Source organism: Cyprinodon tularosa, unplaced genomic scaffold (assembly GCF_016077235.1).
Source record: "Cyprinodon tularosa strain WSP-4 unplaced genomic scaffold, ASM1607723v1 ctg515, whole genome shotgun sequence".
In the NCBI taxonomy this organism is placed as follows: domain Eukaryota; kingdom Metazoa; phylum Chordata; class Actinopteri; order Cyprinodontiformes; family Cyprinodontidae; genus Cyprinodon; species Cyprinodon tularosa.
The window spans coordinates 25,839-170,017 of record NW_024039247.1 but is presented as its reverse complement, the minus strand read 5'-3'; the positions used below and the strand labels follow the sequence as shown (position 1 = coordinate 170,017).

Below are 144,179 nucleotides of genomic sequence, written 5' to 3'. Positions count from 1 at the left end.
ATACCTGCTTAAAAATGACTATTTTTAAAACATACTTAAAATTCAACAATTGAGCCTCATCTGAAGACAATCATTGAATAATAATGTATATCAAAAGTTTACAAAGAATTTTGAATGGGTACAGAAAGGCACAGTCTTCATTTTAATGCAGGAGGTCAAACTGTCATGATCTTGGAGCTGATAAGTGGCTTAATTACTTACTCCATTCACTTGCCTTACTCTGCCAGGTTTTTTATCACTGCTCATCTAATCTGCCTGCTCATGCCTGTTTTTAAGATGCTTGCATCCAGTCATCAGGGCAGATGATTCTTGTTCTCTCTTGCCAGTGGTGTGAGGTGTTTTTGGAGTCCTTGGTGTTTCTGATTTCCTGATCCTGACCTGTTCTTCCTCTCAACCAATGAGCCTGCCTGTTCCCTTCTGATTTCAGTGGTGAGAGTTTTTTTTAGCGCCCCTGAGTGTTTCTGATTACCTGATCCTGACCTGTTCTGCCTCTCAACCACTTAGCCTGTCTGTTCCCATCTGAACGGTTTGCCTGAACTGTCTGGACTCCTTGATCTCTGAGCCTGTCTGTTCCTGTTATGATCTGTTTGCCTGACCTGTCTTCAGACTCCTGGACCTTTGAGCTTGACTGTTTCTGTTCTGAACTGTTTGCCTCAAATGGCTTGACTCCCATCCCACTGACTGGATCCTACCTCATTCCCTGGCAATGGATTGAACGCCGTTACTTTCAACGCCGTTACTCCCATCACTGGTCACCAGACATGTAGCGTTGGAGGGACAGAGGCCACGAAGTTTCCAGCTGGAAACTAATTTCAGTGGGAAACAGGCTAAAGAAAGACACAGGCCAAATCCTGTTTTTATTGTTGAAGATAGATAAAAATATAAATCCAGGCCAAGATAACTGTTTTGCAAATGTTTTTGTAAGACAAAAGTGCAAATATCCTAAATTGCTCTCCAATAATATAGCTATTTTTTATTGAGAATTTTACATGCTTCTATATTGTTTGATTAGACTTAGAGACCTTGACTTATTTATTTTGTCATTTTGTACACACAAGTATAAACTAAATTTTGTTAAGTACGTTAAGATTGATTTGTTCATTGCTTCTACATGTGGAACAGAACGAATACAACATCATAATATATTCTGGTCATTTTAGATTTTTTGTTTAATTCTTATTTGAGAGAAAATATAGACATCACCACATTCTCAATTTTTTTTTTACTGAGGCTGCTGCCTATTGATGCATTGTGTCCTCAGAAATTCTGCAATGTTTTGTGATTCAGTACTCTTGGTTCCAGCATTTGTTGTAGTGTTTTTTTTTTTTTTTTTTTTTTTTTTTACATCTATAAGATAATTAGGCATCCTGTATGACAGGATATGTTCAGGCCAGAGCAGGCAGAACAGCGATGTGTCTGTTGCAGCAGTTGGATGGCTTTCACAGCTGGTGTCTTTGATAGCCTTTAGGAAGCAGCAGCAGCAAAGCAGGGGGTTGTAGGAGACATCCATCAGGAGCAAAGCTAATATCTTGTGATTCATGGGAATGCTTTGGCTGCTTGCTTTGTCCGTCCGCAACCTCATCAAAGTCACTTTTACAAAGTTGAGGTGTTGTGTAGCACCCTGAGCCCAACAGTGTGGGTTACAAGTCTGGTGAAAGGAATAAAGTACCAGCATTTGACATGTGTATTACCGAGAGGAATGCCTAGAGTACGGTATATAGTTAAATCAAACCTGTTCTTATACTTTCTACCTCTCCAACCTCCTCTTCAACATCTCACTCTAATACTTCCATCCACACACATCAAGCACCTTTGCCTCACAGCTAAAATTTTCTTCTTTCTCCTGTTCTGTCTTAGGACAGTTATGTCCCAGTGTTTTTGGCACCCTGATGGCTAACATGAAGAGATAGGCCGCTGACAGGCCCTGTGCCAGAGCAGAGCATGCCAACAGGGGAGATTTGTGAAAATATGCCCCATGTCATTTCCTCTCCACTGCCCTGACAACTTCACTATGTCAAAGTGTCTACGTGTGAGTGCTTTGCTGGGTGGGTGGGTGTATTTGTTTGCAAGAGGGATAAGATGTCTCAGTGTTAACATGTGTGAGTGACAGAGTGGGAATCGGATATCTTCATGTGTGCAATGGAGAAACTGAGACAGAGCTGTAAATGATGTGCATGTCACTACAACAAAGCCTGCAGAAGTTGAAGCTATATGATGATATCTGTCTTGTAACTTGACCTTAGAGATCAGCTGTTTTTGAACCTCTACTTTTTTTTCCCTTTCAATGCCCTCCCTCGAACAGCTCCACAAAATCTGCCCTGAGTTTAATCTTTGATCCCTCCTCTTGGAATGCTGGCAGAGAGATAACATTTCATGCAAAGCAAAGCGGAAGAAAACAGCCTGTAGAAAGTCGGCACACTGAACATGCTCGCTGTCAGCCGCTTTCGCTTAATTTGATGCCTCTGTCTCTACCGCCGCCAGTTGAGTCTAATCTCATTGAGCGCTGGAAATGAGCGTTGGTGACAGGGATGTCAACAGTGGTTTGTTTCTAACTCAGCAGGAGAACAGTACCTGCCTGTGTGTCTCTGTTACACAAGTGCCGCCAGTCTTCCAACCCCACCCCCCCCCACCCCCCCCCCCCACCCAAGTCAGCCAGTGTTACTGTCAATCCCACAAGCCAGTAGCGACATGCTAAATCACCCCTAAACCATTAGTGCACACATTTGCATGTCCCACTGGGTGACAGCTTTAAAGGAATCCCAACCCACACAATTCATTCAGAGTCCTACAGCCTAAAGTGTGGTCTTTTTCGATGGATTTTTCAGAGAATAGTTTTCAGCAAGGGAGTCGACAAGTGGGTTCCTCCTGGGAAATGCTGTGTTGGCTTGAAACTAGAGGGTTATATCAGCTCTGGTAACCTGCTTGCTACTGGTTAATCCAAGATGTTTACCTCCAAGTTCTCATCCTTGGATTCAATGATGTCCCCACAACTGTCAGGCAACCAGTGGTGCCTGTGAAAAATGGTAGGTGTATGAGCAGAAATCCTTGCAGCAGAAAAGATGAGGACAGATCCGGCATAGTAACTAGACAGAGAATCCGATTCTCTGTGATCAAAGGCTGCTGTCAGTGACAAAGGACCGTTTGTTTAGGCTAAGCATGACATGTATCTGAGAGTCATAAATTACAGAAGGAATTAGCGGAAGTTTGCTAGATTTCATGCTCATGTGTCTATTTCTCTGAGTGCGGCACACAAACTCATTGATACATTCAGAACCCCACAGTCAACACATAGACACAAATACACTCACATGCACAGAACAGGGGCCTAGGGTCATACAATTATATCTGTATATAATGATGGCAGATGGAACAGATTTAACTCTATTCATCTTCCAATCACCTCTGAGCATCTTGCTGCTGAAAGAATCAAATTCCACAGCGTGATGCTGCTACCTTGTTTATTGAAATGATCAGTGATTATTTGGGCATGAAGAACACACATTTCCATAGAATAATGACCTATTTCCTCAATTCAATTTCAATTCAGTTTATTTATATAGCGCCAAATTCACAACACATGTCATCTCAAGGCACTTTACAGTTCAACCAGATCATACAGTCAAATTGATACAAAGTTTTCTATCTAAGGAAAACCAGTTGATTGCATTGACTCATTGACTCAAATACAATCCCTCACATTAAGCATGCTTGTAGCGACAGTGGAGAGGAAAAACTCCCTTTTAATAGGAAGAAACCTCCAGAACCAGGCTCAGTGTGAGCGGCCATCTGCCGAGGCCGACTGGGGTTCAAGGAGACAGAAGCAGAGACACAAAAAACAGCTGTAAAAGGCGGCCCTGTCCAGGAAACACACAGCCAGGCAGACGAGCTCCGAGCCCGCTCCCATTCCAGAGGACGAAGAGAGCACATCCAGCCAGTCACGGTCAGAGAAACAGGACCACACTGGAAAACAGGCCGATCTCCAGCATCTATAAACAAGGGTGTTGATGATAGAAAATAGGTTGAGATAGAAAATAGGACCTCATTCTATATTATATTGTAATATTAAGTTCAAATTAGAAAACAGGCATTAATTGTAACAGCAATTATAAGCCAATGGCTGTTGGGATTGTTTTTTAAAATCTTTATCTTTTCAGGATATTAATTTAATTAATATCAATCTGGCAGATTGCATCATGCCATCACCATGATGTTTCAAAGGAACTATGCACTTAGACTTTGCAATGTTGTTATGCTAGATACCACTCCAGGCTCCTGATACAACTAGGATGTAAATCTGAGTCCCCATATTAAAGATACACATTTATCAGCTACACAACTTTAGTGTAAAAAAAACTCTTTACAATGCTTTGCTGCTAAGACTTTATAATCATTAAAAACACAAAACAAAAAATCACATTAAGATGTCAATGTGTCTATGTAAAAGAAATAAAAGAAAAAAAGTTAATATTGTTACAAAAGAGTAACCATGGGTACATTTAGGGTATTCTCCTGGGCAGCCATAATGAAGTGGTGTTTCCTCCACATTCAGGCCTTTTGTTTTTTCCATGCTCCAAGCTAATTTCATCACCATGTTTATTTTATGCTGAAATGTTTGGAAAAAGCATTTAAAAAGTAAAAATTTAACTTAACCAAAATCTGACTGCTGAAATAACAAAATTACTAATTATTGGTGAGCTATGGGTCTCGATCTGACTCCTGATGGGGTTTTTTTTTAAGCAAAGTCCCTTGACATGAAACCACAGGGATGAATTAGGTGGAATTAATTCAGGCCTATTTCTGTACTGGGGATCTGATGGATTTTGGTTTCAGTGCTGATGATTTACAGCTGAAGGGTTTAGGTTCCAGGAGTTATCTTTCCTAAATTCTTCAAGGTACAGGGAACTCCATTTCTGGAAGACTTGTGGAAAGACATAAAAAAAACCTGTTGCAATGAATTTAAAGGATGGAAAACAAAACACACATGGTTTGACAAATTAGTTTGAACACTTTTACTGTCAAGCCATTAATTTATGGCTAAGCAAACTTCCATGTGTTTAGTTTGGACGCCTAACAGAGAGGCCCACAACTCTTGGAGGTGACTGTTACATGAAACATGGAGGCAGCAGGACTATTTATTTATTTCTGTCCTTGCCTGGTGCTTTCGGAGCCCTTTTTTAATCCCCGGGAGTGTTGTAGAAGAAACCAATTCCTGTTCACATCTATAAAAAAAATAATATTTTTCAGAGTGAGGGCTAATGGTCAAACTACCAAACCGTGACTTTTTTTCCAACCTGGAACCATAACTTAACAAGCAACTTTTTTATTTGCATCTTTTTAAGCGACCAAGGATAAACTGTCCAATAGTTTCCTTTTTTTTCTGGCCTAGCATACTGTTATGGTGGCCCTGATTTTTTTCTAAAAGGCATAGATAACAATACTTATATTTACACGTTAGAGGAAAGCTTCTGAAATATTTCTACATTTCCAATCAGGGAATATAACTCAGCACATATAACTTTTTCTCAAATATGTTTACAGCTCCCCAAACTCCTGGTGAAAGCGTAATTCAGGGTATTTCAGATTATAAATTCTTAAAATAGAAAGCACAACTCTATATAATATTCTAATGTGTGAACCAACACAGTGATTTCCATATTAAAGGGGAACACCATTTTTTTTTACATTGGCCCCTTGATTTCACGTTATTACATCATGTTCTACTCACTCATATTAGTTTTGTATCATTTGGAGCCTTGCTGAAGATATTCGGTTTTGTTATATCCAAGTAACGTCTTCCTATGGGCAACAAGTTGAAGAACCTAAACAGTTCATAATTTATTCTTTATGGTACGCCAGCATTCATAACATGTAGGCAAATCACTGTCCCCCAGACATCCGCGGTCTTATTTTTTATATTTATATATTTTTTAAACAAAGCGGACTGGAGTTATGACAGGCAGCATGATCACATGAAAGCATCAGGCTGAACATGACCATCTTATATCAGAGATCTGATTGTTCCTTATGTTCCTAACAGAGCACTTCGCTCTCAATCTGCAGGTTTACTAGTGGTTCCTAGAATTTCTAAAAGTAGAATGGGAGGCAGATCTTTTAATTATCAGGCTCCTCTCCTGTGGAACCAACTACCAGTTTTAATCCGTGAGGCAGACACCCTGTCTACTTTTAAGGCTAGGCTTAAAACTTTCCTTTTTGATAACGCTTATAGTTAGAGTGGCTCAGGTTATCCTGAGCTATCTCTATAGTTATGCTGCTATAGGCTTAGACTTTTGGAGGACATAGGGACCCCCATTTCATCATTCTGCTTCATTCTCTCTCTGTTCTCCTATTCTGCAGAATCTGTTAGTTCAATCTCTAACCTTCTGCTCTCTCTGCTTTTCCTCAGAGTAGCTTTGCCTCGTCTGTTCCTGTTTGGCTGTGACGTCATCCTGGAAAGAAACATCAGCTGTGCTGCTTCCATCAACACCCTTGTTTATAGATGTTGGAGATCGGCCTGTTTTCCAGTGTGGTCCTGTTTCTCTGACCGTGACTGAGTGGATGTGCTCTCTTCGTCCTCTGGCATGGGAGCTGCCTTGGAGCTCGTCTGCCTGGCTGTGTGTTTCCTGGACGGGGCCGCCTTTTACAGCTGCTTTTTGTATCTCTGCTTCTGTCTCCTTGAACCCCAGTCGGCCTCGGCAGATGGCCGCTCATACTGAGCCTGGTTCTGCTGGAGGTTTCTTCCTGTTAAAAGGGAGTTTTTCCTCTCCACTGTCGCTACAAGCATCCTTAGTGTGAGGGATTGTATTTGAGTCAATGCAATCAACTGGTTTTCCTTAGATAGAAAACTTTGTATCAATTTGACTGTATGATCTGGTTGAACTGTAAAGTGCCTTGAGATGACATGTGTTGTGAATTTTGCCGCTATATAAATAAACTGAATTGAATTGAAATTGAACATAAATTGTGAGCTGCTGCTCACACTGTACGACTAAACCATAGGATTTAGTCGTACAGTGGGAACTGTAGCTGCATGCAACGATTGAAAAAAAAATCCAGTGTGGTCTAAGGGGGGCCATGGAGAAACTCCAGGACTATTTCAAATGTGCTGACTGGAACATGTTCAAAGATGCAGCAACTTATGGCAACAAGATAAATATAGAAGAGTATTCCATGACTGTCAGCCTACATCAACAAATGAATTGAGGATGTTAGCATCACAAAGAACATCACCACCCAGGCCAACTCCCGATCCTGGATGAATGGGGAGGTTCGTAAATCGCTAAAAGCATGGAACTCAGCTTTCAAGTCTGTTGAAATAGTGGCACTGAGGACAATGCGTGCCAACTTGAACTGTGCCATCAGATCAGTGAAGCAGAACCACAGCCGAAAGATCCAGGACCTCTAACATGATGCCAGCAACACCAATCACAGACTACAACACACCCTCCCCTGTGTCTGGAGCTTATGCTGACTTCCTGAATGGGCTAAGCAAATTCTTTGAAAGGTGTAAGGCACTAAACAGCACACCAGCAGTGAAAACTATTCCACATCAGGGAGAGGAGGCCCTCTACCTTGACACAGCTGATGTGTGGAAGATTCTGAGGAGAGTCAATCCAAGGAAGACCCCAGGCGCCGAAAACATACCTGGGCGGGTGTACAAGGAGTTTGCACGTCAGCTGGCTGGTGTTTCCCCAGACATTTTTAACACCTTGCTGGACCAATCCATAGTGCCAGCATGCTATAAGTTTTCTAGCATCATTCCGGTCCCAAAGAAGCCTCAGGTCACCTTATTAAACGACTACTGGTACGCTGAGTCCTATCTTGATGAAGTGCTTCGAAAAGCTGGGTAAAGAACACATCTTTTCCAGTCTCCCCCAACATTCGACCCATCACAGTTTGCCTAACGACACAACCGCTCCACTAAAGATGCCATCCCCTCTGCTCTTCCCCTCAGTCTAGCACAACTGGAGGACAAGAACACCCACGTGCAAATGTTGTTCCTGGACTTCAGCTCTAGCTTTCAACACCATTATCCCTCAGCGTCTGATAGGCAAACTGGAACAGCTGGGCTTTAACACACCCCTCTGCAATTGGTTGTTAGACTTCCACACAAACAGACCGCAGTCAGTACGAGTTGGACCAAACACCTCTGAAGTCATCACCCTAACAGCAGGCTCCCCTCAGGGCTGCGTCCTGAGCCCCCTGCTGTTCACTCTGATGACACACGACTGCATCCCCAATCACATCATGAAGTTTGCAGACGACACCACAGTGGTCTCCTCAGAGACCACAATGACCAGGACTACAGCGAGGAGGTGGAGCAGCTGGTGGGCTGTTGTAAAGACATAGTCTGATCCTGAACATGGAGAAGACGAAGGAGATCATCATCAACTTGAGGAAGAACCGGCCTAACCATGCCCGACTGCATATCAACAGCTCAACTGTAGAGGTGGTCAGCAGCACAAAATTCCTTGGGGGTGCACATCATGACAACCTCAGCTGACTGAAAACACCACTTCACTAGTGAAAAGGGCACAAAAGTGCTTGTACTTCCTGCAGAGGATGAAGAGAGCCACCCTGCTCCCACCCATTCTCAAGATCTTCTACAGAAACACCATAGAGAGCATTCTGACCAGCTTTCTTAGGCCCCGTCCACACGAAGTCAAACCCTGACCTAAACGCACAAATTTTTCACCAAACCAGCCTCTCATCCATACGAAGCCAGCGTTTCGGGGGTCTGTAAACAAACGTTTTTTTTTATTAAGCCTTCAGAGTGGGAAGATTTTGAAACGCCGTTTTCGCGGTTCCATCTTTAAGCTCTAACCGCATTTTTTTACTTACACACATGCGTCATAGCGTCGCCTCTAAACACGCATGCGCGACACAGTATCACAACAACAATGGCGCCGTACTGTGTTGAATGGTTGCTGCTCATGCTACTCACCCTGCTGTCAGGCTTACAACAGAATCTTCTTCTTCTGGAATATCTCCAGGAAGAAAAGAGCAATATAGACGACATAGTTCAGCACCTGAATTTGACTGAACCACAAAAATGGACCCGTAGGGGTGTTCCGGTTTGGTTGTTGTATAAATATTACTGCGCATGCCCAACATTTCGTTGCCTGTTTTCGCCTATTTTTGCTTTGGCACCACAGCGCCACTTACAGGCCTGGCATACATTTTGCAGCGTTTTCATGCATTCGTGTGGTCGATCACATTTATTTTACGTCTCCGTCTTTACGTCAAACGTAAAAGACATTTCATCCCAGCGCTGTGTCCCAAGCCCGTAACATCATCAATGACCCCTCACATCCCAAGCATGGACTGTTCTCCCTGCTTCCCTCTGTGAAGAGGCTTCACAGCATTCGATGCAGGTCCAGCCTGCTGAATTTTTAAAAAGCAAATCTCTAAACCATTTCACAGACTCTGAATCACACTGATAACACCAAACCAAACATACTGGATATTTGCACCATATATACACTCACCGGCCACTTTATTAGGTACCCCATGCTAGTAACGGGTTGGACCCCTTTTTGCCTTCAGAACTGCCTCAATTCTTCGTGGCATAGATTCAACAAGGTGCTGGAAGCATTCCTCAGGGAGTTTGGTCCATATTGACATTATGGCATCACACAGTTGCCGCAGATTTGTCGGCGGCACATCCATGATGCGAATCTCCCGTTCCACCACATCCCAAAGATGCTCTATTGGATTGAGATCTGGTGACTGTGGAGGCCATTTGAGTACAGTGAACTCATTGTCATGTTCAAGAAACCAGTCTGAGATGATTCCAGTTTTATGACATGGCGCATTATCCTGCTGAAAGTAGCCATCAGAAGTTGGGTACATTGTGGTCATAAAGGGATGGACATGGTTAGCAACAATACTCAGGTAGGCTGTGGTGTTGCAACGATGCTCAATTGGTACCAAGGGGCCCAAAGAGTGCCAAGAAAATATTCCCCACACCATGACACCACCACCACCAGCCTGAACCATTGATACAAGGCAGGATGGATCCATGCTTTCATGTTGTAGATGCCAAATTCTGACCCTACCATCCGAATGTCGCAGCAGAAATCGAGACTCAACAGACCAGGCAACGTTTTTCCAATCTTCTATTGTCCAATTTCGATGAGCTTGTGCAAATTGTAGCCTCAGTTTGCTGTTCTTAGCTGAAAGGAGTGGCACCCGGTGTGGTCTTCTGCTGCTGTAGCCCATCTGCCTCAAAGTTCGACGTACTGTGCCTTCAGAGATGCTCTTCTACCCAACTTGGTTGTAACGGGTGGTTATTTGAGTCACTGTTGCCCTTCTATTAGCTCAAACCAGTCTGGCCATTCTCCTCGGACCTCTGGCATCAACAAGGCATTTCGGCCCACAGAACAGCCGCTCACTGGATGTTTTTTCTTTTTCGGACCATTCTCTGTAAACCCTAGAGATGGTTGTGCGTGAAAATCCCAGTAGATCAGCAGTTTCTGAAATACTCAGACCAGCCCTTCTGGCACCAACAATCATGCCACGTTCAAAGTCACTCAAATCACCTTTCTTCCCCATACTCAGTGTTGGGAAAGTTCTCTTTCTACATGAACTAGTTCAAAGTTCAGTTCACACATTTTAAAATGAACTAGTTCAGTTCATAGTTCATAATTCAAAACCAAAAAATGAACTAGTTCATAGTTCTTTTTTTTTTTTTTTTTTTCATATATTGCTCAATTACACCATAGCCTACTGTAGAACCACAGACAGCAATTATTTTATCAGTTGTAACTCTGAAACTGTGCATCAGATTTCATCTTCATATCCAGTTTTGAATCCTTATCCAACCAGGGTTTACATTAGCATTGAGGGGACAGATTTCCCCATTGTTGCTTTAACGCTTTGTTGCTGTCCATTCACTTCACACGAGTAGCAGCTGCAGCTTTCACCCCTACAGTATATTCTCAAAAACATCAAGAAAAATGTGCTGCTTGAATGGTCTTTTTTATGAGTAATTATTAAAAGAAAAAATAGGAAAGTAGTCTTTAAGGTGCAAATGTTTTTTTTTTTATTTTAATAATTTTTTCCATTTGAAATTCCATTTCAATACATACTAAAAAGGAATACTGGAATCCTGGAAAATTATACCAGGCAGGTTTAACAAACAAGTTACATGGATAGTAAAACCCTCAAGAACAGGGGTCTTCTATGTTTTCCAGACCAAGGACCCCTAAACTGATGGCGAGATGGAGCGGGGACCCCCTAACTATATATAGTATGAAATTGTGTCCTATAGTCACTCTATTACAGATGGAGTAATGTAAAGAAATTAATTTCTCCCTGGGATTATTAAAGTTTTTCTGATTCTGATTCCTGGTTGTTGTGAAGGAAACGGTGCCCAGCTTGAAAGAGCTCCTGTGTGTCGCTGAATGTGTGCATTGATGACTGAAAGACATCTTTTGTCTCCATTTATCTGTGTACTACAGTGTGTTGATTTCATGTTAATGAGTATTTAAAGACATTTCAATTAGTGCGGGAAAAAATTGCAGGGGGGGAATATAAAAATATCAACTAACCATGCAGACCCTCATGCAGTACCTCCGTAGACCCCCTAGGGGTCGCGGATCCCCTGTTGAAGACCTCCACTCAAGAAGATTTTACTAACACAAACTGAGGGACCAGGCTGAGGTAGGAATTTAAGGTTACTGAAGTGCGGATTTTTTTACTGAAAGCCGGCGGGCAAACTTGTTGCCATCATCCTCACCGACCACCTGGTCATAAAACTGTTTTAAGTGATCATACTGCTGCTTTGTCGCCTCCACGGTAGCCTCCATGCTGCTGTGGCTTCCACGCTGCATTTTGTTTTTGATGACGCACGCGGCTGTAGGCTACGACACTGGTAGCTGGTGTTGCCAGATTGGGTGTTTTTCCCGCTGCATATTAAGGCCTGTTTACGGTGTGATTTAGCCGGGGTTTCGCCTGGAGGACTCTATAGAAATCTGGCAACCTATTGAACGGAGCTGAACTGAGAGAGCGTGCCGTTCACAGACACCAGAATGAACGAGTTCACAATAACGTTCATCAGGCAATAATGCAGTACGTTCAGTTCACGTTCGCCCAAAATATGAACGAGTTCATGAACGTTCGTTCAATGAACGCGTTCAGGCACAACACTGCCCATACTGATGCTCGGTTTGAACTGCAGGAGATTGTCTTGACCATGTCTACATGCCTAAATGCACTGAGTTGCCGCCATGTGATTGGCTGCTAAGAAATTAAGTGTTAACGAGCAGTTGGACAGGTGAACCTAATAAAGTGGCCGGTGAGTGTAGATTAATGCTCTGAACTTTCTATCAATGTATTTTTTTGCACCATTTGTTTCCCTCACTGTTTACATTTGATCACTTTGCACTTTATGGAATATAAATGTTCATTTACTGTCTGAAAAGCTGTACTAAAAGAAATCTCAATAAAAGTTGTCTAAGTCTAAAAGATTGGAACTATATAAATAAACTGAATTTATTTAGAGTACTTAAGCTGTGGCAATAATAGGCAGAGTGATTTTTTTTTCTTTTGTTAAATTACACAACTATTTTTAAAAAGACTGTTAAGATGACAATACTTGGAAAAGTGGGTATTTATTTAGATTATATTTCTGATGAAAATTAGAAGATCCTTATTAGCACAATGGATGTAATTTTTGATGTCTTTCAGCCTCCCAGGCTTTCATTCAACAGATGAGAGATATGCAAAAAGCTCTTTATCCTTCTTCCCTTTCTTGGATTGCTCCCCTCTGAGTTGTCTGACTGAAAACATGCGCTCTTTAATCATATAGGTGACAGCTCCTGCCCCATATTTGCACCTCTGCCCTTCTGCAACAATAAAGGAAGGGTCATTCTCAGTGTCAGCAGCAGGCGTGACGTTTTTGAGAGCAAGTGATGGGGGAAGGAAGCAGGAAGGAACGGAAGGAAAGTAAGAGCAAGAATCTGAAACAGCAAGCAAAAACCTTTTGGAAGTGTCTAAAGCAGGAGTAACCAATTAAAAATCAGTTCAGTCCAACTAAAGAAAATCAACAACCAGTAAAGGTCCAGAGACATTTTTAATTATAATCCACATTTGACAATAACATTTTAAATAGCATTTAACACTGAAATAAATTGCAGGTGTATATATATCTATGTTCTAAACTGAATTTTTAAACAAAAAATATTTAAAATAGAAAGTTTTTTTCATTTTAAAATTAACTAAATAGTTTTTGAAGTAGAGAACAACACTCTTTCAGTGTGGTATATAAAAAAGTTCATGACTGTTTTATAAAACACTTGAACTGACCATTTTTTCCCCCTTTCTTTTTTAAGGTCTAATGAGAGAATTGGGTCAGGCTGACCTGCAAGGCTTTTAAACCCTGGTTTGATTGGCAACAAAGTCATTCCAAGCACATATCAAGGTGCTAGAGAATGCTTGAGAATCATTTTGAGCCTGGATCCATATTTATATATGATTATGTCCATAGTGGGGACACCTGCTTTCACAGCTGTAGGTTTAGCCAAACATACTCAAAATGTGCAGGGTCATCTTTGATAACACCATTTCACTTTTCTTTCACTAATTCACCGCACTTCTACCAGCAGTCCAAACGTTCTCTGCTGTCTTTTTCTCATTGTCTTCTCCTTCTTTACCACGGCCCGGCTGTGTCTAATAGTAGGTAGCAGCAGCAACCCAGACTGACACAGCTCATTGGCTAATTTGCATCAAGTATAGCCTGGTCCCGGATGCTCCTGAGGGCTTTACCATTTAAATAGGAGAAGCGGCAAGTGAAATTTGACATTGTCGTTGTACAACATGCAGTAATTTATAAGTGTTTTAAATCAGGTTGGGTCCAAATTAGCAAGCAGGTGGGTCCAGATCCGGGCCCTGGTCCTTTAATCCGTGACCTCTAGTCTAAAGCATGTCTGGAGCATAAAGATTCAGCTGCAGGTCAATTCGTCATCCAAGCATGCAGTAATTTACCACCAATATATTTTTCACAGACAGGGGGCTTGGTGTGTATCATTTTCCCATTCTTGAAGTGTTTACATTATTTTTATTGAAAACAAACTTAATATTTTAAGTTGTTTTTTTTTTATATTTCAAAATGTCATGTGATATAAAGGTACATCCTGAAACTTTGTGCTACAGCTTTTCCTTCTTTCATCTTAGCTAAGTGGAATGCTGGACACAGTGCTAAGAGAAATTTCATATTAAGAACTCTAATCAAAGCAATATCACTATTATTTATACTGTCAATTATAAAACTATTTCCTTACTTATGGTCACTAGAGTTCCCTTTTTAAAAATATCTATAACTACAGAGGTAGGACTAATGCAAAGGAGTGAAATGTTCAGTACCGGAGGAACCGACACAACAGCAAAAAAAACTAAAAACTGTTAAAGGAATAGTACACCCAAAACATGATTAGCCTTCATTTTCTACTCACCCCCATGCTGAACAACACTCTGGAGTACTTTTTTGATATCTCAAATGCATCTGAAGATCTGGGAGGCTTCTTGCTGTCTGCTGACAATCAAATAATGGAGGTCTATGGTGACCGAGACAGAAAGGTCCATAAAAGTCCACAAAAAACGTGTCAATATTCCTCCATACTGCTCGTCCAATGTATTCCAAGTGTCCTGAGTGGGTAGCATCCAGAATTTACTCGAAACGAAGTCATTTAGAATGTTTTTAGAGCATAAACAGTAGTGTATACTGTAGGATTTCCTGAAAGCGCGCACATGCGCGCTCACGACGCTACGGAAGCCGGCAGACCAAACCAGCGCATTCAGCTCGGCAAAGAACTCATGCTCTTCCTCAACACTGAAGTCCTCAGACATTTTTCTTTCGTTGTTTCTTTCTTTGCACAGGTAAACAGCACATTTCTTCTTCTACGCTTGCATTATCGGCAGAGCAGACGCTGACTGCGCACTTTCATCTGGTTTGGTCTGCCGGCTTCCGTAGCGTCGTGAGCGCGCATGTGCTCGCTTTCAGGAAATCCTATACACTACTGTTTATGCTCTAAAAACATTCTAAATGACTTCGTTTCGAGTAAATTCTGGATGCTACCCACTCAGGACACTTGGAATACATTGGACGAGCAGTATGGAGGAATATTGACACGTTTTTTGTGGACTTTTATGGACCTTTCTGTCTCGGTCACCATAGACCTCCATTATTTGAATGTCAGCAGACAGCAAGAAGCCTCCCAGATCTCCAGATGCATTTGAGATATCAAAAAAGTACTCCAGAGTGTTGTTCAGCATGGGGGTGAGTAGAAAATGAAGGCTAATCATGTTTTGGGTGTACTATTCCTTTAAGACTATTTAGGTTGTAAGGCTGGATTCACATTGTGTTATAATCTGGACGGGGCCGCCTTTTACAGCTGCTTTTTGTATCTCTGCTTCTGTCTCCTTGAACCCCAGTCGGCCTCGGCAGATGGCCGCTCACACTGAGCCTGGTTCTGCTGGAGGTTTCTTCCTGTTAAAAGGGAGTTTTTCCTCTCCACTGTCGCTACAAGCATGCTTAGTGTGGGGGATTGTATTTGAGTCAATGAGTCAATGCAATCAACTGGTTTTCCTTAGATAGAAAACTTTGTATCAATTTGACTGTATGATCTGGTTGAACTGTAAAGTGCCTTGAGATGACATGTGTTGTGAATTTGGCGCTATATAAATAAACTGAATTGAATTGAATTAATCTGCCTCTTGAAAAAATGTATGGTCCCTACTTTTGCTCTTTCCTCAAAAAATATTAAAACAATGTTATTTAAAATTTTCTGAGAAAATGTGGTGGGGGCAATGTGATGTGATTCTTTTGCCCAGTCATGAGATCCTTCTTTTTAGCACTTGACTCATATAATACCTGTGACTTGTTCACTATTTGCTGTTGGATTAAAATCAATAATTGTACAGTCTTCTATTTTCAGTCATACAGTGTGGCAGGGGCCAATAGAGATATGGAGATAGCACAGGATCCCATGACCCTATGGAAACCTTGTGCTTCTGTTTGCCTTGCTGATTGACAAATGAAGGGCCAGTAGGCAGGGGGGCTAAGCCTTTGTATCTGTGTTTTAGTGTGTTTGGGGTTTTGTCTGTGTGTGTGGGTGCGTGTGTCGGTGTGTGTGTGTGTGTGTGTGTGTGTGTGTGTGTGTGTGAGAGAGAGAGAGAGAGAGAGAGAGAGAGAGAGAGAGAGAGGAAGTTAAAGATCGCCCACACAGGTATGTCTGAAAAAATTCTTCCAATATCTTTTGCAGCACAGATGAGCCTCCTATGCACAGGTGTTGGCCAGCATCTAACATCCAACAAAGCAGTTCCTGAACCTGAATGTGTGGTTTCTGTTGTATATGTGTGTGTTTGCCTCTGAATTCCTGTGGAGTTCACAGCGAGGCCAGGCCCCATGGCGTAGCGCCGGGAGAGCCTATTAATTACAGAGCAGTGACACGGGGATGGCGGGGGCCTGTAATTGATGCCTCCTGTGCAGCAGGAGAGGTGCTCAGTCACACAGCGAAAAGGAAAGGGTCACCCTGGACACAGGCCAGGGTGGGTGGTGACAGGACATCGGTAAAGGGATGATGGTGGAGGTAAATGGGCCGTCAGCTTTTTTATTTGCCCTTACTTATTATAAATTGGCTTGCCCATTTTTTCTTACAGTTGTTTGCTTGATGGATGATTATTTATTAAAATACTGTGAAATAATAATTTTTATTAAACCCAACTATAATAATTGCATTAATTATTTATTTAATCCACAAAGAATTTAAAATTTTTGATGAAATTGGAACAAATGATAACAAATGTGTCAAAACATCCAGCTAATGAAAGTGCTCTCTGGGTTAACAAGATAAGAAAAGGTACTGCCACTAGACTTGCAGAAACGAACAAATCCAGTTTCTTATAAGACCGACCAGAAGACAACGGAAATACCCATAAGACGCTATAATTTACTTGTTTATTCAGTACTTATAGTAAGTAATTCAAATGCAGCAATACAAACTATTGTTATGGTCCAAAAAGTAACCCCGGGATTACTAACCTTCAAAAACATACAATAGCTCCGATCAGCCAACAATAAAGGGTTCCACTCAAGTACTACAGCTATTTGAATTTCGATGCCAGTAGCTTACTCTGGTTGCAAACAAGGATGTTCATTTTAAATGATTCCCCCTGTTGGGTTATTATGTTTGATTTATGTGTTTTACACTTTCTTTGGTTTAGTCTATATTAGTAGAGAAAGAGCTGTATATATATTTAGGTAACAAAAGTATTGACCGGACTTATTATACCAAGCATGAGCGCCCTAGTAAACAATGAGAAATTATGTAATCTTATTTCTGAAAGAATGGAAGTGAGTTAGTCACAAACACCAGTTATAAAAAGATCAGGTGTTAAAAAAACACAAAAGATCATTGGATACAAAGAGGAATAAATTACAAGACTCATATAGTAATCTGAATGTTTCACTGTATGTAAAACCTGAACAGTATTTGCCATGATTCAAGTTTCCAGCAGATGGTATACAACAATGTTTATGTCTGCTGATTAATCCCAATGCAAAAATAATTTTGCGGTTCAGAAAGAACACTAACAGGATGAATATGAGGTGTATATTGTTTTATTTGAAGATAAATGTGATATGCCAGAAGTAAAAACAGGTCAACATAGCACTAAAGGAGAAAAGGGGATAAAAAATCCATCAGATTCTGAGAAAAGAGAGATTTTTGTTTTATTGCAAAAATGCAGGATGAATATATAAAGTAAACATTCATTGCTCAAAATGGCAGTTTCACAGTTTCGAAAATAAAACTTAGTTTTAAACTGTATTTGCTTTGCACATAAAACACATCTGTGTATATAAGGGATTTGGTTTGGCTGCGTCACTTTCTTTTGTTATGCATGTTAGACAATAAGCTGCATACTTAGAGTAAGCACAAGGCTACCTATGCAGATAGGCTACTTATGTTAAAAAAAATTGATGAGATCTCCATGTTAAACTTGTGAGATCCAGAACTTTAAGGAAGCATATTTTCTCCGGGTCAACAGTGCGCTGAGGCGCCTCTGTAAAACAGGGAAGACATATCTTTGTGCAAAGCAGAAGCTCAAATGACAAACCTCCTGCTGTGAACAATGAAGATGTAGGGTACAAACTATAAAAGTATAGACGAGCAAGAGAAAAGAAAGAAATAGATAAAAATCAGTAGCTGGATCATGTGTCATAACACATAATCCAGCTTCTCAGCTACACAGCATAATGACCCCCGGGTGCCTAAAGAGCCGCTAAAATGGAAATAACATATCCTCTCTCTGTTTTGCCTGCATCTTGTCTAAATAACAATCATTTCCACCATGAGTGCACTGCTGTTGCTAATTACAGCTGCCTTTAGGATGCTGTAATCCTGTGCTCCTTCCAGGGCCCCCGTCCGCGCACCCTGGGTGGGTTGTTTTGTGTTGTTTTCTTTTGGCCTGTGTTTTTTGTGTTTGGACATTAAAGCCTGGTTTATGCTAAGAAACCAGGTCGTCTGCGCGTGTGTCGCAGTTAATGCAGATATGCTCTGCATTAACTCTGGTGCACCTCCCCAAAATTGCGCACCCAGACAGTGCTACAAATAGCGTCACAGGCAGGAGAGAAAGAGGCCCTCTGATTGGTCAATTCTACATCCGCTCCACACTATGCGTATTTGCTGTTTGGTACCTAATGAGAGAAACTCTGGCTGTAGTGCTGTCCTCAACACCTGGCACACCTCAGACACTAGTGCATGCACCGTGCAGGATGCTAGTTTGTAGCTCTATGCGACGGCCTTATTGTTTGCACCCGATACCAAAACACGCAGCGCAACGGCTAGTCTTTCTGGAACACTCATGGGTGAACTGTGTCTCGCACGACGTTGGATGGGGGTTGTAGATGGCGAATAAGCTTGTCAAACCAACACCTTTAGTTTATTCTCCATTTTGTGTTATATTTATGCACTCTTGAGTTACTATCTGTTTCCCCCTTGTGTCTCCTTTCCCCTAGCTCCATTCTAGTCACTTCTATCACACCGGTTCCATATTTTAGCTGATTACCCCAGTCTTTGTTCTGTCTCCCATATACAGTATTCTTTCCCTGCAAAGTTCTTCAGTGTTGGTTCCTTGTTGTTACTTGGCTCCCCATGTGTGTTTTCCCATGATGTCTCCTGGTTTTTGGTTTCCTGCATTTTTTTCTTGAATTTTTTTTCTGTTTAATTTTTATTTCTTTTAAAACCCTGCAAGAACTCATCTCTGCCTCCCTCGTTTCTGAATTTGGGTCCTCAACTAACCTCTACCCCACCTTGAAAAAAACCCTTTTTAACATCTTCTGTATCTTTGAACAAGGAATAACATTTTGGGAGATGTTAAAGAGCCAATTGATTGGTTTTGAACAAGGAAAAATAAATAAATAAAAATAATACAAAAACAGTTCAATAAATGTTCATAACAAAATCCTGATCTAAGAAGGTTTGGGTTGTTTAAAATTAAATGGGAATATTTTGCCAAACATAGAGGCAACTCTATTGTTGGGTGAAGAATAATCATGTTTTAATTATTCAACCATTTATTTTAGTTTCACTTCCAGACCTATTTCACTGCTAGCTAAGTGGCTGTGGGGAGATCTTTAAGCCACATAGTAAAAAATGCATTAGAAGAGATCTCCTACTGCACCTTTAATCAAGCGCAGAGAATTATGTGCTTTTGTTTGTCATTTGTTATATTGTATCTATGTATAAGCTGGTAACTGCTGGTAAAAATCTCTCCTTCTATTTTACTTTATTTAAAAAGCCAAAAAAATAGAAGCTAAGCAAAAGCTGCATTTGCATGTTTGAAGGGTTTCTTGTAAAATGAGGATAAGTGATGGCCTGCCAGCCAGATGGAGTCCTCCTTGTCAGGGTCCTTTCACTTCCTGTCGTTGTCCTTTGATATGTCTGATGACTAATGACTGCCCTGTGAAGAGCCGGGCAGGCAGACACAGCATCCTGGCGTGTGGGTGTATGTGCATGTGTATGCATGTGTGGACAGAGGGGCTTTTACATGCTGTGAGGGGGGATCTTTTCAGCAGAGGCAGCCCACCCATTCCCAACCAACACACACACACACACACTCACTTTGCTCTCATGTTGTAACAGAGGAAGTGGAAAAGGGAGGAGGAAAGGTGTCTGAGGAGACAAGGGGGATTGAGAAAGGACAGAGAGGGAGGTCAGGCCCAGGTCACCAGGAGACATGCTCAGTAACCTACACACTATAACAAAACCTCTAAAAGAGGAAAGATGCCCCATATGACCTTTCTGAGTAGATTATCTAATCTGCTTGCTTCCAAACCTTCAAGTATTCCTAAACGGACTTTGTTGGGTCATTTTGTCCAATTTTAGCCACAGTGAACTTAATGTACCCCCAGCTATTATGTTCCCAGGTAAACATTCCCCACTGTCCACTTCAGACAGATAGGATCTCTTGATAGAAAGGAACATGTGATGAATAAGAAGCAGGTGTGTGTAGGATAGAGGAATGATGGAGCAGATAGACAAGAGGTGGTGTTTATGTTCTCAGCCCACATAAGTTAAGGGCCAGCAGGTCAGTGAGGGGTCAGCACAGGGGTAGAAGGTGTATCCAGAGAGCTGTGATGTGTTAGTTTAAACTAACACATCACAGGGCAGCTGGCCCTGTGATTAGTTACCGGTTAGAGGACAAAAATACTTTCTCTTTGGTTAACTGGTGTGGCATGTTTTATATTTATTCTTTGCTCTGGAACAGCATGAGTGACAGTGCTGCTTTGGCGGGAACCCTTTGTCTTGCCAATTGTTGAAGCTAGGCCTTTTGTTGCCTTACTGCTAGGCCTCCAGAGAGATCACACAGGCCGTCAGTCAGGGTCGGCTTCCCACAGAGAACAGGAGTGATTGACAAGCACATGGATTGACAGATCGCTGCCTGGCTGTGTGTAGTGTAAATGACTGCTGTTTCAGCATGGGGCTAATGAACAAAGATATTTCTGTTGTCACCCTTTTATGTGACGTGACTGATGAGAGGCAGCTCAGGTGAGATCAAAGTGAATTGAGATCACACAGAGAAATCTGATTTGTGATTCAAAGATTTAAAATGACACTCTGGTAGTGGTGTCTTCTCATGAGATGCATAAAGCAGCTGACAGAGGAGCTAGGGTTAACTTTTTGCTATCAGCTCTCCAAATCATTTATAACATTCCCTTTGTTTTTATGCCCTTCCCCGCTAATGCTTGAGGTATAAGTAAGAAGCCACATAGGCCTACCTGGAAAAAGGTTGAAAGCCTGAAATATGGAAATTAGAAAGCATCTGATTTTCATCTTTTAGAACCACCTTTGGCATCAGTAACTTTATTTTTTTTCTGTTTAATGTTATCTATTTAACTCTGTATGGCCAGTGCAAGTCTCAATAAGCTGCGTTCTTTGCTATCATGTTAGAAGGAGCTGACTGACAGGTTTGGTATTTCACAGTAATAATGCCATGCTAGCCACGTCCGTATGTTTCTCAAACATTAAATTTTTTCCTTAGGCAGGCATCATATATCCTACTTCCCACTGAATTTGTGTCACTCTTCCCAGGTCTCACCTGCTCTCTATTGGCACCTAAGATATTTAGCAGTGTTGTTTTTGTCAATGATGAGAGCCCAACTGCTGTGCTTCAGTGCTCATCCTGCATGACCACAGATGGATCATGGCAGCAGCAGCAAGGGAGAGAATAACCCGGAATGGTCCGGTGCTGCGCGCTCAACTCTAACAAATTCTGCTCTTCCAGCTGTCCTTGTGCTGAAATGTGTCTTTGTGCGGCTTAGCTCCTAGTCTGCGCTTCATGCTCCACAGTGATGGTTATTTCATTGCATACTGTTTATTTTTGGATAAAGAGCCAGATGAAAAGGTACATATATCTTTGAATATTTCTTTTTTAAAGCTGTTGTTTCTATGTATGTCATATGATGTAAACGTTTCCTTGTATTGTTATTAAAACATTCTCTCTCTTTCCTTTAAATATTTCAACATTTTATTTGCAGATTAATTCAATTTAGGTCTGGATTAGGATTTTTATGTATCAAAATCCTTAATATTTTAATCTATTTGACCCCAGAGCAGTGGTAACCAAGCGGCAAATTGAAAAAATAAAGCCAGAATTGCCAAAGTAGAAAGAAGAATGTTTGTCGTTATTTGCTTTTTTCAGCTTAGGGTCACGACCGTAAGAACGAGATACACGGATACAAGCGGCTATGTCTGGACTCTCCCTAAAGGGCTGGTTATAAAGGGCAGATCTGCTATCTCAGATATCTATCATATCTGCTACAAGCTCACTGGACACACTGATATAACGCAGATATTTTTGATTAATGCCCAATTTTGAAGCGTGGTCTGCGCTGTGTTATTCCACGCCATGGTGCAAGAGGGACAATCACCAATTAGCTGTGGGTCTAGATACGGCCTAGGCGGTGAGGAGGTGGAAAAATGCAAGGGGCAAGTTTGTGCGACAACAGAGGGATATGAGGGCGAAAAAGAGTGGAGATCCAGGTGGAAAAAGGGTCCCAGCATTCTTGCGCACCTCGCTCTTCTAGTCGTTTTTCACAATGGCGGTCATACAAACAAAACAAACCAGTTAGGTACCATAAAAGTAAATATACATTGTGTAGAGCAGATGTAGATTTAACCAATCAGAGGCCTCCTGTCTGGGTTCACCTACAATTTTGGAGAGGTGCACCAGGGGTGCTTTTTTAAAGCAATGAAGTTTTTATTGATCTGTGTGTAATCCACAATTCATAATAGAATAGGAAGTATTTGCTTTGAGATGGAATAGCTGTATGTGTAAAACCAGTCCTTTTTTATCTATACAGGAATCTATCCGACAGTGCTTGTCTGTCTGCTATAATAATCAATAACACACAAAAGTGTGTCACAAAAGTCACAACTTTTGTGACACACTTTTGTATAAAGTAGGACATTCATTCATAAAAAAGTTTATCTGAATTCTACAGATCAAAGTTTTCTGCCCAACACCAATGATGAACTGAGTGGCAAATTTCTGTACCCAGCAATTGTAGTATCTGGGCAAGAGATGTAAGTCTGGTAAAGAATCTGGTTGTTATTCGAAATATTAAAGGTTAACTTTTTAGCAACATAAAACTGACTAAAACTAGACTAGACTATTACATGTCATAATGACTAAAAAGCAACTAAAACTAATAATAGCTTTCATCCTGAAGACTGAGACTAAATCTAAGATGGCTGTCAAAAACAACACTGGTATTTAGTAATATTGAAATGTAATCTGTTGGATGGATGACTTCATTCATAGTCGTTTAAGTGCACTGTCTGTAATTCAATATGCTTTTGTAAATAGAAAGCATGGTAACCTATCAGTAATAGCTCTACATTTCTCAACCTTGATTCTACCTTTCTCATACCTCATCCAAAATAGTAATGTAATCCTGATCTATTTTCTAAATTCATGCTGCTATATGTTTAGGGTACTGGAGAACATAGGAGCCATTTTTCCTCACTCTGCTTCATTCTACCTGTATACTCACATTCTGCAATTTTGTTTAAGTTCCACTCACAACTTTATGTTCTCTCTGCCTCTCTCTCGTGTCGTAGTATGACAGAAACCAGATGAAGTCTGGTTTGTTCCTGGTCAGTTGTGACACCATCCTGGTTTGAAACATCAGCTGTGCTGCTGCCATCAACATCTCTGTTTGTAGATGTTGGAGCTTCGCCTGATGTTCAGTGTAGTCCTGTTTCTTTTACTGTGACAAACTGTATGAGATATCTTTCATCCTTTGACATGGGAGCTGACTCAGAGCTTGTCTGCCGGGCTGTGTGTTTCCAGGACGGGGCCACCTTTGGAGATGGTTGACATTTACCTTTTGCATATCTGCATCTATATCATTTAAACCTAGTCAGCCTTGGTAGCAGCAGAACACTGAGCCTGGTTCTACTTGTTTCTTCCTGTTAAAAGTGAGTTTTCCTTTCTTTTTTATTTTTTTCCTTTCTAACGTTGCTGCATGCATGCTTGATATAAGGAGTTGTTATAGAGTCAATGAGAAAATACAAGCGAAAATTGTCTCTGCAAGCTTATTCAGGAGGAGCATGTCTTGCAAGTTAATGACTCGATGCAATCAACTGGTTTTCTTTGACAGAAACTTTTATCCAATCTGAAAGCATTATTTTGTAACGTGCCTTGAGATGATATGTGTTGTGAATTTGTGCTATATATATTTGTGCTATATATATATAGAATATCTAATTGGATTGAAATGATGCACAAATGTGTCTCACAAACTTTGTGGCAAGCTTGCACAGTGGGGTGTGGACAAAGTCTCACTATGACTGTGGCCTGATAGGACTGTTGTCATGTTTGTTTGGAAACATGGTGGGTGCTTTGCAGGTCTAGATGCTTTGTTTTTGTTTTTTAAAGCAGAGAACTAGAGGTCCTTAAGTTGCTTAATGTCCTCCCCAATCACTATATAGGGCAGTGTAATAATAATACATTTTATTTCAAAGGCGCCTTTCTGGACACTCAAGGTCACCGTACAAAAAAGAAAAACACAATGGGAGAAACAAAGTCAAAACACAAAATAAAACCATTTAAAAAATACAAAAAATACAAAGGCTGAGACAGAGAGATTAATATTAAAGAGAATAGACAATTTTAAACAGATGAGTTTTGATTTGTAATGGAGAAGTGAGTCTGTGTTTCTAAGTAAGGGTGGTAGAGAGTTCCAGAGGCGGGAGGCACAGTGGCTGAATGCTCTTCTTCCCATGGTGGTGAGACGGGCAGAAGGGACAGACAAGTATGAAGCCGATGAGTATCTGAGAGCTCAGGAGGGGGTGGGAACATGCTAGAGGCCTGACAGATATGGGGAGAAGGGCCTTGAATGTCAGCATAAGAATTTTATATTGAATCCGGAACTGCACAGGGAGCCAGTGGGACTGTCAGAGGACCGGGGTGATGTGGTGGATAGAGGAAGTTCTTGTTATAATGTGGGCAGCTGAGTACTGGACCAGTTGTAGTTTATGGAGTGATTTTTGAGGAGGGCCAAAGAGGAGAGAGTTACAGTAGTCCAGTGAGGACATGACGAGGCTGTGGACCAGGATGGCAGCAGTGTAAGAAGTAAGGGAGGGATGAAGGCAGTTGATGCTTCTTAAGTAGAAGTAGGCAGGCTGGGTAATGTTATTGATATGGGATTGAAAGGATAGGGTGCTAATGAGGATGACACCCAGACTCTTAACCTGAGGGGACGTTGAGATGGAGTAGCTGCCAATAATAAGTGGGAAGCTTTCGGTTTTGGAAAGAGTTGATTTAGTCCAATAAGGAGAACTTCTGTTTTACTGCTGTTTAATTAAAGGAGGTTGTTGGTGAAATAGGCCTTTATTTCAGAGATGCATTCTGTGAAGGAGGTCGGTGGATCAAAAGACAATGGTTTTGTGGTGAGGTAGAGCTGGGTGTCATTGGCATAGTAGTGGAAGAGGATGTTAAATTTGTGGAAGATATTGCCAAGGGGAAAGAGGTAGTGATGAAGTGGAGGGGCCCCAGGACAGGGCCGTGGGACACACCTGAGGTAACGGGGTGGATTTAAGGGTCTTCAATTAAATGAACTGAGTGTGGCTCTGGCCAAGTAAGAAGTAAACCAGTCAAACTGAGTGTTAGTGATGCCAATCAAAAAAGGGGGATGTGACAGATGGTATCAAAAGCTGCACTCAGGCCGAGGAGGATGAGGATGTGGGTAATCCAGAGTCCGATGCCAATAGGAGGTCATTGGTGATTTTAATGAGTGGTGTTGCAGTGCTATAGAGTTGCCGGAAACCAGACTGGAACTCTTCATGCAGGCTGTTGAAAGATAGGTGAGAATGAAGCTGGGAGGCAACAGTTTTTTTAAGAATCTTGGAAATGAAGGGTAAGGTGGAGATAGGATGGAGGTTGTTGAAGTTAATGGGTTCGGCACCAGGTTTTTTCACAATCGGAGTGATGGCAGCAGTTGTAAATGCTGTAGGGAAAATTCCAGGGGTGATGGAGGTGCAGATGATAGCGGAGATGAGGGGAACCAGAGAGGGGAGGCAGTGTTTGACAAGTTGCGTTGGGAGGGGGTCCAGTTGACAGGTGGATGGTTTGGATTTCCGGATGAGCTCTGTGATTTCCAAGAGAGTAGGAAGATGGAAGGAGAAGAATCAGTATTTAGGTGGAGGGAGATCGGCTGAGGTGATGAGATGAGGCTTTCATCCAAGGGTCTGCTGAATCGTCTTTATTTTTCCTGTGAAATATGACATGATGCCATTGCAGAACGAGGTTGTATAAAGGTACGGGGGGAAAGAGTCCTGGAGTTTAGATTTATTGTTGAGTAGAGAGAAAAGTGTGACTAGGAGCTATGTTGATTGGCAGTGATTAAGCTGGAGTAGTACTGTGTTTTAGTGCTGGCAGTGGAGTCCTTGTAGTGAAAGATTTGATTATTGTACATTTCTTTGTGTATAGGTAGACCAGTTTTTCTATTAAGTCTTTCAAGTTGCTGCCCTTTGGTTTTCTTGCATTGGCAGATTGGGGGTAAACCAGGGGGCAGAGATGGAAAAGGAAACAAATCTGTTTTTCAGTGGAGCAATTGAGTCAAGAATATTCTAGATACAAGTGTTGTAGTGAGGGACCAGCTCATTAAGGGTGAACAGCTTGTTTAAGTCCAGGAGGCAGGAAGAGTAGATATTTGAAGTGGAGGTGGAGTGATCAATGTTTTTTATGTTCCAGAAAGATATGGGGCATGATGTTTTAGAGAGAGAAAGAGTAAGATTTACTGCAATTGTGAAGAAAAAATGGTCAGTTATGGCGAATTCATCAGATGTTATGTTGAAAGGGATGATGTCAGAGCAGCAGACTAAATCCAGAATATGTCCTTTAGAATGTGTGAGAGTAGTGGTTTATTGCTGACATCCAAAACTCTCTAGGCAGAAAGTAAAGTCTTTTGTGAGAGGCAAATTGGTATTGTCCATATGGATGTTGAAATCAACCAGCAGAATTAAGTTTGGTGAGATAGTAGATAGATGGGTGAGAAAATCAGCAAACTCAGTTAAAAAGAAACTATTCAGATGTGGGGCACAGTAGACTGCATCAATGATGGTTGGACTTGGACCAGATAGCTTGCAAAAAGTAGGTTCAAATGTGCTAGGGATTGGAGCAGATATAGGCGAGACTTTCCAACTCTCACAATGAATTATCGTGAGACCTCCTCCATGACCGGAAGCACGGGTTAAGAGATATAAACGAACCCACTAGGAGTGGATTTGTTGAGGTGAGAGTAGTCTTGGGGCTGTTGCCAAGTCTCAGTTAAGCACAGAAAGTCCAGCTTACATTCATTGAGGAGGTCCTGAATGAGATGTCCCTTGCTTGTCAGTGAGCGGAGCAAAGTTGAGTCCCATAACTGTCGCAGTTGTTAGTGGTGCTAGCCGAAAGAGCTAGCTAACACGCTATGGTTGTTAGCTAGCCATGGTCACTAGATGAGCTGATATATCCTGGAATGCTATGCGATAGCTGTCCTACCTGCACTGGCTTGTGCAGGGAGGCGAACTTAAATGGGGTTATAGTGGATGTTTGGACACACCTATGCAATTTGAGTATGAATGCTCTGCCCCTACTTTTACATAGGCCCTAATCTGTGGAAAACAAACTCAGATCATGACCCCTCCAGCTATATACTATAGTTGGCATTTACCAGGCATGGTGCTGCACAATTCCTAGAATTACATCAGTACGTTGGTTTAAAGAACCTTTTTTAGAAGATTTGGAATGCAATTTTGCAAACCTAAATCCCAAATTGATTTTTTATGGCCAGCTCTTGGGGTTAGTCTCTTTCCCTGTAAATATTTTACCTTCTTTTATTTTTTACACTTGGAAGTAGACTTTTTCGACTAAAGAATGATAGTTTAATCAGTTAGAAGTAGCCTTTCTTCTTTAAGGATATTCCCTACATTCTACTTTAACACAGTTTTAATAAACCACTGGACATTTCAGGTCTGCAAACTGCCTAATATCCTGCTGAGAATAAATAATCATCTGCTTTTCCACAGAAATCCCTCATAAGGAAGAAAATATGTAGTTTTTCCCGCTGACTGTGTGGACAGAAGTAAAAACCGCTGTTAACAAAAACTCTATTATTCAGCTAAGAGAAGCATTTTAACAATAAAGCAGATTAACTTCATATACCCTTTGGCTATGCAGTCAGGGAATGATCAAGCTCAACCAAATCCATTCAAAAAGGCCACCTTCTGACAGAAGCCATTTATCCCATGGACTCCAATGAACTTTACACGTGTATTAAAGAATGCAAATAATATCCACCCCTCTTAAAAAGTTTACAGGAAAATGTGCAGCAGCAGCTGATTATCTAAACACTAGCAGATGATTTATCAGCCACAGGATGCATCGGCTCGGCTTGAAAGGAGATGAAGAACAAACCAGTCCCGGATCAAAGATAAACAGGAATAAATCCAGAGGGATGGGGAGCTGGAAAGAGGAGGAGATGATAAAATGGGGGAACGGTGGATACTTGATTTATTCCCCTTGTAGCCCTGTATAACCCACAAACACACATTGTAAGAAGATGCTCTATTTATCCATCTTTACGCCCATTTGACTTTTTCACATTACAGTCAGAGATGATATATTTAGCTGGGTTTTTTATGACTACCAACACAAGTGTGAAGTAATAAACATTATTGTGACATAGCCCCAATGGTACCTCCAGAGGAGCTCAGACATCCAAGTGAGATGGAAGAACCTGTGAGCAGGTATTACTTATGCACCCCATAAATTCTGCTTTTATAAAATGCAGCAAGAAAATGCCAGTTACTGAAAGAAATACACAGCCCTCTCTTTTGAAATGACCACAAACCCTACAGAGGACAAAGCAAACCAATGAAAGAAAGAACCAAGGTTTCTGGCCAACACGGAAAATCCTACTAGTTGCACAGTGTCATGCTGAATATCTCCCAGAATACATAATGCCTACTGTGCATACACAGAGGTGAGAGCAGAGTATTGAGGATAATACGTTTTCAGGGGTGAGAGAGATTGCTGGTCAATGCTGGTCGATGAAGCTATACTGGGACAGAGAAGTGGGTCAGAGGATCACCATCTAGACAAACAGCAACCTTAACAACCAAAGCTAAAATAGAACTGTTTAGATGTGCAATTATCCAGGTATTAAAATTGTACAGTCATAGTAACCTACATGCAGACAAGAACAGGAGGGTGAGATAAAAGAAAAGCATTAATGAAAAATCCAAAAAAGTATGAAACTAGAATAATAATATTTTTTGGGGGCTGTCATTTAAAATAATTGGCAAATACGTTTATGGCTGTAATGTGAAAATAATGTGTTAATAATTTTGTAAGGTACAATTTTATTAAAATGTCCTCCACCACAGCAAACAATCCAAAGAGTCTCCTCTGTCACTCTTTGTAACTTACTCTGAGGAGTCAAACTTTTTCTATTAACACAGCAATGGGTAGAAAAAATCAATGATAAAGTGTGTGTTGTGCTGCTGGGTGTCAAAATGATGTAATGATGGTCACCACAGAATGAAAGAAAGCCTGTTCAATTTTTCAAGCACTGTAGAAAAAGAGGAGGAAGGAACAGAGATGTGGTGGAGGGGAGCGGCAGTTGGGGAGGAGGTGAATGAGCAATATGTGAGTGTTGAGAGAGCTGAAGGGAAAAAAAGAAGGAACGCCAAGGCTTCAGGTTTGATGTGGGCGTTTTTCTGACAGCTATAATTCTCCAGCCTACAGAATTTCATCAACACAAGTTGTGTTAAAGCTGTGCCGCAGGGCTGCGGCCCTTTCAAGTCCCAAGCTCTGACAGGTAGATTTATTAGTCCTGAAATTTGTACAGATCAGACGTCACTCATGGCAAACTGTCAAAGTGTCAGAGCGGCAATGTTCCTGCAGGGGCCCTTTGCTGTTTTTCCAGGCGGCTCTGCGGGGACAGGAGATTTTTCACCACCGTTTCAACTCCAAACATTATGAATGTGCAAGCCAGAACACAGAGAAGCAGAATTTATATCCCACTTAATTCTCTTGATCCAAACATTTCTGACATTAGGCGGAAATAAAGATTGACATACATCATAAAAAAGTACATTTGTCTGAAAATAGCTGCAAAAGAGAGATGAATAAGTTAAAGAGTCAGAGTTGGATTTTTTTTTCCTATTTAAGAGTCTTTGAGCAATTATTCACTGAGCTGCTGTCTGGTTACTCTTTCTGGGCTCAGGCTCAATACCTCACTAAAGCCTGAATATTTGGAGGTGGAGTGAGAAAAGAGAGCCAGTTGGTTGGGACAGGAGGAATGGAGGAAGGGAGGGAAATAAATTATGTGGAGGTGCTGAGTGTCACAAAGGGGTAATAGAGGAGGAGGTAAACACAGGGCATATACAGGTTAACTTCACACTGTCAGATTTATGACCTGATTCGACATGTTGGTCTTCAACAAGATGGGCTCCACCATTGAAGAGGATGTGTAGATTAAAGAGGAAAATATTTGAGGGCAGAAGAGGGTTAGGTGTGGAGCAAAGGAGAAAGAGAAAGCAGGCTGTGAGTGAAGGAGGAAGGTAGGAGGTGAGTCAGTTTTCTTGGCTCCCTGTGAAGAACTTCCTTCAACTCAACATCTGGGTCTGATATTTCAAAGTTAATTAGTCATATTGGGGCTGTCTGAAGATAAATTTATCACCCACCAAAATACACAAACATGTTGAAAAATGAAAGGAAGTGGGGTGACACATTGGCTGACATTTAAATAAATAATTTCAGTGTGATTAAAAACTTACGGCCTGTTGATGGGCGCGAGCGGCTCAGTAGGGAGGGTGGGAGTAGAGGCAGAAAGCCTGTCACACGGGGAAAGCCTTGTCTCAGCTTTCTAATTACTGCGCCTGCTTGTTATGTGTGTGAGACTTCTCTACGTGTGACAATGAACAGATAGCCAGATATGGAAAAGAACATCTGTGACACCTCTTATAGCAGCTGCTTGTAATTTCTTGATTAAGTTCATTCTGACTGTAAAGAAAACCATTGCCTAATGGGCCTTCATGCTACTTCTTGTTGCTGTGCTATTTTTGGAAGCAGGTTTGATTAAAGGAAAACATCAGAGAAATGCTGTGCATTTAAGTTCCCCCCTTTGACTCTGCTACCTTTAAATACAAGCTACTGAAACCAACTGATGACAAATGTCACCTAATTAGTAGATCCAACTTTTAAATAGTTTAATCTCAGTATATACTGTATCCAACTGTCATCTGAAGCCCACAGATGATTCATAACAGACACTGGTAGACAAAGACATTGATGATGACCATAGAAGACTGCAAACCAAACAGAGAGAAAGTTGTTGAGACACTTAAGCCGGGTTAGGACGTGAAACAATAACAGAATATTTTAGCTTCTGTTTAAGCCTTTATTTAAAGCTGCAGGGGTATGCCACATGTACCTGGCAAAATAAGACTTTCTAATTAAAAGTAATTAGATGGCCAAGGACTCTTTATGAAAGTGAAAAATCTAGTTGTGCTTTTTACAAATCTGGTTCTTCCTGGAGTGTGGTAAGAAAAAAGCCATAACCCACCTTTGATTGAAAATTATTAACATGTTGGGAAACTTACACGCAAACAACTAAGACCCATTACCTTGAAACACAATTTAATTTTCTCAGCAGGGTCAGGAATGCTGATCCTGTTGAGCAAAGTCAGAGATTAATGAGAGGATGGATCAAAAAAAAAAAAAAAAAACTGTTTAGGGTTACAAAAAAAATTAAGACAGAGAAAGAGGTTCACAGGACCAGCCTAAACATACAGCAAGTACTTCATAAGAATGGTTTAAGCCCAGCCAAAGTCCAGACCTAATTCGAAATCCCAGTCTATAGAAACTGACAAAAATCTTAATCTCTCATTGTGGTAATCTAGTTAGGATTTAAGCTTGCAGTGAAAGATGGACCTTTTTTATATGCATTTTTAGTGTTGGTCAGTAACATAAAACCTTATCAAAATGCAATAAATTGTAATGTGACAACATAGGAAAAACGCTGAAAGTATGCCATTACTTTTGCAAGGATCTGGATAATGTTAGGGTTTGGGCAAAATATGTACTATAAATGTGCTTTACTGCTGTAGAATAGTGGAAATCCTAAAATGTTCTTTTTAAATCCTGATGTTATGATTCCCATGCATTGTATATATTTTGCTTCTGTTGTACAATTTACAATGCATTACACAGAGAGCAAGTGAGGTGCTGCAGAACACATTATAAAGGATTTGGTAAGCCTTGCAGAAAGGCCTGAGTAAAAGAAAAAAATATGACTGGCAACCAAAATAGTGTCTGTCAAGAAGTAGAAAGGCAAGATGAAAGAACATGTCAAAGTAGAGATGATATCTCTTCTGAGCCTGGGGCAAAATTCACGCACATACACACAAGAACACACACACCCTCTGACAGAGTTTTAATAAAACCTGTCCGACGCCCTCTCCCTGGGTAAAGTGTGAGTGATGGCCTGGATAGACTCCAGGCTTAGTTCCAGACAACTAGCCAGGCTCTCTCTCTCTTTCTATCTCTCACTCACTCTCACACACACACCCACACGCACACACAAACAAACAGAACAGGAACAGACAGACAGAGGGATCCCCTCTGACTGGCATTTATGCACCTTGCTTGGCTTCACCCAAATACTTGGCTGCCTTTGTGTTGAACTCTGTGTTTTGGATGCACACATACTTTTTGTATGAATATGTCCTGATGTGCAAAAATGCTTTTAACACACACAGTGGGGATAACATATTCAAAATTCTTTGCACAAAATCAATTAGGAAAACAACACCTTGATGGAGACACTTCTTTCTGCATGGTTGGCCAGGACAAACAATCCTTGCAGACAGATGCTTTATCAATATTTGTTGAGTCAAGAGGGTGAGCTTGTTTGATGGAAGGCCTCCAGCCTCTAATTACCTGCAAACCAAAGAGTGTATTTGTCTGCAGTAGAAAAAGGCCAGACCTCCGTGAAGAGGGCTGTCTGTGTGATTTTATCTTTTGTGGTCAACTGACAAACTGCTCTGCATATTGAACTGACATAACTAAATACTTCAGCGATTTTTTTACCTGCGTTATTTTGCGTGTGTGGTCATGAGGTGAGGGCACAGAAGTAAGATGACATGGTGCAAATGTCATGTAGACATAGATATTAACTAGCCTGTCATCCCAGTGAACTTGTCAAATGTTGGTGGTGTGTATCAGAGTGAAATTAATAGAAGGATAGTGAGAAAGAAACAAAAAACAGATGGAGGTCAAATTCCCTGAACATGGAGTGATTTATGCCACCACAGTAGTTTATTCTGTCTATAACATTTCTACATATTTGCACTCTAGTGGCAGATGGAAACAGCCCACCGATTTGGTTCTCACATTTGTGCTTTTCAACCACCTGTGCACTCCTAGACTGCTTCTTGATATTATCAGGAACAAGATAATTTCATTATATAGAATCCAAATTAGCAATTTTTAAGCAAACCTATAGGGCCTTGTCTTCAAAAGGTAAAAGAAAACAGAGCTGCTCAAATGTTTTGAAATGCCTTCATGAATTTGCGGAACCACCGCTGATGACCTTAATGCGCTAAATTATAGGTGGGGGATCTCCAAATGTAAAAGCAAAAATGTCCACATTCATTGTGCCCAGAAAGGAGGCATTAACCCTTTTTCCACTGAAAAGGCCAGGATTAAAAGCTCTAGAATTTGTTTCCCCTGGGTTAAATAAATCTAGAAATTTTTCTGCATTTTATTTCCAGTGCAAAGGGAATTGAGCTGTCTTTTGTGTCTTAATTGCCAAATGAGAGTCGGTGACCAGCTTAGGAGTTAATTATTTCCTTGCGTTAGTTGTTGTTATTAATTTAGTTTTTGCATCATAACTATAACTCAAGTTCTTAATATAATCAAGACATGGTCGGATCAACCTTGATCTGGACAGTGTTGTTGTTTTAAAACAACATGATTCAGATACAATAACCACTAAACATTGTTTAACACACTCTCTTTAATAATCTGTTATACTTATATCAGATAGAAAATATACAAAAATGTTTTAGTAAGAAATACTATCCAACAGAGTAACAAAAAAAAAAAAATAATCAGATAGATGGATGGATAAATGGATGGATAAATGGATGGATAGATGGATATATTTGTATAGCTGAGCATCTAGCATGTAGCGGCATAAATAAACCAAGTGCTGAAGAATAGTGCAACCTATATGGCTGCCCAATGGCAGAACAGCCCTTATAATGAAAGGCCAACTATCAGCCAATAAACTGACATGGATAGCATCTACGATAAGTAGGCACACGGATCAACACTTGACAGAGGTGCAGAAAGGCGTTGGTAAAAACACCTGAGGAGAGAATAGCAAACCGCTGATTGATGGAACAGATGCCTGAGAACGCAAAACCAGATAAACAAACCTGTGCACTGCCTGGGTGAGTTACATGAAAACCCATGAGTCAATGCCATACATGTGGATCCTGAAATACCTGAAGCTGTACAAGTTCATCAACACTCTAAGGGCCTTAAGTGCAAACTTTCCTTCTCCTACCTCTATACTCAACCAAGCAAACATCACTGTTTTTAACTATAAGCTTAATAAAAAATGAACTTTTTAAGCCAGACCGTAAAAGTAGACAGGGTTTCAGCCTCAAAGACAAAAACTGGTAGTTGGTTCTACAGGAGAGAAGCCTGATAATTAAAAGGTCTGACTCCCATTCTAGGAGTACTAGGAACCAACAGTAAACTACAGATTGAGAGTGAAGTGCTCTGTTAGATTGAGAGTGAAGTGCTCTGTTAGGAACATATGGTATGATCAGATCTCTGAGATAATATAAAGCTTAAGGCTTTACGTATATGTGAGAAGGAGGATTTTAAACTCTATTACATATCTAACAGGAAGCCAATGAAGAACAGACATGAGAATATTATCTCTCTTTCATTTTTATCAGAACTCTGGCTGCAGCATTATGAATCATCTGAAGGCTTTTAACTACAGTTTGTGGACATCCTAATAGTATAGAATTACAATAGTCCAGCTTTGAATTAAGAAATGCATGGACTAGTTTCTCAGCATCACCCCTGGACAAGAAAGTTTTTAATTTTTGCAACATTTCGGAGATGAAAGAAGGAAATTCTAGAAAGATGTGATTTAAATAATAAAATAACAAAAATTACAAGTCCTAATTAAAAATAACACCAAGATGTTTACTCTAATATCGGAGATAAATTTAATCCCATCCAGATTAAGTGAATCACTAATCCTTTTATGCTTCCGAGACTGGACCAAAGACAATGAGTTCTGTTTTGTCGGCATTCAGAAGCAGACAGTTAAGAGTCAACCAGGTTTTATGTATTTAAGACATGCCTTTAGTCTATGTAAAGGGTTTGATCAGGTTTTATGGATGGATATAGCCGAGTAAAGAGAATTGGCCCTAGCACTGATTTCTGTGGCACTCCACAGGTAACCCTGTAGCTTGATAAAGATTTATGATTACAGTAAACAAACTGAAATCTGTCCGATAAGATTTAAACCAGTCTAGTGCTGTTCCCCTAATTCCTACAAAATATTGATGTTGGGAGCTGGAGAAGTTCCACCTTTCTCCAGCAGAGTCCGCCGTGGATCCTTCTGAGGGAGCCTCCTGCACAGCTGCAGCCCATCAAGATCATCAGAGGATCCACTATATAAGCTGTCTTCAGACCTTGCCTCAACGCCGCAGTGTTGATCCAGTTGGTCAGCGCCTAAGCCTAGACTCTCTGTGTATCTTGTGACTTTGAATCTAGCCAGGATTCTAACCGTTGTCTCTGTCTTCCAGGAAACCAGTGTCTCCTCTGTGAAGCTCTGGAAGAGCTAACCTGCCGAGCCGACCCTCTGAGCCAAACCCGAAGAACCATAGAGAACTTCCATGCAGCTCAGGACTAAGAGCTGGAAAACCCAACGCCAAGGTCTGTTCATTAGTAGACGTGAGACGCTGAAGCAGCAAGCGGACTCTGCTGATCAACTCCTCTTCAGATCCAACAGTGACTCTCCCAAAGCTAACCTCAAGAACCCTCAAGGTACAATCAGTTATCATCAAGAAAACACGCTCCAACGTGCAACGCTAACTGAACTGTCTCTCACGCAGACTCCGGTGAACCAGTGTCCAGGCCCGAGCCAGAACCAGTACATTCTGTGTGCTTGTGTCAAAATAAACTTGTTGAACTTTTATTCCTGTGTCCGTCAGTGGTGTTCTGCATAATTGGGTCACTTTTAGAGTACCCATCATGACAATTGAAGCCTTTCTAAAAGAATATTATGGTCAACTGTATCAAATGCAGCACTGAGATCTAACAGGAAAAGTTCAGATACAAGTCTATTTTCTGAGGCCATGAGAATATCAGTGACTTTCACCAGAGCTGTTTCATTGCTATTATTAAACTTGACAAAAACTCTTCAAAATGTTCATTATAATGTAAGTGGTCACATACTCGTTTAGCAACTATTTTTCAAGAATTTTAGATAAGAAAGGAAAATTTGTTATAGGTCTATAATTTACCAAGTCGTCTGGGTCGAGAGATGGGTTCTTAATGAAAGGTTGAAGTGCAACTACTTTAAAAGCCTGAGGTTCATATCCCCCTAACAGAGATAGGTGAATTTAATCTTAAATGACAGTGAAAATCAGAAGATGTCTAACATACAAGCTGAAGGCTTTGACGAAGATAACAGTTTTGCTAACATGGAACTAAACAGTCCAAACCCAGTTCAGGTTCTACAGTTACCACAGATGCAGCCTCACCTTCCAGAGATGAACCAGTTATATTTAGAGGGGTACTAATTATCTTATTTCTAATAAAGTCTATTTTATTTATAAAGAATCCCATAAAATCATTACGTATAAGAGCCGGGGGAGTAGATGTTTCAACAGTGGTAAGGCTCTGTGTGAGTCTGGCAACTGTATTAAAAAGAAATCTAGGATTATTCCTATTCTCCGCCATTAAGGATGAGAAATATGCTTTTCCAGCTCCATCAAGGGTTTCATACAGCCTGTATTTCCATCAGGTAGGGATCCTGTAGACAGGAAGAGCGTCATTTTCTTTCCAGTTTCCTAGAATTTTGATTCGAAGTACGCCATTCTGTATTAAAACCAAGGAGCCAGTCTGGTATTGTTAAATTTCTTCTTTTTTAAAGGGGCTTATATTGTCAAGATAAGTACACAGAGACTTGTAATCCCATCAACAAATCATCAATTTATGAAGGGAAAAAAAATCATCAAGACTGGCCTGTTTACCTAGGCCCAAAAGGACTCAAACAAACTGAAGCAGAGTCAAATGATAACAGCAACACTGTGAACAGGCCTCTAATACACAAGGAAACTTAGATCGGACTCTAGAAGCAAGAACTAAGGAGATCCTGATGCAACAAAAACACCTGTTACATATTTTCATATAAAGGTAAAATCGGGGAGGTGCTAGCCATTTGAAGTTTCCGGAGCAAAAAACCTAAGTGGTACACTGGAAAAAAATCTAAATCTAGATAAGTCATTTTTTTCTTAAAATAAGTGAATTTGTTCTTGTATTGAGGAGGTAAAAGGGGCATTTTGCCAATGGGACAAGAAAATGTACATTTAAAATAAGAAAACACAATTACATTGTCTTATTTCAAAGTGCATTTTATCTAATTGTCTTATTTCAAGAGTAAAAATACTCCTTCTATTGGCGAACTATCTCTTTTACCAACTCAAATTAACGGTAAATACACTTAATTTCAGAAATGTTTACTTATTTCTAGATTGTTTTCCCAGTGTATCCCTCTCTTGCAAAATCAACATTTATACAGTATTTGTCAGTTTGTTTTTCTCTGTTTTAAAATAATTTCCTCACTATCACTGTTTTCAAAACAGCTGCAATAAAAAAGAGGAAAAATGAAAATCTTGGTGTATACATTTCCAAACAACATTACTGTTTTAACCTATCATGGAGGAAAATTGACAGACATCAGATTTTTGAGAAGCATTAATAAGAAGAAACAAATAAAGTGAAATGAAAAAAATGCAACATTGTAGAATGTAATACATTACTTCGATTTATCTAATTTGTGCTCCTAATATACAGGTGCTGGTCATAAAATTAGAATATCATGAAAAAGTAGATTGATTTCAGTAATTCCATTTAAAAAGTGAAACTTGTATATTATATTCATACATTACATACAAACTCATATATTTCAGATGTTTATTTTGTTTAATTTTGATGATTACAAATGACAACAAATGAAAATCTCAAATTCATCATATCAGAAAATTAGAATATTGTGAAAAGGTTCAAAATTGATGGCCCCTGGTGCCACACTCTAATTAGCTAATTAACTCAAACCACCTGCAAAAGCCTTTAAATGGTCTTTCAGTCTAGTTCTATAGGCTACACAATCATGGGGAAGACTGCTGACTTGACAGTTGTCCAAAAGACGACCATCGACACCTTGCAAAAGGAGGGCAAGACACAAAAGGTCATTGCTAAAGAGGCTGGCTGTTCACAGAGCTCAGTGTCCAAGCACATTAATAGAGAGGCGAAGGGAAGGAAAAGATGTGGTCGAAAAAAGTGTACAAGCAAGAGAGATAACCGCACCCTGGAGAGGATTGTGAAACAAAACCCATTCAAAAATGTGGGGGAGATTCACAAAGAGTGGACTGCAGCTGGAGTGAGTGCTTCAAGAACCACCACACACAGACGTATGAAAGACATGGGTTTCTGCTGTCGCATTCCTTGTGTCAAGCCACTCTTGAACCACAGACAGCGTCAGAAGCGTCTAAAGAGAAACAGGACTGGACTGCTGGTGAGTGGTCCAAAGTCATGTTCTCTGATGAAAGTAAATTTTGCATTTCCTTTGGAAATCAAGGTCCCAGAGTCTGGAGGAAAAGAAGAGAGGCACTTCATCCACGTTGCTTGAAGTCCAGTGTAAAGTTTCCACAGTCAGTGATGGTTTGGGGTGCCATGTCATCTGCTGGTGTTGGTCCATTGTGTTTTCTGAGGTCCAGGGTCAACGCAGCCACATACCAGGAAGTTTTAGAGCACTTCATGCTTCCTGCAGCTGACCAACTTTTTGGAGATGCAGATTTCATTTTCCAACAGGACTTGGCACCTGCACACAGTGCCAAAGCTACCAGTACCTGGTTGAAGGACCATGGTATCCCTGTTCTTAATTGGCCAGCAAACTCTCCTGACCTTAACCCCATAGAAAATCTATGGGGTATTGTGAAGAAGAAGATGCAATACACCAGACCCAACAATTCAGAAGAGCTAAAAGCCACTATTAGAGCAACCTGGGCTATCATAACACCTGAGCAGTGCCACAGACTGATCGACTCCATGCCACGCCGCATTGCTGCAGTAATACAGGCCAAAGGAGGCCCAACTAAATACTGAGTGCTGTACATGCTCATACTTTTCATGTTCATACTTTTCAGTTGGCCAACATTTCTATAAATCCTTTGTTTTTTATTGGTCTTCAGTAATATTCTAATTTTCTGATATGATGAATTTGAGATTTTCATTTGTTGTCATTTGTAATCATCAAAATTAAACAAAATAAACATCTGAAATATATGAGTTTGTATGTAATGTATGAATATAATATACAAGTTTCACTTTTTAAATGGAATCACTGAAATCAATCTACTTTTTCATGATATTCTAATTTTATGACCAGCACCTGTAAAGCTGTCAGACTGAAGCTGTCAGAATAAAGCCCTCTACTGTAAACATAACACTTGATGGGTATAGATCGAAGGACTGCCTCACTATTCTCTGGTATGTTAACATCCATTCTAGTTGCTACATTTTAGCATATGTTCCTTTTAATAAATGATTGCATGCTAATTATTAATTTTAGAAAAAGTTGCAGTCATGATAAAACTTTGAGATAGCAAAACATGCAAAAATAAAAAACTCAGGAACCCAGAGTGGAGGCTGTGGGGATCGAACCCGGGTACTTGCAACCTTCTCAGAGAACAAGCGCACTGCTCTAACCACCAGGACAACACACCCCATATACTCATTTTGTAAAAGTAAAGATTGTTAAAGATTCTTCATCTCAAGCTTGGATCCTTAGACTGTTCTCCTCTGGACTGAGACACTTGATATTTTACCTGTTTTCTGTTGGCGCCACTCCGATGTGGGGGTAAGTGCCCCAAGTACTCAGAGGACCACAGACAGTAGAGGTGCCTTCACGCTCTAGGGTCTTTCTAGTTATTCCCTGAACCCTTGGTATTTCTCCATTATATATTGTTATGTCTTTTTTATGTTTCAATATTTTGGGATAGTCGCATAGATCACTATACCTTTCTTCTGCTGCTTATCAGTTATCATGATGTCAGTTGTTTGGACATTAGTGTTTTGTCTGATGTATCTAGAAGTCTCACTGGATCTAAGCTTTATCATTCTCGTCATTTTGGAAGGTGGCTCCGATTTTGACATGGTGTGCTATACCAGCCACTTGTTTGTGATATTCCATATATTCCTTTCCTGCTAATATCTGCTTGATTGTTTCTGGACCCTATTTGCATAGCCTGCACATGGGATTATCCATGTACATCTGGGACTCTTTTGCTCATATTTTTAAGGCATGCTCATGTGCTGCCATGATCACTTCTTTGGTGCTGTCCTTCTTTAATTTTCTATATGGTCAATGTAAACAGCAGCAATTCACATCACTTGTCATTTCAAGGCACTACAGAAACAAATCAATCAGATCATAAAGTCATATTGGTAAAAAGTGTTCAGTCTAAGGAAAACCTGCTGGTTGCATCGAGTGACTGATTTGCAGGATTTGTACTCCTCCTGGATGAGCATGGTGACCATAGATATATGCTTGCCTTTAATCATTGGCTCTACAGTAATTCCTTATGTGCTGATGAAGATTCTCAGTCATCCAGGTTATAGTCATTCCATAAAAGTTTAAAAATTTAATCCACTGGACTTGGTATTTCTAAGCAATACAAGGCCTTGTCTATATAAAGCCCCAAACTCACTGCAAATCCAAACATTTGAATTGAGAAAGCTTCCTGGACAGGAAGCAAAACGGCTTCAAACCTTGGAAACCAGGTCCACTGGATTGTTTTTTAATTTTTTTACAGAATAATTCCTTATGTATGCAGCGACACTGGAGAGAAAAAAACTCCCTTTAAACGTAACGAAACCTAGATTAGAACCGGGCGTTCTGCAGAGGCCAACTTTCAAGGACAGAGGAGCAGACAAACAAAAGGAACATAGAAACACTGATTCATAAATACTTTTTAAGGAAACCTGAATAAATATGCTTTTTTTACTAAAATATTCATAAGGTTGCACTGCATAAATGTAATTTCCTGTAGCAAATTATTATTGTATAAGAAAGATAAGAAAATAAACTGTGTTAATCAGTTATTATTAGTTATTAGTTATTAAAAGAATCATGGGGTTATAATGGAACAATGGCCACATGCAGGTTGAGTAAGAAGTTAAATATAAAATAATTCAACTTTTTGGATGAAGATGTAGTTCATATTCTCTCAGGGCTTTCAGAGTAATGCTGGAATAGGGATTCTTATTACTGGGTTATAATAATCCTGGGGCTGCAGTTTGTTGCACAGATGAAGAGTTAGCATGTTCTCCCTGTGCATTCATGGGTTATCTCCGTGTACTCCGGCTTCCTCCCACAGTCCAAAAACATAACTGTTAGGTTCATTGGTGTCTCTTAACTGTCCTTACCTGTGTTGTTGGTTGTATGCCTCTGTGTCTCTATGTTTCCCTGCAACAGACTGGCGACCTGTCCAGGGTGTAGCCCACCTTTCGTTCGTAGACTGCCAGAGATAGACACAGGTCCCAGTGTGACCCTGAAGAAATAAGTGGTAAAAGATTGATGGATTGGTATCTCATAGCCTAAGATAATGGACTTGTACTGTACCTGTAGTTGTCCTATTAGATCTTAGTGCTACATTTGATACAATCTGTCTGAATTAGAAAGGTTTGACAGTACTGTAGTATTTAAGGGAACACCATTACGCAAATTTAAGTAATTTTTTTCTCTCTGCCATATTTCAGCTTTTATTGTTAAAGAAAAAAATCTTCCATAATCTCCAGTAAGCTGAATATTACAGAGATGAGTATAAGGTCTATGTTTTCCAAGTCTTTAAAAAAATTAGCAGAATACTCTGTCACTTCATCTGTATGGCGTGTAATTAGCCTCTGATAATACTTTGGTGTTATTTTTGATCAAGAATTGTCAAAGAGACAACTCAACCGGATCATACAGTTAGATTGGTTCAAGGTTTGCTATCTTAGGAAAACCAGCTGACTGCATTGACTTACTGACTCAAAAGCAATCCCTTACCCCAAGCATGCTTGTAGTGACAGTTGAGGGAAAAACTCTCTTTTAATAGGAAGAAACCTCCAACAAAACCAGGCTCAGTGGGAGCAAAAATCTGCCGAGACCGACTGGGGTACATGGAGACAGAAGCAGGCATACAGAGAGAGGCAAGGGTACAAAAGTTAATTCTCAACCAGCCCCACAGGCGTCCCCGTCCAGGAAAAACAAAGCCAGACAGAAATGCTCCGAGCCAGCTCCCATCTTAGAGGATGAAAAAGAGGACATACATTTAGTCACAGTAAGAGAAAGAGGACTACACTGAAAAACAGGCCAGGCTTCAACATCTATAAACAGTATGGCTCTGGGATTCGATGTCCCAGCTCGAGATGATAGCCCAATAGATTTGCTTTCACAAACAGTCCACTGTGATTGTCGCCATAATGTTCTGCTTGTTTTTTGTATATCATATACAACAGACACTGAGACATTAAGGGGAGTAAGAAAGAAAGAGGCCCTAAGAACTAATGAGAGAGAGAAATAGATAGTCAGGAAAGAGTGCATGAAATTGAGAAAAGGAAAAAAAGCAAAAATAGGCTACGTTTACATGGACACAACTAATCGGATTGAAGGCCTGATCAGATCAAAAATGTTTCATGTAAACATGTCAGACTGAAGATTCTAATCCGATTCGGTCCGATCGGATCTAAATTTAATTCCGAATGAGAGAGGTGGTTTTTGCCGATCGCCATTCCGATTGGCGTCCATGTAAACACCCATTCGGATCTAAAGAGTAAAATAATCTTCACTGCGCATGTGTGCGACGTCAGAGTGACGTTTTCCGCCTTGTCAACAACAGGAAATCACCGGTCTCTCTCGCTCTCGCTGTGAACAACATGGCGGGGGGAGTCTAGGAACGCCGACTTATAAGTTAATTTAAAGCTGCAGGAAGCAGGAATTTATCCTCCTCCTCTTCCTCTTCTTCCTCTCCACAGCCCACTCGCTCTCCCACGCCGGTTCAATCGCTGATTCTCTACATTTTCTCTCGGACATTTCGCTGCCAAGCGCTTTTTTCCTCCTCTCTCCTTTTTTCTTTCCGCTCGCTCCGAGCGCTTCGTTTGTCAGGCCTCCCAAAAACCAGACGCAGACAGAACTGCCAAATTTGTCAGGAAGTTCTGCGCATGCTTAAAAGATTTAATCTGATCCAACGCTTGATACATGTATACACACGTCATGATCGGATCATTTCATTTAGTGTCCATGTAAACGGAGATTTTGAATTTCCGATCAACCAAGGTTTGGATCGGATCGGGGAAATTTTGCGCATGTAAACGTAGCTATAGACAACACAGAAGACATACTGTGACTCCTAGAAGTTTGCTTCCAGACATGTATGAGAGTCAAGTGGTAAGAATTCCAGTTAAACCTTAAGACCCTGTTGACTTTTAAGGCTAGGCTCAAATCTTTCCAATTTAAAGGTTTTTGTTAAAGCAGCTGAGGTTAGCTGTCTTTCTGGTTGTGCTTGTATAGGCTTAGGCTGGCGAAGGACAAGGAGAAAACTTTTACTCATTCTGCTTCATTCTATCTCTATTCTCCCATTCTGATATATTTTAGTTCAATTTCTAATTTTATGTTCTCTCTTTTGTTGTTGCAATAGTATCTTCATTTGGCCTGATGTTCTGTTTAACTGTGACTCCATTCTGGAGTGAGGCATCAGCTGGTCTGCTGCCTTCAACAACACTGAATAAATATTATAAAATTGAACCTGGTTTTCAGTGTTTTGCATAATGTAAAGAAATGTTTTGGTGCTCATTTGGGATAGGGTTTTTACTGAAAATCTCCTTATCAAGCCTCGCCTCATACTACCAAAGAAACAACCATGATAACCAGTCAGAGTTTGTAAAGATGGAGGTAGGAGGGCTGAATAATACATTAGATGAAAGCCATTGCTTGAATGATGCGCTGCTACAGACCGCTGTGTACAGCTTATTTCCCCTCATGACATCATGCTTTTTAAACAGAGCATTATGAGCACATGTACTGGAGCTGGAGATAGGCAATGATAGAGGGGAAAGAGTTGTTTTTGTGTTTGTAAATTATACACAGGTTTCAGGCCACATATGATTGTTACAAAATGTTTATAATGTGAACTTTGATGTATATGGGACCTTTAAATTGACTCTAAACTCTGTTGTGATATCACAATATGAAATTACGCTATACAAATAAACTGAAGTGAACTGAATTGATAAAAAATTACTAGAAAGGGAATATGGCTTTTTTCTAAAGCTTGAAATGTTATCTTCAAGCCATTTTCTGGAAGTCAGTGAAATTCCTTTGAGAGCAGTGTTTTTAATGATTTGCACGTTGACAGGATGTGTGCTCAATGTTCCAGGTGAACGTACACCGTTCAGAGAAAAGGGGAAGAGTGTGGGTGAAACTGGGTCAAACTGATGAGGGGTTTCGGGAGGACTGTGTATCAGTTGATGCATCTAAAGACAGTTGATGCAGCTGTGCTTGCCCCAAAGCCAGCTGCAACACTCTGGGCATTAAAGGGTGTAGCAAGCCAAAATTATCAGAAATAACATTGAATACCACAGATCAGTAACTTTTTGGCGGCTGCAAATAATATATATTAAGTTGAGCTAAAACGATGAAAACCATCATAATAGATTAGAAATTACATTTAGATTTTCAGTATGACATTTATTTCAATGGTGAAGGGAATCCATGAACAATGACCTTGCAAAACCCCCCATACCCATTTGATTTTCTTTAACGTTTTTTGAATCAAAACAATATATTTCAATGTTTTTCATAGGATTAATATTTAAGAGACAAAGTAGTGTTATTTGTGTTGGTTCTCTGATATTACGACATTCCTAATATAAATTCTCCAGAAGCTACAGTAAAGTTAACTTTTTGCTGAATAAACTGCCTGTGTGTATTTCTCTGTATAAACCATGCTGTTCTTTGAATACCTCAGGATCTTTAAGACCACAGACTACAGCAGGCAGGTCAGGAATATAACTGTGGAGGTGTTTAAAGCAGGGTTAAACCATTAAACGATTTCTTGGTTATCCCAGCAATCATCTCAGTTGGCAGGAAAATTATTTTATGTGTTGAAAATGTGCTTCTGCATGAACAAACCTATAACAAAATGTTTTACGCACAAATTGGATGTATAGAAAGTTTGACTAATCGCAGTTGCTCCTCAGATGTAACCAGCTCCCTGACTGGTCATCTTGTTTTGTTCTTTTTTTTTTTTTTTGTCCTGTCTGGCAATGTAACAATAAGAATAACTGTCTTGATGCCAAAATGAGCCCAACAGATTTTACTTTTAATGGTGGAGCAGTACAGCTATCGCCATAGTATTCCGTTTGATTTATGCGTATAGGTAGCTTTATTATAACTAAGCAGGGAGTTTTACAGATTATATGGACACTGCAATGTAAGTAGAACATGAAAGGAAAAATAGAAAAAAAGGAGAAAAGATGAAAGAAAGAGGAGATAAAAGGGAAACGATAAAACATCTTCAGTGTGCTTCATCACCTGCAAAGAGATGTAAAAAGAAAAGCACAACCAATGGACATGGTACAAGACATACAATAAAATAACACCTAGATACTATCGCTGAAGTATTAGTAGTAGTATTTAATCTGACATGTATTCTGTGGAACCTGACGATAAGAATATGGGCTTTCTGTATGGAAGTGAATCTCTAAGTACCTGGAACAAAGCACCTGTAGTTGTTTGTGAGAGTGCACTTCTGCATGTAGATTTTATCCAAAGGAAAAATGCTCAATAGTGGTTGTGAAAAGCCGAAGAGGCATCCCCTCAGAACACCGAGGCAAGCGCTGGGGGACCCAAAGTCCCAGACGCCCAAAGGGACTCCAAGAGCAAAGGCGACAAGGAGGGGCCAACCCGAAATATAACCCCCACCAAGGGAGGAGGAGAGGCGGCCCCAAGGAAATACCCCAGCCACCACAATGCCGGAGCACCTGGGAGCCGCGGGGACGAGTCAGCGGGCTCCGCCGGCACCGAGCCACTCTGAAGTGAATCCAGCCATGGGCCCCAGGCAGGCCAGGCTCTGGGGAGCAGCCGCCAGGAATAAGCCAGTAGCCGCCCAGACATCCACCCGCAAACACCAAGCTCCAACAGTGAACCGGCGAGCCCAGGAGCCAGCCAGGGGAAGGGAGAGCAGGACGGGGGAATGGGCTTGAGATGTTCTTGGGAGAGGGAGCAGTTCAGACCCCAACCTGACAAAAAAAAAAAACTGTCTCAATCACTCCTTCCCACTGGTGGCGCTGGTGAACCGGCACTGGAAGTGAGAAGGGAAGTTCAGTGTTTAGTTCAGGTTCAGTGGGAATTTTGAGCTACGATTTGCAAAAGCAGAAACAGCAACTGGACTCACGTTTCCAGAAAAGGTGTCTTTCCGAGAATCCACTCGGTGTGGGTGGTTCCAGAAATAGGTTGACTCATTGGAGGGCGGACAGGGTTTACCCAGGTTAAGTTGGTTCCTAGAGGAGCGGTGGAACTGACTGCCACTTAGATTTCCTGAGGTACTTGAACGGTTCGTGTGGAGATGAATCCCCTGCTCAGTGTGAAGCTCAAACAATCCTTTCGGGGGGAGAAGGTCCAAACCTCCTGTTTGCATCCCCTACTCAGTAGGAAGCTCAAGATGATCCTTCCAGGGGGAGAAGGCCCAAACATCCAGTTTGCAAGATGACTTCCTGCCGAGAGGCAAAGACAAAAAACAACAAGGTTAAGACTCAGGGAGACAAAAAACTCAGTTTGACTCAGCAAAACGCAGCTTGGCTAGAGTACCCAAAACTGGCAAGCACTCTGGCGTCAAGGTAGTGGCAGTCAGCAGCTTAAGAGTCCTTAGGTAATGAGGCAACCATCCGCAGCTGTGTGAAAGGGCCAACGAGAAAACACAACCCACACAAACTGGATTCCTAACAGATATGAGGGGGTTTATCCTTCCAAAGAAATTTAGAGATCAAAGAATCTAGAGATTTAAACCAGTCGGGTGATGGTTTATTGGGGATCAATGAAAATAAGTAGTTAATTCTAGTTAAGACCATCATTTTAATTGTCTACTCTACCTATAAGGGAGATCATTCTAGGTCCTCTTCTATCTTTTTTTAAAAGAGGGATGTGGTTAGGTTTTGGTACATCAGCTAATTTAGATGACACAGTAATTCCTAATTATTTGATATTTCCTGATTGCAGTTGTAAACATGAGGGATTCTGTAGAGAGTAATTAATACTAGTAGTACAATAGATTTAGACCAATTTAAAATAATCTGGGACTTTTGAGAAAGATTCTAGTAATCTAATTACTTGAGAGAGGCAAGTGTTTGAGTGCTGGAGACAAAGTAATACATCATCTGCGTAAAGACTAATTTTAATGCTCTATTTTCATGCCTTTTATACTTTTAACCACATTAGTTTGTCTGATTGTACACTGCATGAAAAGTGAGATTTTCGTCCCCGTAAACCCCCGTAAACTCCCGCAGATCTGCCTGATTTTCGTCAGTTTCCGACAATTTGCAACCCGTGCTTGTCCGCGTTTGTCGTGCCACAAATTGTCGGAAACGGACAGTGACGTAGGTGGAGAGCGATCAGCTGTACTAATGGCCCTAATTAGCATATGAATGTAGCAAACCCGCGCGGCTGGCCAGGTCTGGCTTGAATAACCTTCTCAGTATTGGCTGAAACCACTATTCTCAAACAAATGAAATCGCTCGTGATTGGCAGCAAAACCACACGTGGCCACGCCAGGCTTTAATTTTCTTACTGAGTATTGGACGGAACCACTTCTTTTTAAACAAGTGAAGTCGCTCGTGATTGGTTGGCATATATATATATTTACATATATATATTTATTCATATATATATATATTTATTCATTCATATATATATATATATTCATATATTTATTCATTCATATGCTGTGTATTTATGTTATCCTACACTACTACACAATTATTATGCTACCATCAAGGACATGAATGAATTTATACAGGAAATGAACATTTGCCAGGAAGCTGTTTATGCAAAGAAAGAGCTTTATTAAAACACACACAACTATATACAACGCGTATCCAAACACATGCGTATCTAAAAATTACAACTCCGTGAACGGTCCGTTTGCTTCCTCGGGGTTGGAGGTAACAGGCAGCATTCCCTCCGAGGCAGGTCCGATGTGCAGACGCATACTGTGCGTGGCCTTGTACTTCGACATCGCTTCTAACCGGGACTGCAGCTTAACACAGAGTTCAGTGAGATCCGGCCTACGAAATGGCGGCGACCGTACAATCCATCCAGAGACACCGCCGACGACGCCATCTTCTTCGTCGGACATGAGGTCGACGGTGGCGGACTTACAGAGTTCCACTTCCTCATCTGCCAGCACACTCTGCCTCGCCTTCAGCAGCTGAAAAAAAAAACATGAATCAGCGCACTGCATATGGACACAACACATCTATCAATGCACCTGAAAAATAGTCACCAAATAAAGTCTTACCCTCTTTCGTCTGGCCCGACTCCGAGCAGATAGCCTGGCGGCCTCCGCACGCAGCGTGCTGGCTAGCAGCGTGTATCTGAAGCTCCTGCATACCGTCTCATAATACGTCTTACAGGCAGCTGTAAAACAATTAAATGAGAGTGGTATGAATAAAAAAATAAAAAAAATCAAACGCAAGTCACAGTAACAAGGAAGGAGAAAACATTAAAACAAGTCACTTACACACAATGTCGTCTTTATCAACATCGTGCAAATCCAAACAAATAGGAGGTCACCGCCTCATTGTGAGGCGACTGTAGTCTGTGAAAAAAAAAAAAAGTACAGCTATGGTCGGTATCCATCCGTATCCATGTCCTTTTACCGCAGAATGAAAGCATATTCTTTAAACCTTACCCCTGCCGGTTCATAGCGCCTGCAATTAGTCTCCGAGTTGTTAAGACGGCATAATGCTTCCTGTGAATCACAAAAAATACACTTTAGTAAAGCTTTGGGCTAGGCTGCTTTTAGCTTACCTAGCTAGGCTAGGTTGTCTTTAGCTTGCCTAGCTAAGCTAGGCTGCTTTTAGCATAGCTACCAGTAATCGAACATATTTACCGCTAGCGTGGCGTTGTGCACCCGTCTTCTCTTCCTCGAGTTCGTATATATCCCGCAAAGTTGCTCGACTGCAGATAGGGTGGCCAGATGTCCGGCTTTAGGGCGGACAGTCCGGATTTTCATTGCACTGTCCGGCGTCCGGCGCTGCACCCAGCCGGACGTGTATTTGTCCTCCTTTACCCCCAGATTCCACATACTCCGTCAGCGCTCCGCCCCGCTCACGTACGGAGTACTTGTCTGTCTTCTTCTTCTTCTTGTCGAGTTTTATGGCGGTTGGCAACAAACTGTTAGTAGCATTACCGCCACTTACTGGTATGGAGTGTGGTTCGTGATGGTTTAAATATTGATCCTGATACATTCTACCCTAACTTCTTCTAAACATACATTCAAACATTCACACTTAAAAATATAAACATATTTGTGCACAGCTTTGTATATCATTCCTTCACTCACAAACACGCTTACTATAATTAAATTCTATGGAATAATTTCGTTTTCTTTAGAAATCGAATAATTATTTGTATGTGTTTACTCCCTAAATTTTTCCTCAGTATATCTAATAAATTAACCTTCTCCTTAATGTCTTCAAACTCTCTTCTCATATATCTTCTCTCTTTTTCATATTTATGACATTCTAATATAACATGTTCTATGGTTTCATATTTATCACAGAAATCACATTTGCCCGTTTTATGTTTTTGTATTTTAAAAAGTGTATGATTAAGTCCTGTATGACCAAATCTTAACCTTGTTATCACTCTTTCATCCTTTCTATTTCTTCTTCCATTTCTTCTTTCTCCTACCATCTTCTGAATTTTATAAAACCATCTTCCTGTTTTATCTTCATCCCACCTTTTTTGCCAAATTTCCATAAGTTTCTCTTTAATAATACTCTTTCCTTCTGATTTACTTATTTTAACTATAAAACTAATAGAATGTTTAATTGCCCTTTTTGCCATTTTATCTGCCCTCTCGTTTCCTTCCACCCCAATATGTGCTGGAACCCACACAAATGTAACTATCAGCCCCATGTTTCGTATTCTGAACAGTGTATGATTTATTTCTAATAAAATGTCCATCCTACTATCTGTATTACTTGTCTGTCATGTAAATCAATGAGAGCTGTTCCACATCCTCCGCTCGTCACCGCCCACGTACGTCTTCTCCGTCCTTCACCGTCAAAATACGGAGCTGAGCTATTTTTTGCTCCCCTCCGGTCCGTCCAGATCAAGACCCGCTATTGCAATCGCACCAAACAGAAAAAAGAATGTAGAGAAGACCCGGTTTGTCAAATTAAATTATAGTAAAAACAGATCGGTATCTAGAAATTAGAGCATAGTTTGTATATATTCCCAAAAACTAAAACAATAAATTTAGATTTTATTTCCTGGCAAAACATTCAATTCGGTTTATCCATTAAAGAAAAAAAAATTTGGAATTTTTAATCAATATTCTAATAATTGTAAGAAAGTATTATATCCATAAATGTCGCTATGCAAAATGCTCCCTCCCAATCTCTGCTCTCAAAAATGAACTTTCCCTTTTCAAAAGATGTCTGAGAAAGATGCAGAATTTAAATGCAATTAAATTGTTTGAGTTAATTGAAGAATTTCAGTTGGTAGTCCCCACTGATTAATTTACTTTAACTACTATTATTATTTTATTTATTTATTTTTATTTATTTTATTTTATTTTATACTTTGTTCCAGCCTGTGCATTTAATTTTATTTTTCAAAAGCAGGAGTTGTGATATTTCTTCTTGTATTGAAATATTTGTTATTGACTTGTTATTTGAGATTGTTATTGTTTTCTTATATATTCAATAACAAAAAAAAAAAAGTGGAAATCTAAAAAAAAAAATTAACCATTACAGCCAACTGATTCTGATTAAAACTAATTTTTGAAGTAAATTATTTTGTGTATTTTTTTTACATAACATTTGCATACACAGTAATCTAGCGTACTTTAATTAAATAAATCAATTCAAGCTAAAATGTAAGAGTCTATAATTAGGCTATACTGAGCCTGATCTATTTCTACCATCTATTTGGGGGATATTTATTGCCACACTTTGGGCCACTTAAAACCAATTTAGCATGCTGACCTATGTCCTTATGACCACAGTGTACCAATCTTCTGATGGCTACTTCCAACAGGATAATGCGCCATGTTATAAAGTGAATCATCTCAGAATCATTTCTTGAAACTTTTCCACTTAAGTAATTGTGAATTGAGCATATTGACAGACAACATTTTATTTTTTATCTTAAATGCAAATTTAAAAAAAAAAATTACTGCTCTAAATGTATTGCTCTGTCAGCTAAAGATCTGTTTTGGTCTCTATACTTTAATTAAATAAATCAATTCAAGCTAAAATGTAAGAGGCTATACCTGATCTCTTTGTATCAGAGATTTTCTTACCCAGGGTTGCAGGGGGGGTAAAACCCCCCCTGCAACCCTGGTTTGCATTTGTATAGCTCACAGCATGTTCATTTACATGTTAAAGCCTCCCCTAGAATTCCATGGGGGGGAGGCATGGGGGGAACACTGCCTAAGAAATTCCACGTCAATTTCTGACAATTTACGGGAGTTTTCGTCGAAGCCTGCAAATTGCCGTATACTGCCGCTAACCTGAAGTTCCACGACAATCTACAGTGCCGTATATTGACGAAAATCCCACTTTTCATGCAGTGGTAGCAGCTAGAGGCTCAATAAAAATGGCAAAAAAGTGAGGGGGAGGGCGGGCATCCCTGCCTGGTGCCCCTCTGGAGACAAAAGCTGGAAGATGTTTGATTATTTGTCCTGACACAGGCTGTTGGGAAGCTGTATAAGATTTTTAACCAATTTATAAAGGAATTGCCAAAACCAAATATATGTAGAGTAGCGAATAAAAAATTCCAGTTTACTCTATCAAATGCTTTTTCTGCATCTAAAGACAATATGTAGGATTTCATATTTTTACTGTAGGAATACTCTATTTAATTAAGCAGTGTGTTTAAAATAAAACTTCTTTTGCTAAGAGGTTATTGGCTGACTGCCTTCCTTTAACGAAACCAGTTTGATCAGGGTGGATTTTGAGAGGAGTGACTTTATCTTTTCTAAGTCAAGAGGTGATGACTTAAATGATGTGTGAATAAAAGTTTGGTAGTCAGGTCTGTCCTCCACCACATTTCTTTGGTATTCCCTCTAGCCCTGTCTGTGCACTGAAACCCATATGGGATTTTATGTACCATCTAAGTTACAGCTGTCCTGCCTGTCATTAGGAAAGGGCAGCAATAAAAAATGGCTCAATTCTCTAGCAGTCCTTCTCTAACCACCTCCTCATTTCGTTGTTGACTTGGAAAGCATGGCTGACCCTTTCTCCCTCTCAGCAGCAGGTATAATATGACCCGTCACCATGGCCCATTTGACCCCAGCCATGACCCAACAGCTGGTCGTTCCATTATATCAGCCAAAGGGGCAAGAGGAGGACTTCACGCTGTTGTGCTACATGGTTCAGGTAAGAGTTCAGGTGCTATTGATTTATTACCTAATGACAATAAGTGCAAAAACATTGATGGTAAATCTAAGGCAAGTTTAAGGACAAATATATATATGATTAATCTAATCCAATCTGATCTAACTTTATTTATAAAGTACTTTAAATTTTCCCACTTACCAAAGTGCTGTACAGTGACCAACAGCAAACTGACACAGATTCAGAGGACTTAAATTAAATAAAAACAATAAAAGCATAAAATACATATAAAAATTAAAACAATAATTACAAAAATAACTTAATATCAAGCCAAGATCAACATCTCATGTAATGTTAAAAGCCAGGACAAAGAGATGAGTTTTATGAAGTGATTTAAAATCAGACTAAGAGGTAGACTCTTTAATATGCAATGGAAGGTTGTTCCACATATTGGAGCTGCCACAAGAAACAGATGATCAGCTGACCTGAGTGAACGGGAGGGTGCATGAAGGTTTAGAAGCTGAAAAAGATAAACAGAGCAAGACCATGGAGAAACTTAACAAACAAAAGAGCTTTAAAAAGAATCCTAAAATGTACAGAGAGCCAATGCAATGAGGCTAAAATAGGGGTAAAGTGTTCATGCTTACGAGTGCCAGATAAAAGACGTGCTGCAGCGTTTTGCTCTCTTTGGAGTCTAGCAATGTTGGAGCCACTCTACCCCCACATATAGTGCATTACTGTAATCCAACCGGGTAGTAATGACGGCATGGGAGACTGTCTCTAAATGTTCTCTGGAGAGAATGGGCTTTATTTTTGCCAACTGCCTTAATTGAAAGAAACGTATTAAGATTTTTTTTTTTTTAGCCTGTTCATTAATCACTTAAAGGTCAAAATCTTCAAAGAAATAAATATAGGAGAGTCACAAGATAGATTTCAACAACAGAAAGCCTCTTTTAAAGCAGGTGTGAGCAAAATTTTTGGTAAATTCCTTTACGACCAGTGGCAGGTTGGCGCCCTCCAATAAACTGTTTGGCTCAATTTTGGGTCTTCCATTTTTTGGCCACTACACATTTCTAACAAATAGAATATGACCTGAGTTATGAGTATAAAAAAAAAAAAAAGTTCTCTAACATTGGCTGTGAAAACTAGTACAGTATTCAAGTCATACACAACACATAATGTACAAACCTTCAGTTATGTGGTTATGTAGTGCACTTTGTCATGATAGTGCGCTGGTTGCTGAGAGGTCCTGATTGTAAACCAACTACTTTTGAAAAAACGTATTTAGTATTTTCATTTATTGCTTTTTCTTATTTTGTCTATTCTGCACACTTAATTTATCAAAGCATTCAGCTTGTCTCATTTACAGTTTTAAATTTTAGCCAACATGATTTCTTGTTTTAAATTAGATTGCAAATAAAATTTTAAGATAATTACTGGGATATTTCTAGTTTTCCACTTTTTGATGAAAAATCTGTCTATAGACTATTATCATGACCTGTAAATATATGAATGTTCGGTAAATAAGAAAAGTAGTTCAAATCTAAAAATGAGACCAGCAAAAACAGTGCTTAGGCTAGCTAATATTAGCTTATACCGAGAGCATGCTGATAATATCATGCATTCCTAATAACCATTCATTTCTATGGACCTGACCCCTAGAAAAAACATAAACATGATTCCCACCCAGAGCGCATTTGGAGGAACAAAAGAAAGGTTAGATTTTCTTTCATTCTTTTTTAAACATGTAATCTGTCTGTGTATCCTGTTTTTTTTTTTTATACGGTAATATGGAACCAGGGTCTGGCCATATTATTTAAAGATAATCTCCTCCAGTGATCTCGATCGCTTTTGTTATTTCATGCTATGTTTCAGATTGTCTTAACTTGCTTTTTTTGTAACTTGGAGTATGTTTTTACATGTTTTTTTTTTTTTCTTATATTAGGGCCTGGACTGTAAGGCATTCATTTTGGTTAGTTAATTAGAAACATTTTAACACTTAAAAAAAACTAATGTAGTTGATTATATTTTCTTATATACGTACATACTTAAATCCCAAGCGGGAACCTTTGCACACACTGTTTCTGAAACGATTCAAAACAGAGGACTCAGTATTCAAGTCAGGACAGACAGTGGGATTAGTCACGAATCGTTTATTAAAACACTGATCTGTTGTTGCAACAGCATCTGAGGCAGGTAACTCTGATTTAAAAGTAAATAGCCAGAGAACTAGGTAGGATCCAGATGGTGGGCTTCCACAAGATGCCGCGGGCACCGCCCAGAGTGTCCCAGATGCTGCAGCACTGAAGAAAATGCAGGAGTCCGAAGCCAGGTCAGGCAAACAGAACACGAACAGGCAGACTCAGAGACCCAGGAGTCCAAAAAAAGGTCAGGCAAACCATTCAGATGGGAACAGGCAAGCTCAATGTTTGAGAGGCAAAACGGGATCAGTTCATCAGAAACACTAAGATAATTCTAAAAACCCTCTCACCACTCAGATCAGATGGGAACAGGCAGGCTCATTGGTTGAGAGGCAGAACAGGTCAGGATCAGAAAATCAGAAGCACCAAGGTACTCTAAAAACACTCTCACCAATGGCTAGGGAGAACAAGAATGATCTGGCACTGATGACTGGATACAAGCACTTTAAATAGAGGCAGGAGCAGGTGGATCGGATGAGCAGTGATGAGAAACCGGGAAGAGTTAGACAAATGAATGGAATGAGGCAGTAATCACTGCCAAGATCATGACAGCTTCTTGTACATCTGCAAATCTGACACACAAGCAGTACCACAGGAGTTGGTTCACTGATGGTATGCAAGCTTTAAATCCAAGGCTCAACATACAGTATTCATTTGTTAAGGACATCTGGGCTACAGCAAAAGTACATCAGCATCCGAACAGTGCTGGCAGTAAAGACGAAGCTAGGATGAGGAACATGCATTATTATTGTGAAGTTACTGGCTTAACACGTAACAATAGCCTCAGTTGTGATTGTTTTTATTGCAATAAATGCTGCAAACTGAGCAAATGTTAAGTTTCTAAAGATAAGGATTTATGCAGAGCAGTATTAGAAATGAAACTCCATTTTCTGTTTATGGGAGTGTAGTATGCCTTGTGATGATATATATTGTTGTACCATATTTAGAAGATGGGATTGTGCTATAATTATTGTTCATGGAGTGTTCAGACTTCAATAGAATATATTTTTTTTCAAATAAATTGCATTAAATATCAGGGTTTTCTAAAAGAAAGCTAAAATAATAATAACTTTCAACCATATTGTTGGATAAGCAAAATAATTGGATTCAAATTTTTTTTTATATGAGTTGCTATTCTCTATACTGTGATTGTAGCATTTCTCTTTTGCTGCATTCATTTGCATGTGTTTTGCTATTATAATTTTTGTGGTTACTATTCGTTTTTGAGTTTTGTATGTGCATTTATGTAGATGCACCCTGTTTGCCCCATCTCCACCAGTGCAGTTTAGACATACTGTATTTTCAAAAAAGAAAAATAAAGCTGAAAAACTCTGCTGCTAACACAACAGCACAAGTTTTCCACTGAAGCAAGCATGGAAGACTGATAATATAGAATTGGAAAAAGAAACACATCCAGTGGGACAAGCAAGTTCTGTGATGCCAAGAAGTATTTTTCTAGAGATAGATTTCCAGTAAAAAAAATTATAGGACTATGATATTATTTAAAGAAACTCATCCAACCACATTCTACAGGTTTAATGTCAGTAGCCACCAGCAACAAAATAACATAGACATAACTTTATCTTGCTGTGATAACAGACAAATTGTATAACACAAAAAGATGCAAACACAGTTACTTGTATCGAAACCCTTTGAGGTTTTTGACAAGCATTGCCGTATTTCATCACTACCCTGATAGTTCCATCAAACGCAGAGCATAATTGTATAGTATATGAAAGGAAGAAAAAAATAATAAGGTTGTGTGTGACAATTTTTTTTAAACCTGAAAAAGCTCCAGTTGCTTTTTTGCATTTTCAGCCAGAGTGAATAATTTGTTAAAACACATTTTGCTGCAATTATAGCTAAAAGTAATGTGAGGTTCGACTACAAACTTTTCACACATGGAGAATGATAACGTTGCACATGTATTTGTCTAAAATAAACTACAGTATGAGAGAGGGTAGAGCTTAACCTATCAATCTGTTTTTAGCTTCATCCATTTTTTATTTAAGTGTGATTAACCTATCCCTGCTCAAAAGAAGCATTCCCATAACATAATACTGCCAACACCATGTTTCACTGGGAGGATTGGGGGTTCTTTATGGTGATAAACACTACCATTTGTCACCCATTGTCCTTTACAAGTAGGTAAAAAAAATGGTCACACAAATGTGGACCTTAGAAAAATGTATTATAATAACATAACGGTAAAGAGTTAAAAGACAAACAAAAAAATACTTTACTGTAAAGTGTTATAACAATATGAAAACTGTGCACCTGGAGAATCAATAGCCAATATACAGTTGCAGACATTTTTACAGTAATGGATATTTGAAAATAGAAGCAACATCAGAGATGTGCAAAATGACAGCAGCATGTTATTTAACTGACTTTGGTAGAAACTGTGCAGCATGAATCTGACAACTTATTGAGGTTGTTGGGAACAGTCGTGGTTATAGAATCTTACAGTTGCTGGGAGGAAGGATCTGTGATAACACTCCCTGGTGCATTTGGGGTGCAGTAGTCTGTCACTGAAGGAGCTTGTGAGCTTCCCAACAGCTTCATGCATGGGGTGGGAGACATTATGCAACAGTGAGGTAGTCCAGAATCCACTGGGACATGTGCTGGTCCACTCCTGACAGCTCCAGCTTGTCCCTTAGGACTCCTGGCTGGGTGGTGTTTAAGCACTGGAGAAACCAAATAACATGATCCTCACAGTGCTCTCAGGTGAGTCAGAGCTTGGTGCAAGAGGAAGAAGATGCCATTATCTGCCCCAATCCCAGGCCAGTAGGCAAACTGCAGTGGATACAATTAAGTCTTCACCAGGGGGTGTAGATGGTGTAAGACCAACCGTTCGAGGGTCTTCATCAGGTTTGAAGTCAGCGCTACTGGCCTGTAGTTGCTGAGGTCCTTTGGATGTATTATCTTTTACACACCAGAGGTCTTCCACAGCTGTGTTACTTCTCCTAGTCTCAGGAATATGTAGCACATGTGGCCACACAGTTCATCTGCACAACATCTCAGAAGCCTGGAGCTAATGCCATCTGAACCCGCAGTCTTTCGCACCTTGTTCTTTTGCAGCTCAATCCTCACCAGTTTTGTTGAGAGCGACAAGATGGCGCGGGAGGGGGTGGCCTGGATGATGGAATTCTTTGGAGTAGGGGAGTTGGGTGATGGTTTGGAGCTGCGAAGTGTGAAGTAGTCAGACGCTGAAGAAGGTTAAAGTCATAGGGAAACGGCTGTTCCTACCATTGCATTTCTCCCGAGTGGTGCCCGACTTTACATGTGAATATAGTAAATAAAGTGAATGTGATTAGTCGTTTATCAAGGGGGTGGGATTGTTGTGGCGGAAGGTTTGCAAGCAATTTGGTTGTGGCCGGTTTGTTGGAAGCATCTTGCTAACCAGTTGGCAACTTAGTGCTAGTAGGTTCCCAATGGGAAATTACATTGGCACCAAGTAGCCCTTAGAAACAACACTGTCAAGAGTATATAAATGTACTCTTTATCGGACGATGTTGTCCCAATATAGTCAACATTTATATTTATTAAAAAATTGTATCATAAAGTCTGTTTGTTTTTTTTCATTATCTTCAGTTAGTTATATGTCAGCCTGTACACCTAAATTTGGGCAATCATATATCAATGGTCATCTGTCAGCTTCTGCCGCCCTGGCGTCCTCTTCCACAACAACTTCGTCCCCGCTTTCCTCCTCTAAATAAAAAATGTATGACGGAGGAGACTCATCCACGAGCTCCGACACAAATCATTCCTACTCTTGCATGTTTCCGCTGTCCATACCGTTCCTTGACAGTGTCATTTCTAAGTCACCAATTTAGTGCTACTTGGTCCCAATGTAATTTCCCATTGGTAACCTACTATCTCTAAGTTGCTAAATGGTCAGCAAGATGCTTCCGAGACACCGGCCACAACCAAACTTGCTAGCGAACCTTCCGCCACAACAATACCACCTCATGGACAAACAAACCAATCATATTCACTTTTTTCATTCGTGTAAAGGCGGTTACCACTCGGGAGATTTCGGAAATGCAACGGTTAAAATCTCTTTAAAGAGAGATCTGACGATGCCCATAATGATGGGCGGGATGGTTGGTCTGTACCTCCTTTCCCAGTGGTATCGCCACCCACACGTTAGCAGTTGGTCCCAGGTGTAAACAAAGGGAGCCTGGTCAAATACGCTGGCTCTGCACGCAAAGACAGCAAAATAAAACAATGAAAAACAGAGCTTTCCGGAAAAAACGTGAACTTAATTATGTTAGAAATAGTATAAGAAAGATGCGAATGAAAAAATGAAAATAATAATGAAAAAGATGGATGAAAGAAGGAAAACTCAGGGGAAAAAAGGAGCTGCTGAAAAAGGCTGCCTGCTCCTCGCTGGCACCAACATTAACCATTTTTCTATATGGATTTTGGTGGCCTAAAAACACAACTTTTCTCCTGGATACCTTTATTAAATGTCCTTCTCTTTGTCCCTGTTTCTCATCATCCCAACTTTATCTTTAATATATTTGTTGTGTTTCTTGGTCTTTATTTTAACATTTGTTTCCGAAAAACATTTGGGTTTTCAAAGAACAGCATTCACTGGGATTACATTACACAGAAATTATTTTTACTTATTTGGTGAATTTGGAGGCAGTTGTCTTGAATCAAAATCATGGGTATCAGAGCAAATGTGGTCTAAGGCCAATGCATACAACAGTTTTCTTGTCTTGTCAAATATTTAGAAAATGATAGCTGATTTTCTTCTATTTTCCAATCATGAAATAGTTTGTATTGTTCTCTAAGATAAAATGTATGGTAATATGCAGCTTTAACAGGATACACTTTGGAAAGATTGACTGGGTTATTACAGTAATACTTTTGGAAGATAAAGTACATAAAAAAATCTGTCATCCCTGAAGCTCAACAATCCTTGGCTTAACTTTTAAAAAGCCCTCAGTTTAAGGCCCCATTTAGGCCTCTTGAGTTTCCCTGTAAAGTCTGATTTGGGGCAGTGGACACAAAAATGTAGATGAAATACTGTGAGAAGAAAAAAAAATGGTTACATACAGTTGGAAGGAATTGCCTTTGGGGATTTTGTTGCCAACAGCCCAGAAAACAGGACCTAGATTGCAGTTAGAGGTTCACGCTGAGACTGGGAGGGGACTGTCACACAAGACATATAAGCTTTATTCCTTGTGGGAGCTCACATTTTACCATTTCACCACAATGATTTATGCACAAATGCTTAGCATTTCACCCTGCCACGGGGCAATGTCTAGGTCTATTTGATGGTTTTCCAGCTGCCAGCAACTCCTGTGTCATGTGAACTGAATGTGACCCGACATAGTGCTGATGTTTCTACAGTTACACCCTCCAGCTTCACATCATTAGACCTGTCAGTGTGCTGCCCGTCACTCATTTATTGTTCTGTAATGTAACAGAAGTCTGCTGTGCCGAGTCATAGGACAGCAACCAGGCTGATATTTATTACACTGCATGCCTTTGTTAAACCTGAAGTATTGAGATGAGACGTTCAAGGACTTATTCCCAGGTGCTCGAACCAACAAGCCTGCTCTATTTCAGTAACATACGCACATCGTTTATATACACACAGGTGACAGTGTGTGTTTGGATATGGGGCGTGTGATTCAGTGTTTTGCAAACTGCGGACGGGCCAACCCCATTAAAAATGTGCGTGGGGTGGTGGGGGTGTTGTTGGCTCGACTGCGGCCTGCGCTGCACACTCACGGGATAATTTACGGCCCCTTCATCCTGGCGGAATGTGTTTGTAGCCAAACGTAATGGAGGCCATCCATTTTCCCTGTCAGCGTTGGGAAACACTTTTTTAGCCGGCTATGGGAGGGAATGTCTGATGGGGAGAGGGCAAAGCTGTTTCTGTGAATGTTCGTTTGCAAGCAGATATAACTTGTGGGCTGCAGTGTTTGGAAAATAGGGGTGTGGGAAAGATTCTGTTTGTTTTACCTTCTTTTGATCTTATACCTTGATATACTTGTTGCTACTCAATTGCAGAAGCTCCACCGTCTGCTGTACTGTTGTTCAAAGCAAAAAGCTTTTCAGCAGTAGAAGCTACAGTATACAGTCAGTTTACAGCTTTTTCCTTCAAGGATATTGTATTTCTGTGGAGCTATGCCATCTTGTCATCAACATATCACAGCAGCTTTTACTACATTTTACAGGGTGTCTCCACATTTTATAGGAACTGGGAGAAATATTTATGTACTATTATGAACATTTGACAGGCCTTCCTTAGCAACACAAGCATGTTGTGAGAACACAACTGTGGTGAGGATCAAACAGCTGCGGTCTGACAAACTCTTGGAACAAACATGACAAAAAAACAGCTGCAGCGGCAGCAACACACAGGACGGACAGTTTTCGTGAAGACAGACAAAGGAGACAATGACCAGTCCACAAGGGGTACTCTTGGAAACAAATCTTTAACTTTTAGCACCACCTTGAACCATTTCCAGCCATGGAAGGTTATAAGGCAGGGGTCAAAAAGCCAAAGTGCTCAAAGAGCCATATTGGACGCAGAAACAAAAAATAAATCTGTCTGGAGGAGCAAAAATGTAAAATTCTTATATAAGGCTCGTAAGGCAACAGGAGCTCTAAGTGTAAGCCCACTATAAATAAGCACTACGTGGGCTTAAATATATAATAAGCATTCATGATTAAATGTTTAACATAGTAGCATGAGGTACAGTAAGGGAGGAGCAGTGAACGATCTCACCGCATGGAATTCGCCGCATGCCGCTTCACTGCCCTTCACCGTGCGGTTTAGGTTTTGGTGCATTGATGAAATTATAGCAGACATCCCAAATTCCAATAACTCATTTCAGGGAGATGCTTATCGAACCCTCCCCCCTGCCCGCGGCAGAAGACAACCTACCTGCCCCGTGCCCCATACATACACACTTCATCCTTTGCCCACACTAGACATGGATATACTTTGGTATATTCTGCTGTAAAATGAGTCTTATATTTTTTTTCCTATTACACAGGATGTACAGCTATGAGTAGTAACTACAGTAGGTGAGTTAAGTTACAATATTGTCCAACGTTAAAATAACATTATTCTTTATACAGTATCTTTATTACTGAACATAGCTTGAAATGTAAACAACTTTGTAACAATTTTATTAAAGATCAACATAAATATAAACAGTTATCAAACCAATAAATGATCAATGTTTTACTTGTGAAAATAATGCAACAACCAATCAATATTTCTATGAGTGACGCCACAGGAAGTGCAATACTTTTTTTAAATCCTGAAATGTCAACTGGATCATTGTCCATACCCAATTGGTACCGTACGGGCTCGGACTGGTAATCCGTGATACCGGGCATTTGCCCGGTGGGCCGGTCCTAATTTCAGGGTGCGAGAGCCGGCCCTCCTTAAATCATACCGGCCCAAACACTTACTCTCTGGCCGAAGCACCTACCTATGACAGTAATACAATATTAACCACCGATGCATTCAGTATATATAGCCTTTCCTTGTCATGCACATCCATGTGGCGGTTGGCATATGGTGTAATTTTCTTTATCTTTAAACTGTAAAATCCTATTTCTTCAAACTGTAAAATCTTTGCAACATAGCAAATTATAATAAAGCTAAAATGCTCTCTTTAAACCAAACTACGATATTCATCTTATATTTGCCGAATTTATGTTTCAATATTTTGTAAAAATATGTTCCAGTGTATGATAGGGCTTTGCATCTAAAGGCTAACTTTTCCTGTCTTACATGCATTGTTGGTGGGTTGGGGTGTTTCCCAATCTGGCAGTTTAGGATGGCCGTCTTTGGTTAAAAAATGTATCAATAGACTTTGGTTCAAATTGAGCGAGATTTCGTATATTCAGACAGTTTATGAGCATTTTTGGGCTTGAAAACTTGAGTCAGTGACATCTGGCAACCCTGCTGATGTAGTGATTGTGGAAGTTACGCAGCAGCAGTCACTGTGGCATCCAAGTTAATAACCAAAGCCAGTAAAACCGTGTTATAGAAGTCTTGGTGATGGTTGTCGTGTGATGCTTGAATATATAACGGTTAATTCACAATGTGTATTCGTATTGTGTTTCACATCCTGAGCTATCTCTATAGTTATGCTGCTACAGGCTTAGACTTCTGGAGGATATAGGGAACCATTTCATCATTCTGCTTCATTCTATCTCTATTCTCCCACTCTGCAGAATATGTTAGTTCAAGCTCTAACGTTAGGCTCACTCTGCTTTTTCTCATAGTAGCTTTGCCTCGTCTGTTCCTGTTTGGCTGTGACTCCATCCTGGAGAGAAATATCAGCTGTGCTGCTGCCATCAACACCCTTGTTTATAGATGTTGGAGATAGGCTTGTTTTCCAGTGTAGTCCTGTTTCTCTGACTGTGACTGGGTGGATGTGCTCTCTTCATCCTCTGACACAGGAGTTGGCTCGGAGCTCTTCTGCATGGCTGTGTGTTTCTTGGACGGGTCTGCCTTTCCATAGGTGGGCCGGTGTAGATGGAAAAATGCCAGTTCAAGCCTGGTACCCATAGAAGTCACACTGAATCAGCATATGGTCTACACAAATTTTGAGTTGGTCAGAAATATCTTTATGTGACAGTGTGGGGTCCTGTCCATAATTATCCGACTCATTTTTCACCTCAGCTAATTTCATTTGAGAGTCTGGGGATCAGATCCTGCCCTCTTTGTTAAACATCACAACACAACAGACAGGAGTTTCCTTTTTGGCCATTTTGTAGGTGTGCCTAGAACACCTTACAATAAAATTATGAAATGTTAATCTGGTCAAAGTAGGAATAGATGTCCAAGAGCTAGACGATAACCAGACAGATTTACTTTCACAACCATTCCAGTATGACTGTCGTCATAAAGCTCTGCTTGGTATACGAAACTTCACTGAATTCAGGGCATTTTTTTGGGGAGTAAAATCTCAGGAGGTGAGAAAGATAGCTGGAATAATGACTAAGGGGACAGAGAAATAGATAGAGACTTGAAAGAGTGCAAATGAAACACAACAGCAAAAAATAGACAACACAGGAGATATACAGTATTTCCTAGAAGTATGCTTCCATACCTATATGCAAGGGGGTAACTTTATAATGAAAGTTGGTGGGGACACTATAAGGCAGAGGTCACGGATTAGCGTGACCTCTGCTGGCTAATCCTGACCCAACCTGATTTAAAACATTTATAAATCATTAATTATGTTTTCTGAGGACAGTGTCTAAGGCCCCGTCCACACGAAGTCAAACCCTGGCCTAAACGCACACATTTTTCACCAAACCAGCCTCTCATCCATACGAAGCCGGCGTTTCGGGGGTCTGTAAACAATCTTTTTTTTATTAAGCCTTCAGAGTGGGAAGATTTTGAAACGCCGTTTTCGCGGTTCCATCTTTAAGCTCTAACTGCATTTTTTTTCTTACACGCATGCGTCATAGCGTCGCCTCTAAACACGCATGCGCGACACAGTATCACAACAACAATGGCGCCGTACTGTGTTGAATGGTTGCTGCTCATGCTACTCACCCTGCTGTCAGGCTTACAACAGAATCTTCTTCTTCTGGAATATCTCCAGGAAGAACAGAGCAATATAGATGACATAGTTCATCACCTCAATTTGACTGAACCACGAAAATGGACCCGCAGGGCCATTTACCGGTTTTCCGGTTTGGTTGTTGTATAAATATTACTGCGCATGCCCAACATTTCGTTGCCTGTTTTTGCCTATTTTTGCTTTGGCACCACAGCGCCACTTACATGCCTGGCATACATTTTGCAGCGTTTTCATGCATTCGTGTGGTCGATCACATTTATTTTACGACAAACGTTCTGGAAAATATAAGCGTTTCGTGTTCGTTCTGACTTCGTGTGGATGGAGCCTAAACTTCACTTGCACCGCTTCTCCTGTTAACCTGAACTCCCACATCCTCCATCTCCGCTTCGCCCCGTAGCGCTTCAGACCTCCTGCGCAAAGCAAAGCCTGCACTGTTCATCCCGTATCCAACTTATCCTCGGAGCTCGAGGAGAGCATGCATGATATTATCATTAAATTCTTAGGAGCAAAACATGCAGAAATGAACGCTTAATTTAATATGAAAGATAAAAAAAAATCCCCATCAGCATCCAGCATATGTGCGGTTTCTGATGGAGATGAGAAATCTGCTCCCTGGTCTGTTGAAGTACCAATAGTTTGCATCCAATCTTTTAAATAAACAGTGTTAGTTTTCAAATATATAAGAATAATGCTCTAATTTGTAGTTACTGATCTGTTGTTACTATATTTAAGTTTGTCAAATGGGATCTTTTTGCCATTATTTTTCCTTTTTAGTGCGATTTCAGTAGCAGATCTTGACCTGGCTGGACCGGAGCAGAGCCTGAACATTTAGAGTATGTTTGGCTCAACCTGCTGCCGTGAAGCAGGATTCCCCACCATGAACAGAATCGAAAATAAATATGGATCCAGGCTCAAAATGAGCACCTTGATATGTGCTTTAGAATGGCTTTGTCTCCATTCAAACCCAGGTTTAAAGCCTTGCAGGGCAGCATAAAGCCCACTGCTCTCATTAAGCCAGAGAAAAAGAAAGAAAAATAATAAACAGTCAGTTCAGGTGTTTTCTAAAATATGTGAATTGGGAAATTGTCTGTATACCAAACTTTTGTTTGGTATACAGACAGTTGTTCTCTACTGCAAAAAACACTTTAGATGTAGTTATAGACAATAGAACACATTTTTTTTATTTTGTTTTTTATAAAAAAATTTTAATGTATATAATGGATGCATAAAAACACCTCATTTTATTTTAGTATTAAATTCTGTTTAAAGTTACAGATTATAATTAATCTGACCTTTACTGGTTGATGATTTTCTTTATTTGGACCCCGCTGGTTTTAATTCGTTACCCCTGCTATAAGAGTTGGGGATGAGAAGCCTACAGTTACATCCGTTTTTTTTCCCATCAGAAAAGTTCAATCCTTATAGCAAATGCTAGCTGTCTTGTTTATTACCCTTATTTCCGCAAACAAATCCACACAGTGTTGGGTATGTTTGTTTTCTTCACCTTCCAGCCTACAGAACAAAATTGTCCCCACCCACCCGTTTTGAGATCCAGGACAGCCATAGAAGCGTGAAAGCGCTCTCCCTCCCAGCTGCTGTTTCTACGCATAACTCCCCTCATATTATTCCTCATAAAATATGACTGCTATTAGTTATGTCCACATGCAATTTTTGGCTCTCTAGCCAATAAAAGTACCTTTAAAAGAAGGCTAAACATGGTTATTTTGAATTGTACAGTCCAGGCATATATGCAGTGGTAAAGGCAGAGAAGCAGATCCGATCCTGGATCATTCTACACTGTTAGATAATTAGATGGAAAGTTTGAAAAATGAAAAAATATTTCCTTCAAAAATGTTTTGTGGCCATCAGAATGCTCCAATGTGATTTTGAGGTAAAATGCTGAGTAAAAGGTATGAGCACAATTTGGCAAATTTGGAGAGGTTTGGAGATGCTGGTGACTCCAGAAGTTAAAAGTCCCATATCTCTAGAACTGTTGTACCTAGAGGTCCACAGGCTTAACTTTCTGAAGGACTGGTGCAGACATGTCCCCACCAACTTTGGGATGGAGGGGACAGTCCCCACCTATCATTTCTGCTTTTTTCTCCCTTTGCACTGATTTACTTCAGCTAACAGTAACTGGGGTTGGGTGCAGCTAACTGTGTTCAGAGCGTTTTCAGTCTGTGTTTTTTCCTCGCTCTCCCGCTGCTCTTGAGTCCCTCCTCTTAGTGAAATATCACTGGATCTGTCGCTTTGGGACATAATATTATTTGGGGTCGTTATTCACTGCGTACAGAGTAGCTACGTGGAAGAGGAGAGACACAGCAGCACTTTTAACTGCACAATTTTAACTGGCAGCTCCTTAGATATATGACTCAGTAACATTTAGGAGACTGGTTGGTTAAAAAAAATTGAGATTCCACCGAAAAATCCATTCGTTACACATACGGAGCTTTTTCAGCTAAAAATGGCAACAGAGTATACATTTATCTAGGTTAAATAAGCTGGGCTTCTCAGAGGACCATTACTCAGCGTTACAGATTAAAATGAACACATATCTGTTGTTTTCTTATTGAACAGAGCATCAGACTGCACAACTTCTAGATATCTTGAAAATTATTGTCTCTGGCATCAATATATTGGTAGACTGGTTCATAAATCTGTTTTTAAGCAGAGCAGAGACACAATTAGGGACAGCTGCTGATTTAAAGGTGAAACAAATTCACTGGGATATGCAACATGCAATAAAATATATCCCCAAGTTTACAAGAAAAAATACGCTATGCTATAATAACATTCAACATATCTTTTTGCTTTTTGTAGTTTAAAATTAAAGCATATAAAACCTACAAGAATTAAAGCATAACTAATACAAATCAGTGTATAAATGACTTTTTAAATATAAGATTTGATACATAGACTTTGGCTGTCAATGACATATGGGACAAATTTCTAAATTTGATTTTGCTGCTTGTGAAGGAAGATAATTACTGATCTGGCTTAAAGGGAAGCCATGCATGGATGGATCGATTGGATTGAGGTTGTATCCATAATAGGGATGCATGATATATTGATGTTGGCATCGGTATCGGCTGTTAGTCGACATTTTTTATACATTAATGTTTTGAGCCCTTTATAAATAAAGCACTAAAGGCAGACATCTGTCTATAACTATAAATATCAGTGTAATGTGTTTCTCTTGTGTTCTCAGCAATAGGAATTAAATAAATTCAAATATATTAATAAATATATGAGCTCATTTTTTGAAAATATAAACCCTTTTGAAAGCGTTCGGGTTGTGTAGTTGTAGATCCATCAGCCACTGTCCTTAGAGCGTCCCCACCAATGTTTATCGCAAAGTTACACCTTTGTAGAGGTCTTAAATTTTCTGCAGTTGTTGTTGAAATAATGCACAATAAATGTAAAACAATGACACATAGATCACTGGTGCCCAAGCAGGGAAGACATAGGGACAGCAACATCCACATAAGAAGAGCACCAGGAACCCGACCTCCAAGGGCCCAAACCCCAAAGGGGCACAACTCTATAAGGGTCCCGAGCCTAGAGGCTATAGAACCTAGGTCCCACGGGCCGGGGCAGTGAGCCCATGGGCTCCGCTGGCGGGCAGTCATACACAAGGTGGACCCGGATTAGAGAACCAACAGTGCGCCTTAAAACACAGGCATCTCTCATTGGCAGGGAGTATAAGTGGGGGGAGGAATTAGGCCCTGATCATACTTGGGGTCTATGATGTTCCAGTAGGCCCCATCCCTTTTTATTCACACAATCCCAACCATACGGATATATACAAGCACTCAAGGGTGACAAGGGCAGACACTTAATATATATTGTTACACTCCTCATACATACAGTATCCTCCCAAGTCTAGGAGCCAATCCCCCCAGGAGAAACAGGCCCACAGACCCAGACAGAGATCCCCAGACCCCCCATGTGGTAAGGGGGCAGGCAACTTGAGCTGGGGCTGGGATCAGGGAGCTAGGTTCAGGTGCCACCAAAGGGAAGAGAGCCGCAGTGATGTGTATCAATGCTTTGATAGCTCAGAACATGCCACCCCAACAATCAAAAAGTTGTATGACCTAGATTTGGTTAGAATAGAATAGAATAGAATAGAATAGAATAGAATAGAATAGAATAGAATAGAATAGAATAGAATAGAATACAATAGAATAGAATAGAATAGAAAATCGCTTTATTGTCCCTCAATGGGGACATTCTGGTACAATGGGGAAATTCATGCATAGGGGACAAGACTTTTTTCAACAAAAATCTTCATTCAAAAGGATGAATGCTACATTTTTTTTCTCTATGTTTGCACATATGTATTGATTGTGTGTTTTGCTTTAAACTGTTTCACTACCTCAATTGATTTTCCTGTCTCTTCAAACTTAAGGCTTATGCATTCCCTGTTGAGCTTTAGCGGTGATTCTTGTTAGCTATGTAGAAATTGGAAAATGAGTCTGAGGATATAATTCATATTTTCTGTTCAGGACGAACACAGCAAGGCTGCCATATTTATGCCAGATTATGGGATTTGGCAGCTCTGCAGTCTCCAGGTCCTATCCATCACATAGCTCTTTTTTCCAATGCCGCTTTACTTAAAAGGGCCCTTGAGAGAGTGTTGAATTGTAGGAGTGTGTTTATCTGTGTGCTCAATAATGACTTGTCTGCAGGAGAATATATTCCTGTGTTTTCTGTGTCTGTGTATACACCTGGAAGAGTGTTTGATTCAATAGAATGTCTGTGGCCTGTATTGTTTGATAAATGGACCCTATTCTATAACAGTCCAAATTACAGCAATAACCTTAAGGAAAGAGTAATCATTACTAGGCCATTGTCATAACATTGTGCATGCACAGTAGAAAAGTGGCCACTTTCCCACCATGCCAGGGCTTTCTACAGTGCCAGGCTGCCACTAGAAAACTGCAATCCTACCAGTTGGGTTGTCAAGTTGTTTTGTATTGACTTGCTCCCTTTGCAATGGTCCCAAATTACTGTCAACTCATTTCCTCTGTATGCACTTCACTGGATGGCTGTCTTGATAAGTGAGTCTGAGGCAAATTGACATGGACACCCACACAGAGTAAAAGCATAGAACAAGGTTTAGTGAACAAGAATATGCATGGGAAAGCTCTGGCTGGGGAACACGGTAATGAACGACACGGAGGAGCTCATTTTTCACAGAGGATACAAAATGTCGGGTCCAGGAAGACAAGCTGGTGCTGAGAGGCAGCAACACATGCGGCTCCAAGTACTACTCATTAATCATGAGCCAGGGAGTGGTGGCGAGGGAGGACCCATATCCATCTGTAGTGTACTTATGAGAGTTTTATAAATGTGCTGCACAGCTGCTTGACTCAGAGAGTAAACAACTAAGCTGAGCACTGCACAGGGTGTCCTTACAAGGACACTGCGCCTAAAGCACCTGTTAGGACATGCTGAAGGCATGATAATCACCAGGTCAACAGTGGAACCACAAAACATGAACACAGATCTTGTTTGTGCTCAGAAAATACATAGTAAATCAGTGAAAATTAGAGATGCTCATGAAGTGAAGTTTATTCTATCCTGTGTAAAGGATACTCTGACAGCCAGTGTGTGAAGGCACATTTATTACTTCTGTCTGCATGAAACCATAGCAGAAAAAAATAGCCAGTAGCTCCCTCTGTCTCACCTTAAAGCCCCTGTGTGACCACCAAAAATATGATTTTCAGTAAATGAACATAAGAATCTTCTTTTTATGGAAGTACTCATTGCAGACTGTGAGCAGCTAGTATTGTGTTATGAATATTTAACAAGGCTTAAATGCACTAAAACACATTTATTACAGGAGCCCCTAAGCAAACTTCCACATATTATTATTGTTATACTAAATATAAAAATATTAGTCACACAAAAACATTATATCTTCTCTAACAGAGTTTGAAAAAAGGAAATCTGAGAAAATGCTTGTTGTGCCATGTTAGGAGAAACTCTCCATTGAAGTCAACAGTTTAAAGCTTTTAATTGTTCCTAAAACACAAAAATCAATTCAGAGTTAAAATAACAACAGCTGAGAAAATAAAAAATATATAAAAAATTTAAAATTTAATGGAAATTGCTGAACTCGAATTTATCCTGTCGGTGTGAAGTGGACTCGACCTATTTTAAAAGTAGAAGGTATCTGCCCACAGAACAAACTATCATATAAACTCTGGTCTATTAACTGTTCCACACCTATCTATAGCCAATATTCAATATCTTGTTTTTTGGAGATATGACTTTTTGTCTACTCCTTCTGACACAAGTAGTCTTTAAATGCATCCACAAAAACATCACAATCTGTATTAAAGAGCAATCAAATTAAAACTTTGTTTTTTAATCCCCTTTAGTAAGAAAGCTTTAACTGTGGTTAGGAGCTTACATAGAAAATAAACCTTCTCTCTATATATTCTTTGGAAATTGTAGATTTTTAGTTTTTCATGACATTAAACATCACAAAGGTCACTTTACTTAGATAATTTCTTCATGTAACTTGAATAATAATTCAATGCTTATATGCAACATCACTTTCTCCAAACATATTTTAACCGTGAAAGCATCTAAAAAATCCTTGAAACTAATATTTCTATTGTTACAAAATAATGTAATTTCCTCATCCCATCTTAATTTAACTCATGCTCATGAGTTCATGAGCATGAGTTAAATAGCTCATGCTTCCCCAACTGCATGTCCAGGGGCATATGAAATTTTTGCATTAAATAAATTAGGCAGAAATGAACTTTAGATGAAATCCTCACCATCGAAAGGAAAAAAGAAGGGATTGGAAGAATGCAGAACTCATAGATTAAGAAATAAGAGACATATGAAAAGGTGTATTGCTGCATCACCTGTCTGAATCTCACTTGTAGATGGTTTTATTACAGGTGTGCTCGTGCTTCTGAATAGAGTGTCTTAGCAGTTGGCCTTTAACCAGATGCTAATTGAGTCACCTAGAGTAAGCTCTAGGTGTCATAAGAGCTCTTAGTGAGCTTTCATGACAGCTAGTCTTGATTATTTGTCTTTTCCCACCAAACCTTTTCATGCTTTATTGATATATTAAACCATGAAATGGTATATTCAGCTTTTGATGACAGACAATGCAAAATATTGTCACAGAAAAAGCCGAAACCGTGGTTTCATATTCTTGTTTAAACTAATAGAGTAGAGGTTTATAATTACAGTTTGCTTTTTAGAGAACTTCTAATCATAGCAGAATAACATTTAGTTCCTTTTTTAGAAGACTAATAAGACTTATGTGATGTATTCTTGCACTGACATGGTCTTAATATGTTTTGCTACTTCTGCTACTTCCTGCCTTACTTCAAAATAAGGATCAAGCTTAATTCACCCAGCTTCATAGAGGTTTTTTATAACATTAGCGTATACTTTACCAGACAAGGTCACCTGCTGTCAACCTCCCAATATTATTAAAAAAAAACATATTTTAATAAGAAATAACATGCAGTTTTAATATATTATATGGAAGAATTTACAGTTACACCTTAAAATTCTGTATTTTCCCCGATGCTAAAAATGCATACAGCAAAGTAATCCAAAGTCATATATGGTGTTCACATCGTAGAAAATTAAAGCATCCTCATAAGGTGTAATGTGAGGATATCTGAAAGCCCGGGATTAGGGCAGACACGAGGTGTGCATTGGAAAGTTTAATTGAAAACTGTTTTTAGGATTGTTCATGGTACAGGTAGACAGACTGGTAGCAGGCTTGAGGAGGCAGATGAAAGTACTGTAGAACACACTAGTGAAAGACTGAACTGGTTGATTGCAGACCTGAAAAGAGCAAAAAAAAAAATGGATGAAACTTTGAGCAGAATAAATGATGGCTGATAAGCTGGAAGCAGGTTTTAGGCAGACTAGATACTGGTAGAACAAACAAACTGATGACAGGCGGAAATAGCCCAGAACCTGAAAGGTGTCAGAATCCAGTGAGTGGAAGGCCGAGCACAGAAATACAGCAAGGCTGGTGCTGCACACTGTCACTGGCATGATCGTCATGGCAGCAAGGAGGAGACAGTCTGGAAGGAAATAAATGTCAATGGCAGGCATAAATGAACAGAGTAACAGCTGGGAGGAACTTGGGTAACTGGTAGATTACCAGGTACATCTGTTTACTCTAGTCAGAGTGGGACAGTGCAGATTTTAGTATAATATTACTTTAGCAGGTTAATTTGACATCAGCTCTGATGATACTCCTTGACAGCAGTTATCCAGAGGAGTGTTTCTTAGAGCAAAGCGCTTATGGTCTGAAAAGGCAACTTATACAGAGTTTGATCACCCAGACTTCATCTCCAAGCAAGACCCTTAGCTCTAGATTGCTTCCCGGGTTTTGCAAGCTGCAACTACTAGGAAGCATTATGGGTTTAATGAAGAATAAAACGACCCAAGTATTATGAACAGATCAGGCAACTCTGCAAAAAGATTTAGCTTGAAGTTTGTTAATAGATTCCTATAGCTGGTGATCCTAAACTGGGTCACTCTTTGACTTGAGGTTTTGGGTTTGATTTTCTGCTTTCACTGATGAACCAGGATGAGAAACAAAGGAAAGGAAAACCAAATTTGCTGTCTTATGGCTTATTTACAGTTACCCGGTACAACCCAGACCCTCATACCAACACAAAATTTGTTTATATTCCATTTATCACTAGCTAACATTAAGGTTTTCCGTCCATTTTAAATCTGACAAATACCGGTAATTAATTTTACAGGCTGTTTAAGTTTGTAGTTCAGTAAGGAACTGACCAAATGACGCAAACCCTGTTGCAAGAATAGTGTGAGCCAGACTAACTGGACTATCAGCACATGTAAAGTAAATATACAACAGGAAAAAAAAGATATGAAGGCGTTATGGAAGGCATTAAAATTAAGAACCACGGTCTTAATAACATAATATAGTATATTATTTAAAAGTCCAAAGAAAGAACTGCTCGCTAGATACCCCCTACCCCCTTACCTAAATGTTCACACACAAACACACTCACACATGAATGCAATGGAGACCAGGGAGGAACAGCTGTCACAGCGGTTAATGTAGTAGGACAGAGATGTGGGTCGCACAGAGCTGTCAAACTGGCACTGGTGGTTAAAAGAAAGCTCCTGGGAGCACCTGTAGAGAAAAGGGCACACAAAGCAGGAAACTGTGTGTGTCAAGTACAGGCAAACACATTAACACAGTTAACTGTACTGTTTGTTTTTCTTTTTTGTTTTAACTGTGGTTGACCAACTGTTGCAAGTGTTTTTGCTGCCTTTTTCTAAGCATCTTGTAACGGTAAACTTTCAGGTCTCCACAGCTGAAAAACGAGGATTCGCAAAAACCTCAAAAGTTGTTAAAATGTGAGAAACAGTCCATTGTTTTACTAATTAAAAATAGCAAAGAACCCTTCAGATAGCCAAGAAAGGTCTTTTAAATGTCTTTTACTGTTTAATGCTGATGAAAATGTGCTGCTTGAGAACACATCTATAAAGATTGTAGCCATGTCTAAACCTTTAGCTTTTTTCCTCTGAATCTAATCTAATTTTTGTCTTTCACAAAGACTTACTGACTCTTCGTCTTGTGTTGCAGTGGGACATTTTTTATGCCAGAAAAATAAATGCACAGTGTTTAACTTGATTTATGACCTGATTCCTTGTAATATGCAGCTTAATGGTAGAAGCTATTCAAACTACATAATGGCACATGGATTAAGTTGTCTGGCTTTGGGCACAGGTTTCCTGTGGGATTGTTGAAGGCGCATCACTAGACGCACCGTGGTTTTATTGAGCTATAGACAGTTTTGGGTTGTAAACATAGTGAGATCAGAATTATGACTGCTTTTAAACATTATGTGGTTATTTTATGCCTGTAAATATCGATGCTGGGATATGTGCCAAGAAGAATTATAAGTTATTTTCCTGATTAGCACATTGCCATTAAGAGAGATACTCAGAATACTTCATTTTTCCTTTTCAACTCGAAGACAGTTTTTATAATCAGAAATCCCATCATCTCTATTTGTGTTTTTTTAATTTTACGTAATGAAATGAGGGTAAATGTTACTGTTGTAAATTTAATTAAGATAAAAGGAGATTACTAGGAAAAAAGCTGAGCTGATGGCATTAAACAGCAGTATTAGTGGTTCACAAAGGTAACCTTTGTCCCTTTTCTCTTTTCATCACACGTTTGAGTAACATGTCCAGGATTATTATTTTATCATAGGCCTACTGCTCTGTCTGCAGCAGACAGAGCAGTAAGACTCATGGTTGTGTAAGTTTACACATCAGCCGATTTAATGCCTTAGAGCCATTTCCATTTTCTGCCCAACTATGAAGGCTGTGTGACAAAAGTATGTCATCTAAATGAGGGTGTTAAAATACAATACAGCATGTCCTTTTTAGGAGGATACAATTGATAAAGGGGTGCCATTAATTCACAGAGAATTGAATATTCGTAGGTAGATAGTTCTTAGACAACTTATAAATGTTCTTTCATATTCACAAAGTTATCTTTATGAGCGCTACTGTTTCAAACCACCACCAATCACATACATCCCCAACCTTATCCTTCCTGACATTTGCAGTATTACACAATGACGTGTGACCCAGCCCTTTAAAAAGATAGATAACCACTTTCACTTAAAAAGTCCAGTGATCATTTAGCTGGTCTAAACATTTTTCTGTAGACCATCTGTTACTGTAGTTGCTTTAATAGACGCTTGATGCTAAGGATAACTTTATTGATGAAGAGCTGCTCCACAAAAGACTTACAGTATAGAAGATATGCATTAAACGACCTAAGTTGCAAACAGTGAATCATCCCCAATAACATCCCCAATTTAACACTCAAATTGAAATGGAATATTTTAACAGCATTATCTTAAAGTAGTTAAACAGCATTTTTTTCCCCCAACAATACAAAACCTAATAACCCATTGAAATCCAAGTATTTCCCTCATTTATGACATTTTCCAACTATCTGGACCTTTCTGCCTGACCCACGAAGTGCCCCATGCCTTAACTGATCACAAGAAAAGTAATTGATTGAGTCCTTGAAGCCTAGCTTTCAAACTATTAATCTTTCTATGGACAACATGACAAGGCTACAAACCAAGGCTTGGTCAGGTTGCTAAATGAGACTAGAGGAGTATAATTTGATAAAAAGTAAAGATACTTATGGCAACTGTAGACAACCTGCATAGATCTACACCTTAGTTGGTAAATTTTTTTTTTATAGCTCTTATTCACAACACATGTCATCTGAAGGCTCTTAACAGTTCACCACGTCATCCATCCATCCATCCATCCATCCATCCATCCATCCATCCATCCATCCATCATCTTCTTCCGCTTCAGGTCCCGGGGGTTGCAGCTTTAGTAGGGAGGTCCAGACGTCCCTCTCCCCAGCCACTTGGGCCAGCTCCTCCGGCGGAATCCCACGGCACTGCCAGGCTAGCACAGAAACATAAGCCCTCTAGTGTGTCCTTGGTCTCCCCCTGGGCCTCCTTCCGGACCTCTCCCCAGGGAGAGGTCCAGGAGGCTTCCTAATCAGATGCCAGAGACACTTCAACTGGCTGCTCTCGATGTGGAGGAGCAGCGGCTCTACTCTGAGTCCTCCCCGAATGACTGAGCTCCTCATCCATTCTCCATTCTCCATTCCATTCTCCATTCCAGAAAGTCGGCTTCCCAAAAGCCGACTTTCTCAAGTACATCCGCGCAAGGTTGCCGTCTTCGCCTGACCCACCGCAAACACGGAAGTACAGCAATAATAATCAAGCATAACTTTCTGAATGTGACGGGCGCCGCCATTTTGATTTGCTTGATTCCCTCCTCCTTCGTCTTCTTCTTCTTGGGTTTTACGGCGGTTGACAAACAGCGTTTGGTGCATTACCGCCACCAGCTGCTTGAGTCCCTCCTTCAATCCTAGCAGTAATACCGCACATCGTCACTAGGAGGCGAGGAGTCGAGATAACCGAGATAAGTGTGACGTGTGAACGGTCGTCAAAACTGAGCTTGGCCTGGTTACCGATCCAAGCTCGGACCGGTCTCGGCCTGGATCGGTTTTTCAAGGGTAGTGTAAATGGGGCTTTAAACACACTAGGGCAGTACATCCTCTCCAAGGCACTCTAGCCTTTTCAGGCTCAAGACCATGGCCTCAGATTTGGAGGCACTGATCCTCATTGCGGCCACTTCACACTCGGCTGCGAACCGCTCGATGGAAGACGTGTTGATGGGATTAAGGAGGTCTTTGAAGTACTCCACCCACCAGCATAGGACGTTCAGAGTCGAGGTCGGTCATACAGTCAAATAGATTTTCTATCTAAGGAAAACAAGTTGATTCCATCGACTCATTGACTTGAATGCAATTCCTCACACTAATCATGTTTGTAGCGACAGTGGAGAGGAAAAAACTATTTTTAACAGGAATAAACCTCCAGCAGAACCAGGCTCAGTGTAAGCGGCCATCTGCTGAGGCCGACTGCGGTTCAAGGGGACAGAAGCAGACATACAGAAAGAAGCAGGGATACAAAAGGCAACTGTAAAAGGCGGCCCGTCCAGAAAACACACAGCCAGGCAAACAAGCTCCAAGCCAGCTCCCATGTCAGAAGATGACGAGAGCACATCCAGTTAGTCACAGTCAGAGAAACAGGGCTACACTGTAAAACAGGCCAATCTCCAACATCTATAAAAAAAGGGGGCGATGGCAGCAGCACACCAGGTTGGTGTCACAGCCAAATAGGAACAGACGAGGCTAAGCTACTATGAGAAAGTACCTTCTATGAGTTAGAAAGTTTATTTGGCCGATAGGGGTTGCTGTACACCTCAGAAAACGTATCAGTCAAAATGACTATGGTGTACATAAGGAGGTGAAGCATCATCTCTTCTCATGGGATGATTACCCCTGATGGTATTCCACCCAAAGACCTAAACCAGGAATATCTTTCTTGTTGAAATTTGTCTTCTTGTGAATCTCTTTTAAAGTGGACTCTGTTATTGTTCAAGACAGCCAGTGAACCTCAGCTCATCTTCAATCTTCAAGCAAACACTGCAAAAATTTGAAATCTAAGTAAGTCCTTTTTTTATTAAAATAAGTGCATTTTTTTCTTGAATTGAGGAGTTAAGTTCCTAAGTGCAATGAAAATTAAAATGAGAAAAAAATAATGCATTGTGAATATTATCTAAGTATCTAATTTTTAGAGTAAACGTTTTAATTTCATTGGCAAATCATCTCATTTCCTACTCAATTTAAGGGTAAATATATTTAAATTAATACATTTTTACTTATTTCTAGATCTTTTCTGCAGTGAAAGGTCTTACCTGTGTGCAGGAGTTCTATGTCTTCATCTCCTGCCTGGTCGCTCTCCAACACGAGTTGGTACTTTCAAGTCTCATGCAAATATCAGCGCTCTCGGATCTCATTCACTTTTTTTGGACCTCTGGGGTAAAATCTGGAAAACCCCCTAAATCAAACTCCTACAGATCCCTCCCCTTCATCTCTCAAGTAAGCAAATCAATCCGTCATCAGTTGTCATTAAATAACTCTGCGTTCGCCTCTGAGACTGACCCAAAAGTTCAACTGACTTCCTGCAGTTCTTCACCTCCAGATTTTTTTAGTTTAGTAAATAAAAAGTCAAAATTCACTGGTTCTCCATGCGAGTCTGAATGTGGATAAACAAACTACGAACCAACACGACCCTTTTGGAGCTAGCTCTAAAGTCTATAATCGAGATGCATGGAGACATTGATTATTCCAGAACATCTGGAATTAGTTTGTGTGATGGAACCATCAGCCAGTTTAAGCCCAGGAGAGGGTAGTGATGCTGAGGAATATAGAGGAATCACATCTTATGGGTTAGAACCATTCAGAGCAGATCTCTAGTCTACATAGGCTTTGTAGACTGTGTTTCTTAGGGGATTGAGCTGGACTATCAATCGGTCATCATGAACTTTGTGCACTGGTGTGAGAATAATCACCTTTGTCTTAAAACCAGTAAGACCAAAGAAATGGTGATCGACTTCAGGAGAAGACCCCCACTCACTCCACAGTAAATATCTAGGGGCAGGACATAGAAGTGAGTTTCAAATACCTGGGTGTTCACGTCAATTACAAACTGGATTAGACTTATAACACTGACGCCCTGTATAAGAAGGCCCAAAGCCACCTCCACCTCCTGAGGTCCTTTTGGAGTGAGCAGGCCCCTGCTTAAAACCTTCTATAGCCCCATTTACCCTACCCTTTTGAAACGATCCAGGCCCAGACCGGTCCGAGCTTGGATCGGTAACCAGGCCAAGCTCAGTTTTGACGACCGTTCACACGTCACACTTATCTCGGTTATCTCGACTCCTCGACTCCTCGCCTCCTAGTGACGATGTGCGGTATTACTGCTAGGATTGAAGGAGGGACTCAAGCAGCTGGTGGCGGTAATGCACCAAACGCTGTTTGTCAACCGCCGTAAAACCCAAGAAGAAGACGAAGGAGGAGGGAATCAAGCAAATCAAAATGGCGGCGCCCGTCACATTCAGAAAGTTATGCTTGATTATTATTGCTGTACTTCCGTGTTTGCGGTGGGTCAGGCGAAGACGGCAACCTTGCGCGGATGTACTTGAATGGAGTGTGAATCGGCATGTTCAGCCAGTCGGCGATGACGCGTTCTGCTCATGCGCTCTTGTTATCAGAGAACCGAGCCAGGAAAAAACCGAGCCGAACCCACCTCGGGAACTGGTCTGCAGTTAGCGCGGTCCGGTTATGTCTATCTCGGTTCAGTTCAGGTTGTTTCCGTTCACACACGACAAGTTATCTCAGTTACTGAGCTCGGACCGGTCTCGGCTCAGTTTTTTAAGGGTAGTGTAAACGGGGTATATGCCGAGATCGGTCCGAGCCTGGTAACCAAGATAACTGTTGATTGTAAATGGTATGCAGAACTGAACCAGACTGTGCCAGACACAACCAGACCTCACTAACATGGTACTAATTCATCAGTAGGGCTCAGCGAGGTTCAGTTGTGGCGAGGTTATCAGCACATGACCAGACCGCACCATCTTCTAGTAGTTGGCGGCAATGCAAATCAGTAAATTGTTCGCCAAAGGCCATAAAACAGAAGAAGAAGGACTGACATTTTCTCAACACATTTTAAAAATTGCATCAAAAGAGCGTGGTGTGACCTGGGAAGACGCCAAGATTAAGACTCTAATTGAAATTTGGGCGGAAGACACTATCCAGGCAATGTTGGATGGAACAAAACATAATCATAAAGTTTTCCTTAAAAGTTCAGTCGAAATGAAGGTAAGGGGGTACAACCGAGACCCACGAAACAGTGCAGAGAGAAGATTAAAGAACTTAGAATTCAATACAAGAAGGTTGTTGACCACAACAACAGATCAGGAAGAGGAAGAAAAACATGGACATTCTTCATAGCTGTGGATGAAATTTTAGTCCACCGTGCATCGTTGAGACCTCCAGTTCTTCTGGAGGCCACTAATCTGAACTCCTCAGCATGAGGTAGGTTCCGTAAATTATTTATTTTTTCGTTGTGATGATGGGTCGACTAATCTACTAAGAAATCTCTAGCTGACTTATCATAATGAGTAGGCTAGACAAAAGCTTATTTCTCAAAATCCACACTGGTGATTTTTGACAACTAAAGAGTGGTCTATATTTTAATTCTTTCATTTTCAATTTTAGATGATGATGATTCAACATCTGGAAATGAGGACCAGTATGAGAACCTCTGCAACACAGAGAAGGGTAAGTAAGCTCTAAACCATTTCCACATTTTCCATGTTTATGCTTCAGTAACTTTTTTTATCACTATCTGTATTAAAATCCCTAATCTGCTGACATTATGAAGTGTATCAAATTCATTCTTTTTATTATGTTTCTCTATTAAATTGAAACGTTTATCATACTTTCACTAATGCAGGATTACAGGAAGCAGCTCTACTTTTACACGAGCAAGAGCGAGCATTTATTTTGAATTAAATAGTTTTCAATTTTTATTGCTTTTTCATTCCAGAAATGAAGAAACTATCTTGAATGATGGTCCATAATTCCAGATGAACAATCTTTGAATGAGTCAATTGCTAATTTTATTTCTGAGGAGCCATGAGTAAGTCACAATGCTGAAGTTCCTGCTGCTAGAGCTCCTGAAGTAAAAGTTCTTAGACCCAAGAAGGACAAAATGGTAAAAGCCCTAGATTGAAAAATAGAGGCATTCTACAGAGCTTAAAGACAGTCTGAATACCACTGGCTGGCAGCATGTCAACAACAACAGGAGTCAACCCAACGGCATCAAGAAAATCTGATGGATATTATAAAAGAGGGTGCATAAGCAGGACGTAAATGTGATTTTTATTTTAACAGTTATAAAGTTTTAATTTTCCTTAAATAGCTTCTTAAAAGTAGGCTAAAAATGCAATAAAATGTTTTCTTAAAAAAAGTAAAAACTCAGACACCTCTAGTCCAGGACAATTGTGTCCTTAATTCCACCTTAAAAGACCCTTAAAAGGCTGGAAGTGCAGCACCAGAATCCATAAAGCAAAAGTCACTCTCTTTGCTCCACGCCGAAGTCTCGTGATTGGCTCTGTTGCACCACGTCCCTACTGTGATCCGCTCCTCTCTCACCTCTGTCTCCTGCAAATACAAACACACACTGGGCAGAATTCAGTTTAATTCAGTTTATTTATATAGCGCCAATTCACAACGCATGTCATATCAAGGCACTTTATAGTTCAACCAGATCATACAGTGGAATTGATTAAAAGTTTTCTACCTAAGGAAAACCAGTTGATTGCATCGACTCATTGACTTGAATGCAATCCTTCACACTAAGCATGCTTGTAGCGACAGTGGAGAGGAAAAACTCCCTTTTAATAGGAAGAAAACTCCAGCAGAACAAGGGTCAGTGTGAGCGGCCATCTGCCGAGGCCGACTGGGGTTCAAGGAGACAGAAGCAAAGATACAAAAAGCAGCTGTAAAAGGCGGCCCTGTCCAGGAAACACACAGCCAGGCAGACGAGCTCCGAGCCAACTCCCAGGTCAGAGGATGAAGAGAGCCCATCCAGCCAGACACAGTCAGAGAAACAGGACTACACTGGAAAACAGGCCAATCTACAACATCTGTAAACAAGGGTGTTGATGGAAGCAGCACAGCTGATATTTCACTCCAAAGCGTTGTCTGTGGAATCAGCCGATCTTGGTTGCGTTCCTCCCAACAAAGCAAAGCCCTGCGGATGTCAGTGGAAAACGTTACTCACAGATGCCGGCAGAGTTTCACCTCTGCCCCGCTGCCAAGGGAAATGAAAAAATATGCTATCCTTATGGGGGTGAAGCAAAAAGCTGTGGCACAACACAAAGACAACCACTCGTTCCCCCGCATACATCACTCCCGCGTTCTTCCTCAGTCACTAAGCGGCACTACAGTTCTCAGAGTGACAGCAGTTTTTTGATAAAAACTATTTCATGCAGGCATGTTTGCAATTGTTGAATTGATTATCAGTAGTAACGTTTTGGTCCACAAGAAATACTAGAACATTTGAATATCGTGTCATCAACACTTTGAAGAAAACTGTTAGAGGTTCTGTATGTGAAATTGTTAAACTGGTCATAGCAGTTGGAAAGGTGGATAGTACTCAATATAAGGCAATGCTGAAAGAAAACCTTTCAGAAGCTGCAAAAGACCCAATGCCTTCCAGTAAGAAATTATCCCCCAGTACAGAACTGCATACAGAACTCTTGTGTGTTTGCGTGTCTCTGTTGCCCTGGGATAGGCTGGCGATCTGTCCAGGGTGTTCCCCACCTCTCACCTGTAGACTGTCGGAGATATGCCCCGGAGAAGATGAGAAAGATGGATGGATGGAGCTCTGAGGTCAGTTTCTTATTCAAGGGATAAAAGAGAGTACATAATGCACAGTCAGAAAAACAGTTGTGCCCATGCCTACTGAGGAGAGAAACAGAACAAAACACTGAAAACAACAGGCCCAACCTTAATATCTATAAACAAACCTGTTGATGACATCAACCTAGCGAATATTTCTTTTCAGGATGGTGTCGCATACAAACAGAAACCGGCCAGAAAAAGCTTCTATAATGAGAAAAAGCAGAGAACATAAAATCATGGGTTGAATCAACAATATTTCATAATGGTATAATACAAATAGTATGAAACAGAATGATAAGAAATGGTCTCTATGTCATCCATTTTGGTTAGTTGAATCAGGGATTTATAGAAAACAAATGGAAACACAGAGAAAATTGGTTCTACAGAGTAATGACTCAGAGGGACTGCACAGAATAAACATATTTTAAACACGCTTTACTTTCACTTAAAAAAATAAAGGACTGCTTAAATATAATACAAAATGGAAAATAAACCAAAGATCACCAAAACAGAATGGCTTAGATAACTGAAAACTCAAAACTGAAAGTCCAAAAGGGAAAACCATAAAAGGAATAGAAAAAAACTTCATACATAGCTGCACTATGCAGAACAGTTGTACAGAAGTTTAAAAGATATGCCCCGAGACTCATAACATGACATTAGTCCGTCTTTTTGTCAGTAGAATGTATCTTTGCAACCTTTTAAAATATATTTAGAATGAAAAACAAGAATACCATTATTTTCCCTTCTGTATGGAGTTCTCCTACTTCCCTTTTCAATCTTTTGTTCAGTCTTATTCTCTCCCTTGTGCTGTCCATCTCACTTGTGTCTGTGCTCTTTGTCTACCCTCACTGAGGAGGACAGGGAGGGTGTGAAAAAAGCTGCCAAGTGACGATAAAGCTATTCGGTACTGTCAAAAGTCTCCCATTGAGGAAGGTGGGGGGGAGTTGAAGAAGTGAGAGAAGCAACTAAGGAGTGGACCGCTCCATCCATCAGGGCCACGCAAGGACTGACAACAAAAGACGGAGTGCTGGGTGAGGCCTCTCAGCTGCAAGGGGCCAGGAACTCAAAACAATATTTTTTGGCGCCTGTCAGGCTGTCCAATAAAGGGAGCCGATATATGAACTATCTAGCACTGATGTAATGTGCCTCATAAATCTGCTTTAATTACTCGGCTTGGGGACAGCCAGTGGGAGCCCGCGTCTGGATTTATGGCATCCTCGCTTGGCATCTTAACGACTCTGTGCTTTTAATATCATTACCCTGTAATTTATTATGCTGCCTGGGTGCACACCCAAACCTTCAGCATAACTCTTGTTTATTTATGCCTGTTTAAAGGCCACTTCAGTGACACAGGCATTTAGCACATTTCAGTCGGGCTTTAATCATTTGTCCTAATGAGGCCATTATACAATGGTGTCCTCTGGCTGGCTCACACTGTGGCTTGATGGTTGGGCTCAGTCCTGGGAAGCTAGTGAGATGGCAAGACAGAGTTTGCTGGGTCATGATCCCAATGGTTTGTGGCTGTAGCTCTGGTTCTGTTGTACTCTCTAATACTCTCAGCACTCACGGACCATAAAATTATTATTTTTATTACCAAACACACAAAAGTAGTTTGAATTTAATCTCTTTTATATATTTACACTATAGTTACAGTACACTTATTAGGAAAGTTTAAGGATTGTGTTGTGCACAAGCAGACAAGCCTCCAATTCTTGAAAATCTGACAGTAAAAATTGTCTTTTTGTTCCCTACATTAAACCATTTGGGTGGACAAAATTTGTATCATATGTAAATTATTATTTTAGACAGGACACAATTATTCTTCTGAACATAGATGGCTCATGGACCCCAGTTAGGGCAGGCCTTCAAAAAAATTTTTATTTCATCATCCTTCAACCTCTGCATATTCTCTTTTAGATAAATGTATCTTCCCTTGCTCTCCTCATTCCAACTGGATGTAAAACCTATTATCATTCTCTTTCACTTTCCCCTCCATTTCCTACTGTTCACCTCCCATTACCCCTCCGTGTTTCCTTTTCTCTATTCATTCACTTTACACTCCACTTCTCCTAATTTATCTTTCTTCCCTCCTGTCTGAATGCAGATGAAAAAGGAGTTTGGGGCAATAAGGGTGGGGTGGATAAAAAATGAGCAGGGTTTGAGGACAGACTTTGCTTTTCTGCTGCCATGTTATGCTAATGCTCTCCAGATCAGCCTCCCTATTACACGGGTGCAATAGCGCCTCCTTAATGTTAGCTGCTAAATGCCTGCGCTACTGCCAGTGACAGTGACATATTAGTTTTGCGCCCCTCTGCAATCTGATACCTCGAAGTTTGCCACCATACTAAAGATTTGATTAATGTTGTTCCATTTGGAGCCTGTAATTGGCCACGACTGGAGCGCAGAATAATCAGCTCTTTCTATTTGGAGCAGCCAGAGAGTTGAGAGAAAAGGATAGAAAAGGGGGGAGCAATGCTAACGAGCAAGCTAGTTAATTAAGCCTGCAGCACAGTGGCGACAGTTACTGATGATTCCTATGACAAACCAACCCTACTCCTCTACCTCCTCCTGCTCCTGCTGTTGCTGCACATGTCTCCTCCGTTCCAACACCTACATTTAGTCCAGACATAGTGCCGAGAGCAGACAGGCAAGTAGCCTGGAACTTTTTTTTTTTTTTTCTGGCCAAGTAGATGTCTATCCTGTAGCAAAAATACAGGATACAGAATATAGATAGATACAGAATAGCAACTTTACTGAAATGAGCACTGTTTCTACCTCCTTGAGGCCTCAAGCTAAAACACAAATGAACAAAAATAAAGATAACAACTAGACACAAAGTACTGATAGAGTCTAGTCGTTTTATTAAATATTTTTATAAGTGTTTTTTTTTGCATGTATGAGGAATTTGCAATTTTGTTATTAGAAGCTACTCACCAACGACCCACTATACAGGTGAAATAAATTAATTTGGGAATATGATAATCACATTTTTTTCCCAAAAATTCATTTGGAATGGAAAAATTCTAGTTTTATAGGGATCCTATTAGAACAGAAAAAAAATACTGCATCTTTTTACAAAAAAAATATACAACAACAATATGACAACAAATTAGCAACATATACATGTGCTAAATGCACCCACCGCGGGCGGTAAAGCTTGGGTCCTTTACCAGAGGTCTTGGAGCTTGAGGGTTCAGCACAGTATCTTTGCTGTTCCTGTTCAGGACAGAGATGTCTAATGCATTTCCAGGGATCTGCTGTAATCACTCTTAAAGTTTGAGGATCACTGCCCCGAGTGCCCCAATGACCATGGCCACGACCTACCTGATACCTTGACTTGCCAGGTATTCTCCAGCTCTTCTCTGAGCTCCTGGTATTTCTCTAGGTTCTCATGTTCCGTTTGCCTTATGTTGCCATCAACTTTCCTATACTTTTTGTCCACCATCACAATGTCCGGTTGGTTTTCCATTATTGGAAACTAGCCGGACCGAATAAGAAACAAGAAAGAAACCGGCCCCACCCGCCAGTGGCCAAAAAAATTTTTGCCTGCGAGTGGTCTAGCCTCAATCAATGCCCCAGGCCTTAGAACTGGCAGGCCAATCACAACGTAGAGATGTGTTTTGAATTTCTGGATTTAAAGCGGGCAGGGTTTTGAGGGCGTGATGACAAAGCTGTGCGACGCTGGAAAAAGCACAACAAGGAAGATGGCAGCAACTATTGAACAGTTCTCATTTGACTCAGCTTTGGAATCAGTTTTGGAAGGATTCGATTTTGGGTTTTCATTGAAACATGTGCAGGAAGAGGCTCTACGCTCATTAATTTTTAAGGACATATTTGCCCACCAGCTTTCTGTCGTTTTTACTACGTCACACTCAGTTGTGCTCATTGGTCAGAGTGTTGGCCGATAGGCACAAACATGGTTTGAAAAACAACGGGTTGTTCTCATCAACAATCTTCTGATGTCTCATTCATTGGGGCCAGACTAAATGGCACATTTAATCTCACATTTAGTCTGGTTTATCAGGCTACGGTCTGCCTGTATCTGGGAGTCCCACAGGATCTTGGCTTGGTTATGAGGTGTTTCCCACTTTGACCTCGGGGTTTCCAACCCATACTCTCCAAAGATATTCCTGTACACTATTCTACATACTTGGTTATGGTGCTCCATGTAAGCTTTCCCTGTAAGTATCTTACACCCTGCAGTTATGTGCTGTTGTCACACTAGCTTCTCTGCTGTGACCCACACACCAAGGATTCATCCCCCTAATCAGCATTTGCAGCCATTTAAGGAAGTGTCATCCACCTGCATGGTGTCAGCTGGTTGTCTACCACCAGTGGTAACACATTCAGGCCATTTTACTAGATAGACCAAGTCTAGCAGGATCTAACCTGCTTGTTTGGATCTTCTCTTTGTCCAGTTTGCTGCTTGTCTGAACCTGAACCCCCAACCTCGGATTCCCTGGCTTTAACCCTCTGCTTGTCTGACCAAGATTACCTGGATTGTCCAAAAATAAACCCACCAAGCTTTGCCCACTGCTCATTCTTAGTGTCAATCTGTGCCTGAAGTGTGACAGCTGGATTGTCTGGGGTCTGTCTGCACAGTCTGCACGTGGGGTCTGTCTGGTGTGGTAGATCTGGGCCTCTATTGCTCTGGTGCTCAGGGCCTGCTCCTGTGCAGCCATGATGAGTGCTTCTGTGCCGTCCATCAGTCTGGCTTTGTCTAGCCATTGGTAGGATTTCCTGATATCCACCACTTTGGTTATGTTTTAACAGTACATCCTGTGTAGGGGCTCCTCCCTACACAGGATGTCACCTCCAGCAACTCATCCTCTTTTCCCAATTTTCTGAGACATTCCCTGAGTAGTTGGAGCCTTCTCCTTGATGTACTTATGAATCTTAGATGTTTCATCCTGAATAGTGGCTCTTGCGCTCACTAGTTCTCGCCCTACTTCCTCATGGCTAGCTTACAATCTCAGGGTACTGGATTATGGTGGTACCCTCCGTGCATGGTTAGAAGCTTTTGTTTCTTAACATCTGGGTCTTGTATCTCATCCTTTGGCCAGCTTATTATCCCTGCAGGGTGTCTGATTACTGGTAAGGTGCAGCTTTTTATTGCTCACGACTTATTCTTGCCATTGAGCTGCCTTCTCAGGACCTGCCGTACTCATTGGAGGTCGAGGTTGCCATTTGCTTGTCGGATTCTGAGGTACTTTTAACTGTCCTCAATGTCTGCAATTGTTCCTTCTGGAATTGAGACCCCCTCTGTTTAGACTACCTTCCCTCTCTTAGTCACCATCCAACCACACTTCTCTACTCTGAATGACATCCCGATGTCTGTGCTGTAGATCCGGGTGGTATGGATCAGTGAGTCAATTTGGGTTCTTCAGTCTCAAGCGACTGTTCTGTCTACCAGGAGCTAGTGTTTGGCACCTCTGGTATGTCTACAAATTCCCTTCTTAGCTGTGCTCATGTATTGATCCATGTGCCTGCTTATCTCAGCCGCTATGATCCCGGGCATGACCTTCCACATTGTGGAGAGGCAGATTATTGGACGATAGATGGATGGGATTGTACCCTTTGAAGGATCCTTCATCATCAGGATTGTGCGCCCTTCGGATAGCCATTCAGGGTGGTTCCCATCTCTCAGCAGCTGGTTCATTTGTGCTGCCAAATGTTCATGGAGTTTCAAAAGCCAGTAGGCGTGTATCATGTCGGGGCCTGGTGGTCCAGTTTTTTATATCTGAGAATTTTTCTTGGATGTCTGCCGCTGTGATGGTGACTGGATTCTATTCAGGGAGTTTAAGGTCCTCTCTCAGATCCACCAACTACTGTGCATCACTGTTGTTTGCTGCCTTCTTCTCCTATATGCCTTTCCAATACTGTTCAGTTTTAAGCCTTGGTGGGGCTGTTCTACTATTGCTCCCCTGCCACTGAGCGCACACTTTCACTGGTTGAGTTGCAAATAGCCGGTTTACCTGTTTGGCTTCATTGCCTCTCGTCTACCTCTTTAAGGCGGCTGGCCAAGGCTTGGAGCCTTTGTTTGACAGTTTCAAGTGCCTCTGAAATGGGCATCTGGCTACTTGCTTTTTCATTGCACCTTTAGGGCCTCCGTCAATTGACTCACTTCTCTCCGTGTTTCCATGATATTAACCTCCAGGCATCTTTTCCATGGTGGGTATTTCATCAGATGGGTGTTCTTACAGGCAAGCATCTCTAGATATATATATATATATATATATATATATATATATATATATATATATATATATATATATATATATATATATATATATATATATATATATATATATATATATATATATATATATATATATATATATATATATATATATTAAAAGCTTTGTGACCAGATCGTATGGTCCTGATTGACAGCAGCCTCGAGCCAGCAACAATTTGTGATTTGTTTCCAAGGTGGGAGGCTTCAGCCTCGGCGTCAATGCACAATGCCACTACCTCTTGACTTCCTGATTTAAGAAACTGTGACAACAATAGCCAGACACACATGAATTACTCAAATCATCCAGTAATGAAAGACAGGAAACAAAAGGGCTGCCTTAAGTTCAGGTAGTAGTCAGTGGTGGACAAAATACTCATCAGTAATCATTCAATAAATGTAGTGATAATATTGGTCAAATCTTACTCAAGTACAAGTAAAAGTTAGTTGGTCAAACATCTACTCAAGTTAAAGTATTGAAGTACTCACTTTTGAAAATACTTATGTATTCAACTGTACAAACTGAATTTTGTAATATCAGAAACCATCTGATGTATTGATGTACAGATTCTACACCACCTGTAAAGAATCCAGCAGGCATACAGTTCCTGAAGAGAAGGAACATTGCAGTCAGTAATCTTCTCTGCAGAGCAAATAATACACTGCAGCCTGTCCCAGATGAAAATTGCACACTGTAGATAAATTGAAAAAATAAAGAGCCTCTTTCGTTTTTTTTTTCTTTTATTCTAAAAGTTATAATTCTATAATGGTTAGGGTTAGGGTCATGGATAGGCTGTAAAAATTCATGGAAGTCAATAGAAAGGCCCCGCAAAGATAGTGAGACAAGAATGGGTCTGTGTGTGTGTGTGTGTGAGTTTGTTTGTGTGTATTTAGTGCTGCGATCCTGTGACAAGACAAACACCAGGTTAATTGTGACTCACTCATTACCTGTATGCTCATGTGCTGAAAGCTCTTATTCACTGAGCTTGCTGGCAGTTGTGACATTACTGAACAGCAGGACCGACAGCAAACAGAGGAAAAACAGCTGCTAATAGCCTGGTAGAGACTGATGGAGCCACAAGATTAAAAAATTATGTTTGGATGAGGATGTGGAGGATGCAGGGAGAAAAGAGGAAAAGCAGGCTTGACAAGTCCTTGAAATGACACTGACCCAGGAATGACCCCTCTGATCCATTCATGTACTCAGATCCTTAGAATAAGCAGGTAGATGACATAGAAGAGGTTAGAGCTTAATTTTTATCCTAAAATTTGTTATGTGATGCCTGACCTACTAAGGTCCCAAATAAGGAGTGCCAGAGTGCTTATGCATTTATTAGGTGATTGATGGACAATGATTCCTTGCAAATTTTATAAAAGTTAAAAAAATTGTGCAAGCGGGCCTATTTAAATGAAGAATTTGTCGATTTTGCGGTTAAGTAGATCCATCCATCCAGACAGATCCAAAAGTTTCTCACCTGTTATTTCAGCCAAATTAAATTACAATTATTTTGAACCAAAAGCGAAAACTCTTTCGAGTCAGGTGGTTCTTACTTTTTCTTCTCAGATAGAAACATGTTTGTGTGGAAATATTTGTGTAAAGAGTAAAAAAGGTTCATTTTGGCATTTTTTTTATGTCAGTATTACCTTTAAATAAAGAGACTACTTCTCTTTGAAAAATAATCACCTATGGACGACCAAAAGGGACCTCCACTATTGGGTACCCAGTAGGAAAGCAATGTTGCAATTATGGACTTGACAAACTTGATACATTTCAGCCTAGAAGGATTCAGACATCACTGATATTCATTACAGTAGAGACTGACATTTTTTTGGGAATCCCACGGGTCACGGGATTCCCGTGGGATTCCCGTGGGATGGGAGTCAGTATTAGTAACGATCACGTGATTGGGACGGTACAGGATTAAATATTAACGGGAGCAGACCAATAGTAACTAAAAAAAACTAGGATCGATGCCAAAAAATAAAATAAAAGAGAAAGAAAAAAAAAACAGTACTGGCGCCGCCATTTTGTAGTTTTTTTCCTTAAAGCCTACACTATAATGAGAAACTACAAAAAAACTACACGACCCAAAAACCAACAGTGCTTCCGCTCTGAGTTTTTCACCCACGCTCAAAAAAACAAAACAAGAATGGGAGCGGTGCAGGAGCGGGAGTCATTCTGAATGGGAGCGGGATGGGAGTGGGAGTAATTTCACCAGGAGTGGGACGGGACAAGATTTAGATTTCTACTCTGGCCCGGGATCAGGACGGGACACAATTTTTTTCTGTGGGAGTGGGACGGGACAGGAGTGAAAATCCACTCCCGTGTCAGTCTCTACATTACAGATATATTTTAAATTGAGCATTAATTAATTGAGCATTAATTCTTTTGATTTTCTTTTGATCTGTAAAAATCTCAAAATAAGAAGTTGATGGCAAAGAGGCCTTCCAATTTCAAAGACTTTGCGTTTATAACCAAGATAAACCTTCATAATGCTATGCGGAAATTTACAAAAACCTGGTATAAGAAGGATAATACTGCAATAAAGTTTTTCAAGATTTGTCATTACTAATTCTAAAAAACAATTGTAGATATATAAAGTATATTGAGAAAGTATATTGAGAAACAAAATTTGGTTTATAACCAAAACCTATGCTTCTTTCAAATAGTTTTAGTGCCATTTGAGGGATGACTGTTTTGAAGCAGGAATAAAATTCTGGATTTAATGAAAGTCATTTTAGGTGTATCAGTAATTTTGGAATTACTATTTGCTTGTAATGTGGTGATTCTTATCTGTTCCTGCCTGAGAAGCTGCTATGTCCAGTCCCATGATGTCTCTCTCTGCTTCCTGCTTACCTCTGAATATCAACCTATCTTCATTAGTTTTTTCTTCTCTCTTCCTCTCCCCTGTTGGAATAATCTTGTTGGCTTCTGATTTCAGGACATCAACCTCTTGCTCTGCCTCTTGGTCGAGTCTGCCTCAGTCCCTGTCAGGATAGTACTGATAAGTGTGTATCACCCAAGCTTGGACCTTAGATCATCCTCCTGCCTCTTTCCCATTGGAAACCTCTGCCCAGTCAGGGTAACTCCCGTTAACGATTCTCTTGCCTGGATCCTGGATTCCCCTCCCGTTTGGCCCTTCTGGAGTCCTCTTGTGGACTGTTTCTATGTGCATGACAACGAACTAACTATGACTCCCACACTGGTGTTTCCTCTATCTATCACCGTCAAGATTTAAATCACTTACTCAGTTATCAATATCATTCCAATGGAGCCACTGGGATCAGTTATTAAAGCCTCTCAGCATCTTTAAAGTTAGTGCGTGTCATTCAGAATTTTATTCATATAAATGGCTAGCTCTGACCCAATATCAATGCAAATATTATGCAGCTGCTTTTTAAGCTTCAGTTCAGTTAACTGAAAACGAACAGATGTGGGATAAAGGGAAGGAAGATAATCTGAAAAGAAAAAATAACTTTTATTTTTTCATCCATCTGTGCTTTTATTCATACATTCACCCTTTTACTTGTCGGTCAATCAGTCTATCAAGCAATCCATCCCTTTTTCCTGCTTTCAGTTTTTTTGGTTCCATATGTAAAGCTTGACCACCAATTGATAATTCCCATAAACTCATTGTGGACTTATTAAGTTTATATAATGGGTAAAAGATGCAAATTTTCCAAAAATCTGAACTTAGAAAACTACCGAACTGTGACATGGAAGATGATAAGGCATGCTCAGAGTTTGGTCATTTGGATGTTTCCTCCTTCATTTGATTTCATAAATGTCCCTCAGTAATTCATCCTTCAAGCAGAATAGTTTTCACGAAGCTCCTTATGCCAGAAGGCTGAGTTGTTGTCAGGCTGGAACTCGGACTTGTTACAGCTGATTTATGGGTCTGGAGCCGTTAAGAGAGGGAGATGGGGAAAGAGACAAGTTGAGAGACAGCATGGATAAATAGGCCTTGATTACTTGTCTCCTTGCCTTCCTGCCAGTCTGCCTGCTGGGCTGCGGCTCTGTGGTGTGTAGACACCCCCTTTGTAATTACACTTTACGACTTGCTCCACAGTAAATGCTACATAAATCTTGTGCTTCCCTCAGATTACAACCCCCCTACAGACACGTACCCCTTATCATGCAAACATTGTAATCCCTGCCCGCAATTTCCTCCCTTTATTGGCAGTCACTTCTGATTTAATGGTGCTTTAGTGATTGTTCAGTAAAATACTACATGGGGTGGGATCCATCGTGTATTTGTCTATGTGTGTTTGTTAAATCTAACAGTCTTTGTGTTTGCTGACAGAAACCAGGCCATGCAAGTTGTGGGTTTGAATCCATCGAAAAATAAGCCAACACAGTCCCGTCTGTATGAATTCTCATGTTGTTTTCTGTTTTAAATAACTATAAATAAACTTCCCATATTGTCTTTCTGCTACCAGAGCACCATAAAGGTTTTATACACTAAGCAGGCATAACTGTACTCTGGGGTGTTTATATCTTTCTATAATGAGGTTGCCCAAACCAAATGGACTCTTAATCAGAGCCAAACAATTAGACTCTTAACTCTGCTGACGAGACGCATTCATGAAAAAGTAAAAAAGCAGCAACTAAACTCACTACATTCGTAGCGTCCAATGAGAACCTCCGATCCAGAATAGCACAGTCAGACATATTATCCAGGTTAACAATATGCCCAGTGGATTGCTTTGTTTTTAAAACCATTGGTCTTCAGCATAATCTTTTTGCTCATCAGCAACTGATTTAAATGGGAGTGATTGTGCCCCCATCACCTGATTTGCCATGTCCTGTGCAGGGTTTGAAAAACCTAAAACTCTGATGAGTGCTCATATTAAATGTACAATAAGGATGGTCATATTTTGTTGATAATGATAAAGCAAAACGAGGAACTCGGTAAGCAAGAACTGTAACCTAATTTCCAAGTGTAATTAACTAACTAAATATTTTCTGTGTTTCTTCAGATTGATGCTCTTAAATTTGTTTTAAAATATAGAAATGGTTCCTCTCAAATAGCTGTGGGTGCAGAGAGCCCCCTTACTTTCATACTGCAGCGGTATGGCATTGTCTTCCTATTAGTTTTACTATAGAAATGTAACAAGTTAGTTTCATATAGTTACGTTACGTCTCCCAAAAAGTAGCTAAGGTAGTGTGCCAGTTACTGCACCATCAAACTAACCAGACACAAAGCAAAAAGGACCTCTGTTACTTTATGGATCTAAACTGACACTGAAATTGGGTGATTTTCCTGTTTTCAGAACCAAATAATCAGAGTGAAATAATCAAATATAAAATTTCTAATGATTAGTAAAATGGACTGAATATCTATATAATGATATATGTCACTGGGTTTTCATATAGACTTGAGGTAACAAAATCACTGACTCCTTAGTTTCTGATTGGTGTCAACGCTGATGGAACAGGTAAAGGGCTGGTTATACTCCCGCAGCAATACTACAGAAGTTTCTGTGGTAACTTCTGTACTGCTTTCGTGAAAACTGAGTTGAGGTTTAACTCTGCGAGGATATATGGAAAAATCCAGAATATTATCTTGGTTTCATGATATAGGCCTTGGGTCATTTGTGTGCAGGAATAAGAATAGCAGGAGGAAGAGTGGGACCAAATGTCTTCGCAGTGATGTAAAAGAAAGACATTGCAAGCCAATGACAACTGTTGTTGGCATTTAGCGAGGTATAAGCAGGTACTAGATTTTGGGTTAATTTCATTTGGCCTGTTTGTAACCAATTGTCTTTGCAGGATGGTTTCTGTTGTTAATGTTTTATATAGTTTTTACCACAGTTATATGGAATCATCAGTCTTAATAATGACTCTTTTCTTTCGATTAGGTTAACTACGTCTGATAATAAAATCTCTGTGATTAAGCCATAACATTTCATAGCGCCATGTTGGCATGACATAAAAATTAAAAACTAAGTTGGGAGATGAATTAATTTTGAGTGTTATGAAAAGCTTACCTTTGCTTGCTTATGTCATGGGAGACTATGTTACTGTGTTTACCCAAACACCCTAATAATTATGCGTTGTTTAGTTTCATTCATATGTTAATAAAGAGCTCTTTACTACAATATTGCAAAGAAAAATATGCTTAATTCTTTCAGTACACCGACACCTCTTTCCTTTGACAAAAATAGGATTTGTTTGCCCAGACCTTCACATAACGGCAGCAGGTGTTAACCCACTGTGAGTAAATCTACACATTATCTTCAGGTCATAGTGTAAAGAATTTATAGCTCCATAGACCTTGTATCTGCAATGGTTTCTTTTCCCTGCATAACAGATGCAAGGCCTTAAAAATGTAAAAGAGGCTTAATAATAAAGTGACACCTACTGTTTTTTTTATCTTTCAGTCAGGCTGTATACAACCATCCCAAACATGTCAGAAAGGGGAGTTACAATTTACCCTCCTGTCTGCCCGTGATCATTTACAGAGCTCAGTTAATGTGCAGCAACAACACAGCAGTGACAGCAGAGGCGGCATTTAGGAGGAAATAATAGTGGGAATATTACTGAGCCTGCAGAGCCTGGAGAGGCAAAAGAGTGGGCAGAACCATCTGTCATTCTGCGTTTGTGTGTGAGAGTGAGTGTGTGTGATAGATATGCCTCCTGCAGCAGGTTGTACATCACTCTTTAGTCTGACTTCTTCTGTCACGCCTCTGTCATCGTTCATCACCGACAGCTGGGGCACAGGGTCACAGGGAAAGGGGTGTGTTTCTTTGTGCTGGGGAGGGGGTTTTTCATGGAGCTAACTCTCCAAAGGAATGCACCAAATCTTAAACAGTTTCTTACATGGAGATCAAACTGCGTTTTTTTCTGTTAATCACAATTCTCTTTTAGAAAAGCTTGAATGTTTTGTAGGCATTTATGGCACAGCACTATATGTTTGATAGATTTTGGTTTGTTCATGTTAATGACAAATCTTCCTCATGCTCCAGGATTTGCTGTGGAGTACCGCGGGGATGAGTGCTAGGGCCAGTTGTCTTTCCTATATGATTTCTCCCAATTGTTAGAATTAATATACAGCAGGGGATTAATTTTCAAAGTTTTGCTAATGATATTCAGCTATAATTGTCCATAAATCCTAAATAGACTGACCCATTACAAGGATACAGGCATATCTTGAACATATAAAAACCTAAATGACTTTATTTGTTTTGCTGTGGAATCCAGACAAGGTAGAAGTTAGTTATTGTTATTGGACAATAACTACCATGACTAAGAATACGAAAGTTTGAAAACTGCTAGAACAAACAGTATTTTCACTTTCAGAAAAAAAAGGGTTTTGGAGGAAAATTGGCAACAGAAAACGTTACTGGTTTTCCAGTCCAAAAGCCAAAAAATGCGAAATGCTGAGAAAGGGTAAATCAAAGTCAGAAATAAGTAGTAGTTTCAGTTTAACCAGTTTTACTGAATTGTAATGTAAAATTGTGTTCATTTTAAAATTAAATGAAGCTTGTAAGACTTATTATGTCTAAGTTTTCATCCAGTTTTATATCATAAAATGCAAGTGTTGGTGCCCAATTTATTCTTTTTATACAAATAATGTTGATTTAGAGAAAACAGATACAATAATCTTTAAAAGCTGAGGGAAAAAAACCCAGCAATAAATGTGCAGCCTCACTGAAAACAGCATTATTGTGCCACTCAAAAACCATGTCTTTCCAAAGCTGCTCCCCAGTCCCAGGGTGTAATGTGTGTGTTGTAAACACCAGTGTGCCACCATATTGTCTGGCAGAAGATCATATTTTACCATGTTAACACACCATCTGTTTATCCTCATAAGCATTCATTACACATAAATGAGTACACGCAGCAGGCTGCCACATCCAGACTAATGGCAGACACATGCACACATATCAACACAGACTGACAAACACAGGCCCATATAGACAAATACAAACACATGCAAAAAAATATAAAAGCTGGCAGAGACACTTTCAAGGAAAAAAGAAATTAGTGGAAGTTTTAATGTAGACTTCTTATTTTATTGTAATCTGAAATGTCATGCTTTAAAATGTAATAGTTCTGTTGGCTGATGCCACATGTTAGTAGAGTTAGCAGTCAGTACAGATATTTTTCTACTAAGAGTAAATATTTTTCATAGAGCTACAGTGATGTTTTTTATTAGTTTAAAGTTTTAGAAATTGTGTAACAAAAAAATTACGAATACCTGCTGACCTAACCTGACAGGTCAGACAACATCAGCATCCATAAGACAAAGAAAACATCACAAATAAATCAATCTACAGGAAATGCTCAGACACATGGATAGGTTTGTAAAAATTAGTGGACAAAACAGCAATTTACGCACACTTGCATTGGTTGTGTCATAAGGTTTGCACAATGATTATCCATTAAACAACCTCACCAGCTGGTGGCCAATGGTCCAAGGCACAGGGATTTTTTTCAATGGGAGCATCAATGCTTCTGATAAAAGCATCTAAAGCTGAAATCCATTCTTCTTTTCTCTCCGGCTTCTCCTATGCATTACATCACCAATATGTGCTGTGAAATTGACAGGAACATATTAATTTGATGTGTCAAACTAATTTCACAACTTTTAGGACAATCATGTTGAAGATTCTGTGATCAATTCTAAACCTTTTGATCAGTGTTATATTTTTGAGGTAGTGTTGGCTAAATATTGCACTGACCACACTTACCCCACCAACAAACCTATTGTTGGCAGCATCCTGGTGTAGGGATGCAGGGAAGGTGGTCAAAGTTAATGAAAAGACAAATAGAGATAAAGAGGTAGCAATCAGAAAACTGATTAGAGCAGATGTTCTAAAAACAGGTCCTTTTTCAAGAAAAACATAGAATTAGAATACTTTGCAAAAGCTGTAAAGCAACAATAGTAGGTAGAGGGAAAACTTTTCTTCAATGTCAAATCAAATGAAAGTCGATTTATATGTATGTAATTCAAAAGAAACTTTTTTCCATTTGGATTACTTAAGAATTTTTTTAATTAATTGGTATCAAATAAAATGAAGATTACCGGTACAGATGAAATTTTCCTCCTCCTATTATTATTTAATTAAACCTTTATATAACTTGGAAAGTTACCATCGAGATTAAGTCTCTTTAAAGAATAAATTGTAAAACAATGATCACAGTTACAAAACTTTTCATGTAAAATATTGTAAATGCTGATCAAATCTAGATTTTGTTTTTGCTATATAACCATATAAAGCTGTATATAAATGTTCTGCTCAAATTAATATAATTGAATCAAATACATAATATGAAATACATTTGAAGATATAAAAAATATATATATTTTTAATCCATTTAACAATTAGGCCACAACATTGAAGTGTTTGATTAAATCTTACTGAAAAAAAAATTATCTGTGCAGGTACAGTTTGTAATGCAAATAAAAAGTAAAAGATTGTATCAATAAATCAACAATATGCATTAGCAATGACAACAGTCACTGTCGGTATTATTTAATGTTTACAATCAGTGGGTTGAAAAGAAAGTTTAAAATCAAATAGGGCAGGACCTTTACAGAAATAGATCAATAAAGTTTGTTTGGGGTGAATTTCATATTGCTGTGGGAAGATAGAAGAAGGAAGGGAGGTAGAAAGAGGGGGACATTCTACTGAGGAGAGAAGTAGCTGCGTGGTTTGTGTCAGGACTGACAGAGATCCATTCATCCTCCATGCCGGAGCAGACACAGAGCTGGCACAGAGAGAAACAGCCCATAAATCCAAGACCCCCACACCCTTCTGTTATACACGACAAACACAAATAAACTCCCATAACCTGACAGGAATTTCTAGTGTCCAAACAAAAACCCAAACTGTAAAATACTCCTGTGCTCATATATTCCATGCATAGGCAGCAGGGTATAGACTCACACATGTTTTCAGGCAGTAAATTCCAGGGGGGCAGATCAATTGTTTGGACACCTCAACTCATCCAGCCCCTATACTGCATACGTGAAGACCATAATACTTCCTCCGTCTTTGCCACATCACTTCCTGTCTTCCTCCTCTCCTCATGCCCGGCTTCTCCTGTCTCTCTTTTGTTTTGGTTATGTGGCTCTGACAGAAAATGTACTCTAGCAGGCTAATGATCGCCTTGGTTGGGCAACCTATTGATCATAGCCATGATTGATCTGAGGACCCCTCTGATTATGTGGTCATTTATCAGTCTTGGATTAGCCTATCAATAGAGCTGCCACTGACTGACCCAGCCTAGAGATGGATGACAGTGTGGGTGAGGTCGGCGGGAGGCGGGGGGTTGTTTGGATGGATACGGTGGGAATAGAAAAGAGGTCAGCAGACAAATTTAGAAAATGATAAGAGAAATCCTCTATAATGAGTGGTGTTAAGACAGACTAAATGAAAAAGATGTGATATAGATCTGTAAAAAATGATGAATCAGGGTAACTAAAATAAGACGGACAGATATCTAGTCAGACATGTAAGCCATATGTCTGTTCTATAGGGTATTATGTTTACTACTGTGCTACACTGAAACCTTCCCTTGATTCAGGTTTACTGTATTTTGTTGGAACAGCTCTGTACTTTAATGGCTCCGTTATGTGTATATGAAGAGAATTGACAACCTTTTCCAAAACCTGACCCTGGGGTAGCAAAAGATGTTTAAACCGAAAGCAAGAAAATGCAGCAAAATGAAAACAATGTTAGATTAATGCAGCTTAAATTACAATCCCAATTCACAGTGCAAGAATATGAAGAGATAAAATTATCTGATGTACAATGCCTTCAAAAACTATTGATACACCAGGCTTTTCATATTTGGATGGATGTATTTTTAAAGTGCTTTCTGCATTAAAAAAAAAAATCAGCAAGATAGCATGATTAGCTTTCCATCTTTAACATGCCCAACATGTCAGAGTTGACAACCACTTCTCATCCACCGTCACCATAAACACCAGAGTGGCACAAGCTGCATGATGAGTCCCTTCATCTACTCCCTCCCCAACCATGACTGCAGACCTGTCCATAGCCTCAACAGCATCATAGAGTTTGCAGATGACACCACAGTGATCGGCCTCATTAGAGACAACAATGAGGCGGCCAACAGGGAGGAGGTGGACCATGTGGCTGAGTGGTGCAATACAAACAACCTGCACCTGAATACCAAAAAAAACAAGGAGCTCATCATGGACTTCGTATCCACACATCCACATCAAGGAGATGGCGGTGGAGCATGGACAGCTTTAGGTTCCTGGGAGTCCACACCGCCAAGGACCTCAACTGGACGACCATCTGCTCCAAACTCATCAAGAAGGAACACAAGCGCCTCATCTTCATGAGGACCCTGAGGAAGAACCATTTTATCTCTGTACTTTTATTCTCATTTTCTATTTAAACAAAGAATATTTATTCTGCAAACTAACACATTTTCTGGGCTAGACAATTAACACAGCACAATAAAGTAACACCACTGACTCCACAACCTTCTGCTAACTTTACTACTCATGAAATTGACACTCAAGCAGGCAAAGAATGGAAACCGAACTTCTCACTGATGTGCTGCATTTGTTGGCCCCATAATGAGGAGTCTGCAATTTCAAACAGGCCACGGCGCTGCGCTATGAAATAATCTGCCGATGAATCTAGCATTCAGACAATGCAGCCGCTGAATTTGATCTGTCTGGCTGCTCTCGCCTCCCAAATATGAAGGTTTTAATGGGGACCTTTAGTGATTATTTGAACCAAGCTTTTGATTAACAAATATTCAGATTTTTCAGAAAGACAAGGCAGACTCAATTTTGTCTAGTTTTGTCTAGAATTTTCAATTTTCTTGTATTTTTCTGTCTTTTTTCCACTAGTTTTTAGATCAACTGAAATCATTACAGTCAACTGGACAGATGTTACAGACTGTTTTTTAATTAGGAGAGACAGAATGATTTATATCAGTTTTCTTTATAAGCAATTCACTGCGAAGTCCCTGGGTACAATTTTCATCATTTTAACTTATGGACGTGCGTGGCGTCCAGTTGGACAGTTTTTCTGAACCATACACCTCTGAAAATGTGTTACTGCACGGTGAGATCCACGCAACAAAAACAAAATGGTGGATGAGTGAACCATACACCTCTGGAGATTAGCTCGTATCTGCAAGGGTTCTTAGATATAAAAATTCATGCATCCAGAATATTAGGTTGAAGGGGAACAGAGTTTGAAGGCTCAAAACCATGTATCCACATGTCTGATTTTCAGGTGGAACATATGTGTGTCCAGCATAACTGAGTCTTAAGGGAACCACCATGTGTAGGGGGAGACAGTCAGCTCAGAACATGTGCACGTTAAAGAACTGCTGACATAGGCTCTTCCTTATGATGAGGTCACATCCAAGGCTAAGCCATTTAGAAAAATCAGAGGTATTAACCCCTTTTTAACATGAGGAGGATACCACACAGACGGTTTTAGGCATAAAAACAGGATTTTGAACAAATGCACAGTAAGTTGTCAAATTTAAATATCTGACAATGTGATTTCCTGGATTTTTTTTTCTCATTTTGTCTCTCATAATTGAAGCGTACCTATGATGAATATTACAGAACTCTCTCATTATTCTAAGTAGGAGAACTTGCACAATTAGTGGCTGGCTAAATACTTTTTGGCCCCACTGTAAGAGGTTTTATTAAAAGCTGTGGTACTTCTCCTAGCCTCAGGCTTAAATTGAACATGTAGCACAGGATGCCACATACTGTAGTTAATCTGCACAACATCTCATAAGCTTGGAGCTAATGCCATCAGTTATACAGTTTATTAGCAAAATAAAAGTTGATTTAGAGGTAAGCTATCCTTTAAGTATGGCACATTGACTGCTTAGAAAAAGATCCGTTTATTTCTTTTCAGGTCAAGCTAAAAACAAAATCTGTTTCTCTGTGCATCTCTTCTATGAACTGATGGGAACTAAGCCGCGACTGGGATCATGCTTAAATATTGAGTTTGGTGGGGCTATTTACATTTTTTTTTTTATTTAAAGTGAAAATTTATGCTTTTTTGTTCAAACATTATACCTTTATCACATGATTTTATTCCAGCCTTTTATTTCAAATGAGTTAGAAGATGTGAAGCTTTATAAATGATGCTTCACCTTCCTGCACAAAAAATCTATTTAAATGGGCGCCAAAGATAAAAAAGTACTTTTTAGTAGTAATTTAACACTGATTCCTTGCCTCAGCACAAGTTAATTTGTTTTGAGAGGCATTCATCTAACTCAGTATTTTTTGTTAATTTAAGTCATTTTGCTGGTCGTAATTCCCCCTCTGACCCCTGAAAACGGAAAATGGTTTCGAAAAACAGAATACTGTGAATTGCACACTTTTGATCCAAGTCAAGTTAGATCACAACTTAACAAGTTTATTATAAAATTATGAAATAACATTAAAATGTTCCATACAATTTAGAAAGAATATGGGGCCCAGTAACACTTTAAATACAGCATATGTACAATAATTACAAATTCAAACCTACCCTTAAATGCTGACTTTACCTGTTATTATCACTGCATGAAAAGTGAGATTTTCGTCCCCGTAAACCCCCGTAAACTCCCGCAGATCTGCCTGATTTTCGTCAGTTTCCGACAATTTGCAACCCGTGCTTGTCCGCGTTTGTCGTGCCACAAATTGTCGGAAACGGACTCTGACGTATATGGAGAGCGATCAGCTGTACTAATGGCCCTAATTAGCATATGAATGCAGCAAACCCGCGCGGCTGGCCAGGTCTGGCTTGAATAACCTACTCAGTATTGGCTGAAACCACTATTCTCAAACAAATGAAATCGCTCGTGATTGGCAGCAAAACCACACGTGGCCACGCCAGGCTTTAATTTTCTTACTGAGTATTGGACGGAACCACTTCTTTTTAAACAAGTAAAGTCGCTCGTGATTGTTTGGCATATATATATTTACATATATATATTTATTCATATATATATATTTATTTATTCATTCATATATATATATATTCATATATTCATATATATATATTCATATATTTATTCATTCATATATTTATTCATTCATATGCTGTGTATTTATGTTATCCTACACTACTACACAATTATTATGTTACCATCAAGGACATGAATTAATTTATACAGGAAATGAAGATTTGCCAGGAAGCTGTTTATGCAAAGAAAGAGCTTTATTAAAACACAAACACAACTATATACAACGCATATCCAAACACATGCGTATCTAAAAATTACAACTCCGTGAACGGTCCGTTTGCTTCCTCGGGGTTGGAGGTAACTGGCAGCATTCCCTCCGAGGCAGGTCCGATGTGCAGACGCATACTGTGCGTGGCCCTGTACTTCGGCATCGCTTCTAACCGGGACTGCAGCTTAACACAGAGTTCAGTGAGATCCGGCCTACGAAATGGCGGCGACCGTACAATCCATCCAGAGACACCGCCGACGACGCCATCTTCTTCGTCGGACATGAGGTCGACGGTGGCGGACTTCCAGAGTTCCACTTCCTCATCTGATAGCACACTCTGCCTCGCCTTCAGCAGCTGAAAAAAAAACAATGAATCAGCGCACTGCATATGGACACAACACATCTATCAATGCACCTGAAAAATAGTCACCAAATAAAGTCTTACCCTCTTTCTTCTGGCCCGACTCCGAGCAGATAGCCTCAGCACGCAGCGTGCTGGCTAGCAGCGTGTATCTGAAGCTCCTGCATACCGTCTCATAATACGTCTTACAGGCAGCTGGAAAACAATTAAATGAGAGTGGTATGAATAAAAAAAAAAAAATCAAACGCAAGTCACAGTAACAAGGAAGGAGAAAACATTAAAACAAGTCACTTACACACAATGTCGTCTTTATCAACATCGTGCAAATCCGAGCAAATAGGAGGTCACCGCCTCATTGTGAGGCGACTGTAGTCTGTGAAAAAAAAAAAAAAGTACAGCTATGGTCGGTATCCATCCGTATCCATGTCCTTTTACCGCTGAATGAAAGCATATTCTTTAAACCTTACCCCTGCCGGTTCATAGCGCCTGCAATTAGTCTCCGAGTTGTTAAGACGGCATAATGCTTCCTGTGAATCACAAAAAATACACTTTAATAAAGCTTTAGGCTAGGCTGCTTTTAGCTTACCTAGCTAGGCTAGGTTGTCTTTAGCTTGCCTAGCTAAGCTAGGCTGCTTTTAGCATAGCTACCAGTAATCTAACATATATTTACCGCTAGTGTGGCGTTGTGCACCCGTCTTCTCTTCCTCGAGTTCGTATATCCCGCAAAGTTGCTCGACTGCAGATAGGGTGGCCAGATGTCCGGCTTTAGGGCGGACAGTCCGGATTTTCATTGCACTGTCCGGCGTCCGGCGCTGCACCCAGCCGGACATGTATTTGTCCTCCTTTACCCCCAGATTCCACATACTCCGTCAGCGCTCCGCCCCGCTCACGTACGGAGTACTTGTCTGTCATGTAAATCAATGAGAGCTGTTCCACATCCTCCGCTCGTCACCGCCCACGTACGTCTTCTCCGTCCTTCACCGTCAAAATACGGAGCTGAGCTATTTTTTGCTCCCCTCCGGTCCGTCCAGATCAAGACCCGCTATTGCAATCGCACCAAACAGAAAAAAGAATGTAGAGAAGACCCGGTTTGTCAAATTAAATTATAGTAAAAACAGATCGGTATCTAGAAATTAGAGCATAGTTTGTATATATTCCCAAAAACTAAGAGCAATTAATTAAATAATTGGATGCAGACTATTGGTGCTTCAACAGACCAGGAAGAAGTTGTGAGATTCTAGAGTGAATCTCACAACTTTAAAAGAAAATTCTTATTGCAGGAATGGATGAAGAGATGATGAGTTTGGAAGCAGAGAATAAACAGAGTTCATACAAACTATGTATGATCCTAGTTATCCCTGTTACAAAAATCGGCAACAGAAAGAAAATATTTGGGCAGAAACTGAACATCTGCTGGATGATGATGGGGATTTTTTTAATATGTCAGATTCAATTAAGCGTTCACAGGTTTTATACAGGAATGAGGAGCTCTAATTTAATGCTCTTTTAATGCTATTAGAAAAAATTTTAATGCCATCAACAAGTATCATGTACACAAGTTATTAGTTTACATGAAATAAGGAGCTGTAAGCACAGTTCCATGACTCAAGTTTATATATATATATATATATATATATATATATATATATATATATATATATATATATATATATATATATATATATATAGATAGATAGATAGATAGATAGATAGATAGATAGATAGATAGATAGATAGATAGATAGATAGATAGATAGATAGATAGATAGATAGATAGATAGATAGATATATATATAGATAGATATGGATAGATAGATATATAGATAGATATGGATAGATAGAGAACATGGTGAAATCATCTTTACTCTCGACAGGCTGCAGCCATGTCATGAATTCCTCTTTTCCAGCCACTTTTTGCAGTTTGCATCGTCCTATTCTCTAGCTCTTTCTCGAGCTTCTTTTCCAAACAACTGCTTTATGATCAATTGCAGCAGTTCTGCGCAAATTAATTGTGTTAAAAAAATGGTCACTTTTTAAACACCACAATGTATTAAATAAATACAAATGCTGGGAACCAATTCTTTTTTACATTTCTTTAATATTTTGTTCTATTCAGCTACACAAGCATCCTCTTTAAACTACTAAGAATTGTGCTATAAATGTGACTTTACCCGATTCTTAGGTACACCTTAGTAATTTATTGATATGCCGCACAATGTCCTCCTTTTTGGTGCTATAGAAATGGCCACCCTAACTGCAGAGCCGCCATCTTGTCCTCTATGGACTACAACCTGGAGTGCATCGAATTCTCCAGCTGAGTGAGGCGCTCATTCATGTCGGCAGTATGTTGGGCAAGCTGACGAGACAGTCCGCTGATAGCAATCAGCAGTTTCTTCTCGTCAGTCTGCGGGCTGGCCGAAAGTTGTGGACTAAGAGCAGTTGGAGGCGAGTTGAACGCGTGACGTCGTGCAGCCATTGTTCACGTAACAACAAAATACAAACACGGTAACTGGAGATGAAGCTCTTCTGAGTATAGTAACACAAACATGTCTACTAATATGCTGGTCTCGCGAGAAGTCGTAGTGCACAAAAGCTCACACGTGATTGGACGATGGGGCCGAAGGCTCATCAGGCTCCTCCAATCACATACGACGTCATTGTTATACGGAAGGACTCACGAGAAGAGCTCGCGTCGCTCCATTCTGGAAGGTGGCGGTAATGCACCTATAAATTGTTTGCAATTGCAATTGTTTGTCTCCATAAGATTGAATTTGAGCAGGTGGACATTAGAGATAATAAATGCAACAACAAGTTTTTGAATCAATATTCTATAAATAATATGTACCCAGGAAGAACAAAAAGCACAGCTCTCTTACAAAATTTTAAGAAATCTATGATAGTCAAAATTAGGACAAATTATTTGAAATTCCCAATTCCTCCTAAATATAAAGAATTACAATTTAAAATAATAAATAACATATATCCTTCAAATGAGTTTTTAAGAGAGAGATTTAAGTTTAATGTTGAGAATTGTGGCTTTTGTACAACTCAATTGGAAACAACTAAACATCTTTTTTATGAATGTAAAGAAGTATTAAACTTATGGGATCAACTTCGAACCTTTCTGTCTTCTAAAACAATAAATTTAGATTTTATTTCCTGGCAAAACATTTAATTCGGTTTATCCATTAAAGAAAAAAAATTTTGAATTTTTAATTAATATTCTAATAATTGTAACAAAGTATTATATCCATAAATGTCGCTATGCAAAATGCTCCCTCTCAATCTCTGCTCTCAAAAATGAACTTTCCCTTTTCAAAAGATGTCTGAGAAAGATGCAGAATTTAAATGCAATTAAATTGTTTGAGTTAATTGAAGAATTTCAGTTGGTAGTCCCCACTGATTAATTTACTTTAACTACTATTATTATTTTATTTATTTTTATTTTTATTTATTTTATTTTATTTTATACTTTTTTCCAGCCTGTGCATTTAATTTTATTTTTCAAAAGCAGGAGTTGTGATATTTCTTCTTGTATTGAAATATTTGTTATTGACTTGTTATTTGAGATTGTTATTGTTTTCTTATATATTCAATAACAAAAAAAAAAAAAAGTGGAAATCTAAAAAAAAAATTAACCATTACAGCCAACTGATTCTGATTAAAACTAATTTTTGAAGTAAATTATTTTGTGTATTTTTTTTTTACATAACATTTGCATACACAGTAATCTAGCGTACTTTAATTAAATAAATCAATTCAAGCTAAAATGTAAGAGTCTATAATTAGGCTATACTGAGCCTGATCTATTTCTACCATCTATTTGGGGGATATTTATTGCCACACTTTGGGCCACTTAATACCAATTTAGCATGCTGACCTATGACCTTATGACCACAGTGTACCAATCTTCTGATGGCTACTTTCAACAGGATAATGCGCCATGTTATAAAGTGAATCATCTCAGAATCATTTCTTGAAACTTTTCCACTTAAGTAATTGTGAATTGAGCATATTGACAGACAACATTTTATTTTTTATCTTAAATGCAAATTAAAAAAAAAAAAATTACTGCTCTAAATGTATTGCTCTGTCAGCTAAAGATCTGTTTTGGTCTCTATACTTTAATTAAATAAATCAATTCAAGCTAAAATGTAAGAGGCTATACCTGATCTCTTTGTATCAGAGATTTTCTTACCCAGGGTTGCAGGGGGGGTAAAACCCCCCCTGCAACCCTGGTTTGCATTTGTATAGCTCACAGCATGTTCATTTACATGTTAAAGCCTCCCCTAGAATTCCATGGGGGGGAGGCATGGGGGGAACACTGCCTAAGAAATTCCACGTCAATTTCTGACAATTTACGGGAGTTTTCGTCGAAGCCTGCAAATTGCCGTAAACTGCCGCTAACCTGAAGTTCCACGACAATCTACAGTGCCGTATATTGACGAAAATCCCACTTTTCATGCAGTGTATTAGACTAAAAGAAAAGAATGTTTACATTTCTCAGATAATCAGTGGGAAGTTTAAGGACAGATCATTGATTGTTACTTGTAGACTAATATGGGCTGTTTATTAGACCTAAACAAACTGTCAGCTAGATGAGGTTTCATTTTACTTTTTAAGAAACTAAAATTTGTAATGTTCTATAAAATTTTTAGAGACAGGGACTTTTTAGTGGCTTTACTCATTTCATTCCATATTTGTTGATCCATGCACATGACACTAAACTTTAACTTCCCATTGTTTACAACTTAGGAGTGATTTTCCTTTCAGTATTGTAATTAGGAAAAGGGTTAGAAATGGGACTAGCTAGGATTTAAACATTTTTAAGGCTTTTCCAATTTCTACAAGAGGAGAAAATGATAAATGTGGTTTTGTTTGCATATATAATGACATTTTATTATATTGGAAGCAGGTTGCTTCCAATATAATAAAATGATTGGCAAGGTTTTAAATGTGTTACTGGTTTCGTGAGATAGTAATAAATTGGTGTCATCTGTGAATATAACTTTATGAAGAATAGTAGAAGAAACTGAAAAATCATTTGTTAAAATTATAAAGGGAAGTGGTCCCAAAACTGAACCATGAGGTGTCATGATTGTTATGGGTTTATGATTTCAGAGGTTATTATTGCTTTCATTTAATTAGCATCTGAACCAACTCAGTGCTGAGCCACTGACACCATAATGTTCCTATTTTCCCAGTAAAATATCAAATTTAATCATATCAAATGGTTTCAATAAGTCCAGGGGCATATCATACTGCTTTACCTACTTTAAAAGTAGAACTTAACTTGATGTACCTCAAAACCTTTGGTATGTTACAGCTAGTGTGATGGCAGCTATAGAAAAACGGAACAGGATGAGCTGAAGCCCAGTGGTCAATAAAATATATATTTTTCTATTTCCATTGTTAAAAAGTGTATATATGAGAATGTCACTATGTTAATTTCACTCAAGGATTCTCTGTTACTGTATAGTAATACACTTTGCTTTCCTCGTACTCGTACTCGTCGTCTCCCGCTTTATCCGGAACAGGGTCGCGAGGGCAGCAGACTAAGCAGAGACTCCCAGACTTCCCTCTCCGCAGACACCTCCTCCAGCTCTGCTGGGGGAAGCCCTAGGCGCTCCCAGGCCAGCCGAGAGACGTAGTCTCTCCAGCGTGTCCTGGGTCGTCCCCTGGGCCTCCTCCCAGTGGGACGTGCCTGGAACAACTCCCGAGGGAGGCGTCCAGGGGGCATCCGAAGAAGATGTCCGAGCCACCTCAACTGACTCCTCTCGATGTGGAGGAGAACCGGCTCTACACTGAGCCTCTCCCGAATGACCGAGCTCCTCACCCTATCTCTAAGGGAGAGCTCAGCCACCCTGCGGAGGAAGCTCATTTCAGCCGCTTGTATCCGGGATCTCGTTCTTTCGGTCATGATCCAAATTTCATGACCATAGGTGAGGGTAGGAACGTAGACCGAACGGTAAATTGAGAGCTTTGCCTTTTCGCTCAGCTCTCTCTTCACCACGACAGACCGGTGTAGCGTCCGCATTATTGCAGCAGCCGCACCGATCCGTCTATCGATCTCCCGCTCCATTCTTCCCTCACTCGTGAACAGGACCCCAAGATACTTGAACTCCTCCACTTGAGGCAGGGACTCTCCTCCAACCTGAAGGGGACAAGCCACCTTTTTCCGGTCGAGAACCATGGCCTCGGACTTGGAGGAGCTGATTCTCATCCCGGCCGCTTCACACTCGGCTGCGAACCGCCCCAGCGCACGCTGTAGGTCCTGGCAGGAGGGAGCCAGCAGAACTACATCATCCGCAAAAAGCAGGGATGAGATCCGCTGGTCCCCGAACCAGACCCCCTCCGGTCCTTGGCTGCGCCTAGAAATCCTGTCCATAAAAGTTATGAACAGGACCGGTGACAGAAGGCAGCCCTGTCGGAGTCCAACATGCACCGGGAACAGGTCTGACTTAATGCCGGCAATGCGAACCAGACTCCTGCTCCGATTGTACAGAGAACGGATGGCCCCTAATAAAGGGCCCCCGACTCCATACTCCTGGAGCACCCCCCACAGGGCAGCACTTCTCCAAGTCCACAAAACACATGTGGACTGGTTGGGCAAACTCCCAAGAACCCTCAAGCACCCTGCAGAGGGTGTAGAGCTGGTCCATTGTTCCACGGCCAGGACGAAAACCACACTGCTCCTCCTGCAGCCGAGGTTCGACAATCAGCCGGACTCTCCTCTCCAGCACCCTGGCATAGGCCTTTCCGGGGAGGCTGAGAAGTGTGATTCCCCGATAGTTGGAACACACCCTCCGGTCCCCCTTCTTATGGAGGGGAACCACCACCCCAGTCTGCCAATCCAGGGGGACTGTTCCCGACCTCTATGCTGAATAGACGTGTCAACCATGACAGCCCAACAACATCCAGAGCTTTAAGATACTCAGGACGGATCTCGTCCACCCCCGAAGCCTTGCAACCATGGAGTTTTTTGACCACCTCGGTGACTTCAGCCTGGGTGATGAACGAACCCAGCCCCAAGCACCCCGTCTCTTCTTCCCCCATGGAAGGCGTGTCTTTCGGGTTGAGGAGATCCTCAAAGCATTCCTTCCACCGCCCGACAATATCCTCCTTCAAGGTCAGCAGCTCCCCACTCCCACTGAAAACAGTGTTAGCGAAGCACTGCTTTCCCCTCCGGAGGCGCCGGACGGTTTGCCAGAATCGCTTTGAGGCCAACCGATAGTCTTTTTCCATGGCCTCTCCAAACTCCTCCCAGGCCTGAGATTTTGCCTCTGCAACCGCCCGGGCCGCGACACGCTTGGCCTCACGGTACCTGCTTGCTGCTTCAGGAGTCCCACAAGCCAGCCAAGCTCGATAAGACTCCTTCTTCAGCTTGACAGCATCCCTTACTATCGGTGTCCACCACCGGGTTCGGGGATTGCCACCACGACAGGCACCGCAAACCTTACGGCCACAGCTACGGGCAGCCGCATCGACAATAGAGGCAGAGAACACAGCCCATTCGGACTCCATGTCTCCAACCTCCCTCGGAACCTGAGAGAAGCGCTCCCGGAGGTGGGAGTTGAACACGTCCCTGACCGAGGGTTCCACCAGACGTTCCCAGCTGACCCTCACTACACGTTTGGGCCTGCCGAGTCTTTCAGGCTTCCTCCTCTTCCAGCGTATCCAGCTCACCACCAGGTGGTGGTCGGTGGACAGCTCCGCCCCTCTCTTCACCCGAGTGTCCAAGACATGTGGCCGAAGATCTGAAGATACGACTACAAAGTTGATCATCGACCTTCGGCCTAGGGTGTCCTGGTGCCAGGTGCACCGATGGACATCCTTATGCTTGAACATGGTGTTCATTATGGACAATCCATGACTTGCACAGAAGTCCAATAATGAGACTCCACTCAGGTTCAGAGCTGGGGGCCCGTTCCTCCCGATCACGCCCCTCCAGGTGTCACTGTCGTTTCCCACGTGGGCGTTGAAGTCTCCCAGCAGAATGATGGAATCCCCGGGAGGGGCGCTTTCTAACACCCTCCCCAAGGATGCTAAGAAGGCCTGGTACTCTGTACTGCCGTTCGGCCCATAGGCCGAAACAACTGTCAGAGTCCTCCCCTCGACCTGAAGGCGAAGGGATGCGACCCTCTCATCTACCGGGGTGAACTCCAACACGAGACGGCTGAGCTGAGGGGAGACAAGCAGCCCCACCCCCGCCCTCCGTCTCTCCCCGCGGGTCACTCCAGAGTAGAAGAGAGTCCAGCCTCTCTCAAGGAGCTGGGTTCCAGAGCCCTGACTGTGCTTTCCTCTCAATGTTTATTTCAGAATATTCAGCTTTCAGACTTTTCTGCAAACAGACAATCATTGTACATGTAAAAAAAATGCAGTTCTATTTACAAGCCAAGTGATAGAGTGGCTTTAAATTAGTCATGTGCTTTTTCAACAGAGACAAACAGCCATCTAGCCTTTACTGTTCCCCCAATGGATTAGCTCCCAGCAGTGTACCATGGGAAAGAGTGTCTGGATCTTCTTGTGGTGAACCAGCGATGTGAGCCTGGGGAAAAGTGCACAGTTCACATATCTGCGGTTGTCTAAAGAACATTGGCTGCATTATGGCTGTCTCAACAAGCTTGTCCGTACTGATCACAGGCCCTGACTGACTGACAGACACACAAACTTAAATTAAAGAACACAACTCACTGTCCCAAGTCAGGAATACTCAAAGGAATTTAAATACCAAAAGGCTTAAATACTCCAGTTATTTATGTGACCACAACCAGTCAAACTCAATAAGTTTTCAAGAAACCTATGAGAAAATCACTTTGCTTCCAATTTGATTTATTACCTTTGTATTTTCCTGAAAGGTTTAATATACTCATAAAAAAATTGCAAAAGCATTTTTCGGTAAAAATAGAAAGTAAAAAAAAAAACAGACTTGGTTCCATGTTTTGAACTTGACAGTAGATGGATGATTACTCAGTGAAGACAAGAATTACTAACTTTTATAATAACAGCTACAATAATGCAGTTAGAATAATTCCTAATGCAATTTCCATTTCATTGTTCAATTACTATATGGCATGTCTAAATTAGTAAAAGAAATTGATAGGTTATGAGTTTGCATTTATGAAATTGGTTGGTGTGAAGTATTGGCGTGCAAAACAGAGACATAAAATCACACACACCTCGAGGCAATAAAGAGTTGTCAATGGACCTCATGTTTATTTATATACAAAAACCAAACCAATATCTTAGATTTCTTAAAAAGGCAGCAGTTGTTTGACTGGCCAACACTAAGATCTGTTTTAATGGGAACAGAGTTATGAAAACTAAATGTGACTAAGCTGCTGTGTGCATAAGAGGCTATTGGTTCAAGGTTTTACCACTGAATAGGACGGTTTGACAGATTTGCACTGCATTACAAAAAACCCACAGGAAGAACAGGAAGAGGGAGATTTGAGTGAAAGGTTTTTTTTATTGTGTCTTAATCCTTTAAAGCACAGTGTATCATGCTTGATACATGGGTTTTTGAGACCTTTGCATCATCAGTGAGATATTTTTGTTCTTGAAAACCCTGACTTACACAATCAGACACATGCAGTAAACAGAAAACATATAAACGATTATGCAGAAAGGCCTAACGTTTCAAAATTGATGCAAATAAATTATCTTATGTAGCATACAAACTGTATTTTTTTTATTTCATTTTTCAGAATGTTCAATAACAACTAATAAAAAAACAATTTTCTGTCAATTATTCCGCAGTGCAGGTTTTAAAGGGTTTAATTTGTCCTTAAGAGATGAGTTCTGTTCATTTTAACTTGGTTATGTGTCACGACTGGCTTACTTTTGAAAGTTTTGCCAAGGGGCTATATCAGTAGCTGCAGTTTTTGCACTTACATGTAGGCTTTATTTCCTGTGACATTGACGCTTGGCACAACTGTACAGTAGAAACTATTGGCTTAACTAAAATGTTTTGACAGAAATAAGATGCATACCCATTTAGTTCCAGAGCTGATTTGTTGCAGAACTCTATGTCCTCTGCAGATTATTTAAGAGACTCTCACCTAACCATCAACATAGTTTGTCATATTTTTAGGGATGTTTTTGGACTTGGGTGCATTACGCATGCAGCAAACAAACTATTGGGAAATGATAATAATAATAATAATAATAATAATAATAATAATAATAATAATAATAATAATAATAATAATAATGTTTACCAGAATAATATATGTGCAATATTTGTTGTCAAATACATCATGTTAAATGAAGTTCGGGTATGGCTGAATGTTAAGTTTATTTCTTATTTTGTGGTAGGAATGTTTGGGGCTTAAGAGGCTGAGGATGCTGTTTGGCTGAGCTTGGCTTAAGGGAAGTGTGAGTTTGATGTTAATCTGTGACAGTCATTCTGCTGATATCTGGGCTGTTTGAACTTGGATGGTGGACAGGCTTGTTGCTTTAGATAAGTCCATCCTTGTTTCAAAGAAAAAAAAAATGATTGTCATTATATGGGATAAAGCAACATGTTTAATATTTTTAGCAAGATGAATTTCAATTAAATATGGTCAAAGATATATGGTTTAATTAATAATTAATTAAACCAATTGTACAGTATTAGTGTGTGTGGTGGTGGTGGTGGTGGGGGGGGGGGGGGGGGGGGTGAGACTTTCCTTGTATTGTTCATGGAGATTAAATTTCAAAAGTTTCAAAAATACACAAGATAGTTTTGCAAGGATGATCAGTCACCACAGTGTGAGAGTGAGTGAGAAGGAGAGGGATGGAGAAAAGTGAAAGAGCGAGAGTGAGACCAAAAGAGGGAGAGGAGCTGTTGAGGGGGACTAAAATACATACATATAGTTGGTAGTTTGGCCTGCGTCTATGTGTCTGCACTCGGGAATTGGAGTCATAAATCAAACAGCCTGTCAGATGAAGCGGTGGGGTTTGTTGGAGAACATGAAGAGGGGGTGGAGGGATGGAACGAGGGAGCCAGAAGGGTAGCGCCTCCAAGTCATTCGCGAACCGCATCACACTTTCAGCCTGAATGCAATTTCCCCTGAATGTCAGGCAGAGATGCAAGGTGGGGCAGATAAGAAAACTGAATACTATTGTGTGTGTGTGTGTGTGTGTGTGTGTCCTCGTCTCTGTCCTCGACCCCAGGACACGAGACAGAGGCCCAATTCTCATTATGTCGACATGATAGAAGTTGCTCTCTGTGTAACCTCATTATCCGCGCTGTTAGATAAGGTGCTGTAATTGCTCACAGCAACAGCATTCAACTGAAATGCCTGTTTTATTGCATTTGTCTACACTGTTTGATGGAAGATGTAAACACACAGCTATCTTTGTCATCAATGAAGACGCTATTTCAGTATTCAAACCCAGATTGCTACATATAATGTTTTGACTTCTGGTTCAATTTCTTCAGGCTCATGTTATCCTTCCTCTAAGCATCAACAGATAATATATCTTTGTTTCCTGCTCTAGGTAGGTTGGCTCCATGGATTTTGATAGGGATGAAATAATGTAGTGAAGGTATTAGTAGGCTATCATATAGACTAAAATGGGTGAAAATCCCCTGGAAGAAAAGTTAGAGGCATTTAGCGAAGATTTCAAATGTCTGTTTTCGGAAATAACGTACCATGAAATGAGCATGTAATATTCACATAAAGTGCAGTTAGGATATTATCTAAGCCATTGATAATAACTCATGTCAAAGCAACGGGACAGCAATCATTAGGTCAGGTTATGTTTTTTTGTTTTGGCACAGGACCAATAATGGAGTACTTTAAGGTAGGAAGAGACGCTGCTGATTTCAGTACCTGAAACATACCTTGACCTGGAGTTCAATTAGTGAAACTGCAGGACAAGAGACTGATGCTGTCTCTGGCAGAGGAGGTTTTTCAGATATTCCATTGCTTAGAGAATTGAACTGTGCGAAGAAGAGGTTTAAGATGTTAGGCAGAGCTCAGTCATGGCTGTACTGTTATAATACATGTTGGCACTGATGAAAAAATGTGAGGTGGATTAAGTAGTACAGGTTATGCAGTCTCATAGAACCTATATTGAGAAAGTTCATGCTTCCAGGTGGATTAAGAGAGTCTCAGAGAGGAAAGCAGAAGTCTTTCCTGAGATATGTGCCAGCCTGGTGAAGAATTAAAACAAATGCAAATATTTATTTCCCCCACTGAGGCAAGTCACCTTTTAGGTTGTGAAAATGTTAGAATCACAGAGATACAGTCTTGTTCAGTTCAGTAGCTTTTATTTGTCCCAGTATGGGCAATTTTTGTGCAGTAGTAGTACACCTTTCACACACACGTTCACATTACACAGATCACAGATACAAAAAATAAAAGAAGAAATACATAAAATGTTTAAAAAAATAAAAGTAAGGTGGATAAAAGAGAGAGAAAAATAAAAAATAAAAAGTAAATAAGTATGTGCAGTGCAGGGGATGAATGAGAGCATAGGCCTATATGCATGCAACATATGGCTCTATGCTTATCCTGTTAGAGTTTAGCAGCTGAACAGCAGAAGGAATAAAGGAGTGTTTGTATCTTTTAGTCCAAACTGGTGGGTATTTAAAACGGGAACCAGAGGGTAGAAACTGGAATTCGTTATGTAGGGGATGGATATAATTATCCAAAATGGACTCAGCCTTCCTGATTACCCGATCTTCATACATTTCAGTCATGTTTTTCTGTTGAACACCCATGATCTTACTGCACACCTTAATAATCTTAGATTGGCATTTTTGTTCATTACATTAAGAAGAGCGTACCAGCAGATGGCAGAGAAGGTAAGTATGGACTCTATAAAAGATCTGTAGAACATGGTCATTAGAGTTTTGTCAACCTGAAACCTGGCTAACTTTCTTAGGCAGTATAAGAGCTGCTGCACTTTCTTAAATAGTATGTCTGTGTTGCTGTTGAAAGTTAATTTGTCATCTATGATAGACCCGAGATATTTATACTGATGAACAATTTCAATGTCTTGCCCATTTATGATGGTTGTTGAGGCGTTGCAGGTCTTGTGCCTAAAATTGATACACATGTCCTTTGTTTTAGTGACATTCAGTTCCAGAATGGCTTCCTGGCACCAGTTTGTAAAATAGTCCATGATGGGGCCATGTGCTGTTTCACTGTCCTCCAGCAAGCTCACAATGACAGTATCGTCCACAAACTTGACAAGTTGGCAATTGTCAATTACAGAACAACAGTCATCAGTGTAGAGGATGTAAAGAAGTGGAGTTAAAACACAACATTGAGGAGAGCCTGTAGATGTAAAAGACAGTCCAGAATGATGGTCGTTTACTCTCACTCGCTGGTATCAGTTGGTGAGGAAATCCAGTATCCAGCTGGAGATGCTAGAATCCAGTTGGAAGCAGTGTAAAAGCTTTTACATCAGTAGGTGGGGCTGGATGGTGTTAAATGCGGAAGAGAAGTCCACAAACATTGTCCTGACATGGGTGTTGGGACCCTCAAGATGTTTGAGAAGGAGATTCAACGGGGTTATGGTTGAATTCTGGACCCCTATATTTGTTCTGTATGCAAATTGCAGGGGGTCAAGTAGGTGATTAGTTCTTAAAATAATGTTCTTTTTGACCAGCTTTTTAAAAGACTTCATTACAATAGAAGTGAGGGCTACGGGCCTGAAGTCATTCAGGGTCTTTCGGTGATTATTTTTCGCTATGGGAACTATTGTGGATTGTTTCCATAGATCAGGGACTGTCTGAAGGAACATAGACAGATTAAAAATTTGTTTAAAAATTGGGCATCATATATAGCACCTTGTAAAAGCATCCATAAGCATCCATAACAATTGCTCTTGTCTTCTTCCTTTCCCTTAACAGTTTAACTATACATTGTGTAGATGGTCTATGCCCTCGTTGTTTCTGTCCAATGTGAGCAGCCATCATCATGTGTAGGTTTGTTGTAAGATACAGCCCATTCCCCAAAAGCACCAACCAGTACTAATGAAAAACAAGAGTCTGGTTTTGGTCAGCAATCAAACAGCTTCCTGGAGGGGAAGCGCAACGTCTTCCAACCTTGAAAAACCAAGTCCAGTGGATTGTTTTTTAAACTTTTACGGAATGACTATGACCTGGATGACTGAGAATCTTCATCAGCAGACCGGAGGAGTTTTCTGTGATGAATACTCATTTATTTTCATTTTCTGTTTTTGTGTTTTTTACTTTAGTACAACCTGCATTCTGCCAATCATTGACAGTTGGCACATTAATCAGTCGTTTACCAGGCAGAGCTGCAGCTGTTTTTAATGTAATCACATTTTCAAGTGAAATAGATACAAACCTCTTTTTCTCTGCATTGCATTAAAAATGGGATTTAAATCACAACTCCCTTTTGAAACGTCAAGGGATTATTGTACTAAACAAACTCTTATATAAGTATGCTGACCAGGTTTGCATGTTTCCCCCAGTGATTTTAAGTTTGGTGATGCACTTCAAGACTTTTAGACTAAGGCCTCATTGCCATCACCTAAATCTTAACACCCCTCAAAAAACGCTAAGTGGCCCAGATTCTGACAGGGCCACTCATTTATATCGGTACAGTTACTTTAAAGATCACAAATATTTAATCAGAGGTGCATTAAAAGTTTTTGGCTTAACCGTGTACATATTCCATTCACACTCAGTCAGTCCAGCACAGCACTCTTTGTGGGTTTTTCTGGTTTTCTGAAGCTCGACACCAACACGTTTTAACATGAAAAGGTTTGATTTTGAGGACACCTTTAAAGGTACACTATGCAACCGGTGTTGATTTTCCAGCGAGGCTCCCCCCAGAGGGCGAAAGTAAAAGTGCACTGTCGTAAATATGTACAGCTGTTCTCCTGGTTTCTCCGTCAAGCCAGGCGCGGTTGTTTTGAGCTTAGCAGCGAATGACTAATGCTGCGTTCACACTGGACGTAGCTGGCGCGACAGAAGCAGCGAGTTTACATGCAAAGTCAATGGTTGACGCGCGTCAAGGCACAGCAAAAGGTCCCGCGGCGCGTTTTGAGCAGCAGGCGCAGCACGTCTGAGCAGCTGAAGCAGCGCGTCGGGCGTCGGGCTAAGCATCTGACGCAGGGAGAGAGACACAGCGCTGATCACTCCTCTTAAACAGTTTATTGACGCCTAAATTAACTTAAAATGCAGAAATCTGCCGGCAGAATATGCAGTTTGGATTATTTAGATGAAAAACACCTACCAGCTGCCGCAGTGAACCGCGAGGAGGCAACCCGGCCAGAGGCTGCTGATGAAGGGATCCCTACTGTCGGCGCACCGCTGGTATGTGGGGGTCTGAGCGGCTCCGACAGAAAAAATATTGAAGGCAGGATAATAATCTGAATGAACTGACTGCACTGATTACGTTTTCAGGTGTATTTTCTCACTTAAACACATATTAAAACTACTTTATTCCCACTGATCACAGCAAATATAGTTGCAAGGCAGAGAAAGGATAGTGAAGCTCCGCCCAATGCGCGTCAAACACACTTTTGCACCGCGCAGCCAGAGCAGCAAAGCTGCTTCAGCCGCGCGTCAGAACTAACTGGTACAAGCAGCAAAAATGAAGCAGCAGACGCGATTTTGCTGCTTTTGCTGCGTGAACGTAGCATAACTGCACAAAGATCGCCACTGTGCTAGCAATGAGAATGCTTTTAACTGGGGGCGTGTAGCAGTTCTCGCCGTAAAGCAAGACTGACTCTCACAAGACTTCTGAGCCTGTGGGTGCGGGTCGGTGCTCCTGCAGTTGCAAGTGCAGTATTTCCCCCACAGACCACCAGGGTGGCCGAGAATACCTTTGTTCAACCTGAAATGACTCATTTAATCATCCATAACGTTATGGAACACATTAATTAACTGAAAAATGCTGCATAGTGTGCCTTTAATGCAAATGAAGATACATAAAAGGTATAGGGGAGGATTTTGTTGATTTTTTTAAAAGACTTGCCTTCTACACTTAAAAAAAAAATAAATAAAATAAAATACAGATGTACAAACCTGTACCTGCTCCCGCGAGGGAAAGCCTGTTAAACGCGTGTGACAGCAAGCACAGGCCATTTCTCCTCAAAGACGTGGGGAGGCACAATGATAAGACAGTCGTTTGGATGTATTTCATCTCACCCATAGTTACATATATAAAGTTTTTCCAAATTAGACTACTGGTACATTAATCATGACATGCTTGTATCTGTGTGCTGCAGTGTAAATAAGGATCTGCGGCCACTATCAATGCAAATTACTAAATAAAGATAGATTCAACAAGGTGCTGGAAGCATTCCTCAGGGAGTTTGGTCCATATTGACATGATGGCATCACACAGTTGCCGCAGATTTGTTGGCTGCACATCCATGATGCGAATCTCCCGTTCCACCACATCCCAAAGATGCTCTATTGGATTGAGATCTGGTGACTGTGGAGGCCATTTGAGTACAGTGAACTCATTGTCATGTTCAAGAAACCAGTCTGAGATGATTCCAGCTTTATGACATGGCGCATTATCCTGCTGAAAGTAGCCATCAGAAGTTGGGTACATTGTGGTCATAAAGGGATGGACATGGTCAGCAACAATACTCAGGTAGGCTGTGGCGTTGCAACAATGCTTAATTGGTACCAAGGGGCCCAAAGAGTGCCAAGAAAATATTCCCCACACCATGACACCACCACCACCAGCCTGAACCGTTGATACAAGGCAGGATGGATCCATGCTTTCATGTTGTAGATGCCAAATTGTCGCAGCAGAAATCGAGACTCATCAGACCAGGCAATGTTTTTCCAATCTTCTATTGTCCAATTTCCATGAGCTTGTGCAAATTGTAGCCTCAGTTTCCTGTTCTTAGCTGAAAGGAGTGGCACCCGGTATGGTCTTCTGCTGCTGTAGCCCATCTGGCTCAAAGTTCGACGTACTGTGCATTCAGAGATGCTCTTCTGCCCACCTTGGTTGTAACGGGTGGTTATTTGAGTCACTGTTGCCCTTCTATCAGCTCGAACCAGTCTGGCCATTCTCCTCTGACCTCTGGCATCAACAAGGCATTTCCGCCCACAGAACTGCCGCTCACTGCATGTTTTTTCTTTTTCGGACCATTCTCTGTAAACCCTAGAGATGGTTGTGCGTGAAAATCCCAGTAGATCAACAGTTTCTAAAATACTCAGACCAGCCCTTCTGGCACCAACAATCATGCCACTTTCAAAGTCACTCAAATCACCTTTCTTCCCCATACTGATGCTCGGTTTGAACTGCAGGAGATTGTCTTGACCATGTCTACATGCCTAAATGCACTGAGTTGCCGCCATGTGATTGGCTGCTTAGAAATTAAGTGTTAACGAGCAGTTGGACAGGTGTACCTAATAAAGTGGCCGGTGAGTGTATAGGTTCCATGTTATTTTAAGATATTACGTTAAAATGACAAAAAAGTAAACATACACAGCATTATCCTGTTGAAGGATAATATAAAGTTGGTGCTTTTATTCAAAGTTGTTTTTCCAAGACTTTTTACATATGAGGTTGTTGCTTAAAAAGCATCGACATAGTATATATAGTAATTCAACCAAAATAATATAGGAAAAATGTGTATCAAGCACAACAGTGCACATGCAGCTAATATAGTGGTCTGTAGGAAGTGTATGACAGCTTTACAAACAATCTTCCTGCCCATGCTGACCACTGAAATTATTAAAAACATACATTTTGTAGACTAGCTCTCAATAACTGACTTTTAGCGCTAGGGAGATGATATTACCGAAGTTAGTCAGTCCATGAAAGGAGTTGATGAAAATGTGCATGACAAGAACAAACATTCCGCCTTGACCTCCGGACCAGCGGGATCTACAGACGTCCCAAATTAGTTTTTTTTTTTCTTGGTTGCATTTATTCAGCTGAAACCAAAATCTGCAAATGTATAATTTTTGAAAGAATAGCAGTCTTGTGGTAGACAGTGATGAAACTAAATAGCATGCGGTGCTTGTGTGTATGTCACTATGCATGGGTTCGACCACCCACAATACAGTACTGTACATGTCTCAAAATGTTTCTCGCACTCTTCCAGCCAAGGGCATTATGGAAAAGCTAGCTTTATGAGCATGTGGGCAGCAAAGGAGTGGAGGGGAAATGTAGATGGTTTACTGCAAGACCATAATGGAGACAGATGATCCTGCTCCGGGTCTGTCAGCTGTTGTATAAGTGCTGCCACCCAGAAATGGAGTCTTCATTCTCTGGTCTGCCTTTCTCCTAGTTATTTCTTCCTTCATCTTTCTGCCCTCCTTCTCTAAATAATCGCTGAAGACTGTGGGCATGCTCTGTCTGCACAAAATATCCATACAAAATAAAGAATGGCTGACAGCACTGACTTAACCAATTCTCTCCATAAGAAAAAGTGTGGCAGCTGTGGATCTCCATATCTTATGGCAGAAGGTTCAATGACTACTCGGCCTTTCTTTGGGATTTTATCACCCATTTTATATCTTTCCAGCATATACAATGCTTAGCAAGAGTATAAATATACCTTTCAAATATAATTTTTCACAATTTCTTACCCTTGAATTCAATTGTATAGTAAAAGTAGCTTTTTGAGCTTCAGTAAATGGTATACAGTTATTTAAAAAAAAAGATAGGGTCATGACAGAAGTGGCGTGTCACCACTTTTTACTGCTGTAGGTCTTGTCTCTATCTTTGCACAGGTTGACTGAGTCAGTCTTCTTTGTGAAATAGCTTAGGGCCAGGCAGATTGGATGAAGAGCTTCTATAAACATAAAAGTTCAAGTCTTAATACAGCTGAGATGTTTTGAGTGACTGATTTGATATATAATATTCCAGTGAAGCTCCAGATGTCTGTTTGGGGTTACTGTCCTTTAAAGTCCTTTGATTGATTAACTGATTGATTCTATTGATCTCACAGTGGAGAAATTTAGTTGTTACATCAGCCCAAATATTCAATTAATTTCAATTCAGTTTATTTATATAGCAGCAATTTAAAACATGTCATCTCAAGGCACTTAACAGTTCACCAGAAGGTGCCAAAGGAAGAAAAGGTGTATGGGGGTATATAATAAATGAATGACAGCTGAGATCTCTTCTTTTTTTTAAAGAAGGATTATTATACACGGTTGAACAGGATAATAAATTCATAGGGAAGTCATATTTAAATTTCAAATCATTCTGGCTTAAACATGTATATAAATGTACTCTTTATCAGACCATATTGTTCCAAAAGTTAGAAAATTTCTACTTTAAAAAAAAAATCCTTTCTTAAAATCTGTGTTGTTTTTTCCGCTATTAAATGATGGCCAGTTAGTTATGTCAGCTTGTACACCTAAATTCGGCCAATCAAGTATCAATGGTCATCTGTCAATCAAATTTTTTTGGTCATAGCATCTTTATTCATATGCCGCAGCTAATATACGCAACGGTTTAAATAAGAATCATTTCATTGAGTTACGTCCCAGTGTTCACGGGGATGGACATCTGTGTCTTCGGCAGGCGTAGAGCTAATAGAACTGTGTTGCGAGGCAAGGGCTCCAATATTTACGGCTTCTATATCAAACAAAGCTTCTGCGGCCCTGGTGTCCTTTTCTATAACATCTTCGTCCCCGCTTTCCTCCACTAAATGAAAAATGTATGACGGAAGAGACTCATCTGCGACCTCCCACAAAAAACTCTCCTCCTCTTGCATGTTTCCACTTTCCATAGCGTTCCTTGACTGTTGTTGCTAAGTGCTACTTGGTTCCAATGTCATTTCCCATTGGGAACCTACTAGCAATAAGTTGCTAACTGGTTAGCAAGATGCTTCAGGGACACCGGCCACAACTAAATAGCTTGTTACCTTCCGCCACAACAATCCAGCCCCCTTGATAATCGACCAATTGCATTCACTTTATTCACTCGTGTAAAGTTGGGCACCACTCGAGGAGAATTCGGAACTGCAATCGTAGGAACAGTCGCTTCCCTACGACTTTAAATGGGTATTCAATAGTCCTTTGTATTTTCACGCAAGGTTGTTTTTGTGGACTTACACATCCTTTGCATGGTCTATCTTTCTATCAACTCTGCTCACCTACAGTGTCGCTGTTGAAAATACAAAGATTCCCTCTGTAGTTTATGGGGAAATGCAGGCAAGTTTAATGACTTTATAAAAAACATTTTCCTGCTCCAATCTTAACTGCCAGCCAAGAGGTACACTGGCTGCAATGACTACAGAAAGCCAAACATAGCTCAGCATTTACACAAACAGCCTTTGCATTCAAAGTGATACAAGAATGGCACAAACTCCCACTCAAACCTAGGTCAAACTTTCCTTTGACCTAAGGAGCTATTCTTTTAATGTCAGGAAAATGTTATTAGAAAACAATAGGGTCAGCACTGAATTCTGGAATTATGTATTATGTAATGTTTTATTGTGCTCGATTTTTAATGACTTTGGATTGATTGAGTGGACATTGAGTTTATGTTTCAGTATTAAGATTGATGCAAAAAATCTTAGATTAAATTTTCTTCAATAATATTATCCGTTTGGGGGATATTTTTCCTGTTGAATAAACTGAACAAGACTTAAAGCTACAGTGTGTAATAATTACAGGGATATACAGTCAGAAATGTAATATATTATACATAACTATGTTATTTTTAATCATATACGAGCTCAGCCTCTTAACCTTAATATTTGCGTTGCCTTAGAATTCGTTATTTATAATTACATAGGAGCGGGTCTCGCAGCCATGGAGGCAGACATCTTTGCGCTACGGCAGCGCAGAGCCAACAAACTAGCGATTGCGAGATCGCCCATTACGCTCGAAAGTAACTACGGCAAGTTGAGAGAGATTAACTGAGACGGTACTGAACACACAGACTAATGAAATACTATCTGTAAAATTATCTATGTAAACAAACCTCATCACTTGAGAAGGTAGGTGATGCGGACGTCGTAGAAGACATTTTGTGTCCCGTAACGCTGTTGGGGGTGGGGAGCGGTGGGGGGGAGATGTTCATGTTGCTGCGGTCTGCAGTCTGAACACTAGATGTCGCTGAAAATTACACACTGTAGCTTTAAGTTTAAACATCTAGTCAACAAACAACTTAACTGCTTAACTAATGTTGAACTAAATCACTATATACAAAAGAAAAATAATTAAAAAGAAAAGAAAATTCAAAGAAATGAAAAAATACATTAAGCAATAGATTTGTTTACAGATTTTTAAATCTGTAAACAAATCTAATCAGAAGAAAATATTTCCCCCCCAAACAACAGATGTCATTTAGACGGTTTTTAGGCCAGATCTTGTTTGTCCATCACAGTCTTGATTTATTCCACAAATTGTTGTTGAAAATTGTGCTGTTTGGTTGGTATGATTTTGTCCCAATTTAGTCCAGTAATAGATGTTGAAAAGATGCTTTTCAATGATCTGAAACTTACGGCTTTTCCACCTTTCACTTTTCAACTGAATGTAGATTTTTTCAGGTGTAAATCATGTCGTCTTTTCAACCAATCTTTGCTTGGTGGGTTTGAATTAAATAATTTTTTTCATCAAATATTTTTTCTTTGTATAATTTACCAAGTTAGAAATTGATAATGAAAGGCCAGCAGCAGCGAATTCCCTTTAACAACACCCTTTTCAGAGACAGGTATTGGGCATTGCAGCCTTACAAAAGAAGCCAAACGACCCCTATTGCAAAGGGGTTGACCTGTTTGTTTCATTTTGCATGTTATCTAAGCAAAAACAAGGCTTTGTTTCGACTACTGTATAAAGCAACTCAATGCTATTTCTGACATTTGAATTGGAAAAGGCTTCCTGGATGGGAAGTGAAGCGTCTTCAAACCTGGAAAAAAAATCCAGAGGTTTTTTTTTTTCACTTTTTTGGAATGACTTTGACCTAGATGACTGAGAATCTTCACCAGCTTTATAAACTTATAACCAGAGAATTCAGCGACCCATTCCTAGCTGATGCCTTGCAAAATCCAGAGCTTTTGATAAAGTGATTTTCCTTTAAACTACTTATTCTGTCTGCCTGAATTCTGGGTCCAAGTGTCTGAGCTGTGACACAGGTCAAATTTAACTGACCAAACTTTATGGTCTTCAGCATAACATTACCATAAATCAGATTTTTCTTCTGTAACAATAAAAAAAAAAGTTTTTTTTTTTTTTTTTTTAAGATTTTGCACTTAATACATCAAATGTTGTAGAATACTTAATTTTTCCAGTTATTTGTTGGGATTCAAGTTGCTCAAGTTCCACGACTTGCATAAAATGGTACAAAGGTAGACACTGAAACCAAAGCCAAAAGAAGAGATAAGGCCACCCAATTGCTAAACTTTGGATCATTGGACTTCAACCCTGAACTAAGACACTGCTGCTGTCTGAACAATCTAGCAAAACAACCCAAACATATGCAATATAAAACAGTAGCTGGATCGACACAATAGCTCCCAGAGATCAGAATGAGCTGTATGGTTAGGGAAACATCAGTGAGCTCACTTTAAAATATCTTTAAACATTTTAAAAGAAACCAACATAGTGTTCAACATATGAGCTATCATTTTAATAGTTGTCAAAAACTTTCCCCGTTATCACTTCCTAATGACAGAAATAGTTAACTTTACATTCATCTCTGCTTATTTTAGTAGTTGATTGATGCAAGAAAAACTGGCAAGATTTTTGTGAACTAGTTTAATTCAAGTGTAAAGAAAAATCAAACAAATAGTGGCAGGAAGGTGGGAGGACAGTACTTGGACACAGCTGAGTAGATTCATCAGTGTGAGTGACAGTGGAACAGGCCAGCTGCTGTCCCCGCTGCATGGAGGACAGGATAAGTGTGGGAGACAAGGATGTGTGTGTACGTGGCTGTCTTTTTGTGCATGTCTGCATGTTTGAGATTTGAAGTCACCACGTCGCCTTCATCTCTTTGTGAGAGCCCCCCATTCTGCGTGTCTTTGTCGATGCCTCTTGCTGCAGGGCGGGTTGACAGGCTGTGAATGGCCGTCCTTGCTGTGCGGTGGCGGCCTGCCGCGCAGAGTCAAACCCTCGGCAGCCCCTATTAGTCTGAGCAATGCCCAAACATGACAGGACTCCGGGTGTGTGCCTAAGTATGTGTGTGTTTGTTGGTTTGCTTGTTTCTCTCCTTTTTATCGTTTGCCATTCAGTCTTTTTTTTGACATTTTGGGAAAACTGTTCTGTCATGAGAAATAATTGTAGTGAAGACAGGGATGGAAACGCAGGAGGTCTGTGAAAGAATGTGTGAAGCTGTGTGTAGGAGAGAGGCCAGTTGGGTTTTTTTGTCTGTGTTGCCACGTCAAATGCCACCCCAACCCCTCCTCCCTGTTCTCCCTCCTTTCCTTTCCACTCTGACAGTGATTAATGATCCTTAGCTGTCAGGTACATTACTCAATGTGCTCCATCTCTTTCCTTTCCCTCTCATTTTCTCTCTTCATCTACTTTTACAACTCCTGCGGAACCTCATGACAGGATATCTTTAAAAACATCAAAGATGAGCAAAAGAGAACGAGATTAAACAGAACTTTTTCTGTTTCTCTTTCAGACATGAAGAACAACCAGAATCAGCATTTTACCATTGACCTGATGCGGAAAAGAATAGTACTGCTAATGTAAGACGAGTCACAGAGGCCTGAGCCGGAATATTTCAGCCTCTCTGTGGGTGTCAGCAAGAATCCTTCTTCATGTGTGTTTTTACATGTGAGTGTGAGCCCTAAATGTACCATGCAGAGGCGTTTGAAAAAGGCCAGACGCCGTCTGTCAGGCGTTACTCTGTCTTCCCTCCCCTGCCCCCCTCTCCATCCCACAGCCTGCTCGATGATGGATGACAGCGAATGAGAAGTTTCCTCTCCTGGACTGCTGACTGGAGCCGGCTGCCGTCAGAGGAACAGCCATCTGCTTTTCATTGCAGGGGCCATTGGGGACTCTTGGGTTTGGACCTGTGTTCTGGCCTTGCAGCAGTACGATGGGGCAAGACTCGCTGCCAGGCAACAAATCAGGGTGGGCTGCACAGGAATGAAGAAACCCATCTGTGAAATGTACAAATGTAGAAAATAAATAGTTTATTCAAACCACACTGGAAATGTCATTAATCATTGTAGAGGTATTTTTGTTTAGAAACTGCTATCTCAGGTGCGGGAACAATATTTTATGGTTATATTTAAAACATCCAGAAGTTGGAAAAATAAATCTTAAGTGAATGATCATTTATTTGAAAATGTCCCATCCTGGTTTGGACTGGTTGCTTTAAAAACATTTTAGATGGTTTCAATAGGATGAAATAAAGATTCAGTCCATTCAATGAAACTGAGTTTCTTGAATAGACTGTTGGGGAAATATTCTGGAAGCCTAAAGCCTTTGTGATAATAAAGGAAAAGATTCCCTAGGAGGAAGGAAATTAAATGTGAAAAGACAATACAAAGGTAAGGTATTTATACCCTTATGAATTTATATGTTTTCATATTTTGACTTTAAATTACAAATATATTATCAGGATTTTATGTAATATACTAACACAACGGATACATGGTATTGTAGTGGTAAAAAAAAAAACAATATATGGTTTTACCTTTCTCAGTGCAGTTCATCTTCTAAGAGCCTAAACATGTGTCCATTTGTCTTTTTAAAACAGCTCCTCTAATGAACTCAGAACTTAGGATTCAGAATTTGAGGTGAGAGAGACAGTGAGAAGGTAGATAGATATCTTTTTAATACAGTTGCCAAACTCACCCAGAGCCATAGCTTAGTTGAACCGTCCATTCCACCTGCTCTTAGCAGTAATGATTTTATGGGATTCTTTATAAATAAGATTGATCTTATTAAAAATAAGATCATTAGCACTCCTCCCTTTACGATTGGTTTGACTCTGGAGGGTCAGATTCCATGGTAGTCATGGAATCTGACCCGGGTTTAGACTGCTTTGATCCAGTTAAAATTTCGGAGTTAGCAAAACTATTGTCTTCATCTAAGCCTTCAACTTGTATGTTAGATCCAGTTCCAACCAGGTTATTTAAGGAAGTATTTCCTTTGATCTCCTCCTCCATTTTAGATGTGATTAATCTATCTCTGTTACAGGGATATGTACCAAAGGCTTTTAACGTTGCTGTAATTAAACCTTTGCTTAAGAAACCGTCTCTTGACCCAGATGACTTGGTCAATTATAGACCTATATACAATCTTCCTTTCTTATCTAAAATTCTTGAGAAAGTAGTGTCCAAACAAGTGTGAGATCACTTACACCATAATGAGCTTTTTGAAAGGTTTCAGTCTGGCTTTAGAGCTCATCATAGCACTGAAACACCTCTGGTGAAGGTTGCTAAAGATATTTTCATGGCCTCAGATAATGGACTTGTATCTGTGCTTGTTCTGTTGGATCTCAGCACTGCATTTGATACAGTTGATCAAAATATTATTTTAGAAAGACTTGAATATTTAGTTGGAAATTAAGTCTTATCTATGTGATCGATTTCAGTTTGTTCAAGTTAACGACTAATCTTCCTCATGCTCAAAGGTTACCTGTGGAGTACCACAGGGATCAGTGCTAGGACCAATTCTCTTTACTTTATACATGCTCCCAATCAGTAGAGTTATTTGAAAGCATGGGATAAATTTTCACTGTTATGCTGATGATACCCAGCTATATCTGTCTATAAATCCAGATGAAGCTAACCCATTACATAGATTACAGGCATGTCTGAAGACATAAAAACCTGGATAGCTCTTAACTTTCTGCTTCTGAAATCAGACAAAAAAGAAGTTATAGTCTTTGGATCAGAGTCTTTGAAAAATATTCATCAGTCACTTCATTTGGATGGGATTAAACTGATTTCAGATAATAAAGTAAAAAAATCTTGGTGTTGTTTTTGATCAGGACCTGTCATTTAAATCCCATATCAATGAGGTTTCTAGAATTTCCTTCTGTCATCTGCGGAATATTGCAGAAATTAGAACTATCCTGTCCAGGGGTGATGCTGAGAAACTAGTCCATGCATTTGTTGCTTCAAGGCTGGACTATTGTAATTCTTTACTATCAGGAAGTCCACAAACTGTAGTTAAAAGTATTCCGCTGATCCAAAATGCTGCAGCCAGAGTTCTGATGAAAATTAAAAAGAAAGATCATATCTCTCCTATCCTGGCTTCTCTTCATTGGCTTCCTGTTAAATCAATAATAGAATTTAAAATCCTCCTTCTCACATATAAAGCCTTAAATGGCCAAGCTCCATCTGATATCAGAGATCTGATTGTTCCTTATGTTCCTAACAGAGCACTTGACTCTCAATCTGCAGGTTTACTAGTGGTTCCTAGAATTTCTAAAAATAGAATGGGAGGCAGATCTTTTAGTTATCAGGCTCCTCTCCTGTGGAACCAGCTACCAGTTTTAGTCCGTGAGGCAGACATCCTGTCTACTTTTAAGGCTAGGCTTAAAACTTTCCTTTTTGATAAAGCTTATAGTTAGGGTGGCTCAGGTTATCCTGAGTTATCTATATAGTTATGCTGCTATAGGTTTAGACTTCTGGAGGACATAGGGACCCCCATTTCATCATTCTGCTTCGTTCTCTATCTATTCTCCTATTCTGCAGAATCTGTTAGTTCAATCTCTAACCTTCTGCTCTCTCTGCTTTTCCTCAGAGTAGCTTTGACTTGTCTGTTCCTGTTTGGCTGTGACGTCATCCTGGAGAGAAACATCAGCTGTGCTGCTTCCATCAACACCCTTGTTTATAGATGCTGGAGATCAGCCTGTTTTCCAGTGTAGTCCTGTTTCTCTGACCGTGACTGGCTGGATGTGCTCTCTTCATCCTCTGACATGGGAGCTGGCTCGGAGCTCGTCTGCCTGGCTGTGTGTTTCCTGGACGGGGCCGCCTTTTTACAGCTGCTTTTTGTATCTCTGCTTCTGTCTCCTTGAACCCCAGTCAGCCTTGGCAGATGGCCGCTCACACTGAGCCTGGTTCTGCCAGAGGTTTCTTCCTGTTAAAAGGGAGTTGTTCCTCTCCACTGTCGCTACAAGCATGCTTAGTGTGAGGGATTGTATTTGAGTCAATGAGTCGATGCAATCAACTGGTTTTCCCTAGATAGAAAACTTTGAATCAATTTGACTGTATGATCTGGTTGAACTGTAAAGTGCCTTGAGATGGCATGTGTTGTGAATTTGGCGCTATATAAATAAACTGAATTGAAATTGAAATGTATAATCTGAAAATAATTTCAGTAGTTCTTCATGCACTGTAAAAATATATAAATAAAAATGAAATGATCCACATGCAGTTTATATTAAACAAACCAAAACTCAATCTCATATCTTGTGAAGTGAGTTGTAGAGTCCTCTCCATATAAAGATTTAATTCTGTTGTTGTTACATCTTCCTTGTGTGTGTGTATATGTGCCACATGTTTAAGGGTCTCTTTCTTTGTTTTCATTACATGTGTTTCCAGAGGTGTCAAGTAACAAAGTACAAATACTTTGTTACTGTATTTAAGTACACTTTTGAGGTATCTATACTTTACTCCATTAGTTATTTTTCTTCCTACGTCTGACTTCTACTCATTACATTTTCACACAAGTATCTGTACTTTCTATTCCTTACATTTTTAAAACAAATGTTACTAGTTACTCTGGACGTCGGTTTAATGTTTATAAATATTTATTTCACGTCATGTGCGCCATCCAATGCAGATCTTTGGCTCCATCCACATCTAGTGAAAACTAGTGTAATTGGATAAGTCATATAACGCAAACACTCATTGTAGATGACATGTGTTGTGAATTTGGCGCTATATAAATAAACTGAATTGAAATTGAATTGAAATTGGTTAGCTAAAGGAAATCATCAGAAGCAAGCAGGTGTTAGCTTCAGACTGCAAATGTGAATTGTCTATGTCATGCTACAATGCTGGATTCAGAAAAAGATGTCGAAATGTCTGAAAGGTCAGACACAGGCGAGAGCTTATCTGGAGACGGAGACCAACAAGGCCTCCCTCATCCTTGGCCCTATCCCCAAGAATTTTTCGAAATAGTCAACAAATGTAGCTTTCAATTCATAGAGTGGCATCTGGCTGTTTTTCTAAAGGTCACTTTATACTTTTATACTTTAAGTAGTTTTTGGAGCACATATGTTTTCACTTTTACTTTAGTAAAGAGGTCAAGTTGAACTGCAGAATCTATACTTCTACTTAAGTAACAAATGTGTATACTTTTGACACCTCTGTGTGTTTCCCAAATATGTATTGATCAGCTTCTTCAGTGACAAGTAGAGAGCATAAGACATGGATAAGGATTGAATTTAAGTACAGAGAAATCAATGGTTATCACAAGGGAAGATTGATCATTCCTCTTCACTGGCTGATACTAAAAATCCTTCAGGGAGATATAATATATACCTGGATACTTGTACTGATCCCAGAGTGAACAATGATTAGGAAATAAAAGATTTAACCTTCAGTTTCATTGAATAATTGGCATACAAACTTGAAACTAAGAAATGGTTCCTCTTGGAAAGTTTAAATCAGCCGAAACAGAGCAATAAAAAGTTTGCTTAGTGGCTGCTTATGATTTGGCTGTGAACCTGTTCTGGTTTTTATTTGGATTTATTTGTAATGGGATCATTTGAAAGTGTTGGTGCCTTCCTTTCCAGGTCTCCCTAAAAAAAAAAAAAGCTATTTGATGATCCTTTATAAAGCTAATAATTTTAAATAAAACTGAAGGCTTTAGGCGGTGCACTACCAATGATGTTCCTGTAAGAAAAAGCCAAGAGTTTCCAGCCACATGACCACCCTGAGGTAAAAGTGAAGGATCTAAAGAGCAAAAATAAAACAGCTAATTTAGTGAACTCTTTTTTTATTGAGTATTAATCTGGCTAAACACATTTTTATTAACTACACTCACCTGATTCTGTTGTCATCATGCTGTCATCTCTAGATTCCTATGCTTCTTTTTTTTTTTTTTATTGTGTATCCATCTACAATTCATTTGCCAATGTCTTGTTGTTGTTCTTTTAGTCCCGTTTTAGTCATAAACAAATCTTGACAGATAGGTGTTTTAAGATGGAATAAACTTATTCTGTTCTAATTACTTGTTACTGTCATCCCCCAAACAATCTCATTTGGACTTATAACAAATCAAGACACTAGAGTAGTTCTTTACTAAAGATTGCATTTTAAGTGCATTTAATCTTTAACAGAACCTCAACTAAGATATTCTGACATTTTCCTGTATGAAGTTACCCACATACATATGTTATTTTTCTGTCTGGCTTGTTTAAATTTAATTCTATCACTTTCATTACGTATTTTAACAAAAAGGTGATTTAGTCCAAGTAAGAACATTCCCATGAAGCTAATGTTTCCTTAACTGGGACCGACTGGCTGAGAAAGACAGGATAACTTTAACTGCTGCAATAGAAGACTGAATTAAAGTTCCTGTTTTTGTCCTACTGCAGCTGAATGCCAATATTTCAATGAAAAGTCACTAAAATTAACTTTTCAAAACCTCATGAAATAGCTGTTTGAAAAAAAAATGCCCATCTGCATTGCTATAGAGTGAGTCCAATATTAATAAAATATAAATTTCTAGCTCAACCCCTCTCTGCTTTCTTAATAAACCCAATATCGCCAAGTGTTATACAGTCAAAACATAGAAATCCACCATCAAGAACAGCTGTCATTTATTTGTGAAGGCTCTGTTGTATTTGATAAGATGTTCTGTTGGAGCACATCTCCAGTTTCATTTTAAGGAGCAGCTACTTCTTAAATATGAATTGCATGTATACATTAAGGATTAAGATCTCTGCGGCAGTTCTTCTCTTCCTCACCCAGTCAGTCTCTCCTCTCAGCTGTTTAAATATAGTCTTTCTATTTATACTGAGCTTGGGGAAATATTTACCCTGGGCCACTGAAGCAGGAGGATATGAATGGGCATCATCTCAGCTTGTCCAATTAGCTGCTCTCTGCTTGCTAATGTCTGTAATTGGAATGACTGGGAGTGCAGCCTGTTTGACTGATGCTTTGGCATGGAAGTCATGTGTTGCTGCCCATCTCAGAAGGTCAGCAGGCTATTCAGCAGCCAAAGAGTGAATCTAACCATTTCCATATTAAAATAATTTAAATAACACTTCCATCCCCAGTGAGCAGCTGTCCATCAAACCCTTGCAACCTTGAAAAATCTTAATGGCAGGCGTTTGGATAAATATGCCAAAATCCTTGTTGGTAAATTCCCATTTCTATACTTTATACATAAATAGAAATGACCGCAAAATGAGCGCAAATAAATATTAAAACAACTAGGTTTGTGTAGATAAATGTAGTCTCACCTTGACATAAACTGTAGCCGTGTCTTTCTTCAGTGGAAAGCGTGGACAGAATCTTTACTCTTGTGAATGTAGTAGTATTTCCTAACACTGTTACTCAAGTAGAAGTAAAACGCACAGTGAAATGAAGCTATTGCTAAAAAATATTTTTCAGTTTTAATAGTTACTAAAGTCAACGTAATTGAGTAAGCATAACTAATATCTACTCGCTTTTCCTTTGTTGATTTTTCCAGACAACCCTGTTTTCAAATAAAATTATATTGTATTATGAGTGTGATTAAAAATATAACTTTAAATGGCCCTTAAAAGTGCAAATAAATCAAGGCACATGATGTTCCACTGTACAGCAGAGGTGAAACCTTACCCTTGAGTAAAGGCTGATTTATACTCAGAAACCAGGTCGTCTGCATGTGTGTCGCAGTCAATTTGGTATTAAATACTGACAGGGTCATCATAGTGGGAGATTTTAACATCCATGCTGACATTGAAGGCGATAGCTTAAGAGCAGCCTTTAATGCTATCTTAGACACTATTGGCTTTGTTCAAAATGTGAATAGTCCCACGCATTCTCATCTTCATACTTTGGATCTTGTGCTGACATACGGCATAGAATGTGAAGAAATAACAGTATTTCCTCACAACCCTGTCCTCTCTGACCACTTTCTAATAACCTTCAGGATTACTTTAACAGAGTTCTCCTCCCCCAAAAGAAGGTTCAATTTTAGTAGATCTTTATCAGATAGTGCAGTTATAAATTTTAAAGAATCTGCTTCACTTTCTCTCTCCTCTGTGTCACTGAGCAGTGCTGCAGAGTGCAAAAGCTTAGCTTATTCCCCTTCACAGGTTGATGATTTTGTTGATGGGGTTGCTAGTTCTCTGCGTATTGCCTTAGACAACGCAGCTCCTTTGAAAATGAAAACCGTTAAAAATAGAAAGCTTGCTCCTTGGTTTAATGCAGAGCTGCGTACTTTGAAGCAAAATGCTAGGAAACTGGAGAGAAAATATCGCTCCACAGGCCTGCGAGAGTCCTTCCTAGTCTGGAAAAATGGTTTACTGCTGTATAAGAGGACCCTTTGTAAAGCAAGAGCAGCATACTTCTCCTCATTAATAGAGGAGAATAAGAATAATCCTAGATTTCTTTTTAATACAGTTGCCAAACTCACCCAGAGCCATAGCTCTGTTGAACCGTCCATTCCACCTGCTCTTAGCAGCAATGATTTTATGGGATTCTTTATAAATAAGATTGATCTTATTAAAAATAAGATCATAAGCACTCCTCTATCCGCGATTGTACCTGAGGTAGTCATGGAATCTGAACCGGGTTTAGACTGCTTTGATCCAGTTGAACTCTCTGAATTAGCAAAATTATTGTCTTCATCTAAGCCTTCAACTTGTATGTTAGATCCAGTTCCAACCAGGTTATTTAAGGAGGTATTCCCTTTGATCTCCTCCTCCATTTTAGATGTGATTAATCTATCTCTGTTACAGGGATATGTACCTAAAGCTTTTAAGGTTGCTGTAATTAAACCTCTGCTTAAGAAACCGTCTCTTGACCCAGATGACTTGGTCAATTATAGACCTATATCCAATCTTCCTTTCTTATCCAAAATTCTTGAGAAAGTAGTTGCCAAACAAGTTTGCGATCACTTCCACCATAATGAACTTTTTGAAGAGTTTCAGTCTGGCTTTAGAGCTCATCATAGCACTGAAACAGCTCTGGTGAAAGTCACTAATGATATTCTCATGGCCTCAGATAATGGACTTGTATCTGTGCTCGTCCTGTTGGATCTTAGTGCTGCATTTGATACAGTTGACCATAATATTCTTTTAGAAAGACTTGAATATTTTGTTGGAATTAAAGGAACAGCACTAGACTGGTTTAAATCTTATCTATCTGATCGAATTCAGTTTGTTCATGTTAATGATAGATCTTCAACACGCTCAAAGGTTACCTGTGGAGTACCACAGGGATCAGTGCTAGGACCAATTCTCTTTACTTTATACATGCTCCCAATTGGTAGAATTATTAGACAGCATGGGATTAATTTCCACTGTTATGCTGATGATACCCAGCTATATCTGTCTATAAATCCAGATGAAGCTAACCCATTACATAGATTACAGGCATGTCTTGAAGACATAAAAACCTGGATGACTCTTAACTTTCTGCTTCTGAATGCAGACAAAACAGAAGTTATAGTCTTTGGACCAGAGTCTCTGAAAAAGAAACTGATTAGCCAGTCACTTCATTTGGATGGGCTTAAACTGATTTCAGATAATAAAGTAAAAAATCTTGGTGTTATTTTTGATCAGGACCTGTCATTTAAATCCCATATCAAAGAGGTTTCTAGAATTTCCTTCTTTCATCTGAGGAACATTGCAAAAATTAGAAATATCCTGTCCAGGGGTGATGCTGAGAAACTAGTCCATGCATTTGTTACTTCAAGGCTGGACTATTGTAATTCTTTACTATCAGGAAGTCCACAAACTGTAGTTAAAAGCCTTCAGCTGATCCAAAATGCTGCAGCCAGAGTTCTAATGAAAATTAAAAAGAGAGATCATATCTCGCCTATCCTGGCTTCTCTTCATTGGCTTCCTGTTAAATCAAGAATAGAATTTAAAATCCTCCTTCTCACATATAAAGCCTTAAATGGCCAAGCTCCATCTTATATCAGAGATCTGATTGTTCCTTATGTTCCTAACAGAGCACTTCGCTCTCAATCTGCAGGTTTACTTGTGGTTCCTAGAATTTCTAAAAGTAGAATGGGAGGCAGATCTTTTAGTTATCAGGCTCTTCTCCTGTGGAACCAACTACCAGTTTTAGTCCGTGAGGCAGACACCCTGTCTACTTTTAAGGCTAGGCTTAAAACTTTCCTTTTTGATAAAGCTTATAGTTAGGGTGGCTCAGGTTATCCTGAGCTATCTCTATAGTTATGCTGCTATAGGCTTAGACTTTTGGAGGACATAGGGACCCCCATTTCATCATTCTGCTTCATTCTCTCTCTGTTTTCCTATTCTGCTGAATCTGTTAGTTCAATCTCTAACCTTCTGCTCTCTCTGCTTTTCCTCAGAGTAGCTTTGCCTCGTCTGTTCCTGTTTGGCTGTGACGTCATCCTGGAAAGAAACATCAGCTGTGCTGCTTCCATCAACACCCTTGTTTATAGATGTTGGAGATCGGCCTGTTTTCCAGTGTGGTCCTGTTTCTCTGACCGTGACTGAGTGGATGTGCTCTCTTCGTCCTCTGGCATGGGAGCTGCCTTGGAGCTCGTCTGCCTGGCTGTGTGTTTCCTGGACGGGGCCGCCTTTTACAGCTGCTTTTTGTATCTCTGCTTCTGTCTCCTTGAACCCCAGTCGGCCTCGGCAGATGGCCGCTCACACTGAGCCTGGTTCTGCTGGAGGTTTCTTCCTGTTAAAAGGGAGTTTTTCCTCTCCACTGTCGCTACAAGCATGCTTAGTGTGGGGGATTGTATTTGAGTCAATGAGTCGATGCAATCAACTGGTTTTCCTTAGATAGAAAACTTTGTATCAATTTGACTGTACGATCTGGTTGAACTGTAAAGTGCCTTGAGATGACATGTGTTGTGAATTTGGCGCTATATAAATAAACTGAATTGAATTGAATTCAAATGTGCCCCCACACCTGTCGCAGACACTCTGGTGCACCTCTCCAAAAACACAGAGCCGCAGTCAGGAGGCATCTGATTGGTCTACATCCAATCTACATCCAATCTAGACTATGTATATTTCCTGTTTGGTACCTTACCAGCTTAATTTGTTTGTATGACCACCATTGTGGAAAACGATTAATGAAGATAGACCAGCTAGAAGAACGAGGTGCGCCAGAATGCTCTGACCCTTTTTCAACCTGGATCCCCACTCTTTTTTGCCCTCCTGTCCCTCTGTTGTCGCACAAACTTGTCACCACTTCCTCGCCACCTCGGCTGTATCTAGACCCAAAGCTAGTTCATGATTGTCCCTCCATCATTGTGGCTTAGAATAACACAGGGCAGAACTCGCTTCAATTATGAGCATAAATTAACAATATCTGTGACAAGCTCACTGCGACACACTGCTGTGGGAAATATAACCAGCGCTTATAGAGGCCATAGAATGCAAAACCAAGTTTACATTGTCATAGATGAATAACAATAGTTCAGTGGGTGAAATGGACGTACAGAGTTCAAACCCCATCAACACCTCCTTTCTCTGCAAATCTCAGAATACTAAACTTCCACCATTAAACGGGCAAATCTAAATGAAGCACCAAATTGACGTCAATTCTGGGATTTTGCCTTATTTGGTTCTGGCCTGTACTTTTGTCACGCCCCGAAATTGACATACGGACCACCCCACTGGTTCACTGGCCCAAGAACTTGAATAGATAGTATAGTAAATGTAACACACCATATAGCTGTTTCGGCTACAGTTGGGTTTACTTCTATAAGAATTACAAGACAGGCAGTTTCTCTTTTGAAAAAGAGTCAGAACCACGGGCGTAAATGCAGTGTTCCAGGCTCAATGGAGAAAGGGGAAAATTTTCACAGTCTTCCCAGGGAGGACAGTCCATGGTGGGGATGTGAGGGGTCACTGATAATGTTACAGGCTTAGGACATGCAGCCTGGGATGAAATGTCTTTAATGGAGGGAAGAGGAGCACCGATGATCCTCTCTGCTGTTCTCATCACTCTTCTCATAGCCCTTCTGTGCTCTTTTGACCAGAGAGGTGGTGTTTACACTCCAGGTGAGGTTGTATGTGATGTGAACCCCCAGGAATTTGGTGCTGCTGACCACCTCTACAGCTGAGCTGTTAATGAGCAGTGGAGTGTGGTTAGGTCAGTTCTTCCTGAAGTCGACGATAATCTCCTTCGTCTTCTCCATGTTCAGGATCAGGCTGCTCCACCTCGTCTCTGTAGTCCTAGTCATTGTCATCTCTGATGAGGACAATCACCGTGGTGTTGTCTGCAAACTGCATGATGTGATTGGTGGTGAACCTGGGGACGCAGTCGTGTGTCATCAGAGTGAACAGCAGGGGGCTCGGGACGCAGCCCTGAGGGCCCAACTTCCAGTTTGCCTATCAGATGCTGTGCTATGATGGTGTTGAAAGCTAAAGTAAAGTCCAGGAACAGCATCTGCATGTGGGTGTTCTTCTCCTCCAGGTGTGCTAGGCTCAGATGAAGAGTAGAGGAGATGGTGTCCTCAGTGGAGCGGTTCCGTCGGTAGGCAAACTGGAATGGGTCGAATCTGGGGGGGAGACTTGAGATGATGTGTTCTTTAACCAGCCTTTCAAAGCACCTAATCGTGATGGTCCAACAGTCAGTGCAACAGGCCGGTAGTCATTGAGTGAGGCCTGTTGGCTTGACCTGAGGCTTCTTTGGGACCGTAAGGATGGTGTCAGACTTAAAGCATGCTGTCACTATGTATTGGACTAGCAAGGTGTTAAAAATGTCTGTGAGGACACCAGCCAGCTGACCTGCACGCTCCTTGAACACCAGCCCAGGCATGTTATCGGGCCTGGGGCCTATCTTGGGTTGACTCTCCTCAGAGTCTTCTACTATTCAGCTGTATCAAAGTTGAGTGCCTCCTCTCCCTGATGTGGAACAGCTTTCATTGCTGGAATGTTGTTTAGTGCCTCAAACCTTTCAAAGAATTTGTTCAGTTCATTTAGTCAGCATCAGCTGCTGCACCCACAAGGGGGAGGGTGTGTTGTAGTCTGTGATCGGACGTATGCCTTGCCACGTCCTCCTGGTGTTGTTGGAATCGTGGAAGAGATCCTGGTTCTCTTCGGCTGTGGTTCTGCTTCGCTGACCTGATGGCACGGTTCAAGTTGGCACGCGTTATCCTCAGTGCCTCCCTTTGACCAGACTTGAAAGCTGAGTTCCGTGCATTTAGCAATTTCCGAACCTCCCCATTCTTCCAGGGTTGTTGGTTGGCTCAGATGGTGATGTTCTTTGTGATTCTGATGTCCTCATTTCATTTGTTGATGTAGGCAGACACAGGCCTGGCATACTCATCAATATTGAGCTTGTTGTCATATGTAGACACAACTTTAAACATGTTCCAATCAGAGCATTCAAAACAGTCCTGAAGTTTCTCCATCACCCCCTCAGTCCACTCGCAGACCTTCTTCACTGTTGGTTTTGCCCATATTAACTGGGGCCTTTATGAAGGAATTAGCATGACAGATAGGTGTCTCATGACCCAATGTGGAGGCGCGGAGCTGCTCTTAATGCATCTTTCATGTTATAATAGGCTGAATCCAGTGTGATTTGTCCCCATGTTGCAAAGGTCACATGTTGGTAGGAATGAGGGAGCACAGTCTTCAAGTTAGCCTGGTTAATATCCCCAGCAATGATGAAAACACCCTCTGTGTGTGCAGATTGGAGAACAGAGATAGCCTGGTATAGAATCTTTTGTGTTAGTGCTGGGGGGGTACATATATAGCGGTGATGCTAACCACAGTGAACTCTCTGTGCAAATAGAATGGTCTGCAGTTAACAATCAGAATCTCCATGTCTGGTGAGCAGAAGCTGGTGACTGATCTAGCAATTTTACACCACTTATTGTTGATGTAAACACAGAGCTTCCCTCGTCTAGTCTTACCACAGAGTTCGCTGTTTCTATCGCTGCGGTATAATGTGAGCCCCTCCAGGACAACAGAATGGTCCGGTAAAGATGAATGAAGCAAAGATGTAGTGCAATTATGATGTTTACACTGTAATGCAGAGTCTCGATTTGTGACTTGATTAGAGTTTTTAACAGTTCAACTCTCTAACGGCAGCGTGGAAAAGGCTGTCCTGCATCAACAGTGTCAGGTTGGTTTGAGGACCCAAAAGCAGAGACTGCAGCTGAAGGTGGTTACTTGCAGATTTAATAAAAGTTCAACAGAAGCAAAAATCCACAAATGTAAGACACAGAATCCACTAAAAATGATGATGACTAACTAGCAAACAGTGACTAGCAGGAGGTGTATAAGTGGGAGGCAGAAACAAAGATCAGGCTAATAAGTACATTGGGAGCAGGTGTGGACAGAGGAATCTAGCAGAGAGCTAGGGGAAAGGAGACTGACACACAAAATACCTAAGAACTCAAATACAATAAAAAGATAGCGAGAATAACACAAAATAGAAATAAAACAGTGAAAAGTCAAAGAGAAAATTTAAACAGAACCAAAAACATGACAGTATGCTTAGATCTCTGGATTTCGTTGGGCTGACGTGGTTGACATACCTTTCAAAATCGTTTGGAGCTCAGGGACACCAGCTCTGGACTGGCAGACTGGGGTGATGGTTCCACTTAATAAAAAGTAGGGCCAATGGATGTATGCGAACTATAGAGATATCATACTTTTCGGCTTCCCCGGAAGGCCTACATCAGGGCGCTAGACAGGAGAGTTAAGCTGATTGTCGAACCTTGGTTTCAGAGGGAACAGTGTGGTTTTCATTCAATCCATTGAACACTGGACAAGTTCCACACCCTCTGTAGTATGCTGAATATGGAATCTGGCCCTTTACTATAGGCCATCAGATCTCTGTACAAGGTGAACAGGACTTTGGTCCTCATTGCCAGCATCAAGTCGGATCTTTTCCAGGTGAATCTTGGACTCTAAAAAGGCTGCCCTCAGTCACCGGTCCTGTTCATAACTTTTATGGGCTGGAATCCAAAGCAGAACCAAGGATTGTGACTGTGGTTTACAGATATTTTGTATTAAACAACATTATTACAATAGAAGATTCAGATCATAAAGTGAAGAAAATACTTTACATTTGTTCTGTAACTAACCCTTTGTGTTTTCACTTAGTGAGAATTTTTTAACCCCTAAAAATATTTCTGAAATGTTAACTTTTGAAACCAAAAGTTGTTGAACAAACCTTGTAGTTTTAAGGGTATAGAAATGCAATCTGAATGGGCCAATTCACATCGTTGCACAAATCCAATTTGAACTTATTCAGTATGTAGAACTAAACAGATAATCCAGATGTTTTCTGGAGCATCAACTGTTAGAAAAGTTCTGTCTAATTGTGTTCCACTTTTATGTCATTGCCCTGAACGTGACTAGATCCAGTTCCAACCAAGTTATTTAAGGAAGTATTCCCTCTGATAACTAAAACCCGGCGTACACTGTGCAATTTTTTTCAATCGTTGCACTCATCTGCAGCTCACACTGTACGACTAAATGCAGGGTTTAGTCGTACAATGTGAGCAGCAGCTCTCGATTTATGTTCAGCGCGACGATCTGATGCGATCTACCTGCTCACACTGTACGACTAAAAACCACATAGGACTCAGATCCGCAGTGAGATGGAGCTGCTTTGTAGCTCTCTATCTTGAAGCCAAACAAATAGAAGGGGTATATTAAGCTCGCTGCTCGTAACCCCCTGTATATTACACGACTCACGATGCACAATCAGGCTTAAAGATTGTCGCATGACTCGAAAATTGCCCTGAAAATCGAACAGTGTACGCCGGGCTTAATATCCATTTTAGATGTGATTAAACTATGCCTGTAGGTTATCTCAGGCTCTAAAGGTAAATGTAATTAAACTTTAATAAAGAAACCATATCTTAACCCAAATGACTTGGTCAATTAGAGACTTATATCCAGTCTTCCTATCTTATCTAAAATTATTGAGTAAGTAGTTGTCAAACAAGTGTGTGACATCTTACATTATAATGAACTTCTCTTGAAGAGTTTCAATCTAATTTTAGAGCTCATCATAGCACTGAAACAGCTCAGGTTAAAATCACTGATGATATTCTCATGGCCTGAGATAATAGACTTCTGTAGGTACTTGTCCTGTTAGATCTGAGTTCTGCTTTTGACAAAGTTAATCATAATATTCTTTGACAAATGCTTAAATGTTATGTAGGAATTAAGGGAACAACAATATAATGGTTTAAATCTTATCTTTCAGACCAATTTCAGTTTCTTCACAGTAATGATGTATCTTTTTCATGCTCCAGGGCTACCTGTGGAGTACCACAGGGATCAGTGCTAGGGCCAGTTCTCTTTGTTATATATGCTCCAAACTGGTATAATTATTAGACAGCATGGGGTTAATTTCCACTTTTATGCTGATGATACTCAGCTATATCTGTCTAAAAATCCAGATGAAACTAACCCCTTACATAAACTATAGACATAACATAACATAACATAACATAAACATGGATTTCTACTTCTGAATACAGACATAACCGAAGTTATTTTTTTTGGACCAGAGAAAAACATTAGTCTGATTAGTCAGTCACTTCATTTGGGTTGGGATTAAAAGGATCTCAGATAATAAAGTGAAAAAATAATCTTAGTGCTATTTTTGAGCAGGACCTCTCATTAAAGCCATATCAAAGACGTTTCTCAAATTTCCTTCTTTCATTTTAGGAATATTGCAAAAATTATAAATATTCTGTCCAGGGGTGATGCTGAGAAACCTGTCAATGCATTTGTTACTTCAAGGTTATACTATTGTAATTCATTACTATCAGGAATCCACAAACTGTAGTAAAAAGCCTTCAGCTAAAATGCAAAATGCTGCAGCCAGAGTCCTGATTAAAGTCCAAAAAAAGAGAAATCATGGCTCTCCTATCCAGTGTTGTTTTTTGTCCAGGATGACAAAATTATTTTGTTGTAACACTCCTTTTTAATGACTTTAACAAGAACTGACAAGCTAAACATGGATCTTTGATGACAAAAACTTGACAACTCGTGGATGTGAGTTTTCGTCAACAAGACGAGACTAAATAAAAATGTTTGCGGGGTGGTCAGTCAGACGTTTAAAAAGCATTATTTTCTGTAATCTGTTAGACAAACTAAGCAGTATCAGTTGTGCAGCTACATCTTGCTTGCTCATGCATCCTACCTGGCAGTGTTGGGAAAGTTCTCTTTCTACGTGAACTAGTTCAAAGTTCAGTTCACACATTTTAAAATGAACTAGTTCAGTTCATAGTTCATAATTCAAAATTTTGAACTAAGTTCACAGTTCCAAAAAATGAACTAGTTCATAGTTCTTTTTTTTTTTTTTTTCATATATTGCTCAATTATACGGAGCCCCTCTGATGACATGGTCAAAAAAAAAAATCGAGCGCGTCTTCTCTAAGGTCTAAGGCGCGCTCGATTTGCTTACCCAGTTGTCCAGGAATGATATTATTATTATTAATAAGTATTTCGTGCGCACGTTAAACTTATTGCGTGGCCAGAAAGTAGTATTTCGTGCGCACGAAATACTACTTCGTGGCCACAATTAAAAACATTTTTGACCATGTCATCAGAGGGGCTCCGTACAATTACACCATAGCCTACTGTAGAACCACAGACAGCAATTATTTTATCAGTTGTAACACTGAAACTGTGCGTCAGATTTCATCTTCATATCCAGTTTTGAATCCTTATACAACCAGGGTTTACATTAGCATTGAGGGGACAGCATTTCCCCATTGTTGCTTTAACGCTTTGTTGCTGTCCATTCACTTC

General features: G+C 40.2%; 2 long non-coding RNA genes across 2 annotated transcripts; one reads left to right on the top strand and one right to left on the bottom strand.

The window, feature by feature from the left end:
- Positions 1-47,014: 47,014 nt before the first annotated feature.
- On the bottom strand, positions 47,015-53,745 carry LOC119795581. Its single transcript, XR_005282341.1, has 3 exons — positions 53,622-53,745; positions 53,460-53,494; positions 47,015-47,124 (listed from the first exon to the last, which is right to left on the bottom strand). It is a non-coding gene; the product is annotated as an uncharacterized LOC119795581 (long non-coding RNA).
- LOC119795582 lies at positions 52,945-127,490 on the top strand. Its single transcript, XR_005282342.1, has 2 exons — positions 52,945-53,016; positions 126,960-127,490. It is a non-coding gene; the product is annotated as an uncharacterized LOC119795582 (long non-coding RNA).
- The last annotated feature ends 16,689 nt before the right edge of the window (positions 127,491-144,179 follow it).